Source organism: Nanorana parkeri, unplaced genomic scaffold (assembly GCF_000935625.1).
Source record: "Nanorana parkeri isolate BGI_ZX_2015 unplaced genomic scaffold, ASM93562v1 scaffold556, whole genome shotgun sequence".
Lineage (NCBI taxonomy): Eukaryota > Metazoa > Chordata > Amphibia > Anura > Dicroglossidae > Nanorana > Nanorana parkeri.
This window is the reverse complement of record NW_017306824.1, coordinates 905,592-1,047,872: the sequence shown is the minus strand read 5'-3', so window position 1 is coordinate 1,047,872 and position 142,281 is coordinate 905,592. Positions and strand designations below refer to the sequence as shown.

Sequence of the window (142,281 nt, the reverse complement as noted above, 5' to 3'; positions counted from 1 at the left end):
ATGTTAACTGTCACTAAGACCTCAGGCGTGAGTATGTTAACCGTCACTTCATTAGCACCTGAGGCTTGAGTATGTTAACTGTCACTTCACTAACACCTGAGGCGTGAGTATGTTAATTGTCACATCACTAAGACCTAAGGAGTGAGTATGTTAACTGTCACATCACTAAGACCTGAGGCCTGAGTATGTTAACTGTCACTTCACTAACACCTGAGGAGTGAGAATGTTAACTGTGACATCACTAAGACCTCAGGCGTGAGTATGTTAACTGTCACTTCACTGCGACCTGAGGAGTGAGAATGTTAACTGTCACATCACTAAGACCTGAGGCGTGAGAATGTTAACTGTCACTTCACTAAGACCTGAGGCGCTGACTTGCAGAACGGACGGGGGAGGGGAATCCGTGACAGGATCGAGAGGTGAGCGAAGGCCAGTATGTGTTCGCTCACCTCCCGATCTACTGAGCCGACCTGTGACACTTTCATTGTCACAGGTCGGCTAGAACTATGAGGTGAGTGAAAAGCACTCACCTCATAGTTCTCCTTTAAGCAGTCATGTTTAGGGCCCATTCAGACCATCACAGTGTGTTACTGAATGTGCATTACATGTTCCATGAGTATTTCCCATGGTAACCCATGTTCACATGTGTTATGTTATTGTAGCCCATTTATTTTGAACAGGCTGCCAACATACGGCAATGCATATTTGAAGGTCACGCACTATTATCTACAAAGCAGCACAAAACAAAGTACAAATGGTTTGCATGTTGTTGTACATTAAAAACACATGCATTGAGATGCACTGGGTAGGTGCCAAAATGAAAAGCCCTGCCTATCTGAAGAGCTAAGCCCCTTCTACCCATTAGTTCCTACAATGCCTTACCAGCTGAGTGGGGCTTATCACAGTGGGGGAGCCAGATTTAATAGACATGTTAGGCAGCTCAGATTGAGGGCAAGGTTATCATCAAAGGCAACTTTTTCAGGTGTTATAAATGTGTTCCAAATAAAGGTTTAAATGCAGATAACCGCTGTAAACCTACTAACAAGCAGAACCTATATTTAGGTATAGAAAGTATATAATTAGTAAAAAAGCCATTTTTACAATGTTTTATATAAAAATTGGAAATGGTCATGGAAATAGTAAACAGACTTTACAGCTTTTATTGGGCTCCAATTCAGTGGAATACAGAGTCCACCTACACCCCTTGGAAAAGAGTCCAATAAAAAGAAAACTAGAAATGGAGGGGGCCGTTACAGGTAACACCTCATCACAGAGGCGTAACTAGAACCTTCAGGGCCCCGGTGCAAGAAACCTTAAAGGGCCCCCCCAAGGCACCGCATGGTTAACAGGAAGGCTGCCGAGGTCCCCAGCAAGCGCGGGACCTCAGTCAGCTGCTTGTTTAAGATTTTATTGCCTGTGCTCTGTCAAGAACGCCGACACAGTATGTGCGCTTACGTACAGACGGGATTACCAAGGAAACCGGCATTTATTTACAAAGTATTCGTTTTTAATGGTTCATTATGACTGTTAATAATATGCCGTCCATGGCGGGAAATTACGGATGGAATATTATTAACGGTCACAATTAACAATTTAAACGAAATACTTTGTAATAAATCCCGGTTTCCTCCATAATACTGGTCTGTGCGCAAGCGCAGATGATGAGGTCGGCAAATTCGACTACGTCGGCGTTCTCGACAGAACAGCAGTATCTGCGTTTAGTATCGGGGCATTCTCACGAGTATGAGTACTTGTGAAAATGCCCAGTATTAACACTGGTGTATCCCTACTTAAAAATATAATGCATTGCTGGCACTTGTAGTCCTACATAGTTGGAGCTATTCTGCATTGCTGTATAATCATATAGCAATGCAGAATACCACCAGCTATGTGTGACTACAAGTCCCAGCAATGCATTATAATAAAAGTCAGTACTACACACACACACTCCCCCTTCCCACTCCAGACTTACCTTACCTGTCCTGCAGGACCCTCTTCCTCGTCTCGGCGGCAAGGGGGCGGGGCTAAGAGGAGTGGGCCCTCACACAGCAGAATGTGCTGCCCGGCGGTGCCTGCGGGACCAGTGACAGCCTCTCCATCCCTGCCACACAGCCGCCCGTACATGCTTTGGGTGGCTGTGCGGCAGGGAAGCTGCACTATTTTGGGGGGGCCCTCTTCTTCCTCGCTGGGCCCCCCCCCAAGTGGCGGAACACCAGGGCCCGGTCGCAATTGCGACCCTGGTAGTTCCGCCAGTGCCTCATCAGAAACCTACTCCCCCAATGGTCAACTACTCCAAGCTATATCCAACTTACTTCTCAATGTATTGACTTAAAGCAAAACTTCTCAAAGTATCTGCACAAAGCGTCTGCATTATGTCAAAACTAATGCAACTCTACATCATAATATGTGTAACTCTAAAGCCTGCCATATGTCTTTTTTTAATAAATAAATAATGTATTATAAATAAGAGGAAGTATTAAATCATGTGATAGATACTACACTTTTCACATTCCATTATGTTTCATTGTTTACACAATGTTAAAGGAGAACTATGAGGTGTGTGATTTTCACTCATCCTCATAGTTCGAGCCGACCTGTGACAATGAAACTGTCACACGTCGGCTCAATAGATCGGGAAGTGAGCGAACACATACTGTCGCTCGCTCACTTCTCGATCCTGTCCCTGCAGAGAGCCGTGACTGTCACTCACGGCTCCCTGCAGGGATTCCCCCCCTCCCCGCTCCTCCAGCGCTGACTGGCGGAACGGACGGGGTAGTGGGCGGGTACAGCTGGCTCTGCCTCTAGATAGGCAGAGCCAGCTGTCAATCACGCAGCTGGGTGGATCTCGACCGTAATGTCGGGATCTGTCCCGGCTGCGGCGGTCTCAGTATACCACAAGTATTTGTTGGTAAAATATGAAAGATAGGATCATGCCGGGTAAATAGATACCAAGCATGTCAAGCCTTAAAATTGTGTGTGTCCGTGAAACCGCAAAAAACTACAATAACCAAAATTTCCCATAGGCGACGCTTTAAACGCTTTTACAGCTCATCAGTTTAGTGCTAACAGTCATTGATGGGCCTAGAATTATTGCTCTCACTCCAACACTCGCGACGATATGTAACATGTGCGGCACAATTTTTGTTTTTGCACGTAGGCGCATCCGACACGTGTTTGCATTGTATGTGTGTGCACACGGGAGACTTGAAAATATTTTTTTTGCTTTTTTTATGTTACTTTGATTTTTATTAAAAAAATTTATACTCAGCTTTATTGCTATCGCATAGGGGTCTAACAAGCCCTCTATGTAATAGCAAATATAATGTGACAGGTCCTCTTTTTGGAGACATCAGGGGTCTTTAAGACCCCTAATGTCACCTAGGGACCCCAAAGAAGCTGATGAAGCAGAGATCTGCTTCACCGGCTTCTTCTTCTGGCTCTAGAAGCCGTAGAATGTGCCCAGTGACACCGGAAGGCATGTAATGTAATCACTTCCGGGTCCAGTGATCATGGGAGCTCAGCGGCTAGATGGTATAACCACTTCCAGCGGAAGCGTATAACCACTTCCAGTGGAGGACGTACATTTACGTGAACCCGCAGAGCTACAGAAAGATGTCAGTTTTTAGAGAAGACACTGAAATGTTTTACGCCTGGGAAAGACTGAATTAGGCAGTTAGGGTTAATTTCAGTGCTGGCCAGGATAGCCAGATGCTCTGAGGGCAATACATCTACACTACTAAGACAGCTAAACAAATTCTCCTTACTGCACAGACTGCAAAGAAGATGTGTGACTAGCCATGATGTCCGCAATCTCTGCAATCCTTAAAGTCACATTAAACTCAGAAGTTAAATCTTAAAAATCCATTCAAGTACCTTAAAAGAAAACAATGGGGTAATCTTTTTATCCCATAGTTCTCTTTAGGGTCACTCTTCTCCTCCCATGACCCAAAGCTCAGTATATATAGCGGGCTATAGCTCGCTATATATTGAGAACGCCACAGCTGGGACGGATCCCGACAATACTGTCAAGATCCACCCAGTTCTCCTCAGGGTCACAGGAGCACAGTCAGCGCTGGAGGATCGGAGAGGGGAGGGGGGAATCCCTGTGGGGAGTAGTGACTGACAGTCACCGCTCTCTGCAGAGAGATTATCGGGAAGTGACAGTTTCAATGTCACATGTTGGCTCTAACTATGAGCATAAGTGTAAATCATTCACCTCATAGTTCTCCTTTAACTATTACCAAAAATGTGTCTTATTTGTGTATCACTCGGCTGTAGATCGTCAAATCATCTCTGAATTGGTGCTGACACTGTCCTTCCTTCTGGAAGGTGGCTACTTTTGTTCCCCATGGTCCCTGTGTGTGTTGTAAAGTAGTCACCTCTCCAAGCTCACTCCTGTGATGGACTACAATCTACTAAATCGTATTGAAATTACGATCCATCATGGGAGCGAGCTTGGCTAAAGAGCTGTGGCATAAGAAAAAGAGTACTAAAAAGCTTGCAACAACCTCTATGCACAAATCCTGTTAGATGAGGTGGTAAGAGGAATGGCATGAGTTACTTTAAGACCCCATTCCTGCGGCAAGAACCTACAGGTTGTTGCGGCAGGAATCCCAGGTGTGTCAGTACAGATGCGGCCGTTGTGTTGAAGTGAAGGCTGACAGCGGCTAAATCTGTCAGTGGTAGTCCGCATGTAATTGTACATGGAATAATTATCTGTGGATGTGGGAGAAATGCTTGTCCCAAGTTTCAGGCATATTGGATCTAGGGACAATCATCTATCCTGAACTGCAGATAATCATTCCATGTAACATTATATGCAGACTGCTGCTGAGAGATGCGGCCGCTGTCAGCCTGTCATTCACTTCAATGGGTACAGCAGCCGCATCTGTATGGACACACCTGGGATTCATGCCACAACAATTGGTCCTTGCTGCTGGAATCCCGAGCTGCTCAATCACTATAACCTATTTTATGCAAGATGTGGCTGCTTTTACAAACATTCTAATGAATGTTGTTAGTATTTCTCTCATAATATGAGACTCGTATCTTTTTTATTTGAGGTATGATAGGCCTTCACCCTTTCACTGCTGCGGGTGTAAGTACTACATCTGTTCAACCAGGGCTCTGTATACTGACTCTGGGCTTTCTATTAAAAAGTGATTTGGGCAGCTGTAAAGCCGCCTGATCACTTCTACAAGTCTCAGAGCATGATGACCATAGTATGACCATACAGTACATGTGCTGTGTGATATTGATATTCTGCACCAGAACAATTTTCCCATATCCAGGGGTGTAATTACAGATCATGGGGCTCCATAGCAACATTTTAATAAGCCCTCCCTCATCAACTAACTCCCTCACACCCCGCTGGCGTCCCTGCTGTCATTGACTGTAACATAAAGTATATCTAAATCAAGGACAGATAGCTGGAGAGCTGTCAGCATAGTCAGTACGCTATTAGGGACCAGTGCTATGAATAGTGTAGTGCAGCTCTTTAGCAATCCTGGATGACAGTTGTGAAGACTTGCAGGGTTATTCACAAAAGGATGAAGAGTTTGGAGATGGCAGGAGAGGTGAACAATCTAGGACAACATAGCTGAACTGGAAAAAGTCTCCAATTCACCTCACTTTCCAGGTCAGCTATGTTGTCCTAGAATCTAGATTGTTCACTTATCCTTAATTCTCCAAACACTTCACCCTTTAGTGAATAACCATGTTAGTGTGAAAATCCCTTCCATTGGCTGTAAGTATTTATTTTCTGATGCTTAGTTCAGGGTTACGAGATGGTGTTTAGTGGCAGTATAAAGGTGAACTAGCCATTTAATTGCAAACTCTAATCTTGCGCTGTTTTAAACAGCAAAGGTTTTTTCCTGGCACATCTACCAGGTTAATCTATGCAGGATAAATAGTTGTAAACTCTTCTGATTGTAGGTGCATGCAGTTTTGCTGCTCCTGCAATTACATTTTGGGGTTTTTGGAGACTTTTTGTAAAATAAAATGGTCAGCTCTTTGGCAGAATTTGCAGAGTTGGCCAGTTCTGGGAAAATTATTCATTATGCGGTGGATTTCAAATAATTTGGCAACCTTTTTAAATCCCTTGTCAGACTCCTAGGCTTCCATAACTTTTATTTTTCTGAGGGCCTTAGGGAGCTTTTTTTCTTTTTAGCTTGGCATAATGACACCACACACTTCATTAGCAAAGAGAACACCAGACCCCAGATATCTGAGGTTTAAATAATCCCCAGGGAGGTTTTAATTACTGGCACCTAATTTAGAATACTTGATTCTAAAATCATGGATTTATTCATAGGGATATACTTACTTTTTCACATGACTTCAGACTTCATCCTTTGCTATTTATGCTCCAAGATGGAGGCTCTCATAGATTAAAGTTAGGACCGCACTACACAGAGGGGCCTTGACAAATCAGTGTGGCTTCCACATATTTAGCAAAAGTTGTGCAATTAAAACCTCTGTTTTTAACCCTAATAGGTAGACAGTATAAATCTTTTTTTTTGCAGGCTGGCTTGTAAGTGTACTGGGAAATTTTTGGTTTTGAAATGTGAAAATTCCTTCCATGTGCACCTTACTTCAAGCTAGTTATAAATTGATGAGTGTGTTTGCCATTTGTCTCTCTTCAGAATCCAACACACTTCTCGGTGTGTCAGTTTCCTGATTTCCCCACTGGGCGTGTTGTTTCACCTGCTGGCGACAACATAACTGCTGGGTTTCTGCAGAGCTGTAGTGACCTAGCAGCTGGCGGGGGAAACCACAATGCGCAGTGGGGGGATACAGGCATCCAGGACAGTGTGTTGGCTGCTAAGATCAGTGCAGCTCTGCAAGAGAGTGGAGAGCTATGGGCAGCAAGACAGGCAAGTATTAACTCTCTGCTTCTACAGAGAGCTTTTCCAGTGCTTTTTTTCTGGCAGTACGCACCGGTACACAGTACAGGCTCCTACCGCCAGCCCTTTAATGTATTAATTTTTTGCAATATAGAATCGTGAAAAAAAAATATTTAAAAAAAGGCGCCCTCGCGCAGTGATGACACCTGTCTGTCGCCATGTCCGTACACTTGCCATAAGTGTCCATTTGGCATGTGTGTGGACACGACCCCAGAAGACAAGCGTCATCACTCCACATAAGGTGATGACGCTTGTCTTCTGATGCCGTTTACCACCAAAGTGATGGCCACCGACAAAACAAATGTATTGTCGACGGCCATCTTGCGCATGCTCAGTGCGTCCCCTCTACCACAACCAAAATGGCCACCGGCACTGAGGATTAATGTCGGCGCCCATCTTGGTTGTAGCACTGATCTTTTCTATTCTATTTTTTGGCAATAGAGTCACTGTAAAGATGGACCCCGGTGGGCTCAGTCAGCCCCCGGTTTCCTATATACCTTGGAAGCTCCAACAACAAGGTATCCCTGCCATAATTCACCAAACTTTTTTCCTATCCACTTGGGAGCTTTGGGTGTTCCAACCCACCTTTGTGTGCTCCAGCTGCTCCTGTTACATTCTTCATAATATAATAAGTTGGTTAACAGGGAGGGAACTCACACAGAGGTCTCTGGCATATAACATACTGTTAGATTATTTTAACGCTTCAGCATCTTTGAAAATACTGAATTATCGGTTTTTCTGACCCTTTAAGGCTTGAGTTTAACCATTTTCTTGTAGTTGCCATAAGGGTTACCAGGGAACAGAACTGCTCGTAGCAGGCCGGCTTCATAACTCTTATGGTGACAGCATTTCCTTAGACAGCTATAAACTCATTTTCCAACAGCAACCCTGAGCATATAGCAGAGCGCTACTCCAGACTCTACCAATTTATGAATGGTTGTGATCAGTGTCAGTCACTGCTATTCATAAAAATATGAGTGCCACCTCCGCCATTGCTGCCTGCCCTCCGCTTCAATCTGTGCTCCCCGTCTCCAATTCTGAACTCAGTGCTCAGTGCTAAGCATTTCTGGGTTCAGTTTAGTGCAAAGTGGCAAAGGCGGAAGAGATTGTGTCCTCAATCTCTTTCTCCAGATCAAAGGGGAGTCATCAGGGGTCTGTTTGGATGCCCGGGGGTTCACATTTAAGAGCTAGGGGGTACTTTAGTGTTAAGGATAGTGTGCAACAATTGAACACTGCCAAAAACTACCAGGGCCGAAAAGTAAAATAGCAAGTGTGGAAAGATTCAGACCCCTATCTGGTTGTTACTGCTGTCTGTGGACCTGTTTGAGACTTTGCCTTACTTTTTCCTGACAGATGAATTAATCCTTACCCCACTCAATCTGAAACAAATGTTTTGCCTAGAGATAATCTATAAAGTTATCTTCAGAGAAGGATCATTGTAGATTTTCTCTGACAAACATCTTCCTATGTAAGGATCTCTCTTGGCCAGTTAGCTCCTCAAACAACATCCGGATGGAACGGGCAATGAGATTGTTTAGAGGCTTCTATGTGTATATGGCTTTTCACAATTGTTTCTATTGTTACCTGGACTATTTGGGAGGTCAACATCTGTCTAAACCGCCTAAACAGTCTGGTTGGCTATGATCATGGATGGAAAATCAGATGCCCAGTACAAAGAGGCTGCTTGATTTACATGTGTATGAATAGTGGTAATTCATATACATTCTGTGACACTTAGGGCCATTGTGTGTAACCTAGGAGGATTAGCACACAAGATATAGCGCTGACATTCTGCTGAGACCTGCAGTCACACTTCCTTAGCTTATACACCGCTGTACACTTCTAAAGAAAATGGGAATCATCTAATGTGACACCTGGCCAATCATGTCACTTGAAATTGTTGTGGACTGTCTTCACAGTCAAGTAAGGCAGTGCTTTTAACAATTTCAGTGAAGAAGCCTTGATTTGGATGGTGTTTAGAAGAAAGAAAAACATAAAAGAAGACATATTTTACTGTATTTAAAAAAAACAAACATTATCTGTAGTCTGCTCTCTGAATGGAGAAACCCTGAGCTGAGCAATCAGCGTTTTGTGATTGCTCAGTTCTCAGTCTACACCTGCAATGTCACACACCAGCTCAAAGTATTGGGAAGAGTACATTTTACTCTCCCAATACGTCTCCTTTATTCATTCATACAACACAATACAAGTGTCCAGTTTATGGGTCTGTTGGGTGAAAAAAGAAAGCGTATCTAAAATTAAAGGCAAAAATGCAATACATTGCACCAGTCCTTAGATGTGATGGCTGCATTGGTTATATGTTTTGGGCTTTCCCCCCTTTTTTGACCTGGTAATCCTGCAAATAACACAATTCCTGTGACTACACTATTCTCCATAGGTATCTGTGAAGGTAGGCATGGTTCTCACACAAGCAGGACTTCAAATATGTCTGCCTTTGTCAGCTCCTTTTAATGGTGGATTGCTGGGATTAGTAGTTTATAAAAGAAACATAACGCCAATTTTGTTGTCTTTTTAGCTTACAGGGAGTGACAGGACTCTGCATTCCTGGCAAAATGAATTGGTATTTTCTTTAGGGCCGGCGCACACCTTGGCGACACCCCACCGCATGGCAATTGTACTTTTTTTCTGCGATACACGACGTACGGTTGTTTTAGCCACGATTGTGATCAGAAGCACGGGCGAAATCGCAGTGGGAAACCGCGCGACTGGGGTGCCATTGGAAAACAGTGGCACCCACAGCGCGATCGGTGCACACCTGGGCGACTCCTGATTGCCACGTGGTGGGGTGTCGTCTAGGTGTGTACCGGCCCTTAGGTGAGTAATAAGGGCATTTTTTTCTTTTGAAGTGAGGTTGGAGGTGGGAGTGGCAGGGCACAACGGGAGTCTGGAAATTAACATTTAGTGCAGTAACATACAGTAACCAATCAAGATTCACCCTGCTACAGTCACACTAGTACAAGATGGATACCACCTGGTTGCCAAGGGTCATTGCACTGAAAATGAGTCCTCTTTTCTAAAAAAAATTGAATTATCACCCTTTATTGAATAAAACTGGCGCTATGCCCTGCAGAAACCTCTATCCATCATATTGATGAATGGAAGTTTGCTGACAGTCAATGGTGGCTCTGTAAAGCGTTGCATGACTGTGAGGGTTTAGTACAGTAGGGTACCAAATGTGGAATGTATAGACTACAGTGAATTTGGATGTTTTGCTAAAACACATTCAGCCTCTAGCATAAACCAGATTTTCCAGGAATATATTGGGATAGTACATGGGGGAGTCAGCAGTTGATAGACATACACATTCTGAGCCCCCCTTAGAATTCATAGCTTGGTCCCTTTGATCAGGACCCATAACTATTTACCCTGCTGTCATCTTCCTGCTGCTCTGCAATGCCACTGTAACAGAGGTCTGTGAACATGTAGCCCACATGACATAATGTGGCAAGAGGTAAACTGGGGAGATGCAATTGGACTGGAATACAATCCCTATATTTTAAAGAGATTCCTAAAACACTATTTCCTCAATGGTTTTACGCTTTTATCATAATACTCAAGTGTGCAATGACAAGGGTTAGGGAAAAACCTCCAAGACACTCAGCAGACACCTTGGAAGGAGAATTTCAAAGTTACAGTATATGTTACAGTCCTTGGGATTCTATAGACTGCCTAATTATGTCCAGCAGACAGACAAAGTTGTACAGGGGCCCCAACAACAAACAGGGTTGCCAAAAAAAAGCATGCACAAACTTTGTATACATACAGTATTATGACAGTCATAGTACCCACAGAGAAAGCATGGTCTCATTTTTGTTGTACACAGTCTTTTATAAGTGACACTTTAGCAGTGCTAGGGTATATTAACATGAAAGTATTGTATTTCCTGTCCCAGAGACACAACAGGATGTTAGAGGAAATCTCCCAAAGTGAAGGGAATTTTCCCTCTCAGACAGCTGTCCCCAGAACAGCTGCCCCCATTGGAAGATTTCCCCAACTCCAAAATTCTGAATTTCTCCTCACTATCTGTTTCAGTGACAACAGTGATCAGGACAAACAGAGTGGTGAATCTCTCTAATGGGTAGACAGCAATTAAAACTTGACAGAGGGTCCAACCCTTCCCCACATCATCCAAAACTGGAAAAAATGCCAAGAGATACAATATGAGGTTCATTTATAAAAGTTTGCATGGTACTAGTGTCCCTAGATGGCACTGACGCATATAGCCAGGAGGATGCCATTTGCACAGCACCAGCACCCCTAGATGGCGCTGATGCGTAAATCCAGGAGGATTCCATTTGCACAGCACTAGCACCCCTAGATGGCGCTGACGAGTATAGCTGGGAGGATGCCATTTGCACAGCACTGGCACCCCTAGATGGCGCTGACGAGCATAGCCGGGAGGATGCCATTTTGCACAGCACTAGCACCCCTAGATGGCACTGACGCGTATAGCCAGGAGGATGCCATTTGCACAGCACTAGCACCCCTAGATGGCGCTGACTCGTAAATCCAGGAGGATTCCATTTGCACAGCACAAGCACCCCTAGATGGCGGTGACGAGTATACCCGGGAGGATGCCATTTGCACAGCACTAGCACCCCTAGATGGCGCTGACGAGTATAGCCGGGAGGATGCCATTTGCACAGCACTAGCACCCCTAGATGGCGCTTGGAATCTCCATACCCGTTAGCGCCATCTAGAGCTGCTAGTGCCATGCAAACATACAAGAACCCCTTTAAGTACTCGACTTTGGAAGGAGCTGGTTAACTGAGGGATGAAACCCAGAGGGCCTTCACACAAGTAATAATGTTGGTATCAGTGAGCTTAATGGAGTGTTGTGTATTAGAAGTTGGTCAACCAAGACAGATGCTAAAGAGGTACCCATACCATTTATCTGCAGACAGATTGTACACGCATCATTTAGGTCCATGACAATCATGATACTGGATAAACGAAAATGTGATGTCTGTGGCTTTCACCAATCAATGATGAAAGGATCACAAAGTAAAAGATTCGATATAAGAAGAATACAGGAAATCGGTGCTGGCACCTTGAGTAAAGGTGTTGTTTCTCCCATCAGCACTGTATATTTTTCATGTTTTATTTACTATCATAGAAGTATGCAGGAAGATAAAGGTACAGCCATTTTCACAAGCACGTTCTATATTTCATGCTCTGTTCCTTTCTGAGATACAGAGACTTTGCCTGTAGTTTGTATATCCCTGACAGTTTTTTTTCTTTAACATTTCTTAAGCTTCCAGGGACACTTTACCACAAAATAACTGCCCTGAACAATCCCACTCGTAGTCCCAAGTACTATTTGTTATTTTTAATCTGATTGTGCCTCCCACCTCCCCATTGATGAAAATGGATCCTGTTTCTTTAAATAATTCATGTTAATCTAGCTGCTGGATGGAAATGATGGGCAGTGAATACAGTGACATCAGCAGCAAAGCAATATCAGCCACCTGCTTCCAGCCAGAGACACACACATAGAGAGAGAGGGTGGAGGGAGAACCCGAGATACACCCCCTCTTTAACTCCTCATTGCACTTCAGCTTCAGAACAGGATATCCAGGTGAGTGACCTGCCCCCAGACAGCACCCTGCCCCAATAACTGCCCCCCGTCCTGATTGTTCTCATACAATACTTTGCAGTCAACCCCAGCTTCCGTTCCTGCAGCTGCCGGCAGCAGCTGGTGCCTGCTGGGTCTCACAGGCCTTCTCTCACAATCTACAACCACTTTCTAAAATCTCCTTTCCGATGCCTCCGCTCCTCCATGCCTGTCCTGCATACAGATGGACACATGTGCAGCCTGGAGAGGTTAGCAAGCCTGGCTGACACACAACACTGGTAGCACTTAGGTTACCGTCAGTATCAGCCTTGACCAATCCCGATCCTCCCATTCCTAACGCTGGATCTGGGGTTAACCTCTTATGTACCAGGTAAGTATGATGGGGGATTGATTGATGATGGATATAAAATGGTTTACAAAAAGTATGACTATTATTAGAAGGTATTCCAACTTCTCTGTATCTATAACTAGATACATACTATTATTATTATACAGGATTTATATAGCGACAACAGTTTACAAAATAAAGGGAGACGGTTTAGTTACAATACAACTGAAAACAGGAGGGTGAGGAGGGACCTGCTCTTATGAGCTTACAATCTAAAGATAGATAGATAATCTAACTATCTATCGATCTATCTCTCAATACCTATATAACTTATATTATCTCTATCTATCTATCTATCTATCTATCTATCTATCTATCTATCTATCTATCTATCTATCTATCTATCTATCTATCTATCTATCACTTAGATAGATAGATAGATAGATAGATAGATAGACAGATAGATCTGAGTTGTATAGAATGTGAATTCACAAACAATATTGGTGCCTGTGATGTATTTCAGTGTGTTTACTATCTGAATGTCCCGTCTTCCAATATGCTCATATAAGACAGGAAGTTACAGGATATTAGTGACTCTCCTACAAAACGTCTTCAGTGTTTGGACAATATAGTGCAGATCCTAGGTATGAGATTGGAAGAAGAGTTGTGGCCAACTGAAGGGTGTCTCGCCCCTTCTGTTCCCAGCTGCTAAATGAGTGCGCACATGCTCCCCCTCCCCTCATTACAGAATATACAGTGCAGTCATATTGTGCTGTAGAATAAATAAAGATGTCAGATCTTCAGCTTCCTGCATTAATCAGGGCTTGTATCGGTGCTGGAGCCCCAGGGTTGTAGGATGGGCCAAGCCCACTATCCAGAGCTTTGACTTTATGAGGTTTATGATGTTGGTTTAAAAAGAAAATAACAAAACACTGGCAGCTTGTGAATGAAAACAGGTTTAGCCAATTTTAGTTTTTGCCTGAGCTTGTGAGATTCACAAAAGGGAGGGAGAGAGGGGACTGGAAGGAAGGAGCACAGACTGATTCGTGACCAGAGATGAGGGGCGGATGGGAGCCGTGTGTCTGCTTGTTCTTAGATGGATGGCATGATGTGGTTGTATGTAGGTGAGTCTTCTCCACAGAGGCGCAGAGCAGGCGTCCCATCTGTCGTGTGCTGCACCTGATAAGCTCAGTGGGTGACTGCGGCTCCTGGCAGAAGGTGAGCACTGACAGAGCATCATGTGGAAACAAGACAGAGTTCATCCAAGCGGAGAGAGAAAGGAGAAACATTATACCTTTACAAGAGCTAAAGGAAATTCCTGCTATCTACTAAACATCTCTAGAAGCATTCTTCGTCTATTGTGAAGGTGGGAGATTCCTGCTTCTAGAAGGTCAATTCATCTGGAATTGATATTTCCATTTTGGTAAATCAAGTATGGAACCACTGAAATCCATACTTCACGGAGTCCGTCTGAAAATGATGCCTGGCTTTAAGGTTGAATCTAAGGCTTTAGTACTTTCACTGACCTGAAACATACAGATTAGGAATCCTGACTTTACTGTGATGTTCCTAATCTGCATGATTGTTCCAGGTCATTGACTCAAAAATTCTTGATGTCAGAATTAGCCAGAGAGCTAGCATTTCCGGAAGGAGTTCAGCAGTGACAGCCCCAATATTCCTATCCGTGCAGGTTTCCTTTATTGACTCCAGTTGTGAACATTTCCAGGTCTACGCACCTGCTTCAGCAGTTCAACAAGCATTCTACTCTCTCACCTGGAATTGTAACTTTATTTTATATTATGGGGAATGCAACAGGAGTCAAAACCGCCAGGAAAAGAGGACAAGTTGGGTGGGAACAGGAATGAGAAGCTACAACACAGAGATGTGGCAGCAGGGCTCCTCAAGACACATGAAGCCAGTTGGACTGATCCATTAACATTATGTTTATGTAATACAGTTTAGTGCTTCCCAAATCTTGGTTGGTCATTTACCACTATCACAATCTTCCATTGTCCCAGGTGTATTGTCCAACGTTTTTACGGGTCAACAAACTCACTCTTTTCCATCTTTTGCTGGGTTATTGTTGTACATTCCCTCCCCATTCCCATCACTCCCCAGCCAGGGTACTTTAGATGTACAGTCTAGTCAAAACTGCCTAAAGGGGGTCAGAATCTTCCAACAGAGGCTTTTAGTTTTTCATCCAAACATTAGCTGTATGCCAACAGTACACCCCACTCCCTGCCAGTAAACCTGTAATCTGGGAACTCCTCTTTCTGACCTGTTTGTAATTCAGGAAAGGAGGGCTCCTTGTTGTCTCTCACATACAGATGAATACAGTCATTGCAGACTCAGTTCAGAGTCAAAGCTGCTTTTGAATTTGAATCTAATTGGTGATAAATCAAGCAAAGAAAGAGGAAGTTAAACAGTGCAGATTCAGGAAGCAGACCCTAACACCCTACATGTGAAGGGTTCATGGAAGTTGGTTGCAAGTTCAGGTTTTCCACTGGTTGCTGGATAGCATTGCAGGGCAAAGCAACAGGTTCTCTCTAGCTCTGTTCCCTGCAACACATGTTCATCATTATTTAACTTTCCTGCCAGTTGCATTAGGATTCTGGTGCTTGCTGATCGTGAGTGAGTCACACATGGTTTAATGCATATGTAGGTGATTTTCTGCCCCACATGCTTCTCCCTTGTTAGTTATTAGTGATAAGCCTGGCCTCGGTGTGTGAGGCCAGTTGGTCTCAGTTTGTCCAACTGTGACTGTCACCCCCTCCTTCTGACCCAATCAGGTAATGCATTCCCCATCCCGCAACTATACATCACATAGGCGTGGGGAATGTCCCTGTCGCAACTTCTGCCACTGATTGGGTCAAGAGGGGGTAGTGGCGGTCATAATTTTGAGCAGGCATGGGTGAACTAGGTTCACACCAAGCCCATGCTCATCTATACTAGTTGCAGTATATACTTACGAGCCAATTGTCATATCTTTTTTTCCCATCATTCACGTCCATCACTAACATGATAAACACTGTATCCTCTAAGCACCAACACCCATTAGGGAAAGCGGGCCAGATATTTGGCACATGAAACACCCATTTTATGATTTCGACAAAAAATATTGTTGAAGGGTTTAAACAGTAAGATGCCACCAGTGCGCCAAATGTAAAGAAATTCCAAGTGTGACATATCACACAAAAGTTGCATGATCTAATAATGAAATGAATAATTCTTTAGAAAATGAGTTCCTTAGTATTTGGCACAGTGGAGGTGTGCAATATTGCACCAAGAGGCAGAGGCGTCACAAGGGGGTTTGGCCCGTACCAGGTGACACCATCAGAGGGGGTGACACCAAAATGACTGGCAGTCATTTTGGTGTCACCCCCTCTGAAAAGTCATGTACTTGGTCATGGGCCGAGGGCCGACAGCTGCACAAGAGAGGAGGGGACCTGGCGGCATACGTTATCCTGCCAGATAAATGTCCCCTCCTATCTTTGCTGGCGTCCATCACCAAGATGGCCACCGGCAGTGAAGTGCTTGTGATGTCATTACGCACATGTGTAATGACGTAACGTAATGACGTGCGCACCGGGTGACACTTGGCCTGATGACACCGCTGCCAAGAGGATGATGGCACGAGACAGTCAAAATCATGGTTTCTGTACCTAATAAACTATACATGCTGCAACATAATAATTGGTATGAATTGCAATGCGCCATAATCAGATGTACTGCGTGACAATCTCCATTCTTCTATGGCCGCCAATCATAGTTTTCCAGGCCCAGTGTGTTCTCCAAAATGACCCCCGGAGCCTATATAAGCAGCTGTACATTGTTTTCTGGCTTCTGAAAATTGGAAGTTTTCAGCACAATTGACTTTTACTGAATGAATCATTCATCGCATGCAAAAAATGAATATACCACACACAATCACTACAACTTATACCTGTACAGTAATACTAGCAGATACAATATCTATAAAATTCATCTAATGAAATCTTTAGCAGTGCCAAAATCCCTTCCTCAAAAATCTGTACTAAAAATCGAATGATCTGCATGAGCAGAAACGTCCTGTCTAAAGATGAAATCCACATATTTCTTCTACCTGTCGCTGACAGCTATTCTGGCAGATTGCAATCCTGCCCATATTTTCTGAGCTCCAGTGAGTAGTATTGAATATCAGCAGTCTTACACATTCCACCCTTTGGGAAATACTGACATAGCAGCAAGAACAATGATGCTCTGTAACTGATGAGAACCAATCAGGATGCAGATTTTACAGCAGTTAGGACCTAAGCACCAAAGTTTTCCTTTTTTGCCCCTTAGTACCCCACATTAATTGCATATTCCTATGTTTCAGACTATGTCTGTTCTCTTGCAATGTACAGGAAGGTGCAGACTCACTTTTATTATATAGTAATGTGCGTGTCAAAATATGCATTGCCTCAATACTAGATTTATCCAACACTAAAAGCTTGTGTATGTTAATGCACCAAATGCAAACTGACACATTTATCTAAATCACACAAAATTCAGCAATTTGCATTGATAATACATTTGTGATTATTCTGTTTTAAAGAATATAGATAATCATTTCAACAAACAACAATTTTCCGATAACAAAAAGTATGCCGGATCGACAAAGCTGAGGTCAGTAAAAGGAGGAGGGGTACCAAACCTGCAAAAGGGAGTGACAGGTAGCACACACACATGGGCAATAAGGACGATTAGAGGGGAACTGACCATAACAGCCTCGCCTTTTTCTGTTTTAATCCATTCTAAGCCTGTCCATGTTAACAGAGAAATGGGTATCTGCCTATGCAGAAGATCTTGGGGGACTTATGTCAAGCAGAGCACAGTCTGGGGTACTGGGTTCCTATAGTATATACATAAATATATAAGATTACAGGTTGTTAAACTTTGTTATCAAGGCTAAATAACAAAACAGTTCTAGATTTATTCTTCACTACAGGTCCTCTAATGGTAAGGGCCCATTCACACACAAATCGGCCTGCACGTACAGCTCCGTGCGGGGCCGTACCAAGTAGCTGCCGGGAAGGACAGGTGCTGCGTGTGATTAGTACGCAGCCCCCATCCTTCTCTATGGGGCTACACGGCCGTACGCCCCCCTATATATACTTGTATACAAATATACACATTAACAAATGTTTACTGATAAAAAAGGCATTTTAGGTTCATAAATTATTTTAGACAACATTTATTTCCATCCAGAGTTGCATTCATTTTTCACTAAGCACTAAGATCTTGTAGTGATGATGGGAGAGTTGGCCCACTGCGTAAAGTCTTCTCCAGCACATCCCAAAGATTCTCAATGTGGTTAAGGTCTGGACTCTATGTGTATGTCAATCTATGTGTTAAAATGATGTCTCAATCCTGGCATTGTCATTTTGGAATTAGCCTGTGTCATCAAGGAAGGAAAAATCCATTGAATAAAAAAAAACAGGTCATTCAGTATATTCAGGATGGCAGCTGACCTAATTGTTTGGGGGCATAATGTTGCTGAACCTAGACCTGACCAACTGAAGCAAGCCAGATCATAACACTGCCCCCACAGGCTTGCACAGTAGGCACGAGACATGATGGGTGCATCACTTCATCCACCTCTCTTCTTACCCTGATGTGCCCATCTTTCTGGAAGAGCGTAAATCTGGACTCATCAGACCACATGACCTTTTTCTATTGCTTCAGAGTCCCTAGCAAATTTAAACCTTTTTGCCGATTAGCCTCACTGATGAGTGGTTTTCCTAAGGCTACACAGGTGTTTAGTCCCAATCCGGTGACCGGTGAGTTCTCTCTGGATTGTGCATATGGAAATGCTTTTAGTTTAAGGCCTCATTCACACTGATAAGAGCTATACCGTACAGATCGTGCGGTGTGCACGGCCGTATCAGGCCGCTCCCTGGAAGGGCATGTGTTGCATGTGATTGCACGCAGCAGCCTGTTCTTCTGTATGGGAGTATGTGCGGGTGTCTGCGCTTGGACGCAAACAGGATCCATCCTGTCTCCGTACGAGTATGGACACCCGCACGGATGTTCAGTTCGGGTGAGCGTACGGTGGCATACTCCCATTGAGAAGAATAGGCTGCTGCGTGCAATCACACGCAGCACCTGTCCTTCCTGGGAGCGACCCGATACGGCCGTGCACGCCCACAGATCTGTGCAGGTTGGCTCTTATCAGTGTGAATGAGGCCTTACTATTAAACATAGCCGTCACTTCTACTGTTGATTTTTTACATTTTGATTTCACCAAACGTTTAAGTGATATTCAATCACAATAATTCGAAAAAAATTTCGGACCAGATTGCTTCCGCGGAGATGATAGTTCACTACTATCCTTCCAGGTTTTAATAATGTGCTGGACAGTTCTTAACCCAATTTTAGCAGTTTCAGCAATGTCCTTAGTTGTTTTCTGTGACTGATGCATATATGCACACTAATCAGTCATAACATTATGACCACCCACATAATATTGAGTAAATCCCCCGTTTGCCACGAAAACAGCCCTGACCCATTAAGGCATGCTTGATTGGATTAAAATCTGGAGGCCAACTTGTTGTTGTGTTCCTGAAACCGTTCTTGAACCATTTTTGCAGGGCGCATTATCCTGCTGAAAGAAGCCACTGCCATCAGGAAATATAATTCCATGATATTTACTTGCTCAGAAACAATGTTTAGGTAGGTGGTATGTGTCAAAGTAACATCCACATGAAAGGCAGGACCAAAGGTTTCTCAGCAGAACATTGCCAAAAGCATCACACTGCTTCTGCCGGCTTGCCTTCTTCCCATAGTGCATCCTGGTGTCATCTCTTTCCCAGGTAAGCAACGCACACACACCCAACCATCCATATGATGTAAAAGAAAACAAGATTGATCAGACCAGGCCACCTTCTTCTATTGCTCTGTGGTCCAGTTCTGATGCTCACTTGCCCATTGTAGGTGCTTTTGGCAGTGGACGTGGGTCAGCATGGGCACTCTGACCGGTCTGCGGCCGCGTAGCCCCATACACAACAAACTGTGATGCACTGTGTGATCAGACACCTTTCTATTGGAACCAGCATTAACTTTTTCAGCAATTTGAGCTACAGTAACTTCTCTATTGGATCACACTACAAGGGCCAGCCTTCACTCCCCACTTGCATCAATGAGCCATTGCTGCCCAGAACCCTGTCCCCAGTTCACCAGTTTTCCTTCCTTGGACCACTTTTGATCTGTCCTCAGGCCCGGCGCTACAGCCTGAGTGGGCGCAAAAATGCAACTTTGCCTGTCTAGGCAAAAATCCTAGCACCGGCCCTGTCTGTCCTGACCACTGCAGACTGGGATTCCACAAGAGCTGCAGTTTTGGAGTTGCCCTGACCCAATTGTCTAGCCATTACAATTTGGCCTAGCGATGTCCAGATATCAGTTCAGATACCAGTGCTGATACTTGGCATTTTCATGAGAACTACCAGGGTTGCAGCGGTTGCAGCTGGGACATGGCTCTGGCGCTCCACCACTGTCCTGAAATCATTAGTCTTTATTGTTTTAGAAAAACTGTCACATGACAATAAACAAAAATGTATCAGTATATCTGTGAGTACTTGGGCAAGTATCAGTACTTGTACATGGAAAAATGGTATCGGTGCATCCCTTTATTTATATTTATATAAAACGAATCATACATTAAAACAGAGATGTACAAATCCCAGGAGCTCCGTATTCTCCTCCTAACGTTTGAATTTTTGTCTAGTCTCAAGTCCTGGAGCTGGAAAAGTATCTGTACTTGTACTTGTCCCGAGTACGGTACTTGGTATCTGAACATCCCTTATTTGGCCCATTTCAAAGTCGCTCAAATCCTTACGCTTGCCCATTTTTTCTGCTTCCAACACATCAAGTTCAGGGACAAAATGTTCACTTGCTGCCTAATATATCCCACCCACTCCAGGTGCCATTGTAATGATAATCAATGTTATTCACCTGAACTCTCAGTGGTCATAATGTTATGGCAGGGTGGTGTACTGTATGTGTATATATTAAAAAAAATTATAATAAAAAAAATATATATATATGTAACAGTCTTTTGTTACATGCTAGCCGTCTATGTCAGTCTCTTGTTATATATCAACAGTAATAGTGGATTCCAGGAAGGGCTGGATATCATGCTGTTGAAAAAAATTAAATTTGGATTGCACATATTTTCCTCACATCAGCACAGAAGGACAACAGGTACAGCGTGAGGCCAAAGCTACCTCCAGCTTCTGCTTGGCATCAGCCATGCCTCCAATTACTACCCCGTGCATCCCACTAAAGCACGTCTGGGTCCTCCAGAGCACACTATATATCAATGTTCTGTGACAGCTGTCTCCGCCTCCACATTGCCGCTCTCCCGATCTGTCACAGGAGATTGAGCGGTGCGGGGAGGAGAGACGCCGGTCGCTCACAGCGCTCACCTTCTCCAGCACCGCTCGGCCTCCTGTGACAGTTTCTCTTCTCCCCGGTGGGACACAGGAGCGCCCAGCGAGGAGGAGAGAAAGAACGGATGCACCACTATTTCTGCCAAAAAGTTGCACTTTAGACATTTTGACAAAAGTGCCATTTTCGGCCGATACACTTCAGCAGCCGAAATATCGGTGCATTCCTAATAAACAGGACAGGTAATTAAACATAACTGAAAAATTAAAAGCATACAACTAAAAAAGGTGAACTTGTGCTTTAAGGTAGGTCCAATTCATTCTTTAGTTTAGCATTAAGTAATACTGTACTTCTAAAATTAATGGGAGGAGTCCGGTGAGGTCGATGTCTGTGACGTCACCGGATCGCCGACGGGACTCCCGGAAGCCGGCGGAGAGGTGAGTGTTTTCATTAGCGATCAAAATAATTTTAAGCGATCAAAAAGTTTAACGATTAGTCGAGAAATATATATATATATATCCATGCTCTGTCACTGTAAATGTACTTCCACCTCCAGCACTCTTTCAGTTCACGGTAACTTTTTTTTGTTTTTGTAAGAGAGGATTTCCCCTGATGAAGTTTATGGGAAATTGCTACATACTCTGTAAGAGAAGAAAGGGCTGGTAGGAGACAGGACGTGAGGGTGTTATGATGGTGGCACATGAAGACAGGTGCATAGATCACTTTTGTAATTTCACAGAGAAGGGTTAATAGACAATGACAGCAAACTCTTGTTTTGTGAAAAAAAGCCTTGGGGGTCTAGTTATAAATGTTTTCTCACAAGATTCACACAACGTTCACCCAAAAGTCACACATTTTCTAATTGCATTCAGTTGGAAAATATGTGACTCCTGGGTGAACGTTGTGTGAATACTTTTATAAATAGACCTTGGTGTTATTCATAGGGATTTGCTCCAAAAATGTATTTTTGGTCAATTTGGCAATATATGGAGGCGCTGTTCGGCCGACAATTTTCCACCCAGCTCCTTTGATTTTTCAGTCTAAGGATGTCAGGCAGAAGGAGGCAGATAGGGCCACCCACTAAGCATATTTCATATGGTTTATCTAGAACCAGCCGAAATTTGCTCAGTGTATAGCCAGCATTAGGTTTGGTTGTAGAGACAGTTGACATAGTCTAGACTCACCGGGAAGAGCATTTATGAAACAAACATCGTCTGCTTGGACAGGAGGTAGATTTTTTTTTGCTCTGGTAATTAGTATGACAAATGATCTTTTCACTGGAACTACAAATACTGAAGTAGTTAAATCAAACACCACAGCAGATCCGCTTTAGGACTTGGGTACCTTTATGTGAATTTAGCATGGCTCACTCATGGAGAGGGTCAAGTTGTCTCCTGTGTAGTGTTATGACTCATCCTCCGAATCACCGCTGTCACTTTCTCACAATAGGTTTGAAGAATAATTACATTAGCAGGTGCTTGTGTACCATATGTGTGGTATTTTTCAGATAATATTTTGGATGATTCTAGTTCTGTTGGCTATGATTATATAGTCCAGGCCTGTGTACACTGTTTCCAATTGGTTACAGATGTGAACTCAGCTTTTATAAAATGGTTGCATATTTTAAAATACTGCAAGACAGAATCTTAACCACCTGAAAACCAGAGTGTTAAACCCCCTTCTGGACAGACCATTTTTCAGTATTCCGCACTGCGGTACTTTGACTGACAGTTATTCGGTCATACAACACGGTACTGAAATTAATTCTTTATCATTTTTCCCTAACTTATGTTATGAAACATTTATTATTACCCAGTTTTTTGCTAAAATTTAAAAGATGGGGTCATGTCAGTCAATAGATAGCAAAAATGTGAAGGCTTAGAAATCGCGTGCGCCTGTGAAATCTTAACAAACTACCATACCTAAAATTGCCCATAGGGGATGATATAAAAGCTTTTAACGCTCATCAATTTAGAGCTACCAGTGATTCATGTCCCTAGAATTATTGCTCGCACTCCAAAGGTAGTAGTGATATGTAACATGTGTGGTGCAATCGTCGTTTTCACATGTAGGTGCAGCCAACTTGTGTTTGCGTTTGTATGTGCATGTACAGTAGGTCTGTGCCTGTAGGTGGCAGAGGCAAAGGTGGCAGCTTTTCTCTTTATAATGAAGTACTACTCCAATACCCTGAACCCCCCGGACGCAAGGCTTTTGATAGGGGCAAGGTTAACCTAGGTCTACCCGAAGGCCGGCGGACCCCGCTCCTCAGAGACCTGCCGAAACAGGTCCTCAGAGTACTAGGTAGAGGCTCACCCGAAGAGAGACCCCTAAACATGGAGGGAGGCAGAGAAACCCATAGAGGCCACAGAGCCTCCCTCCGAACTTCAGGGCAGGCCTTGAAGGTACCTGCACTCTCCGTCTCTGTGGGGTCAAAAGGTGCTCAAACGTGCATAAAAAGAGTGCATAAAATATATAAGGTGTCAGTGCACAACCCTGGCCTTTCGGCCAGAGTACAAAATTGCCCCAGGCTATAGTATGTTTTACGTTGCATTCTTGAAGAAGACAGTACAGGATTTTTATATCCTGCACTCTGCAGTAAAATAAATGAAAAGGATAGGTGTAGAATTAGAGAGAGCCTAGTTATTGTAAAAAATTTGAACTTGCATACTTTATGTTTCTCAAGTACATGTAGGAATGCCAAGTCAGCCATTTAAAACCAAACTGTATATTAAATATGAATGCTGCATTGCAGTGAGTGAGTGACAAAGGATGATGCAAGCATGCACAATAGCAATTAAGAGAAGACAGCATGCATCTTGGGTAGTTTCAAGGCTATATTTGCATTTTATATCAGACCTGTTTAAAATAGCTGATTTAGCAAATCTCAGTACAGCGGCTCAGGAAAGGGTACTGTATAGGTTATTATTGGAGCATTATGAGACCTAACACTTAGAATCCCAATCCCAGCTTATATAAAATCACCTATTGCAAGAATCCATATGAATTATTATTTCATTTTCATTCAGCAGACTGATATTTCTTGTCTAGCACATATAAACTGTATGTATCATCTAGAGTGGATACAGCCATCTTATTGACTAATTGTGTATTCAATCAAACGTATTTCTTATAGAATGGGGTACACGGTGCCTCATGCTGTAGCAATATAATTTCCTAGTAAATATAATTTGTTAATAATATACGGTCACCTTAAAAAAAAAAAAATCGCTTTGTGTGATAACGATTACACCCTGAAGTAGCCTAAATGGCCTAATTCTCTTCCATGTTCCTCATTTCCCAGGGAATTAGGGCTGGAATTAGGTTTTATGGCCACCATACACTTTAAAACTGCAAATTGTATCGCAGACAACATCCGTTTTAACTACATTGATAAAAGGCATTATGGGTCTTAGTGTGACCTCACTGTTCTCAGGAAGGATAAAGCCGGGTATTGTGATATTTGGGGAAGTTAGCACAAATGGTGAGCGCTCAAAGACTAATCTTGCAGCATTTTGATCGGACCGGACCGCAGGTATTATGTGCCTTGCAATCCCTTGCAGCCGATCGCATTGCGACTGGAGGGCGTGGCTACGGTGCCATTCACTTCAATAAACCTTAACGCCGCCTCCTGCCCCACAAAAAGTGACCCGGCCGCAATGCGAGGCAGTGCGTTCTGGCCAGAATTGGGCTGGAATGCACTGCATCTAGTGTGAACGAGACCTCAGTCTTTGCAATGGCCCCTCTTTAATCTGCTGCATAGATCTGTATGAATGTAGTGAGAGCTTCTGTAGTGTGGCAAGATGTAGGAAACAAAGGCGGGAAGAGTTTGCTGGAATTCTTCAACTGGGTCTACTATTAGTCCTAAAAGACTAGGAGGTGTGACTGGTGTTTGCGGAAGTCCTACAACTGGGTCTACTATTAGTCCTGAAAGACTGGGAGGTGTGACTGGTGTTTGTGGAAGTCCTACTACAACTGGCTCTACTATTAGTCCTGAAAGACTGGGAGGTGTGACTGGCGTTTGTGGACGTCCTACAACTGGGTCTACTATTAGTCCTGAAAGACTATGGAGTGAGCCCACTATCTATTCCTCTATTACTTCTTTCTGTATTATTATTTTTTTTATCTAAGAAGAATTTATCTCCATTTGATTTAAGTAATTTTATTTTTAAGCCCAGGAGGTATGACTGGTGTTTGCTGAAGTCCTACAAATGGGGCTACTATTAGTCCTGAAAGACTAGGAGGTAGGACTGGTGTTTGCTGAAGTCCTACAAATGGGGCTACTATTAGTCCTGAAAGACTAGGAGGTAGGACTGGTGTTTGCTGAAGTCCTACAAATGGGGCTACTATTAGTCCTGAAAGACTAGGAGGTAGGACTGGTGTTTGCTGAAGTCCTACAAATGGGGCTACTATTAGTCCTGAAAGACTAGGAGGTAGGACTGGTGTTTGCTGAAGTCCTACAAATGGGGCTACTATTAGTCCTGAAAGACTAGGAGGTAGGACTGGTGTTTGCTGAAGTCCTACAAATGGGGCTACTATCAGGGCCGGTTCACACCACAAAGAGTGCCTTCCAGAGCGTTCAGGCCTCTGGAACGCAACCCGGCCAGCTCCCTGCGTTCAGGGGCGGGAGGGGGCGTGGCAGTGCATTTAAGTCAATGGCACCGCAGCCACACACCCTGCCAGCACCCGAACGTGTGGCACATTAGTGCCAGCGTTCCGGTCCAGTGCGATCTGCAAAAATGCTGCATGCACTATTTTTTGCAGATCGCACTGGCCTCAAACGCTGGCACTAATGTGCCACACGTTCGGGTGCGGACAATCGCACTGCAGACGGGGAGTGTGGCTGCGGTGCCATTGACTTCAATGCACCGCCACGCCCCTGAACGCAGGGAGCCGGCCCGGTTGCATTATAGTGCATTCCAGAGGCCTAACGCTCTGGAACACACTCTTTGTGGTGTGAACCGGCCCTTAGTCCTGAAAGACTGGGAGGTGTGACTTGTGTTTGCTGAACCTGGGCTACTATTAGTCCTGAAAGACTAGGAAGCAGGACTGGTGTTGCCGAAGCCTTGATACTGGGGTTACTATTTGGTCCTGAAAGTGTAGGAGGGATGAATGGTGTTCGCTGAAGTCCTACAACTAGGGCTACTATTAGTCCTGAAAGACTAGGAAGCAGGACTGGTGTTTGCTGAAGTCCTACAACTAAGTCTACTAGTAGTCCTGAAAGACTAGGAAGCAGGACTGGTGTTTGCTGAAGTCCTACAACTAGGGCTACTATTAGTCTTGAAAGGCTAGGAAGCAGGACTGGTGTTTGCTGAAGTCCTACAACTAAGTCTACTAGTAGTCCTGAAAGACTAGGAAGCAGGATTGGTGTTTGCTGAAGTCCTACAACTAGGGCTACTATTAGTCCTGAAAGACTAGGAAGCAGGACTGGTGTTTGCTGAAGTCCTACAACTAAGTCTACTAGTAGTCCTGAAAGACTAGGAAGCAGGACTGGTGTTTGCTGAAGTCCTACAACTAGGGCTACTATTAGTCCTTAAAAGACTAGGAAGCAGGACCGGTGTTTGCTGAAGTCCTACAACTAAGGCTACTATTAGTCCTGAAAGACTAGGAAGCAGGACTGGTGTTTGCTTAAGTCCTACAACTAGGGCTACTATTAGTCCTGAAAGACTAGGAGGTGTGGCTGGTTTTGGTGCCTTGAAGAAGAGCTATAAAGGGTGCAGAATTTAAGCGGACCTTTACCCTTATCTTTAAAATAACAACAAACACACCTTTAGAAATGTTTAGTAATGACAATCTACAAACACATACTTCTAGATAATTGCCGGATTTGTATTCTTTGCATACCTTGTTTCCCTTTTATTTCCTAGTCTTCTTTTTTTTTTTATTCAAAGCGTCTTTATTGAAACGTAGAGTACTAAAATACAGAAGGTACAATAACTCAGTGCAGTTACGTCTCAAACAATTGTTACAGGAATGAACATAGCGAGTTACCGTGCATCTACCATAAAGATGAATACAGTAATATTTCCCATCCAGGCAACCACACAGTGGCGGTCTGCCACTATACTGGCGTTAAGCATTATATTCATTGCATGGGTGCAAGAACATGTGCATCCCCTTCCATGCCGGCTGAGTGTGCCGTGCTATTCAGCAAAAAGGGCGCAGGCCGGCGTATCGAGGGCAGGCACACGTCAGCACCTTCCGAAAGAGTGAGTTGTCAAAGTTTTATGGGGTGGAGCATAAAGACACGGGGATCGAAGTGAGAAGGAGAGTGGGAAGTGGTAGGAGAGAGCATGGGAAAAGGGGGGAACAGCATGGAGTAGGATAAGAGTGGCAAAGAGGTGTTAGGGTGGAGATCATGAGATAGAGAGGCCAAATGAAGGACACAGTGCAAAGGACTGCAGCACAAAGGTTATCTAGTGGAGGCTGGGTGTCCTCTCCGAACCAGTACCTAGTAATACCTGCCCGGGGGATGCTGCCGGAGAAGCGCAACTCGACTCGGCTCCGAGGGGTGAAGACATTACGCGGGAGTAGGCCTCCGAGTGTTGAAAGGCGAGCCATGGGCCCCAGGTGGATCTGGATTTCCCGTCCGTGTTTTTAAGGGTGGAGGAAAGATCCTCCATATGATAAATGTCATCAACTTTGGCAATCCACATGCAGAGGGAGGGGGGCGCGGAGCGTTTCCATAGTAAGGGGATACACGCACGGGCAGCATTCAGTAAATGTATCGCCAAGGAGGACTTGTATCGACTGATAAAACACTCCAAAAGGTGTAGCAAGCAAGCCGGTGGATTGTTTTTCACATTAAAGGGGTTCTAAAGCCTCCGGTCTTTTTGCCTATATCTACTGCTAGCAAGCAAAAAGTAAAAAAAAAAAAAACAGCTTTAACAGCGGTTTAACCCCTTCATGACTGAGGCCTTTTTTTCATTTTTTGCACCCATGTTATATTCCACATTTTAGGCCTGAAAATTACTTAAACCCCCCACACATTATATATTTTCTGAATGCCAAGACCCTATACAATATAATGGTGGTAGTTGCAAATTTTTATGTTGCGCAATATTAGCGCAACTCCTTAAAAAACCCCAAAATTAAGTGATAAATGTAATTAAATGCCCCAAAACACAACAAAATACCCATTTTTTAAATGAAATATAAAAGATGAGGTTACAACGAGTAAAACGATACCCAACATGCCCAGTTTACAAATTGCGTGCATCCGTGAAACGGCGAAAAACCCCAGTACCCCAAAAAGTCCATAGAAGACGCTTTAAAAGCCCCCACAGGTCATCAATTTAGAGATACCCCAAAATACTGGCCCTAGAATTATTGCTCTCACTCCGGCGTGCGCGGCGATACCCAACATGTGTAGCGCGTTCGTCGTTTTCATACGTAGGCGCACCCGATGTGTGTTTACGTGGCGACGCGCGTGCTCGAGGGGGTGGGGGACTTTTACATTTTTTTTATTATTGTTATTAGATTTATTTATTTTGATTTTAATTTAAAAAACTGTTTTCTTTTGTTTTTTTACTTGACTTTGAGAGCCGCCGCACCGCTGGAGGGACAGATGAAAACATGGGGAAAGAAGAAGATCGGATTAAGAAACATAATTTAAAGGAGAACTATGGAGTTAGGGCTTTTCCCCATAGTTCTCCTTAGGGTAACGGGAGGACACAAACTAGCGTCCTCCCGTCACCCTAAGCTCAGTATACCGTTAGCTACTGCTCGCGGTATACTGAGACACCGCAGCTGAAGCGAATCCCGACAATTATGTCTGGATCCGCCCAGCTGCGTGAGTGACAGCTGGTTCTGCCTATCTAGAGGCAGAGCCAGCTGTACCCGCCCCCTCCCCGTCCGTTCCGCCAGTCAGTGCTGTAAGGTTGGCATCGGGGAGGGGGGAATCCAGCCCCTCCCCTGTCACGGCACAGAGCCATGACAGGATCGAGAAGTGAGCGAACGATTGTATGTGTTCACTCACTTCCCCGATCTACTGAGCCGACCTGTGACAGTCTCATTGTCACAGGTCGGCTAGAACTATGAGGTGAGTGAAAAGCACTCACCTCATAGTTCTCCTTTAAGGTAATTGCTAACACATTAACATGGGGGGGTGGGGGGAGGGAGGGAAATGTTTTTTTACATTAATGTCACTTTAAGCATTTAGAGGTTGCTCGACCACCACCAGGACCTGAACCCATAAGGGCCACACCTTCAAACATGTCCAGAAAATATGAAGCAGTGTACCCGGGGCATCATGACAGCGCCAACAAAGGGGTGAGACCCGGGGGAACATAGAGTGTTCTATTTCCTAGTCTTCTGGCAGTGGCCATGTTTACTAAGGGTAGATTACTAGCTCTACATTTACTTCTTGAAACACTGACACATTTGAATAGACATGTAACCACGTACATCATCTCAGGGGAGAAAAATGCCTTTCCAGTTAAGATTTCCCAGCAACGCTTTGTAACCTTCCCAGGATGCATTGCTTTGGCACATACATCATTTGTTCCAGAACTGAACTCTATTTGTAAGTAAATAAAAAACAAGTTTGTTTAACTAATGAATGTAAGTTGATTTTAAATATGCATGCAGATCTGCATACTGCTGTGATTTTTAGTAAAAAGGTGTAAGTGAGCAGCTGGGGCATGCAGATGAAGTGGAAAAGGGAGGTGCTGCAACAATTCTTTGGGTGCTGGAGCTGGGGCAAATTGTGGGTGGTTCCTCAAGGAGGCCTAGGGACCACAGTGTTGTTGTCATGTCAGTGGAACTATAAGCTCTGTAAGTGTGATGAAGCTCTGTTGTTGTAAAAAGGATTTGTTGACCATCGCTGCCTTGTTTAGTTTCTTCATGTTCTGCTCCTTATCTGGACCTGTGTTATGCAAGCAAGGGACTCTACCACGCACAAGACTTGTTTGTAGCCTCTGATTAAGTATTTTGTCTGTGTGGTTTTGTGTAGGGAATCCATTTCACTAGGTGTATGCTCATTGCAGTATGTGGATCCCATCATTAGTTCAGACTTACACAGACCTACGTATCAGACAGGTGACTGGTTTGCATTGGGGGGAAGCGGGACCTGCACTCATGTGGATGGTCAACATTCTATTCAGCTTCCTGGCAGTGCTAGCAGGGTCGGTCTGTGCAGTAGGTCTGCAAGGGGAACTTTGTAATGAATGATTATTGATATGCCTGGGCGCTGTAATGCATGGGAGTAGTAATCTTTCACTATACCACCAGCAATGAGATAAGTGGTACCCAACTACAGTCCTTGAGGATTCTGATCCACAAACATTTTTAGTATTCTAACAGACAACAGGGAGTAGGAGTGATGAGGTGACCCCCTACATCCGCCAGACACATATGAAGAGGTATAGATAGGAGTGATGAGGTGACCCCCTACATTCCCCAGACACATATGAAGAGTCATAGATAGAAGGGATGAGGTGACTCCCTACATCCCCCCGACACATATGAAGAGTCAAAGATGGGAGGGATGAGGTGACCCCCTACACATATGAAGAGTCATAGATAGGAGTGATGAGGTGACCCCCTACATCCGCCAGACACATATGAAGAGGTATAGATAGGAGTGATGTGTTGACCCCCTACATTCCCCAGACACATATGAAGAGGTATAGATAGGAGTGATGAGGTGACCCCCTACATCCGCCAGACACATATGAAGATTCATAGACAGGAGTGATCGGGTGACCCCCTACATTCCCCAGACACATATGAAGAGGTATAGATAGGAGTGATGAGGTGACCCCCTACATCCCCCCGACACATATGAAGAGTCATAGATAGAAGGGATGAGGTGACCCCATACACATATGAAGAGTCATAGATAGGAGTGATGAAGTGACCCCCTACATCTCCCAGACACATATGAAAAGTTATAGATGTGAGTGATGAGGTGACCCCCTACATCCCCCAGACACATATGAAGAGTCATAGATAGGACTGATGAGGTGACCCCCTACATCCCCCAGACACATCTGAAGATTCATAGACAGGAGTGATCGGGTGACCCCCTTCATCCCCCAGACACATATGAAAAGTCATAGATAGGAGTGATGAGGTGACCCCCTTCATCCCCCAGACACATATGAAAAGATATAGATATGTGTGATGAGGTGACCCCCCTGCATCCCCCAGACACATATGAAGAGTCATAGATAGGAGTGATGAGGTGACCCCCCATATATATATGAAGAGTTATAGATAGGAGTGATAAGATAACCCCCCCAGACACAGATGAAGAGTTATAGATAGGAGTGATGAGGTGACCCCCCCATACATATATGAAGAGTTATAGATAGGAGTGATGAGGTGATCCCCTCAGACACATATGAAGAGTTCTAGAAGTTATAGATAGGAGTGATGAGGTATTCTCCTATACACTAGTTTTGGCAGGAATCCTCATGGTAGTCCTAGGCCCCCTTTGTACAGGATGGTCCTTTCTAGCCCATTGTCCTGAGCAGCACACCATGAAAATGTCTCCCAATTTCCCAGCAATATCGGCAACTACTACAGTGGCGTTACTGCATTAAACCCAGAGAAAAAATGGGCACAAAATTCGAGTTGCTGCGACCAATCGGGTGCCACATTGAAGTGTAAGGATCAACGGATGCTGAATTCTGATTGGTCTCCATGGGCAACCAGTGCAGCTCCTTTTGTGGTGTGCAGGGTGAAGGCAGCAGCGCCGTGTGCGGGACACCAGTGGAGAAGTTAGTGCGGTGCTGCCTCTAGGACCCGGCGGCCTCCTCCGTACTTCCTGCCTGACTCGCACACGCTCAGCCTGCCAGCCCCGGAGCCGCGGCCTCGTCCTGCTACCTCCTCCTCAGGCCAGGCCGGGGACACCATGTGAGAACAGGCCGCTCCGTACTTCTGCCTTCCTTCAGACCTGTCTCAGGTGAGTACAGGACAGTCCGGGCCTGGCGGAGTCCGGGGGGTATATCCCGGATCCTTCCAGCCTGCACTCTCCATCAACTTCTGCTGATCGGGATAATGTATGGAACTATGGCACATCGGCTGTGTATAGGTCAGTGTGGTGGGAGAGGGGGGGTGCTGACCGGAGTCGAGCGCCGGCCACACTTCTCATCATAACAAATCATTATGGAGTGTGATGTGACGAGAGAGGCCCAGGCTGAGATGAAATGGCCTCCTTGTTATTAATCCGAATCATTAATTTGTGTACAGCCCTGCCGCTTCCTGCTTCCCCCTCAATCACATCCGTCTTATTGTCCCAATCGTCCTTTTATTATTATAATAACATGGAGAGTGAAAAGTTGTGCCGGTCCAGGATGCTTTCTGTGCATTGTGTGTCCTGTGGACACGGAGCTTCCTCTGGAGACATTGGACTCCTGCACACCCCCCTCTTCCCCTCCTCCTGTGCAATCTTTAGAGTTCACCATTTTATGATTGAATAGTTTCTCCTTTCTGTAATGTGGATGAATCACACAAGACTTGCAGCAAATGGAGCAGAGCTGTGTGTTTCCAGCACCTACAATCTGGCCTATTGTTACACCAAGCTGGACTTTTCTTCCCATACACAAGGCTGCTGGCCAGTGGCAGTGTGCCTTTGTTTATCACACACAAGTAAACTTTCCATTCTTTCAGGTAACACTGGGAATTGGGTGAGTTACCAGTTCCAGTTCCAGGATTTGGGGATTTTTTTTTTTCTCCTTGTTTGTGTTTCGGTGGTATTAGCTTAAAACCAATCGCATGGGAAAAAAAACCCTAAAACCTGCCATTGCAGCAGGGCTACCCTCACACCGGACGGGTTAGCTATGTGTTTAGGTCTAGGGTACCAGTGTCATGGACTTTTATTCAGCAGATCCTTGCTTCCACTGGCACCTGCAGACTCAACCATCTCTACACTCCAGTGGTCGGACACTCGCTGACATCATCGTGTCTATTGGAGGGCCCGTAGCCCAGGTGCCGAGGGGCATTCCAGAAGCTGGAGAGTAGGGGAGAGAGAGATGGGACCAGAGGAGCGGGGATCAGGTAAGTACATGCTTTTTACTAGATCTAAACAAGCATTTAGCCCTCACAGTTCAGGGGTAGCCCCACTGCAGGGTGAGTCCGCATCCCGAAATGGGCTTTAATTGGGAAGTTCACCTTAGATCAGGGGTGGGCAACTATCTGTTTTAACCACAAATCCCAACATGCCTCTGGGAGTCCTGCCTTTAACTGTCAGTCTTACAATGCCTCATGGGACTTGTAGTTCAACAACAGATGGAGGCCCAGAGATGCCCACCTTTGTCCTAGATGTATACATATTATATAGCATACCTTTGCAATGGAAATTAAAAAAACAGACTAGAGGTAGGTGCTGTCTACAAGTTCACCCTAGAAACCGCCATGTAGCTTGATAAATGCTATAACTCTTCATCTTTGTCTGGGGGGGTCACCTTATCACTCCTATCTATAACTCTTCATATCTGTATGGGGGGGTTGGGGTCACCTCATCACTCCTATCTAGAACTCTTAATATCTGTATGGGGGGGTCACCTCATCACTCTTATCTAAATGTGTTTGTCCAGCAACCAGCATTGGAAGCTGCCAGTCATTTGTCTGAGATAAAACTTTCCTCAAATGGAGTGCAGTCGATCAGCTTTTACTTTTTCATTCTCTAAGCCAGTGGTGGGCATCTCCGGCCCTCCAGCAGTGCTTTAACTGCATTCCCAATATGCTTCTGCTACAAGTAGTCATGCCTCATGGGACTTGTAGTTCCACAACATCTGGAGGGCCGGAGTTGCCTACCCCTGGTCTAAGCTGTGTGGGGAAAATATTAAAGGTAGATTCTTATTGGATGGTATGGGCAACCGCACCAGTTAAAATAGAATTTGTCTCGGACACTTTATTTTAATCCCTGCCCCCATGGTGCCACTTGGCCACCCCCATGCTACCTACATCTTGTGATTGCGAAGCCTCACTGGGATACTCATACTCTGTGCCCTGAATGCATAAGGGGGGGCAGGGTGACACTCTGGGGTTGATTTACTAAATGTAAATAGGCTTTTCTCTTTGCAAGAGAGCTTAGTAAATGACTCTATGAGCAGCCAGATCTAAGCGGATATGTGTTCATTTACATCCAATTACCCCCAACTCCGTAAAGATGATTTTCATTCATCCTCATAGTTGGAGCTGACATGTGAGAATGAAACTGTCACAGGTCGACTTTATTGATCGGGAAGTGAGCGAACACATACCGTTGCTAGCTCATTTCCCGATCATCTTCCTGCAGATAGTGGTGACTGTCAGTCATGGCTCCCCGCAAGGATCTCCCCCTTTCCGATCCTCTAGCGCTGAGTGGAGGAACGGATGGTGGGGAGGTGTAGGCACAGCTGGCTCTGCCTCTAGATAGGCAGAGTCCGCTGTCAATCAGCCAGCTGGGTGGATCTCAACAGTATTGTCGGGATCCGTCCCGGCTGCGGCGCTCTCAGTATTGACTCTTAAGAGAACTATGGGATAAAAAAGTTACTCATAGTTTTATTTTAAGTCCTTCTTGTGTTTTGTATAGAAGGTTACCTTGGATGGCTTTAGTTGTAGGACCCCATAGCAAGGGTTTGGCACCTGGTTTTGTCTGTTTGTTTACAGACCTGGAACATGCGTGCTGTACATGCCAGAATTCCTGTGCCCGGTCACGGCTTAGGAAACATTGAAGCCAATGTATCACCTTGGCAGCCAGGCAACTAACATTCTTAGGTAGAGATTGGCAATGGCAACCTACATAATTCTGTCATGACAGGTATAGTGAACTATCAAAATACTACTGTTAGCCCAGGGGTAGGCAACCTTGGCACTCAAGTTGTTGTGGAACTACAAGTCTCTTGAGGCATTGCAAGACTCTGACAGCCACCGGCATGGCTCCCAGACATAGGACATGTACTGATGAAATTATGGAAAGTGCCATTGAGAACTTCGACTTCTCAAAATGCTACCTGCACAGCTGTCGTGATCCACACGCTTTACTATTTTCTAAACCGCGTGCGAATTGTGGCCAGCTTAAGTCATTAATCAATGTGTCAACAAGCCAGAGAGCCAGGTAACATCATTCTTCAGAAGCATTGGTAGTCTACACAATGGTCTTTCTCCTTCAAAAATGGTTGAACCTAGATGCTGATAGAATTCCCCATTTGAGGGCATATAACATAATCTATAATGTCTATAAAGTTATTAGGTTACTTTTTTGTTTCTCGGTTTCAAAAGATTACTGTGGAGCAGCAGAGTTGAATGTTGGTAACTGATTTAATGTGGTTCCAGCATATCACTTCTCTTGCTTTTTCAATTGGCCTGTTGCATTTCTAGTAGTCACCAGTGGCCTCTCCCCCCAGTTCTCTTTTAGCCATTGCTAGTTTTAGGCCTCATTCACACGAGAAAAGGTCAGGACGTACAGCTCCATGCTGCGTGCACGGCCGTATCGGGCAGCTCCTGGGAAGCACAGGTGCTGCGTGTGATTAGTACGCAGCCCCTGTCCTTCTCTATGGGAGTACGCGGCCATATGCCACCCTACCCTCACCCCAAGCGCAGGTCTGTGCGGGTGTCCCGGCTCGGACGCAGACAGGATCCATCCTGTCAGCATATGAGTACGGACTCCCCGCACCCGGACGGTCGTGCAGGAGCGGGTGAGCGTAGGGCGGCTTATGGCCGCGTACTCCCATAGAGAAGGACAGTGGCTGCGTATTAATCACACGCAGCACCTGTCCTTCCCGGGAGCTGCCCGATACGGTCGTGCACGCAACATGGAGCTGTACGCGCCGGCCTTTTCTCGTGTGAGGCCTTAAACTTTAAACCAAGTGATGAAACACGGGTCTTCAAGTGACTGCTTAATTTGTTCTAGGACTGGCAGTGGCTACAGCGATGGAACACTCCTCCAGGTTAAGAGTTCTGCTGTGGCATTGTAGCCTTTCATTTTGTTTTCTGATTGTAACACTTTGCTCTTTTCTGTTGCAGACATGGAGACAAACAATCATTTTGCCAATACTGGCCAGCCTCCATTATCTAGCGCCTCAGGACTGAAACCGCTGCCTCAGTTGGTGGAACCAGTTTACACAAATAATTCCCTTGTAATATTTCCTCAACAAGTAAAAGGTGAGCAGTGACTATTTGTGTAAAATAAACTATCTTTCTATCTCTATCAATCATTTAAAAGAGTAATGGTTTGGGTTTAAGGCCCGTTCAAGCCAGGGTGGTTCGGTTGCGCGGATTTGTCCGACATGAACAATCCCATACATTCCTTTGGGGACTATTCATCTAAACAATTTTGGGCATTTTCAATTGCTTTTCAGTGCTGAAACATGATTAAAAATGCCCCAAAATCGCCCTGGTGTGAATGGGGCCTTAGGGATTTAAGTTGGGGGTGTTTGTCAGTCTGGCATGGTAATGTGTGTGTCATGTCCTATGCTTCAATGGTTCAGGTCCCCGTTTTACCTTTAGTTTGTGTCAGATTTTTCACCTGACTATGGTTTTGACTCTTAAATCAGCTAATAGTTGGAAAAAAACAACACACTGCATAATAAAAATGTGATTCACGTATACACCTACTGCAAAGACCCCAGTGTGTAAAAACCCACTAGGCACAATGGCAAGCAACATTCAATGCATCTAATTCAGCCAAAACTCGTTTGTTTGCTTTGAGTGCAATGGCAAAGGGTAGGACGTCTGTCAAGTATCTGTTTTCTTCTTTCTGGGGAGATTTTTCCCTTTGGTACCCTAGCACACAATTCTTTTGATGGTTGCATCACTTCTAATGACTTGACTTCTAATGGCTAATCGTGTTGTCATTCTTTTTCCTGTAAGTCTGCATCTGTCTTGCTTCGTTATGATTTATTTTCTGTATTATGTACTATGTGTAAATATTTTAATATGCTTCATTTTTTAGGTCTGAATAGTGATATGCCTGTGAATGGCCTGATTTCACCTTCCATACCCAGTAATCCTCATGGAACATTTGCATCGGGTGCCAGTAGTACAAGTCATCCTGCAGCTAGTAACTTTGACTACCTCTGGAAATTTCCCAAGTCTCCTGTTCTGAAAGACTGTCATGGACCTAGTCTGCCTAAGGTGAACGGATCAACATCACCTGTATCAAATGGTCCCTTCTGTAAAGGAAGCTCGCAGGAGAACTGGGACAGCTCTGCTTCCAGCTACCAGGCATCTCTTAGCTTCAATGGTCAAGACTTGTGCAATTTTAGTAGTATTAACGTAAAAGTGGCAGCTGCAGCAAATGGAACACATTGCTTTCCCACAGCATCCCAACCAGTCTCTTTGCCAATATTTGGTAAGCAATCTCCTTCTCATTCTCAGTGCCAAGATGAACAGCAAGAAATGGAAACAGAAACTTTGGGAAATGAAGAACTGGCAGATATGTTGGCACCCTCTGAGTCGCCCACTCAGTCAGGTGTGTATAGGTGTAAATCGGACCCCACATCTGGCAAGTAGAGCCAGCTCAAAGGCCAGAGTATAATGATTTTAGTAGGAGGGCAAACTCAGGTCAGAGCACCTAATGAAGGAGCTCGGAAGGATCCTAAAAGTGCCACAAATTGATCTCAAATGAAGACTGTTTGTACTGAATCATACAGGCATGCAGGAAAGAAGGATATGGATGTGAGGAGTTGTAAAAAATTGCCTAATTGGTAAAAAAAAAAAAATGTCCAGCGGGACCCTGGGCTATAGTGCGCCAATGTTCGGTGGCACCCTGGGCTATAGTGCGCCAATGTTCGGTGGCACCCTGGGCTATAGTGCGCCAATGTTCGGTGGCACCCTGGGCTATAGTGCGCCAATGTTCGGTGGCACCCTGGGCTATAGTGCGCCAATGTTCGGTGGCACCCTGGGCTATAGTGCGCCAATGTCCAGCGGGACCCTGGGTGATATAGTGCTCCAATGTCCAGCGGGACCCTGGGTGATATAGTGCTCCAGTGTCCGGCGGGACCCTGGGCTATAGTGCTCCAATGTCCAGCGGGACCCTGGGCTATAGTGCTCCAATGTCCAGCGGGACCCTGGGCTATAGTGCTCCAATGTCCAGCGGGACCCTGGGCTACCAGTGTGAGTGTGTTCAGAGAATGAAGACTCTTCTAACCATAATGCAAATCTTTTTCTGTTTTCCTGGGCCAGTTTTAAGTTGCATGACATGCTTTTTCAGGGAAGGTTTTACTTCCCCTACTATCACTCCATTTATGCCAACCTGTATGATTAAATGTCCACAGTTTAGGTTTATTTTAACCATATATTAAAGCAGGGCTGGACAAATGCCAGGAACCAGGTAGTCAATGTTCCTATCATTTACAGCTGGCGCCTAACTTTTGAGGTTTTCTCTAGTTGTTGTCAGAACAAGCTTGTTGTTTCCTGGATTGGACAAAATGACTCCTGAATTCCATATTCATTTGTCCACCCTTATATTAAAGCTTACATTGTTGTGATTCTGCTAAAGGAATGCTGATGTCAGTGTACCATATCAGAATAATAACAATTTAACACATGTTTTACATAGCCAGTAAGCAAAGATTACAAAAGTGTAGACAAAGTTGAGAGGCAAACTGCCTGAGCAATAGTTTGATCTTGCATGTATATTCAGTTCTATATAGTTCGGAGATTATTAGAAATAGTGGTGACAGCTGCTATGCCATATTTTTTATCCAGTTATCCGTTGTTCACTAAATGACATTGCTCTTTTAGCGGTAGGTCTTCTAAGCTTTTACATCCTTTTAAGGTTTTTCTTACATGTTAAACCAAACTGTATTTTAGATGTTACAAACATTTTGTTAGTCGGTTTATTCACAACTGATTTAACTGATCTAAACTTTCTAAGGTAGGTATATTAATGTGATCTCAATCTTAAAGCATATGTCAAGGCAAAAATATGTTGTACAACTCTGCGAAATATGCGTATTGTCCCCATGTTATATCCCTTTTAACCCTTTCACTGCCACTGAGGCATGTCATACGTAGCTGGCAGCGGGCTCATTTAAACAGGCTCTGTTTACATGTGTAAAGCCAACTGTCAGCTTTACACTTGTAAGCCCCCTTATGTGATGGCAATTAAGTAAAAAAACATAGTTTAAAAAAAATTTAATTAAATAAAATAAATGTAAAAATAATTATTTTTAAAGTGCCCCGCAATCGCGTGTGTATTAATGTAAACACACGTCGGGTGCATCTACGTATGAAAACGGCAATCACGCTACCCATGTTTGGTATTTTTCACAAAATGTTTGGGTTTGATAAAGACTAATATCTTGCGACGTAAAAATTTGTAACTGCCAACATTTTATTCTATAGGGTCACTGCGTTCAGAAATTATATAATGTTTGGGGGTTTTAAGTAATTTTTCAGGCACAAAATGTTGATTATGATGTGTGCAAAAAAGGCCTTGGCAGCGAAAGGGTTAGACACTGCAAGTACAAAAAAATAACTGATATGCCAGACATCTACTGTGCTCCTACATTCCTCTTTGACATGACAACAAAGTGTATCTTTGACTCTGAATTCCAAAGCGCATGTTGTCAGCTCTACCTGTTTAATTTCTGATGCATTACAAAGAATACCAAACTCTTCAAATCTGCATATCGCCTCCAACTGCAGACAGAGCACAGGAAGTTATCCACTCACAAGATTTCTGGCAAAATGACCTAGTATTTTTTATACGTATTAAACAGATATAAAATGCATCAGTATCAGTATTTAGTAGATCAAAAGGGAGCAAATAAGAGATGTTCATTGTTGGGGGTTTACATTCACTCCCGGTCCTGTAAATTCTTTGGTTGTCTAACATAAACTATATGTTGAGATCTCCAAAAGGTGGCTCAATAATGTTGAGGTCAAGAGATTGTAATGGCTACTCCTAAACCTGCACTCGAGGAATGGTTGACTTGGATTTAGATTTCAGATAATTGCCATGTTGGAAAAGTCTTTTAGACTAACAAATATACATTTTCCTCCAATATTTTCTGATGCCTCATTCATCTTGCCATCAATTTTGACTATTTTCCCATGCCAATGTAGCTTCGGGCAAGCAGGGCTAAATGTATAGCAGAAAAGCCGACGCTCGTTTTGTAGGGTGGCCGCCCAGATCACCTGTAGCAGCCTGCTTGTTACCCCACCTCCCTGCTATGGTTTTCTGGGTCCTCTGCTCTTCTGGGTGACCCTGGACCAAAGCAAATGACTTCAGGATGAAGAGTGGGAAACAGACTGGAGAACTTCCTGTCTCAGCTGTCACAAGCCGGGCTACACAGGAGATCGAACACACTGCTGTGCTAGATCGTCTGTAATGGAAGGCAGGCTCCATAAAGAGAACCTGTCACCTCCAGACACTATCACATAGGGGCTTGTTATCCCCCATGTGATGGCAATAAAGTTAATGAAAAAAGTATTAAAAATAAAAGTAAAAAATAATCTAACACGCACAATGTGCATTGAAGGATGAGTTCAATTTCCCAAGTAATTTGGAGAAAATTGAATTACCCACTTGGATCTGGCCGCCTCTGCTATACTTACTTAAACAGTGAACGGTCCTTCCACTGGTACGTGTGTAATATCCGTACCACATACTGGCGTCCAGCGCAGCCCCGCACTGTGGATTTTGAATTTCGCTTGCAAATTGCGAGCACTCGTTGGTTAGTGCAGTCACCTGACCTTGCTGACCAATGAGAATGTTTAATTTTTATTTTGTGTCCCAACAAGTAGATTGTCATGAGGGACAAGTAGATTTAGTCCTTGGACAAGTAGTGTTGTGTTTTTTGTTTCGTTTTTAAATTTCCACACCCTTGAAATTTTTTAATCATTTGCTGATCACATGTTTCTCCCAGCACAGGTTTCTTTCAGTTGATGTGCCTGTCCTTCTTCCCAATACTAAGCACTTGTTTTTATTTTTAAGATGAAGCATCCTCTGAGTACAGTGTGCCTGGCATGGCTGTGGAACCAGAACCTGATCGCTCGAGTGTGCCTCCACTTTCTCCTTCTGATGTCAGCAGTTTAAATGACCCCTCTCAACTTCCATCCAAGCTTGTTGATCCCCGGGACCTCAATCCAGATTCTCCGGAGACCTTTGAAAATGAACTCTGCGAAGGTACTTAAGTAAAATAAGCCCATATGAAAGAGGCTTGGCAGTTTATTGTGATCTTTATAGTCTGTTTTGGTTTCTTTCCCTTTTGGCTTCTTAGCTGTGTTTTTATCAAGCGAGACATATTTTGTCTCAGTCCAATTCACATAGTAGAGCAACGTTTCTCAACCAGGGTTTAATGGAACCTTGGAACAAAATGTATCCCATCGCACTCCTGACTGGGGAAAAAAGACCAAAAAGCAGGGTGGGTGCGGCAGTGACAGCAGATTATATGCAAATTGAGCTAGAAAGTCACTTGCACTCCAGAGCGATGCCAAGTCAATCTCTTTGTTGATTATGGCAGTGTAACATCTCACAGCAGCTATGAGATGTTACACTACCATAGTCAATAAAGAGATTGACCTAGCATCGCTCTGGGGTGCAAATTACTTTCTACCTGAATTTGCACATAATCATGGGACCCCTTCAAAGGTTCTGTGGGTAATGGGCATTTTCTTCCTCCTTAGATGAGTAACCACTGACACCAGTTATCATTTTCGTGATTTGTAAGCATTCTTCTTTCTGACCTCCAATATAAGGGGCATTCTTCCCTTTGACCAACAGTGAAATGGGACCCTTCTCCCACTGACTACCAGTTTTAGAGGCCATTATCTCATTTGACTACCAGTGTAAAGGGGGCACTTCACTGATCTCCAATGTGAGAGGGCACGTTCCACTGACTACCAGTATGAGGGAATACTAGAGTTGTCACTGCCTGTGTTTTCTTTCCTTGGTGTTAATATTAATAATACATTTTTTTTTTTCATTATTACAGAAAATAATTTTGTCATATCAGCCTTGAGTTCCAAAAACACGTGCTTATTCTATTATGTATTCTGATATATACAGCTTACTGTGTCAATATAATTTATTAGCAAGGCTTCTCTGAGAACTGAAAGTTATTTTAAGGGTTGCTCTGTGGTAAAGTGGTTGAGAGGCTGTGGTAGAGAGTGTGACCCTAAGATACTATTAGCCTTGGTTCTCAACTGGTGGGTCATGACCCAAAAGTGGGTTGGCGACCCCGTGTTCAGTGGGTCGCCGTGTGCCTTCCACTTTTCTAGGTGAGAGGCTACTCGGGCTCCCCCTAGCACAGCACTGTCAGTTATTGCGCCGAGCAGCCATTCAAAATATGCTGCCCAGTGACGAGTGTCAGCTTGAGGTGGGGTGGGCTGGGTGTATGGCCACCAGAGAGCTCCATCCATACGTGCATGTCCTACAGAGTTGCTTGGACCGCAATGATCTCACATTCTGGCTCCTGACCCCTCTACGGGGAGCACAAGGGAGCTGTACAAGTCGATGCACATATGAATGGAGCTCCATCACAGCACAGCAGCCCACACTGGTCCTCAGGCTGAGTATTCACTCCAGTTCTCGTAAGGTAGGGTGACTATGTGGATTTAAAAATAAATGAAAACATTTTGAGGGCCCATTCACACTAGTACAGTGTGTCAATCGTGCAGTCCCGTGCTTTGGATTGCCACTCTTTTGAATGGCACCCCAAATGCATCTCCCACCCACAGTTCTATTGAACACATCGGAACACGTGGTACCGCAAGACCATGCGTTCCATTGCAGTGCGACTTGGGTCGTGACTTAATGACCAAACACAAATGTGGGTCCTGAGGTTACACAGGTTGGGAACCACTGCTACATAGAATGCGTTGGTATTTAGGCAAACCCTAGCACATGTTGTTGTCAATAATCCTGGCATGATCAAAGCTTGAGGCGTTCACATTTGATTAAGACTTTAATTTTCTTTGTGGCAGCAGAACTACCCGTGGAACTGCCTTGTAGTCCGATGTGTGAGTTCATGGAACAAGAAGAGAAAACCAAACAAATTAAGCAGAGCCAAAAATCAGAAACATTGGAATTGGAATGTCCATCATATTCATATACTGCCAATAATCCACAAATGACTGATGAAGACCAGAGCCCTGACTCAATCAATGCAGCATCACCTCCATCTGAACTGGGAGAATGCTTAATGGAAGGTATTCATAAGCAGTTATTTGGTCTGCTCTTGGGTCCTTGCAGTGACCTTCTTAAGATTTTATTTTTGACCGTTTCATATCTGTTTTAACCACTTGCTGACCAGGTGTTTCACCCCCTTCCTGGCCAGGCCATTTTTCAGTATTCAGCGCTGGGGTACTTTGACTGACGTTTATTCCGTCAAGTGAAGCTTTACTGAAACAAATTTCATGCCATTTTTTTGGGGGACCGATAGAGCTCTCTTGGTGGTATTAAATTACCATTGAGTGAAAAGTGTATTGAGAGCGCTACTACTGTACTAAGCGTATAGGGAAACTCACGTTTAAGAAGTCATCTGTGGGAGGAAATCCAGTGAGGATCCTGGGTAATTGGTATTGGTACTTGAGGAGCCCAACTATTTAGCGGGCTTTCAGAAAGGCAGCCGGTGTTCTGGCAAACTCCAACTCCTCAAGATCTCCAACGACCTGGCTTACTTAGAACTAAGAGGATTGGCCGAGAAGGCTCTACTGCACATGGGCCACCCGCGTCTTCCTGTCACGGCTCTCTGCCGTGACAGGGGAGGGGCTGGATTCCCCCCTCCGATCCTCCAGGACGTGGGTTGATTGTGTTCGGGCCGGCCCGGCCCACCGGGCAAGTGCCCGGTTTGCCCTATGGCCAATCCGGCCCTGGTACCAATACACTCCTCTCCCCACAATTCTACCTATCAGGAAGGCACCATAGGTGGTAACCCCGCCCAGCTGTCACTTTTAAGCCCAAGCGTTTTCCCGCAATTCTATTCACCCCGGTTGATCATAGCTTGACAAAGAGGCCCCGCCTCGAAACGCGTAGCTACCGACCCAGCACACAATGCCCTTCAGTGGTCTTTGACCTTCCTGCCATTCCCGCCGGCGTCCGTTCCTGCCCGAACCACCGCTCTGCCTCCCGAGCCAACTGACATAGAGCCGACGGCAGCACCTTGGACACACAGTGCCCTCGGCTGCAACGACTCAGCCTGGCCAGCTGAGTCCTTGCAAGAGACAGCTGTTCTTCCTTCACAGCCCACGTCTTCGCAGGCAGTTAACCCACCAGACCACTGGACTCTTCAGGTCTGCACTTACCCAGGGTCCTCACTGGATTTCCTCCCACATATGACTTCTTAAACGTGAGTTTCCCTATACGCTTAGTACAGTAGTAGCGCTCTCAATACACTTTTCACTCATTTGTTCATCACAGGGCTCCTCTCTCTGTTTTTCATAGAGCTTGCACACTGTAATCCTTGTCCTTATACCACATCTCCCACAAGTTTGTACCCCCTGGTAGTGCGCTTATCCTTTTTGTTTTTGTCTTGTTTTAAATTACCACTGGGGTTTTTATTTTTTTACTATATAACAAAAAAGTTACATGTGCGGCATAATGGGCGCAATCGTCGTTTTTGTGCATAGGCGCACCCGACGCATGCTTGCGTGTGTATGTGGGGGGGCGGGGGACTTTAAAAATTCGGGGGGAGAGAGGCTGTTTACATGCTCACAGTTTTCCCTCTCGTGTGCGGGGCGCGGGGAGGGGGAGGGGCAGGCCCTTTGGGACTGCACAACAGAATCTGTCATATTCCACAATACATTAACAAGTGGGGATACCCACTTGTGTGTGTGCTTTGTTACGGTGTTGACTTGTCCAAAATTCTTCAACCTACCCAAACCATACACTCTAATGTAACACAATTGTATTCAAATTGTTATGCTAACCAAAGTCCATATTTTTACAGATCTGTTTGAGAAGGCGGGGAGTCCAAAAACTATAAAAGATGAAAAACCTGAGTTGGCGCCGGAAAGTGATTCATCCGTTGAAATGTGTACAGAAAATGCAACCCCAGAGCCCAGTGTAATAGCTGAACCTGCAGAAGAAGACCTGGAGCTTGGAGACGTTAAAGGTAACATCTAAAAAACTGAAAAAAGACACCACCAGCCCACGTAGCCGTCAGGCCCTCCAGTTTGGAGATTCTACTTCTCCAAAAATACATAAGGGGGAATTTATCAAAACTTTGTACAGAATCTGGAGCAGTTGCCCGTTGTAACCAATCATCTTCTCTTCACTTTTAGTTAAGGTTTGAAAATGAAAGAATCTGATTGGTTATTCTGGGTAACTGTTCCAGATTGTTTCTGCTCCAGTTTTGATAAATTCCCCCACATGAATCTCTGATGACCTCTTCATTACGACTGCATCTGCACGTCTGTAAATTATAATGGGGTGTCTGGTCTAATTTGTGCCCTAGTTAATTCTAATATTTTAGTACTAAACAATGTGAAATTAACAATTCTGGTACATTCATAAAGTCTAATGTTAGAATTGGTAATAAGGGAGCTGTCATTGCTGACTTGCAAGTTGCAAATGTCATTGTTAAAGTCCTCATCCACAAACGTTTGCGTTACGCACCTGAAATGGGTATCTGCATATCCGGTATTGGCATGTCTAATATGCACATGTTTGTTTTAGGACATAGACTTACTTAGCAGTAGACAGTGTGGGGTGGGGGGTGACGGCTCTGGAATCTGCAGAATCATAATCAAGTTGGCAATAGCAGCTTGTAGATTCCATTCCTGACAGATTTCCTTTGTGTGTCACAAGATAGGCAAAAAGACCAGTGTTTCCTCTTTTGTTTGTGCGTACAATAAACACTTTACAAACACAAAACGTTCCCAACACACCAGCCAACCTGCAAAAAAATAAATGACTATTAGCATTAAAAAACAGAGGTTTTAGTTGCACAACTTTTGAACAATATGCGGAAGCCACACTTACTCGTCAAGGCACCTCTGTGTAGTGTGGTCCTAACTCTAATCTATGAGAGCTCTATATTGGAGCATATGTAGCAAAAGATAAATTAAAAGCAGGTACGCCTGGAGGAAGCCCATTCTTTTATAAATCCACAGGGACACACCAGAAGCCCAGCACACGACAACGGCAGCTGAAGCCCCCATTGTGTCTCCACACCGAACCCAACATGCAAAGTGCAACCGCACAAAACTGCCATTTGCTTTGCTTGTTCAATATACACTTTAGACACTGACAATGTGATACTTTTATTGGCAAGTCAGTGAACCGATTTGGAATTTTCTTCTCATTTACTATTTTATATTGCCCTCTAGCAATGCACAAATGAGCTTTGTAATGGGGTAATTCCAAAACAGTATCTACATTTCTTTATTCTCCAGGAACACCTGGACGCAGGAGGATTGCCACACCAGAAGAAGTGCGCCATCCTTTGCTACATGGGTAAGTTATTTCACATTCATGCGGGGTCACCATGGAGTGCATAGCCTATCTACACTCTGATGAATTCTGAGCCTATTCTTTTGAACTGGAAGGATTTCTAAAGATTGGGAAATTGTGGATCTCCATAGTGCACATTAGGGCTGCAGCTTTCTAAATAATTTTTCAGTTTTATACATTGTTTGTAGCTGTTGGAAACATTCCAGCGGAGCTTGCCATTCGAAATAAATGTCAGATCCAGAGGTATAAAGTTCTAGACTTTTCCTGTAATATGGTAGCTTAGCGCAATCCCTTCCTGCCTCATGCTCCTCTCTTCTTGTCCATAATGTGATGGGTGACACCACTGACCAGTAGAAAAGGTCTGGTAGATGGGGATCAGTACGGACTTTATACAGAAAAAGTGGAGATTTGTATGCAGCTTCAGGTGCCTGGATCTGTTCATCTATAATTTTGAGGGTTTTTTCCTTTAAGTCAACCTCTGCTTTTGCATTCTTTTTCAACACATGCTCATTTTGAATTGACCGGGTTTGTGCCACCTGGTTACTTTTACATTTTAAAAGCACCATCTTAAGATGTCCTTACATTGTTTACACTATCTTTCCATTTACTCTTTTAAATTAGCAAACATCGGTAATTTTTTTGGATAATGTGATGAGGGTTTAAACTCTTAAGTATTTGTTGTCTATGTCCCTGCTTCACCATATCTATGTGTCCTGTGACCATTGCCAAAGGGTTAAAAGCGATGGAAAAAAAAAATAAAAATGGGTTGTAACATGAATAGAGGGAGAATATTCCAATGGGAACGGTTTCAGTGATGACTGTTTAAGAGGAGTTCCTTCATTTTAAAGAAATTGTCCCACTTCCTTGTGTCTAAAGGACAGGCATTAAGGGATTATCTTATCGACGGAACACAGATGACGGAAAAAACTTGACAAGTTTTAACCTTTCCTACTTCAAAACAATACATTTTGGCTTTAAATAAACTTTAAGTATTGTAAGGATTTGTATAGAAACCTGAATAGAATGTTTAGTCTCTTGCACCACATGGGTATTGATTTTTGCCAATCTGACAGGTCACATCTAGAGTTAGCTGAAAGTGTTAGTTCAGTTATACAATGTAGTTATAGTGTTACTTCAGTTGTGTAAAATAAAAATGAACTCAAGGAGTGTTTGACAGAAGTGACTTTGCAGGTTTCTACTGCTAAAGAAAAATGAAACTTATTTCAGTGCTTGTGTGGTGATCTTGCCCCCAGCATATATAGATGAAGAGATAAATGGAGGCTTGTTTTAAAGTGCCTTCGCTGCTTGTTTACAATATGTAAATATTAGGGATGCACCGATACCGGTATTTTGGTACTGAGTACCGATAATTTTTTTTCGGTACTCGCCAATACCAATTACCGAGTAACGGATGTACCATTCAGGAAGCCAGGTGGCGTGTAATGATTCGCCACCTGGCTTCCTGATTAGCCAGGAAGCTGGGCAGCGTGTAAAGACTTGCCACCCGGCTTCCCGTTTAACAAGAAAGGAAGATACAGGAAGTACTGGTGCTAGGCATCGGCGCATTTGGACGAGTACGGGTACTCGCCCAAATACTCGGTATTGGCACCGATATCGATACTAATATTGGTGCATCCCTAGTAAATACATTAGTGTGCATAATCTGGGCACATATTCAGTTTATTGGCTTTAGAGCAGTGGTTCTCAACCCGTGTAACCTCAGGACCCACATTTGTCCTGGGTCATGAAGTCGCGACCCAAGTCGCACTGCAATGGAACGCACGGCATTAGGTTACTGCGCACTCCGGTGCAGGCGTACGAACTGCGGGTGGGAGGTGCGTTTGAAGTACCATTCAACGTAACGCACCTCCCTCACCAGAATGCACAGTAGGTGCGATTGCATGGTACAGGGCGTTAATCACACATTACTATGCGATTTAATGCACTGTAATAGTGTGAGCAGGCCCTCAAAAAACACTGACACAATTTGACACATTTACAGACATTCTGATACACATACACACTCCAAAAATGTTTTAATTTAATTTTTTTAAGGTCCACCCAGTCTCCCCACCTTATGAAAACTGGAGTTGATCCTCAGCCTGAGGTCCAGTGTGGGCTGCTGTGCTGTGACGGAGCTCCATCCACATGTGCATTGCTTGTACAGCTCCCTTGCGCGCCCTGTAGAGGTACCTGGAGCCAGAATCTGATGTCACCATGGCACCTCTATAGGACATGTGAGGGAGCTGTAAGCAATGCTCGTATGGATGGAGTTCCCTCACGGCCATAGCTCCATCCCATCCCACCTCAAGCTATTTTGAATGGCTGCTTGGTGCGAGAACTGAGAGGAGCCTCTCGCCTAGAAAAGTGTAAGGCATGCGGCGACCCACTGAAAACAGGGTCGCGACCCACTTTTGGGTCACTACCCACCAGTTGAGAACCAAGGCTTTAGAGGAATGACTGACTGAAACCTGGAATATTTCTGGGAGAAGATGGTAGTGAATGGAGCGACAAGGGAGAGCTCTGACTTGTCATTGCTGGAGGAGGGCAAACAAAGGTGAGTCTGTCATTGTGTGCAAGGATGTTGAGTATACTCGCACGTTATGGCAAGAGCAGCAGAACTACACTTCCAGTTTAGGCTGTACTAATAAATAGTGCATGAACCTTCCTAACCAAACAGATGGGGCCATATACCTCATACGATATAATTGTTGGTACATTTTGTAGATCTAAGTAAAATCTAACCATGTGTTGTTTTGTTAGGGTAATTCTAACTGGTGTGTGGCTAGCTTTAGACCTGGTTGCCGGCCTATTTCTTTCTGCCCACCAGAGGGGAATGTTGCAACAGAAACTGTTAGCTTTATGTAATAGTGTCTCCATGCACCTGGACTAATCGACTTTTCAGATGCCAATGTGCAACTCCCCTTTTTTTTTCTGCTCAGTGTTCTCTCGGCACCTAAGAAATAAATAATATTTCACTTGCTTGTCTCTAACGGGGAGTTGGGACATCCTTTAACATCAGCAGCAATATAAACTAGTGAAAAGAAATGTAGTTATGACCATCCATACTATATTTAAGCTGTGTTGAATGTTTTTGTGTGGTTTGTGCTCTCCTAAAAATGGATGCATCTGCTGCTTTCTGTCTACAGATGGAGGCGTGAAGTTCGGATAAGGAAGGGTAGCCATCGCTGGCAGGGAGAGACCTGGTACTACGCTCCTTGTGGGAAAAGAATGAAACAGTTTCCTGAAGTCATTAAGGTGATCTTTTGTGTTACATGATCTTCACCGTTTGCTGTTTTAACATGGGAATGTATAATGACTGGGCTGTGGTTATGTGCCTTAAATAAAGGCAAGAAATATGTCTGATCTCTGAAGAATCCAGGCAGAATTTTATTTATTTCCTTCTCTTCTCTCTCTTTTTTTTTTTTACCATTCTGCATGCACATTTTTAGGAGAAATAGCATATCCCAAACTTGTCCTTATTTGCTCAGTGCTCAGTGAGCACCTCATGTTGGGTTTGTATATGTACAGACTTAACAATACAATGTAATAGAGATGTATTGGGGCTTGGTGCAAACCCAGTCGCTGGAGTTATCCCAATCCCATGCAAAACTGTCACTGACGCCCTCCTCGCAGCCCAATCGGTTGTGGTTTTGGCATCCCCACACCACAGCTATACGTCACTAAGGGGCAGAGAAAGCCCCTGCCACAACTAATGGGGCCAGGATGTGGGTGTGTCAGTTTGTTTTGCATGGACTTGGAAGAACTCTGGTGAACTAGGTTTGCACCAAGTCCTCCACACATTCTTACTGTGTAAAAAAAAAAGAGGCGGGTTCTGCTTGTCTGTTCAGAGCACAAATTCCCCAAAGATTCAGTAATGTTGGGCAATATATAGTCATGATCTGTTTATGCAGCTACATTATGTGTTGACACATTTACCTATTTTTTTTTTTTCTCTCTTCATTTCTCCAATCTGCTTTTGTAGTATCTCTCTAAGAATGCTGGCCCCCATGTCCGGAGAGAACACTTTAGTTTCAGTCCCCGGATGCCTGTTGGAGACTTCTATGAAGAGCGACACACTCCAGAAGTGAGTTTTGTTCTATCCTAAGACTGTTTTAATGAAGATGTTAATTTTGGAGTAACTGTGCACTTGAAGAATTTGTGTGCCTGAGCATACACTGAGTGGCCAGATTATTATGACCCCATCAGTGCTTCGTTGGGCCACGAGATGACTTCGTTGGGTCGCCTCGTGACTCCACGAGATGTTGAAAGGTGATGCGAGGAATCTGACACCGCACTGTTGCCCTTCTGTTGTCTTGCTACTCTCCGTTCTGCCCTAACATTGACTAGTCGCTGATGGCCACAATTCGCACGTCTGTCTGGCTTGTGTGTATGTATATATTATAATGTATTTCATCTGTGCATTTAGTTGTTTGCCTGGGCTTCAGCTTTAAACTAAACACTCCCGGGCTCATCTGTAATGCATTCGCACAGTGTATAGCTGTGCAAATGACCTTCATAGCAAATTACTACCACTGGAGCCGAGGAGCATAGAATTTCTTGTTTTCCTCGTCTCCATCTAGTGGCAGTAACCCTCTGCGAATGTCATTTGCGCAGTTATATGCTGTGCAGACGTGTTTTAAATCTGTCCCTAAATTCGAATGTAGAATGTGCAGTCACTGAAAATACATTTCATTTTTTCTTTAAAGAAATTGGAGCTTTGATGCTAAATATTATATAAATATTATATAAATATTATGGTGCATTTTAAGGTGGTATTTCCACCAATGTAAACCTTTTCTAGCTTGTCTAGCTTGCTCTTCTCTATTCACCATTAGTTCTGTTACTGTTTAATTTCTGAGTAGTGTGAAAACCTTTGTTACTAGACCATCTGAGACAGTTTTACTGTGCTCTTTGTAGTTTAGAGTAACTGAGGGCTGTTGTTATCTCTTCTGTTCCAGGGCCTACAGTGGGTATTACTGAAGTCTGAGGAAATCCCCTCCCGTATTTTGGCCATCACAGGGAAAAGGGGGCGTCCTCGTAATTTAGAAAAAGCTAAAGCCAAGGAGAATAAGGTCAAGAGAGGGAGAGGACGGCCTCCAAAAGTAAAGATGATAGATTTGCTTAACAAAGCTGATGCCAAACTTTTAAGGAAGCTGGAAAATCAAGGTATAAATACTTTTATATTTTTGTCTGTTTTATGTGTAATGCTCTATAGACTTGTGTTTATAATTTACTGTTCTAGTGCCAATTTTCTTAGAATTTATTTAAAGCAGAACTCTAAACAAAATCTTTATTTCACCCATGCGGTACTCCCGTACTCATTTTTGTCTAGATTCAAAAATCGTTATACTTGCCAGACAAATCCTCCCAGCTGGCTTGCTCTTTGGCCAGTCTTTTTCACCTTGCTCCCCTTCCGCAGCGACAGTCTAAGGTCCCTGAGTCATCACATTCTGTACACTGTGTATAGGAAGTGAGGACGCTGAGGGACATACAATCGCTGCAGAGGAGGAGGGGACCGGCAGGAGGGAGCACTGTCACAGCCGGCCGGCTCAGAGGATCGGGTGCATATAACTTTTTTGTTCGTTTAACCTAGGCAAAAACAAGCACTTAACCATTGCAGTGTGGTGGTAGCCCCACTACAAGGGTTAATAAAAAATGTACCCAGAAAAATATAAAAAACGTTGTTTTTTTTTTTTGCACACTGTTCATTAATGAATGAGATGTTTGCTTTCTGTAGATATTCTTAGTGATGTAGAAAAAGTTCAGCTAAGCAAACTAAGGAAGAAGATGAGAAGAAAGGTATGTCTTAGATCTTTTATTTAAAATTGTCTGACTGATAAAGGTCTGTCTGTCTGTCTCTATCTATCTGTGTGTTGCAGCCGTCATATTAGTTTTCTCTGTTTGAAAACCTAAGAATAGATCTGTTCATAGCCAAGGAGCATGGTATAAGTGCTCACTTCTTTTATTGCAGAACATATGGTAATGTAACTTGCAATCCAAATTCTTAGGGCCAGTTCACACCAGTGCGTTCCGGCATCAATGCCTGCGGTCCGGTGCCGTCAGAACAAAAGCTGCAACAACTAATCGATTAAATCGATGGAGAGATTTATATGCAATTAATCGAGCAAAGAATAGTTAGCTGCAGCCCTAGTGCATGCAGCATTTTTTGACCGCAACGCAGGCATTGATGTGCCACGCGTTTGGGTGCGGGCGATTGCCCTGCGGCCGGGGGGCGTGGCTGCGGTGCCATTGACTTAAATGCACCACCACAGCCCCTCCCGCACCTGAACACGGAGCCGGCCGGGATGCGATCCAGTGCGTTTCTGGCACCAAATCGTGCCGGAACGCACTGTTTGTGGTGTGAGGGGGACGGTTTACACAACAAAGTCCATGTTCCAGTGCGTTCGGCCTCTGGAATGCAAGCCGGCTGGCTTCCTAAGTTCATGGGCTCGAGGGGGCGTGTCGGGGCATTGAGGTCAATGGCTGCGTTCCGGTCCAGTGCGATCTGCCAAAATAGTTCTTGCAGAATTTTTGCAGATCGCACTGTACCGGAACGCAGGCACTAATTTGCCTGCATTCTGCAATTGACTTCAATGCATCGCCCCTGAACGTAGGGAGCCGGCCGACTTGCGTTCCAGTGGCCGAACACACTGGAACGCTGACTTTGTGGTGTGAACCGGCCCTTAAAGATACATTTGTTAAACCCCAGTGTTATATCTAGTGTATAGCCTTGATCCAGCATTCTTCAGTTTGCAGCCCAATTCAGAGCTGCACCGCAGGCTTTTCTCAAAAAATTGCCTGTTTGTACTGCGTGCATGCTGTAAGCCCACCTATTCCAATGAGAGAGCCATTCTCAAGGCAGCCTTAAGCAGTCTTTGGAGTGCAGCTTTCCCATAGGAATCCTAGGGGCTGTGGGGCATATGCACAGTAATGAGCCATTTTCAGGAAAAAGGGTGTGCAGGTCTGATCAGGGCTCAACGCTGGCATTTCATCCAGCAGTACTCGGGAATGTGGGGTGAAATTATGATGGGAAAACTGTACCTCCTCATAGTGTTATCTGTAATCTGTCATGAGAGAAATACACGCCTGCCATTATTGACCTCTAACTGAAAATGCAAGCTGACTGACTGATGCTGATCCACTAGCTTCAATAATGTGAGTCCTTGATGGAGATCAGGAAAGGTTAACAAAAGTCAGAACTTGCCTAGAACAAGTATGCAGATAAATGATTGAAGCATGTGAATCAGTATTACAGCCAGGCATTTGAGAGGGTAGCTGTGGCATCCTCAAGACTGTTTGTTTTTTGTTTGAGCTAGCCCCCAAAAAATGTATTTCTGTTAGATGGAATAAGGCAAAATTCAATCCACTATGGTCCTATGTTCATAACTGTACTTGGAACTTTTTTGGCAGGCTTATCAAGGCTTTTTAACTAAATTTTAGGCCAAGGATAGCGATGGATGGACTGATGTCTTGTAACCCCCAAATTGTGCACAGTTGAGGAGTATGCTAACCATCAGCCAGACATGTTCAGGTAGACCTGGTTGCCAGGTGATATTATCCATTGGCCATAGTGACCAGGAATTATACAACCTCGTTATAATGGCCACTTTCCCTACAGACTTCCTTTTTAAAGATGGTATGTAAAGCGAAAACCTTTTGTGTTTAGGTTAGGCAAGGCTGTTCTGGTGACATATGTTTAAGGGTGAATATCCTCTTGCTTTGAAGATATCTTCTCTTCTTTATTGCTTTGTCTCTGGGACAGGAAGCAAAAAGCAAATCTCTTCTTCAAAGGATGGAAAACGGCAAGAAAAAAAAAAAAGTCCTTACACTGGTGTTTAACATTCCGCTCTCTATCTAAAACAATGAAAATGTGTTTTGACTTTTTTTATATGCACATTAAGCATGATGATTACATTTTTACAGGTGTGTGTGACTAGTTTTGTTTTTTAATGCTATATTCATCTGTTTTTAAGGCCAGAAGTCAGGAAGCTAAACAAGAGGCAGCAAAGAAACTAAGAGTGAGTAACTGGAAACAGTCTAAGATTTTATTTTTTCGCTTTAAAGAAAACGTGGCACATTTTTTGAAAACTATCACTTCACTGCTCACTGTCCTCTTACAGTATTCACACACACTTCAGGTATGTAAATATCTGGTGCCGTCCCCAACCCCCCCCCACAACTTGCTGTGATTTCTCACGCTGGCACGCATGTCGCCACAGGGCGTACAAGTCAGTGGGGGGAATCACATTGAACAATGAGGGGAGCAGGTATTAAACCCACCCCAACTGGTCAAATAGAGGACGATGAACAGTGAAGCTGCGGCTTTTCAAGGAACTGGCTGCCGGAAAGTTAAGCGTATGCAGTCGTCTTTTAGTAGGCGTGAGACACTCTGCTGGCAGGGTCACTTTAGGCTAACATAGCTACTAAAAATCGTGGCTATAAATGGTTTGATTTAACTACAAATCCCCTTATGTGCTCTCCTGGGAGTCACCAATTTTAGGAGGCACATTACGAATGAGGCCTTGTCTTTACTGCTTTTACATCCCTCATGTTCTGCCATCTAGTTGTACAGTAATTGTGATTGTGCACTTCCCATCAACTGGTCGATTGTTGTACCAAACTGCGATGGCTGACGATTATCGAACGATAATTGTAAGATTCTTTCTTTTCTTCTCCTATACTACAGATGTCCTCTTAATAAGACTTCTTCTGTTTGGTGTCTGGGCACGGCAACGTAAATGCTGAGCTTGCTGCAGTACAACAAGCTAAAGCTACGCTAGGCTTAATTTAGTACTACAAGTAGTATTTGTACGTTCCTAACATACTGGGTATTAGGAGGCTGTATATGTGCCCTTTTGTTGCATACGGTTTGTTTTATATAATCCCTTTGGTAAACACAATCTGTATATTTGGTTTCATTTTGTTAGTTAAGGGAAAAGAAGGAGAAGGAAAAGGAAGAGAGAGAAAAAGAACGGAAGATAAAGGAGGCTGAGCAGATAGCAGTTCAGAAGGCAAAGGAGGCAGAGCAGATTGCTGAGAAGAAGAGAGCACGGAGAAGACCAAGGAAAAAAGCAGCTCCCGTGGTTCATAAGCCTGACAGGAAGCTGCTTGCACAACAACGACGCCTAGAAGAACGCAAGCGCCAGCAGTTTATGTTAGAGGAGTTGAAGAAACCAATTGAAGATATGTGCTTACCTGATCATCAGGTATTTACATATTTGACACCTAACTCTACAGCATAATCTACATAGATTGGTGGTGTGTACAAGTGTACCTAATAATACCTTGTCATTTTTTTTTCCCCTTTAAGCCATTGCCAGATTTTCCTTGTGTCCCGGGACTGGTTTTGCCCAGCTGTGCCTTCTCAGATTGCCTAATGATAGTAGAATTTCTATTTGCATATGGAAAAGTATTTGGATTAAATGACGCAAAGGATATACCGAGCTTGTATACCCTGCAGGAGGGGCTCTTTAATGTGGGCGACAGCCAACGAGAGGTGCAGGATCTTCTATTGAAGTTATTGCGGGCAGCATTGTTCGATCCTGGGCTTCCATCATACTGTCAGGTATATGTACATAGCAGCTGATGCATTTTGTTTGAGTTACGTATGCGAATAAGGGATGATCACTGACTGCCTCCCCTTTTTTTTTTTTCCACCTACAGTCCTTGAAAATTTTAGGTGAAAAAGTCTATGAAATTAGTCTGACAAGGCAAAATGTTTCTGAAGTTCTGCGTATCTTCCTTGAGGCATATGGTGGTGACATTGACCTGTGTGAAAGTCTCCGCACACATCCATTTCAGGCCCATCCTCCGCACATCAAAGCTGCAGTGCTTGCTTTTATTATTAATGAGCTCAATGGGAGCACCCGCATCATCAGGTAAACTACGTTGACTTCAGTACTCCTACCTATTAACCACTTTCAGCTCCTGAGTTTCTGATGCTTCTACAGCTTGCTTCATAAGAGCATGCTGTAGACGCCAATTTAAACAGAATATTTCTACATTCTGTTTACGGTGCAAGTGTGCTGCCGCCACCACCACACTTCTGAGTGCAAAGGCCAAGTTCAAGCTCTATATACTGTAGCACCTTCCTGAGCAATGGAACAAGAGGTCTATTGCTGGCTGATTGCAACCGGCAATAAATTCAGTGTTAAAAAAAACTTTCGGACAGCATTTGTCTGTCCTGATACAAAATGATGTACAATACTCTTAGGTAGACCACAAAACCTAAAATATTTAATGTACGGAACGGAGACATTTTTAATGGAAAAAATGTTCTAGGACTCGGGGATTTAGAGAGAAGATGGCCCAGGGACTTAAGTGGCAAAGTGAACGTAATTCTATGTTAACAGTTTTGTAGGGGTGCTTAAGACAAAAAGAAGCCTGAAATACCTTTGCTGGAGGAGGGGGAAGGGTGGGTTAGTTTGGTGCTTTTTAAATAAAACATTCGACAAAGGCTGTTTGAAACTTTCCTTAGCCTTTAAAATCAATCATTCTGTGTTTTCCCGATATTGAATGATGGTTCTTTTTTTAACAATAAGGCTAGGTTCACACCTGGGCGTACAGGTTCACACCTGGGCGATTTGCGGTAAAAACGTGTGACAAACGCGTTTCCGAGGGCTATCCGGCTGTATCCTAATGGATACGCGCGGCAAATATGCCCCAAAGAAGCTCCTGTACTTTGGGCGTTTTTCAGCGCTTTCCTACGCGCTGTAAAACGCCCAGGTGGGAACCATGCCCATAGGCAATTATTGGTTTTCACATGTTGAGCGTTTTACAGCACATAGGAACGCACTGTAAAACGCCCAGCTGTGAACCAGGCCTAAGTGTCCACGTCATTAAACTCTGATTTGCTTTAAAACTTACTTGCTTGGATCTCAGGCTAATAAAGTAGCTCCGATAAACTGGACGTTTCTTGAAACACCTGCAGAGCACATACTGCTTACCATTTTGGGAAGCCCCCTCCTTGGGTTTCACTTGGCCAACTGTGCAGATCAAGCTAACCTAAAGTTTCCTTCACTTACATAACGTATTTTGCACATAACATGTTCAATTAAGGAAAACTATTAATAATGCACTGTCAACACACGTCCATGTAAACAAAACAAAAAAGAAAAAAAACAGTCCTGCATCATTTTGAATGCAGCACAACAAGCAGCACATGCGTTGTAGTGCAGCTTTGTTGGCACCCTCTGTTTTTGTGCATTGGGGTGCCATTCTCAATAAATGCCACTGCCAGAGTGCTTGCTGTATGTGTTAGCGCAGATTGAGGTAATGTGCGGTAAAATGCACAGTACTGCAATGCATGGGTCTAAAGGCTAACTATAATTTCACATAACTTTAATTCTATTGACTGAGTAATCTGACCAGGTACACTTTACAAGGTACATTTTATGCCATCAGTGTAGTACTGCAGCTGGCCTTTTTTATGTTGGTGAAATACATATTTAATTGTGTGGGGTTTGTTTTTGTTTTTTTATTTACAGTGAAATTGATAAAACTCTGGACAGCATGTCAAACTACCGAAAAAATAAGTGGATCATAGAGGGTAAACTGCGCAGGTAACCTTGCATCATCATTTGTAAACTTTTATTCATTTGATTTTATTTCCAGTTTTCAACTGGTTAATTAAAGTGACACTACACTCAGGAGTTAAATCTTAAAAATGCATTCAAGTACCTTAACTATTGACAATACTGTATCTTATTTGTGTATCACTCGACTGTAGATCCTCAATACAAGTTGGTAAACTAAACATGAGATTGTAGTCCATCACGGGAGGGAGCTTGGAGTGGTGGCTACTTTACAATACACACAGGAACCATGGGGAACAAAAGTAGCCACCCTCCAGAAGGAAGGACATTGTCAGCATGAATTCAGACATGATTTGAGGATCTATAGCTGAGTGATACACAAATAAGATACAGTATTGTTAATAGTTAAGGTACTTGAATGTATTTTTTAGATATAAAACTCCTATTTTTGTTGCCTCTTTAAGGTCCACCCAAAACTTTATTTATTGTCGTGTTCTTATTGAGGAGTTTCTTTTACGTACTGTTTGGTGAGGAGGTCACCCGCATGGTCTTGTCTGCATAGACTGTACAGTCCAGTGGTATGAAATATATATAACACACACAGTACTGTGTAAAAGTTTTAGGCAGGTGAGAAAAAAATCCTGTAAAGTAAGAATGCTTTCAGAAACAAAAGTGTTAATAGTTTATTTTTGTCAATGAACAAAATGGGAAGTAAATGAACAGAAGATAAATCCAAATCTAATCAATATTTGGTGTGACCACCCTTTGCCTTCAAAACAGCATCAATTCTTCTAGGTACACTTGCACACACATGTTTAGGACAACCTACCTGACCAGTTCCTTCAAAAACTTAGAGAACTAACCACAGATCTTCTGAGAATTTAGGCTGCCTCCAAATCCTTCTGTCTCTTCATTTAATCCCAGGCAGACTCCTTGATGTGGAGGGCAGGGGTCTGTGGGGGCCAAACCATCACTTCCAGAATTCCTTGTTCTTGCTTTACGCTGAAGATGGTTCGTAATGACATTGGCTGTATGTTTGGGGTCGTTGTCCTGGGGCAGAATAAATATGGGGCCCAATCACACGCCTCCCTGATGGTATGGCATGATAGGATAAGTATCTGCTTATATTTCTCAGCATTGAGGACACCAATGATCCTGACCAAATCTCCAACTCCATTTGCAGAAATGCAGCCCCAGACTTGCAAGGAACCTCCACCATGCTTTGCTGTTGCCTGCAGACACTCATTATTGCACCGCTCTCCAGCCGTCGGCAAACAAACTGCCTCCTGCTACAGCCAAATATTTCAAATCTTGACTCAGTCCATAGCACCTGCTTTAATTTTTCTGTATATATGTACATCTGTGTGTGATAGATATACACTGAGTTGCCAGATTATTATGACCACCTGACGTTTGTAGGCAAATTAGCTATAATTAGCTATAATTTGGCACTGAAGTTGCTAGAGGGCCAGACCATTATAAATAGGGAAGCAGGTTGTTTACCACGACAGTCGAAGTGATTTTTTTTCTGAAGATATGGGTAAACAACGCGATTTAACAGCCTTTGAACGTGGGATGATTGTTGGCGCTCGGAGCCATGGAGCGAGTATCAGCAAAACAGCAGAATTCGTTAAATGTTCAAGAGCAGCTGTTGTTAAAGTGTTTAAAGACTGGACTGTCAGCCGAAAATCTGGGTCTGAACGTGCGAATTGTGGCCGTCAGCGACTAGTCAATGTTAGGGCAGAACGGAGAGTGGCAAGACTGGTACAAGACAAAAGAAGGGCAACAGAGCAGTGTCAGATTCCTCTCATCACCTTTCAACATCTCGTGGAGTCACGAGGCGGCCCAACTAAGTACTGATGGGGTGGTCATAATAATCTGGCCACTCGGTGTATATATTATCACACACACATAAATATATAGATACACATAGATATATCTATATCTATGTGTATGTATGTTCTGATCTTTCCCCTATTGTAACCAAAATGTAATTGTGGCTAGAAACCACAATGTGTTAATCCATCTCTACCTATGACAAGCAAAATTCCAAAAACTTGTGTTAGTAAGGTTATTTAAAACGGAACTTGTATATAAGGGAGCCATTTTGCCGGCCAAAAGATTAGTATTTCTGTCCAGCCCTGAAGCATGCACGACCACATCACGCAGAGCACAAACACACAGGGTGTGCCATCCCTTACAGTTAAAAAAATGCAGTGGTATCCTCACTTCACCCCAGGCTTTCTGACTGGGCAATGAAGGAGAAGCAGTGCACGTGTATTTGCCTCTGCACTCCCTGCTCCATGTGGGTTACAGCCAGCTCCACGCAATGTATAGCACGACCTTTCTTTCTAGTCACAGTCTGACATTATTCCCCTTGCGAGGGTTGGGTCCTGCAGGGAACCTTTTCTGCTATGTATCCTGCTTGCGTGCTATATGGGCAGCCTATGGGACCTCTGTCTTGGGTGGCCATTAACCCCTTATGCTCGGTAGTGAGTCAGTGAGGACAACCTTTTGTTAATGTCTCACATGCTATTGGTACAAGCAGCTCTGAGGTGTCTGTGTGTACCCCCTGTTGGCAGTGTCTCGTTTGTGTTCTGTTTTGTAGAGCTGCCTGTGGTGTTCTTGTCAAGCGTGGCTCACTTCTGCAAAGTGAGTTTCTGAGTGGGCAGCCTCCACCTTCACCTCTTCTTGTTCTTCTTCTTCTTCTTCTTGTTCTTCTTGTTCTTCTTCTTCTTGTTCTTCTTCTTGTTCTTCTTCTTTTTCTTCTTCTTGTTCTTCTTCTTGTTCTTGTTTTTCAATTCTTCTTCTTCTTCTTGGTTTTCAATTCTTCTTCTGCTTCTTGTTTTTCAATTCTTCTTGTTTTTCAATTCTTTTTCAATTCTTCTTCTTCTTCTTCTTCTTCTTCTTCTTCTTCTTGTTTTTCAATTCTTCTTCTTCTTGTTTTTCAATTCTTCTTCTTCTTGTTTTTCAATCCTCCTCCTCCTCCTCCTCCTCCTCCTCATCCATCCATCCATCCATCCATCCCCCTCTATTGTCTGGATGTGGTACGTGCTATTCGGATTTCTTACAGCTACTGCTCCTTCTAGTGCAGTGGTTCTCAACCTGTGTAACCTCAGGACCCACATTTGTTCTTCATCATTATGCCGTGACGATTGGATCGTGGGTGGGAGGCGCATTTGTGATGCCATTCAAATGAATGGCAATGTAACGCACCTCCCACACCAGACCGTGTGCTGGGTGCGATTGCATGGTACAGTGCTTAATCACATGGACTGTGCGATTATTGCACTGTACCAGTGTGAAAAGGCCCTCAAAAATACTGAACGACTCACACAACCACAGAGACATTCTCAGACGCACACACAAAAAAAAGACATTTTTGTAAGATCCACCCAGTCTCCCTACCTTACGAGAACTGGTGTGGATCCTCAGCCTGGGGTCCAGTGTGGGCTGCTGTGCTGTGACGGAGCTCCATCCATATGTGCATTGTTTGCACAGCTCCCTTGTGTGCCCTGTAGAGGTGCCGGAAGCCAGAATGGGACGTCGCTCTGGTCAAAGCACCACTACAGGACACACGAGGGAGCTGTACGTATGGATGGAGCACCCTCGTAACCATAGCTGCAGCCCACTCCGCCTCAAGCTTACACTCTGTTCTGGGCAGCATATTTTGGTGTGAGAGCTGCCAGTGGTGTGAAAGGTGGTGGCTGAGGAGCCTCTCGCCTACAAAAGTGGAAGGCACGCTGTGACCCACTAAACATGGGGCTGCGACCCACTTTTGAGTCATGACCCACCATTTGAGAACCAAGGTTCTAGGGAGTCCACCTCTCTGTTGTCCCTGATAGTTCACAAAGGGAATATTCTCACACCAACTTCATTAGGTGCATTCCTGAGCTCATATTCCACGCTTATGACCTTTTAAGGCAAGGTTCCTCCTTTTCTTCTGGTCTTATGTTCACACATTTTTAGTTTTACCAGTTGGATATTTAGGCCTCCTGATGCCATTTTCAGTCATCGGTCACTTACTTTAACCTTGGGCCTGTTAGACATTTTTTTGCTGTGTTGCCCACCAAAAGTTGTATTGCTTTTGGATGTTCCAGTAGTCTAAGACTGTGTCCTGTACTGCACACTTGACTTGCCTGTAGAATTATTTTCTTGTAGTGCAGTACAGGACACAGGTCCTTCCCCTCCCTCCCCTTTTTTTTTTCTTTTCCTTTTCTTTTCCTTTTCTTTTCCTTTTCCTTTCCTTTTTCCTTATGATCTGCTCCTGTTATTGCTTGTTGACAAAACTATGGGTGTGGCTTTACTGGACTATCTAGTTAGTCTCCTGAAGGTGGCAGCATAACCCAGTAGTCTGACTAAGCCTGTGTACTGTATTGTACTGTACTCCAAGAAAACTAATTTAAAGGTAAGTCGAAATCTTATTAAAAACCTTTGTTATTTATGCATTTATCTTTCTGGCCCTCAGGTTAAAGTTTGCATTGGGGAAAAAGACTGGCTCACAGGAAAGCCAAGTTAGTAGCCCAGAGGAGAGTCGAAGGAGGCGTTGTGCTCGCACTGCTGAGGAGACTGAAGATTTAACAGAAGACAAGTCTGGGTTATTGAATACCTCTGCAGATGAAGGGGTAAGTCAGGAAGGTCAATATCGTTAGCCCTTAGTCTCCAGGTTTAGTGGATAATTTAACCCAGTAATTTCAAAAAGAGTATGCACATCTGGAAAGTCATATAAAAGTCAGTTGGTGATTGGAACAAGATCAGAATGACAACCAGTCATTTTCTATAGAACTCTGCAATTGCCACCTTCATGTTTTCTTTCACTACAGATCTATTTTCCGCATCATAATTTTGGTGTCTATTCACAGTAACCTAACCCTTTGCACTTTGAAAAAGTCACACTACTAGTAACATAGGGAGGTTTCAATCAGTTAAGCACGATTCAATCAGTTAATCCGTATCTGATCATGTCTTTAAATTGCAGGAGGAGTTTTCCGCAAATGCAAGCAGTCTGGATCTTGAAAGGCAAATAGAGAAACTTACTAAGGTAATGTTCATGCAGATTAGAAAGTGAAGGTAATTATCTGCTAGTTATTCTTTTTTAATTTTTTGAAAATCTTTATAATTTGTTTACAGCGCCAGTTGTTTTTGCGAAAGAAAATAATTGGTTGCGCTCAAAGGCTTCGATGCACAACGCTGGGGCAGGATCGATACCGCAGGTTCTATTGGATGCTGCCACACATAGGGGGCATCTTTGTAGAAGGTTACTCCGAAAGCCCTGGTATGTTCTGACGTATTGTGCATTGTTATTGTAGTAACTTAATTTAATTCCATTCTTCTTAATTTTAAATGAACGTACTATTAAAGTTCACATGCATCAAAATGGCACATTTCACCTTTGCCAAATCACATTATTTTTGAGGTTAAAAAAGTACCTGTTTCCTGCTATAAAAATAAAAAAAACTTTCCAGCTTAGATGGTGTAGATCACATGCTACCAGCTTTTAGAGACTTTAAAGATTTCTTTCTTTTTTTTTTTTTTCACTTTACATGCATTTTTTTTGAGTCGATTTTCTTAAGCTTCCATGCATTTGCATGGTCAAGTGTAATGTTTCGACCTGACTGATGGAACAATGATCATTTTTAGGTCAAACACTGGATCCTCCACAGACTGAGTTACCAGAATTTGCTTTTTTGAAGACTGAGGTGGTAGAAGGAACAGACGATAAAAGCTACTTTACTGTTACTCGCTCCCGTGGTCGTCCAAGGAACCCAAGAGCTGATTCAGAACATTGTAAATTCTGTCAGTGCACTGGATCTCAGGAAGTCCCCATAAATGGCCTTTTACCAGCAAGCACCCTTATTTCTGAACGACCGCAGGACACAGGCCAGGCAACTGTACTTTCATGGCTTAGCCAGTGTCAAAATGCTATCATGAACAGTACTGTGCTGACACCTGAGAACAGTCCTCCTCGTAGTGATACAGCATCTGCTTTTGAAATTGGACCATGCCCTGGAGCCACAGACACAGATGAGAAAGAGAACAAGTTGTATAATTTGCTTCCTAGGACTCATTGCACTGATTCTGCTCAGAAGAAGAATTGTCAAACAAACCGCCTCCTTCCCCCACCCTCCCCTGCCGCAGCTACGCCACCAGTACAGGTGAGTTGTCTCGGTGTGTTTGTGTGTGTTGTATGCTCACTTGTACAGCAGGTGTAGCACTTAACCTGGAACAGGCCATAAAAACCTGTGCTCTTTTGTCCACTGAGTAAGTGTACAATTCTGTGCTATGAGCAGTACATGCGAAGACTTTTAGTTAATTGGCAACTGGTAGACTGTTGTTGTAGGGATTATTAGCATAGTTGCGCAACCTTTTTGCATTTTTCTCCCATTTGCTTTTAGTAGTCTTCAGCTATTGTTTTCTTCAGCATCCACATCATTAACCTAGCACAAGGTCTGCTTAGCCAACATACCCCAAAGCCTAGGGTGGCGGGGCTTTCAGGGTGGCACACTGCCACCTACACATTATGCTGCTAACTGTCTGTAACAGATTTCTATATATTAGGGATGAAATGCAATTTCGGCCGATAATGGTACTATGGGCAAAATGCTGATAGTACCAAAACGGCCAAAATGCAGCTGAAAATTCAGTGCATCCCTAGCTTCTCTCCTACCCATTGGACGTCGGTCCGTGTCCCCTCTGATCCCAGCAGCTCTGCCCCACCTGTGTTTGCAGAGGCAGCAGAGATCGGAGGGGACACAGACCAGTACCCAGCGGGGAGGAGAGAAGCTGTTGGCTGTCACAGGAGGCCGAGCTCTCCTTGCGCCCTGCTCGGACTCCTGTGACAGGCAGAGGAGTCAGGATGCAGAGTAGAGTACAAGCACTTAGCGATCAGAACTGATCACTGAGTGTTTATAAATAACTGAGGACATAGTATGCTTACTGTTTCCCCAGTTATTAATGAACATGAAGTGCTTTACATCACTTCCTGTTAATTCACGATTGTGGACATAGTAATTGATACAAACTCCACAATTTATGAATGGACAGGAGCACTCAGGAAAGAGGCTTCCTGTTCATTCATAACAGGGGCTGCAGAAAAAAAGGTCTAGGACTTTGTGTCCTCAATCTTTTTATATTTTAAAAGGGAAATATCAGTGGTCTGTTTAGAAGCCTCCAGCGGTAAAGTAAAAAAGTAATAAAAACAAATTTCATTTTGGTGCATCCCTAGTAATATATAGTATACCGTATAGCATTATGTTATTTGCACCATGTTTGTTAACTGGCCTTGCACACTTCTATATTCTGTTGTTGGTAATATAGCATACTGTGAATGTACAGTTTGCTCTGGGTGTACTGAGACTTGAGTGGACAAAGTCTTTTTCAGCCTCTCCGCTCCACCCACGTGGCATTTTGTATGGTTTCCACATCTGATCTTGTTAGTGTGATACTAAAGCTAGCTAGTCAACTTTGGCAGGAGGGGGCTGCACAAGGGGCTGTGCCGAGGGGGGCAAGTAAGTATAAATGAATATACTTTAGACTTTCTCTGTCAGTTAAAGAGTGGTTCATAGGCCAGCCACTAGATGCCATTGTTAAATTGTGAACGCTGATAAACAGAAAAGGTTTGAAGCCAGCTCTTGCATAACCCCCAGTTTTTTCTGTTTGTTTTTTTGCTAGCCTTCTATAATTGTGGTATTTTGGTGACTTTAGTCAAGATTCTTCTTATACCACTTTATTTTATTTCTGTGACTTTAATCAAGATTTTCACATTGCTGCTTGAGCTGTTCTCTATATAGCAGCTGTTCAGCTCAGCATATCTTTAACAACTGCTTTGGAGGTTACACCTAGACACCGCTGGAATAGACAATTGTGGGGCTGTGGAATGTGACCTTCAGGCACGGGGCTGTGCATTACCGGTTTGCGCACAGTTACTGGAGCAGTTTGCTCGCAAGTGGTAGAGTCTATCCTTTTTATTTATTTTTTCCCCCCCAAGTTTCACATATAAAAAATACAAAGGTAAATAGAATTATAGAACACAAAGCATAAGGTCATGTTTGACTGGCTAAATTTAACATTTCATGAAAACCCACAAATGATCCTGACACAATTATGTCTACTTGAACTCCCAATCCCACATCACTTGGTATAAATGCAAGCAAAAGAGTACATGAGTGTAAAAGGGTCCATTCCATATCCCAAAAGTTTATGTTGGGTCTCATGAACAATTGCTACACCAAATGAAAAGACAAAGTAAAGAGAAGCATGAAGCAGAAAAAGACAAAAAAAGTAAGAGTAAGGGGAAAAGTAAAAAGAAGAAAAACAGGGGAGGGGGGTTAGGGGTTAGGCTTTTCCATATTCGTACTTTCGTTCACTTTGGAAAGGCATACGCTTATGTAATGAGAGGTCTGCTGAAAGTAGAGAGGAATGCAGGCTTTAGCTGCATTAAGCAAGTATAGCAGGAGAGGGATTTTTGTTTTTTTTCTAATGTTTAGTGGAGAGATGGAGTACAGCCGCCAGGTTATTCCCCAGATTCACTCCAGTCATTAGGAGAATAAGAGCTATGTCTACCCTTTACAGGTGCATGGAGATTTTTAAAGCCAGACCCTTTAAATATTACTCAAAATTGAGGTTTTGTGAGTCATTAGCATTATCCCCTCTTTTTGAGGCACTGAAAAAGACTTCCCTGGGTCTCTGTCCTAGTTTGCAATATAGAGGGGGGAAAGTGATCTGGAGAGTTGGAAAGCAGGCTATATAAATAAGCCAAGCCATGTCTGATGTGAGAGAGATCAGCACAGGCTTTCTTAAAGTCAGAGGAACCTCTGAGGAAGGCCTACCCAAGAAGTGGGAGAAGAAATGTTGCAGATGTAACACCTTCCACAAGGGTGAGGGGGGAGCAAACACGACCTGGATTTCCGATAAAGATTTAAAGTCCTCTTCGTAATAGAAGCTTCGAAGAGGGAGCTTTCCAGTTTGTGGTAAATATTCCAGTGCTTTGTCACTGGATCCCCTAGTTAAAGTGGGGATCACAACATTAGGAGTCATGAGGGAAGGTAATTGGGATGACAAAACAAATTGCCTTGCTGACTGGACTACAGCCAGAGTGGACCCCACAAGAGGGGGATTATGAATGTGTTCAGCAGATCTTCCCCAGTACAAGGGAGGATTCATAAAAGAATAATAGTGATTTGATTGTACCATCTGGATCCAACGTTTTTTTAAGAACCATGTTTACACTAGTTCTGGCGATATGTACTGCTTTGTGGTATTTTTAGAGGGTTGGAGCATCAACATATGATTGAGTCTATGACACTTGTGGGCCCACAGGAATCGACAAAACTCTCTTCACGCCTGCCTCAAGAAAGACTCAGGGATGCAAACTGGTAAAGTTTGGAGAATATATAACAATATTGGTAGTAGATTAATTTAGTACTGTTTCAGCCAAACCAAGTGAAAGAATAGATGACCAACATTGCAGATCCTGTCAGAGTTTTGTGAGAAAAGGCAGGAAATTAGCTGCGTAAACCCTCCTAAGAGCAAAGGTAGATCCCTAGATGTTTAATCTGATCCTTTGCCCACTGGAATGTAAAATGTGGGAAAACAGCTTCTAAAACCGACACAGGGACATTGCCGGTTTAAGGTTTCAGACTTCTATAGATTGATCCTGAAATTGGACAAGCCACTAGAACAATTAATTTTGGACAGAAGGTTTGGAAGAGAGGAGATTGGGTGCATCACAAAAAACAGCATGTCGTCTGCAAAGCCCGCCACCTTATGCTCATCCCGACGTAGCCTCCATCTTCTAATGTTTGTATTTGCTCTGATATGACAAAGCAAAGGTTCCAATGTGATAATGAAAAGAAGAGGAGACCGCAGACAACCCTGTCGGGTATCATTCAGTAGGGGAAAATGTCCTGATAGAGCGTCATTCACTCTCACCGGCACGAAGCAGCGTGAATTTCAATTTACAACCTTAGAGAAGATCTAAAAGAAGCCATTAGCAATCCTCCTTAAATTCCTTAAAAATTAGGTACTTAGTTTAAGGTTAGACCCAAAAGTTTTCATACATATAAGAAAAGAATATACATTGGCATGTACCACCTAATTCTTTGCACTTAAAATATAAAAACCCCATTATTAGTAATACACACCAATATATTTCAATGGGTACACTCAAACAATATATAATGAATATAGTTTGGATATATAAAAGTACATGTATAACATTTTACTTAAAAATCAATTAAGTAGGTATATAGATGCCACATATAATATAATAATATAATAACATTGTTGTTAATATTTATTACTGCAATGAATAGTAAGGTTTCATAAGGAACTTTTAAATAAGCCCCTTTCTTCAATACATTGAACAAAGAGAAACTCCAATTTCTTGTAGGGAGGCAAGAAGGTAATCAATCAAGCCCTACCCAGGCTAGCACTATCTTTAACTGATATGTGTCTGAGACCCCCACCATTTACGATCCGAAGAATGTTTATATTAACATTCCTAATTTCTCTGTGAAGGTCTCTGTACAAGAAAAGAATGAACTTATTTTCACCTTATAGCACATAGACAAAATGGCTGCTAGTATGCCCATAGACACATCTGTAAAATGACATGTTTAGGCCTATGAAATCGATTCCTTTTGGCCCAATAGTTCTGACAATCTGTTGAAAATGGTAACAGTGAGGTGTCTGTATAGTGAGCCATATGAATGGCTTCCAGGGTCCTTGTATTTTTCACTTGCCTGTTAGGGACAAACCCTACTTGATATGGATAAGACATGCAATCAATTTTGCTAAACAAAATTTAAAAGGTTTTAGATCAACATAAAGTAGCAAAATTGGGTGGTAGCTGGAGCACTGGGTCAGATCTTTTCCATCCTTTGGGATAACCATGATGGCATGAGCGTGCCTGGAAACGCATGCCCCCCAAGGACAGAGTTGAAGGCATGAAGGAAGGGCTTTGTCTGGGAAAGATAAATTGTAATAGAGGATTTTCGTATAGGATGGCCTCTACGAAAACCAAATCTCATAAGGCTCTGGGCCCACATGTAAGAGTAAAAGAAAAACCATGTGGGCCCGGAGTCTTATGAGGCTTGGTTTTCGTATTATATAGACTGTTCACTAAGCCATAACTATCGCTCTCTGCCATGGTTATAATGGCTTGGGCCATGATCCAGTGAAAGATGAAAATACCAATCAGGGTAAATAACTAATTCTAGCATGATGAGCAGAGTCTTTACATTGCCTTAGTCTGTGTTGTCTTTCTGAGAACTGCAGCCCATTACGTATTAAAGTAGTTGCAGCAACCGTATCCATTAAACACATAAACACCACACATTGTTTATATTCTGCAGGCAAGTGGATTGACTGAAGAGCAGCCTGCTGGTGTTGGCACTCCACTGCCATCTGTTTCTGCACTTTGTCATATATGTAACAAGCCTTTAAGAAATAGTGCCGCAAGTTTACAAAGCTCCGCACAAGAGAGACGTAGAGGAAGGCCGTCCAGACAGCTCTTCTCAGAGATAGAGCAGAAGTACTACAATCAGCTCATACAAAGGCCCATTCCAGAGGGTGAGTTTACCTTGCATCAGCTTCTAATTCTCCCTCTTCTCAGGATATGTATGTGACATTCCTCCAAGTATGGTTGGTTTATTTTGAAGTAGGCTCTTAGTTCTATGGAGATTTAAAGGGAGTAGACTTCAGGTGAACTAGTGTTAACCTTTACCTGCCTGTCAGAATTTATGGCCCCATTATTTGTAGGGAGCAGCTATTTGCCAACTGAAGCAGCTGGAAAATCCCTAAACTAAACACGCATCTATGGGTTAAGCCAGTAGGGTTTCAAAAGAAATCATAATTGTACTCCTGCTTGAATTGGCACCTATATCTTTTACCCAAAAAGGTTTCATTTATCTAGTTTGCTGTGTTTTTGTGTGTGTTATATATAGCTAATTATTCATTTCTGTTATTATTCTGTACATCAAAACGAATGCTTTGCAACTTTTTTCCCCACATATAGACAAGAAACAAGCATGGTGGTGGATAAAAGATCCAGCTATGCTAGAGGCCTTAATAAAAGCCCTCCACCCACGTGGAATGCGGGAAAAGTCTTTGCACAAACACCTCACAAAGCATCTCGGGCACCTCAAGGAAATGTGTGCTCGGGCATCTTCCGGTAAGAGGTTTCATGTAAAATATTGATAAACCAATGCACAAGGCTACATAGGTCAAGAAATACTTTATACACTGTAATTTTATGTAATCTATTAGTAAACAATGTTTTTGTCTGCCTTTTAAGATGCAATCTTTGAGTTCAAACCTTCAGAAGGTCACCTTGTGAGTCAAGAAACACTGGAAAAATGGTCAGTAGAACAGTGGTCATTTCAAGCGGATCTGTCTGTCCTTAAGTGGGTAGAAGACCTGGAGCAAAGGATCATGTCGTCAGATCTTCAGATAAGGGTCAGTTGCAACGATCATTACTTTTTTACACTGTAACAGGCTGCAAAACAATATTATTTCTGTTTATGATATAATACGAGCAATGGTAACTAGTATTTCCCCAGCGTCCATTGAGGGGCGCAGCTCTGAAGAATTCTTAGACGTAGACTTATGCTGCTGCCTTCAGGTGAAATGCACACTAGGCAAAAATTTAAAAGCCTGCCTTTAAGATCATAACCCCTCCCACCTCACCTTCCAGTTTCAATTGGTGTCTCCTTCTCCTTTTTTATATTGGTTTGTTTTTTCTTTCTTTGGTGAGATTCTACTATCAAGAGCTGCTTGTTGATTCATGCAGGATAGTAAATCCTGGAGGTTTCCCTAGCTAGCTGGCAAAAATGAGAGTTTTATGCCGGATAAGTTAAAGTATTCTCTAGTTGTCAGGAAGCAGGTCATTTCTAGTCTCTGTACTGATAATTAGTCCTGCGGTTTCCCCATGGTCATCTATTCATTTAAAGAGCACAGGTTTTTCCAATCACCACACTGTAGATCCTTCCTGCAATGGTCCTGTGTGCCTATCTGGTGAGGTATGTATTTCAGCCACCATTTCTGAGATCAGGCCAGTTTTGTCTGGGGATTCCTTTTTATGTTGAAACCAGGGCCATGGAGGTTGTGAGTACTTTAACCTCTTCTTTTTTTTTTTTTTTTTTACCATGGTGATTTTTTTACCTTTTATTTAAATGAAGGCATTGTTTTAGCTTTGCTTTGTCCGACTGAAAGGTTGTTCAGCTTCTAGATCCACTATTTTCTAAGTGGATTCATCTGATTGTAATTCGAGCTTGTGCGTTGCAGGATAAGGTACCTCCCGTTCCCATTTCTACTCATTCATCTATAGACCCATTAGTGATTCTTGGGCCTTTGATAATCTGGCTTCAGTTGCTCAAATTTGTAAAGCTGCAACATGGTTTTCTGTTCATGCATTTGCAAAGATTTTTAAAGTTGATGTTTTCTGCCTTCTATGAAACAAGTTTTGGCAGAAACGTTCTTCAGGTGGTTGTTTAAGGTAAATTTGTTTGACAGTTCTTTTGTAGTTGAGCTGTTTCTTCTAGTTGTTACGGGGCCAGCACCTCTGTTTGGACTGCTTTTGGAAGTCCCTACATCTCAATTCTTCAGAGCTTTGCCCCTCAATGGATGAAGGAGAAATTAGGATTTTATTCTTGCCATAAATCCTTGTTTGGTTAGTTTAGCATGTTCCTGAATTGCACACCCTTTGAATTTCACCAATGAAATAAGAAAAATGTGTTTTCACACACTTTTTTTTTTACTTTAAGTTAATTAAGGCTCACAGGTACCATCTTAGTTTGTTATTACTATATTGTTTGCACTTTATGTAATATTTGTTGTTCTTAATCTCTTTTCACAATTACACCGACTGATAAATAAAGTGACTAGTGCTATATAGCCCACAGTGGAGAAGCACTTCCAACTACCCATGGGCAGCAAGTTTGCCCCTGAGGTTATGCTTTGCCTCAATCTCAAGGCTTTCATAGGCAAGGCATATACTCCAGGGGTAATGCTGTGTCCCTCAGTAAACTTAACGAGAAAGGGACTTTACACTTATATTTGACTTTGTAAATATTGTGTTTTTAGGGCTGGTGTCCTCCGAGCTTAGACTTAATCCGAAGTGATCTGAAGTATTTTGAGCACAAGGTGGATGCATCAGATGATATCCTGGCCAAAGTGAAGAGAGAAGAGGTGCGATTACACAGGGAGCCAGACAATCCATTGGACATAGCTGTGCTACGGCTTCTAGATCTGGAACAGAATGTTGAGAGAAGATACCTGAAGGAACCGCTGTGGATACTGAGTGAGGTGCAGCATGAGAAGATTGTAACTACTGACCCAGAGACGATGATTACCACTGAGAAGTAAGGACATGATTCCTTATTTAAGTCCTTTTTATGTTTAAACCTACTTTTCGAGTTTTTCTGTGACGTATATGAGCAGAAACTAACCCATCATATGTCCCTTTTTTTGTTGTTAAACTAGTCAGTACAGCATTACTTCTCGCATGCGTTTGTGGCGACAGACAGTGGACCGGTGCAGAAGTTCTGCTCAGCTATGTCTGTGCCTGCAGCAGCTGGAGAAGTCCCTGGCATGGGAACGATCAGTTAGTATAGTGGTAAGTACTTTCTTTGTTGGTCCTCATTCTATTTGTTAAACGCAGTTTTTTTTGTTCAGTGGAACTGGAAATATATATTTCAAGCTAAACTCCAGACAGATTAAAAAAAAAAAAGGCACAACAAAATAACAGTTCTGTATTTTAATAGACCATTACAATTAATTTCTAGCTCGTCCATTGAGGGACACAGGAAGTCCTTCATCTTTGTGTTATGGAGAGAAAAAAAAATAGGATGCCAGCCCAGAATAACCCTTTTTACTACTGGCATTTCTTAAGCTTTTCTCTTCTGTTCATTGAAGGACAGTGGAGATCTTGAATCTTTGACTGTTGGATTATGGCACCACCTTCAGGAGTAGGACACAAAAACAAAGTACAGCCTAGGAGTGGTCAAACCTCATCTACTAGAGGCAGCTCGGTTTTTTGCTTAGTGTCTAAGCTCCCTCTTGGGAATCTTTTGGTCTTTCTTTTTGCATAGAATTATTTTCTTTATCTTAAGGTAGTATTAAAGCCTCATGGTCTTTATCCTAATTACATTTGTATTGGCCAGTTGAGCATAGGACATAAAATGTGTGTTATCCAGAAACACTTACAATTGGTTTGTTTAGCGCTGCCGGCCTCCAGCTTGCTCTGTGCCGCTTTCCTGATTGTCCAGTCAGACTGCGTACCTTGTACACTTCACATCATCACCATTCAGTACTGTCTCAGCATCTACTCTAACCAAAGCCTTTTGTGGCGGAGGAAGGACATGGCTTTGACTGCTGGACTTATGAGCTGCTAGCCTATCGGGATGTAGTGTTCCCAGGAGCGCACACAGAAGGGTGGCTCCAGGAGACCCTACAAAGAAACGTAACCACCGATTGACAGCAATGGAGTGGAGAGATATTATAAAGGCTGGCAGGCTGCAAATGAAAAGCACATAGCAAGCAATGGAGGAACTGAGGTATGCTGCTATAAGTGGGGTGTTTTTTGGTTTTTATAAATATGGAGGGTTTAGTAACACTTTTAAACTCGAACGCTCCGGTCCAGGAGCCCCATTTGACTCCACCTTCTCCAAGTTCCACCATCTCTAGGCTCAGACATACTATTATTCAAGCTTATGGTCTCCAGGTTTGGGTTCTACCTTTTCCTTCCAAGGCTCACTGTACTAGATCTGAGAGTGCTTTTCGGCATTGAGCAAATGGTTCTCAGATTTGCAAGGCTGCCACTTGATATTCTGTTCACAACCTTTCTACCATGTAGCCTTATCTGATGCCAGCTTCATGCATAAGGTCAGCTAATAGTTCTCCGTTTTCTTAGTTGCCTGCTAGGGTTAGTTTGTTGTGCTGCCTCCCCCCTCAGGTGGACTGCTTGTGGATTTTCTGAAGGTTGAAGACTGCTTTTGTTCCTTAATGCATGAGAAAGGAATTGAGATTTTTGTATTTGCCTAAAAATCCTTCTCTTGGAGTCCATTGAGGAACACAGGCCCAATCCCTCTGTTTTTATAATCAATGCTACAAAGCTTGGCTACAAAGAGCCCTGGGAAGACCTACAGTTATTTTGTTTGCCAGTGGCCAGTCTTCATGTAGGTGGCAATTTAATTAAAAGGTGAAAAACGTCCCTCAGTGCACTCCAAAGAACAGGATTTTATGGCGAGTAAAAAATCCTATGAATTCCTATCTAAAATAAAAAGCAGAGTAATTACCTGATTGTGACTGGGTACCAGCCTCTTGCTATCCCCTGTACATCACAGCTCAGACTGGGAAAGGCAGAAGCAGTGCAACGGGTCAATAAGTTGTGCTGCAGTGCTTATGTGCTGAAAAGGAAAATACAGATGGGAGAAGAGCATGATAACAGAGTGATGAACTTCTCAATCTTGTGCTTCTCCTTTCACTGTCCAGTCACAGGTTAGGGGGAGGACAAGACCTGTAAGTACTAGTTTGCAGCAGATTAAAAAAAAAAAATCAGGTCTTCCAGCCCTGCAATACAATGATGTCATGTGTCACCGAGCTGTGTGAATCTCAGGACCAGGTTGACAGAAGTACAAACCCTTACAACATTAACCGTGTGTTCCTACGGTTACAGACTTGCATATATTGTCGGAAGGGAGACAACGATGAGAGTTTGCTGCTTTGTGACAGCTGTGACCGTGGCTGTCACACTTATTGCCACCGGCCTCAAATGGCAGAGATTCCAGAAGGGGATTGGTTTTGTCCTAACTGTGTGGCTCAGGTAAGTGTGCTTTAGCAGACTGCATATAACAGTATATGAATATGGTGATGCTTTTCATTTTGTGGTCCTCAGATCGCTTTAGCTTAGCTGCACTCATTTAGTTCATTGTGATATCAAACATTTATATTTCTCTTATTGCTCACATCATGTGCTTGGTGCTGGACTGCAGCTGTCACTGACTGTCAGGGGTTCCAGCACGTACCTCTGTCAGAAACTGCAAAGCCACTAAGGGGCAATCATGTCATTCCGGCACCTTTTAATAACTTGTTTCCAGTCTTTTTTCTCCCCAACTCATCTTGTGTCCCAGAGACTTTTTATTTTAATTTCGTCAATGTCTTGGTTCTGCAATGTATCTTTTGCTGTCTACCCTAATGTATTGTATATTGCTTTTTTGTGGGGGGGGCATACGGGGATTTAATTTAGTAGCAACTTTGGATGCACATGTTTATTTCCTTGTTTTTCATTGGGAATAAATAGTAAAGAGAAGAAAAAAAAAGCATTTTCCTAACTGTGAAGCTCTGTCTGAGCTTCTGTACTGACAGGAAGTGCGCTTCTGTACTGGCAGGAAGTGCGCTTCTGTACTGACAGGAAGTGCAATGACATCGCTACACTTACGATGTAAACAGTATGGAAGCATAATGTTTACTTTCACTTCTACAGCACACTTCTATGGAGCAATAAGCATTGGAAGCCCATGAGCTGATCATTTTAACTCCTATGCGTTCTCCTGAATGCCGCCTGTCACTTAATCTGAACCCCTGCTGGGACCCACAAGAGCTGCTGATTCCCGGTGAAATTTTAAAACTGTACTGGAATGAATAGCATTGTTTCACAAGCAGTCCATTACTTCTGCCTAAAGAGTTGTTTGTAGTTCCTTTTGAACAATGATTCCCAGATGGTTAATATGCTCTGCACTTCTTTCTTTAGCAAAGTGAAAGCGAGTATTTAAAACCCAGTGGTTCTTCACGGCGGATAAAGAAGAGTGTTCAGCGCTATCAAGATAACAGTCCTATAAAGCAGTCACGACGAAGAGAACAGCCTGCCACACCGCAGTCTCCAGCAGAAAGCTCACTTGTGAAGAAACGGAGAATCGGCACAAGAAGTCAGAGTCCTGATTTAACCTTCTGCGAGTAAGTGACCCATTTTATATGTTCTCTAAGTTTTAACTTTGAGGGTTTTCGCCCCTCATGTATTCCATAGACTGGTAATGCCTTACGAAATCAAATGTGCATTTAGAAGTTTACGGTATATGCTTTGATAAATGCTGACCATACACTTCTAGATTTTCTGCAGTTGATGCAGCTGCTGCTAAGACTGGCAAAAAAGCCAGGGGCACCTCTGTGTGGGGTCCTGCATGCTGTGAGTAAAGGTGATTGTAGATCCTGCCTTAAGCTGGCCATACACCTATAGATTATATGCAGATTTTCTATGGTCAGATGGAAAAAGTGCAACAGATTCCTCCATCTACGTTAAACTGTGTGGGTGGAGAAAACTCCCGCTGGACCAAGCTTCGGTATCTTGCTAGTCGTCCCTGCTGGCTCTTAAAATACCTGAACAATCTGATTGGATACAGGCATTGTTCAGGGATTTTGAGAGCCGGCGTTCCAGAGCAGAAAAAATAGTGCTTGCTGCAGTTTTCCACATGCTCTGGAACTGAACGCTCCGGGGTGAACTAGAGCCCAAAATACAATTGGAATACATTGGACACAGTTTTGATCTGTTCTGTAACTGCTCTGCGCTTGGTGTGAACTAGCCCTTATTATGACTTGGAGACCGGGCATTACACTCTGTGTACTAGTTTGCTACAAGTGTAAAACCCTTAAGTTAAATAGAGCGTGGACATATAGCTATGGCTGAATGTTTTTGTGTTTCAGAATTATATTAATGGAGATGGAGTCGCATGATGATGCATGGCCCTTTCTGGAACCTGTGAACCCACGGCTTGTTCCTGGCTACAGAAAGATCATCCAAAACCCGATGGACTTTTCTACCATGCGAAACAAGTTGCTGAATGGAAGGTAAGTGTTTTTGGATTGGCTGTAAATTTCCCTGTAGTGGATGAATTAAGAGTCTCGTGTAGAGAGGAGATAATCAATTTGCAAATGGGAAGAAGTACAATTTTTATTTATGCAGATTTGTCCCGTCTCAAGGGAATCGTACAATCCTCACATAAAAGTGCTTGGATTATAGGAATCTCCGTGGATCAGATGGGTTTTCTCCTGATTCTTTTCAGAATCTGATCTACAGAGAATTCTGACATTCAGCAACCCAGACAGTTCTAATTTATGATGTGTATTGTGTATGATTCTCTGCAGTTTAGAAAAGTCTGTATGAATCAATCAAAGTAAAATCTGCATTTTATTGATTCATCTGATTTGTGAATTGATCTGCTTATCTCTAGTAAAAGACAAAATGTGTTGGCACACAAACAAAGGAGTGCTGAGGCATATGTGCAGGCTGTCAATTCTGACCTCTGCATCTAAAAATGCTAGCACTTGTGCCATTCGAATTATATCATTGACCTGGAGAAAGTCTCCAGATTGTAGTTCTGAGTTTCCTCATTGCATAAGTGTTCTGTGATTGTCAGAGATAGGTAGCAACTAGCTTTTTCAGAAATCCGGTCCTTGAGAGTGGTGACGGAATTACTTTTCTTTAATTTAGTAAGTACAAAACAATAATCCTGTTAATCCTGCCAGATATCCAGTGCAAGGGAGTATTGTCCCCCTAAAGGCCAGTGTTTTATTGGCAGGATTACACAAGGTAAAAAGGATAAAAGCCAAAAGGTAACAAATGCAACCACCACATGTAAGGAGTGGTAAGCTGTAATATTCTACATTTTAGCTACTTAGATACACATTTAGGGGTCTATAAATCTTCCACCCAGTCATATTTTGGATAAATGCAGTTCACACGACCTTCCCAGATACTATTGAGAAAAGCTTTTATTAGAGAGACATTTAACAGTCCTCAAGTCAAACGGGCAGAGCATGGTTGCCAATCATCAATAGAGAATGTTGCCCCTAGTTCAGCTTCCCATGCAGCCATGCAGGCCAATTCAGTAAAGGATCCTAGCTGCGAGGCATATATGAGGGAAATGCCTCCGCCTTGACCAGCCTGTCCTGAACACCACCGTTCATAATGAGTCAACAAGGGAAGCCCAACATCTGCAGGGAGTGTAAAAAGTGCTGTAATTGTCTAAATCTAAACATTTCCGATGATGGCATCTATAAAGTATTTTGACAGTATGATAGGGACAGTGGCTTGCGGAATTTAATAAAATCTCCGATCTGATACAATCCTTTTATCAAGCCCCCACTGGAAGGCCTTGGTCTGCATTCCCGGCTGCAAGTTTACATTACCAAACATGGGCGCAAGAGGGGTAGGAGAGGAGACCAAGCTATCAATTCCCCGCAGCCGGTCCCACAAGGCCATTGAGTGCGACAAGGTAGGAGCCATGATCACCGGTCTCGCTGCATCCATTGAAATAAATCAATCGAAGAGATTGTAGACTAGCAAGTTTCTATGATGGCTTCGTCGGGAGGGGCTGTAGGACGCTAGATGGAGGAGAGTTGTGACAACTGTGCAGCCCGATAGTATAGGAGTAGATTAGAGACCACCATGCCGTTTAAATTTGAAAAGGGGTCACCTTTGAGATTTTAGAGCGCTTGTCACCCCAGATAAATTAAATGATCGATGTTTGAAATTTCAGAAGGTCAACTCGTTGGATGGGTATCGGTAATGTCCTAAAATAGTATAGAATCTTAGGGAATAAGGTAATTTTGACGGCTTGTAAGCGATCCAACCAAGATAAGTTATATTCATATCTTCTCTAAGCGTTGTATAAAGTGGGGGGTAGTTAGCAGAATGCAATTGAGCAAAGTAGGGTGTAAGTTTAATACCTAGGTACTGAAGAAAGTCAGAACACCATTCAAAAGGGAAGGAGTATCTGAGCCGCGACCACGGGTCAGGCGAGAGATTGATATTGAGTGCCACTGACTTCAGAAGCATTGACTTGGAGCCCGGATACCTGTGCGAATCCCAAAAGTGAGGCTTCTAATGGTTATGGTAGGTAGGTGGCAGAGTGCCTGAGAGTTATAAGGATTAGGGAGCTAATTCAGCACATTAACATCCTCCCAAATCTTGTGGAAGTGGGTATCTGTAGATTTATCTGCCTGTGCTTACATATTAGGTGTGATTGAATTAGCACTTAGAGTTTACCTTTCTCTGTCCGACAGGTATTCCAGTTGTGAGGAATTTGCAGAAGATGCTAAACTTGTCTTTAGCAACTGCCAGCTGTTTAATGAAGATGACTCTGAAGTCGGGAAGGCTGGCTTGGTCCTGAAGAAGTTCTATGAAAGCCGCTGGGAGGAGTTTAGTCAAGAACGTGAAACCAATTCCCTTTGAGACGAAGTCCCCATGTTCTTAAATTGACGTTATTTGTGCATCCCTGCAACACTGAAAACGGGTTCAGCTCTTTTGTCGTCTATTACCTTTCAAGGTCCTGCACTCCACTTTGGAAGGAAATATTGGCAGCACAGGGGTTACTTCTCATTATACAGCATCCCCTTCCGTCTAAGCCAGTTCATCCAGCGGGTCTGAATCCCTTCTGTTCCTTAACAAATATGTCTTTGATCTTTTCAATGTCAATCTAGCCTCCCCCTGTTCTCAGAATGGCTGACCTACCAGATGGTCAGCGTGTTCAGCTCCACTCCGCTGTGTGCACAGTCATTTCTCTGCATCAGACCAAACATATCCCACTTCTGATGATGTGCCTAGGGTGTGTCCATTGGCGTGTATAAGGACATGTTTCATGCCTAATGAACTTGCATAATACAACTGCAACGTGCATGTTTTCCATTCCTTCTACGCTACGGACATAATGTGCGTGATGCATATATTTATACCTAATTTAAACATACAAATGGGCACATTTTTCCTAAAGAAATACATTCTAGTTACTTGTACATATTTGTCACATGAACATTTAACACTTTACACACAACTTGGCTCACACTCTTCCCGTGATCATTGTTCAAATTCGACAGGACGTATTTAATAGCAATAGTGAATTTGTGCATTATTTTTTAGGACCGTAGATGAGGTATCTGCTCCATAGCTTCTCTACAGATGCGTATTGTTATGTGGCCAGTAATCTGGGGGGGGGGAGCCCTGACAAACAATATCCCTTTATGTCCTGGGCTGAACTCCTCAGCTGTCACGTCTTGTTCAGTGTGCTGCTTCCACTGGTTATCACTGTTTGTTGTACAAACCATTATTTTGTCCTCTTTCTTCTTTGGCACTACCTCCTCCATGCCATTGGCTTCCTTATCCTTCGTATTTCCCCCTCCTTATTTTTAGGCCAAGAGGTACCATCTAACCTGCAATGTACCTCTGACCGTCATAGGCCTTAAGCACTACAGGGTTCCCAGAGGACATTCACTACCATTTTCCCAGCTTTATGTTGATGAACTGGTGGAGAATGATGCGTCATCCTTTGTTTTTATGTATATTGTAAATGTATTTATCACAGTGCTTGCTGTACAGGTCATTTGCTTTTGGTATTTAATATCTTGCCCTCACTGTGTTTTTAAGAAGTATATATTTAGAAATGTTTTCAGAACCAAGTAGAATGCTACTTATTCCTCAGTTTAGCTGGCAGCTTCCAGCATTCAAAGGTTTCCATTAAGCCAGAGATTCCATTTCTCCTGACTGTTGGTCATAACCTCAACCATGCCCACTGTTCCACTGTTGTTGGCTTTCCAAGATCTGTAACAATTAGTTCAGCGTTCTTTTGTGCAGTAGAGGGATTTGTCTTCCCTTATCTTCCAGTAGGATCCTTTTTTATGGAATTGTCTGTATTTTCCATGCGCCGTGTACACCTTTTTAGGTCTCATTGTATGCACTGTATGCTCTACTGCTGTAGGGACCTGTTGGCCTTTGCACTGATTTGGTTCCCTACACTGCATATGTTTATGATCCAGCAAGCTTGTACAAAGAATACATAAAGTGACAGATGTGAAAGTACAGACAGGCATGAAAGAGGAGACCGTGTGCTTTATATGAGTCAGTCCCTAAAATATGTTTTATTTTGGAAGCCTCTTATCTCTCCATTGTCATTTACAATTAGGTGTGTTCTAGAGTATCATTTATCAATCTATCATGGAACCATTGGTGCCAGCACATTCCATGACTCTGCTGTGCTCCTAGTTCTGCCGAAAACAAAGCTCTGTCTATAGTTCTTTCACTAGATGCTTCTGTAGTTTTACTGCCCACACTAGTCCGGTGTACCTGTTCTTGCACTTTAGAGGTCAGCCTGTCTTTGGAGACAGAACTGTACCCAAAATCAGTTTATTCAAATCCACTGAAAAGCCTTTGGTCAGAACTTCCCTTGCTGGTAGATATAGTTGAGATAAGTCCGTTGTCCCCCGTACTGTGCAAACTTGCTGTGTAGACTAGAGCTACAACACGCCTTCCTAACCCGCTTCCCTTGTTCTACTGGGGCAGAGCAGTTACTTAGAGCAATATTAGATGTGCAGCAAGCCTGTTGCATTGTAAAGCAATAAGCAATGTGTTCTAGCACACAGCACAGTTAAACGACCCCCCCTTCCCGTGTTTGTAAATACATGATTACGTACGAAGATCTTACACTGGATTTTTCTCATATTAAGAGACACGATGGACTCGGAAGCTCATAGGAATATTGGTCACCATGGAATACACGAATATCGGCTTCAGTCTAAGGCAGAACTAGGTATGAACTCAAATAAGATGGCACCACAGCAAATAAAAACAAAATATTTTTGTATTTGGGAAGCTGAAGATTTTTTTTTTATTTTACTATTGAACAGTAGATGATCAGACTCTTTAATTGACTTTATAAGATGCAGAAATATTTATTTTATCTAAGTGACAGTGCTGTATTGTTTTTGTTACCTATTGTTGGAACCTTTTGTTACACAATATTGTTTATATTTTTGTTGCAATATTTGAGGTCACCTTCTGTCTGGTTTCTTTGGGTATTTTCTTAATGTTTGGAGTTAGCAGATGAAATTAAAACCCCCACCCATTGTTTTAGAGCAGATAAACTTTGTATGACTCAAGTCGTATGAAGTACCGTGTTTTTATGCATAATTCGGGTTAAGAGGGTGGGGGGGGGGCAGGGGGGGTGTGTAACGATCATTGGTCTCTATACAGAATGTTCTAGCCTCTTGGTAACTTCTATTGTAAACCTGGTTTTATCAAGATTTGGGATTTTGATGTTGTAGATCAAGTATCCTCTATAGTATATGTCTGTAAGATCCCTTCTAAGTATGTATATTCTTTGGTGAGAGGCTACGACTTTGGCTTGCCTGCCTCCTGCTATACCTAAAGACTAAACATTGGAATAGAAGCTGGTCCAGGTGCAAGGGGTATGGTCAAAGTTTCAAGCTGAGGATTGGATGACAATATTTTCTTGGCATAAAGGTATTTGTAACTTAAGGTTCATGTTTTCCAACTGATTGCCAATTGTTGATACTGTCAGTCTATTCCAAGTTGAAGGGACCTGTCTAGGCAAGCGTTTAAAATCAAACTACAGCCCCAGTGCCTAAGGATGATGCAGTCCACTTGTCTTTAGGTAGGACACAGTGCTAAAGACCGGTTTGTATTAACCCCCTCACGACCTTTGACAGGATAATCCCGTCATAAAGTCGGAAGGGTTTACACAAAGTCCAGGCGGAGTCTGTTCCGTTTTGTCGAGCTGGCGACCGGCTTAACAGTAGAAGCGATTCTGGCGGCTCAGCTGCCGCAAATCGCTTCTACGATCCGGTAACCAGGAAGCCCCCACGCCGACACCCCCTACCTTGTTTCCTGGACTCTGTTGCTCCTCCTACGGGCCTGGGACCGGCTTGCCGGGTGTCGGTGGGAAGCTCGGGAGGAAAGTGGTGAACGTCCGTGCGCCGTTTCCCTCCCCGTCCTATGGGACCGGGAGCGACGCGTATTGCATCACTTCCGGTCCCATTCCTGTCAGCTCTGGGCTCCTGAAGCTCAGCAATATGCTATTGAAGTGCAATCTACACTTCAATATCTTATTTAGAGTCTAAAGGTGACACTGGGGGTCTTTTGGACCCGCTGGAATCACCTTAGAGTGTACCTGTCACTGCCATTATGCTATCACATGGGGGCTTGTAAGCCCCCCTATATGATAGCAATTAAAGTAAAGTTAAAAGAAAAATTGTTTTAAAAATAAGATTAAATAAGTTAAATGTAAAAAAAAAATGTTAAGTCCCCCGGCCCTGCGAGCACGTGCGTCGTCACATAAACACGCATCGGGTGCGTCTACGTACGAAAATCAGGATTGCGCTAAACATGTTGGGTATCGCCGCAAACGCCGGAGTGAGAGCAATAATTCTAGGGCCAATATTTACACGCATCTCTAAACGGATGACCTGTAGCGGTTTTTAAAGCGTCGTATATGTACTTTTTGGGGTACTGAATTCTGTCGCAGTTTTCACAGACGCACACAATTTTTAACCTGGGCATGTGGGGTATCTATTTACTCGTTGTAACCTCACCTTTGCTATTTTACAAAAACATTGGTTTTATCTTGTGCTTCAGGGCACTAAATTTAACTTAAGTGCATTTTTCACTAGATTTTTGGGTTTGATAAGTTGAGCTATGTCGTGCAACATAAAAATTTGCAACTGCCACCCTTATATTCTACAGGTTCTTGGCTTTCAGAAAATATGTTTTGGGGTTTTAAGTAATTTTCAGGCCGAAAATGTGGAGTATATCAGGTAAACAAAAAATGAAAAACAAGCTTTTGTCCTTTTAAGGAGTTAAACCACTCAGAATATTGGAGTTCTTAGTGCATCAGGGACATTCAATGAACGGCCCCTTTTTGATGCTAGTGTTATGCTTTTATCTCGATATAGCATCATTTTTCCCTCAGTGATCATACTCCGTGTTCCTTGGCTGGCTTTTGTTTTACCAGTGTATAAGCCATCCCCAGATGCTTAAAGTAAACCTGTCATATATATGGGCAATTCAAACCGAGTATCTAATGGTAAAATGCATAAGCAGAGGCTACCTTCAGTGAGAAATCAAATGTCAGAACTATCACTATATCAAGGGTCAGACTAATGCGTATGTAAATCTTCACCTGCACCATAATAGACAAGCATTGCTTCTCTGATCCTTTAAAATGATGGCAAAATTAAAGTGACGCTAAACTCAGGAGGTAAATCTTGAAAATGCATTCAAGTACCTTTTTACTATTAACAGAAATGTCTCTTATTTGTGTATCACTCGGCTGTAGATCCTCAAATCATCTCTGAATTGGTGCTGACACTGTCCTTCTGGAGGGTGGCTACTTTTGTTCCCCATGGTCCCTGTGTGTGTTGTAAAGTAGCCACCGCCCAAGCTCACTCCTGTGATGGACTACAATCTCACGTTTAGTTTACTAATTTGTATTGAGCTTGTAGTCCAGCACAGGAGCGAGCTTGGAGCGGTGGCTACTTTACAACACACACAGGGACCATGGGAACTAAAGTAGTCACCCTCCAGAAGGAAGGACAGTGTCCGCACCAATTCAGAGATGATTTTAGGATTTACAGCCGAGTGATACACAAATAAGAGACATTTTTGTTAATAGTTCAGATACTTGAATGTATTTATAAGATTGAACTCCTGAGTTTAGTGTCACTTTAACTGACCAACGGGGAGATGGAAGGAGGCGGGTCAAAGCTCGACGTTTACAAAGATATTAAGAGTTGTGTAGAATTTTAACGGCCTACATCTCCTAATCTCTTGGACGTTTTGTGTGAACTGGGGGGAACTTGTGCTTATGCATTTTATTCAGGATCTTGCTTTTGAATTGTTGTTTTTGAATTGCTTATTTTAAACGGCAAGTTCACTTTGTAACTAAAACCTTTAAGCCACACTAGCCACCTAATCTAACCTAGATACTCCCATTCAGTTGCTCACTTACCTCCACCTGGCATTATCTGCCCCCTCCAGTGTATATTCTTCTCCAGCGCTGACCTTGCCTCCTCGGTGAGTCCCATAGACTTGAATAATGTCTGTCTTCTCGCATCTTTAGTTTCGAAGTAAATCTCCATTCAAGTCTCTCGGATTAGCTGGATAAATGCAGCCATTGTGAACATTTCAGGCCACATGATGTAAAAACTGGAGTAGGCTGCTACTGTTATGGAGATGTAAGTAGGCATTTGGGTGGGGCGGGAGTTCTAGGTTAGATTATGTGGATGTGCTAGGGAAGGTCGGCCAGTGGATTTTATCTAGGTGTAGGGGAAGGTTGGCTAGTGGACTTTATTTAGGTGGAGGGGAAGGTTGGCCAGTGGATTTTATCTAGGTGGAGGGGAAGGTCGGCTAGTGGACTTTATTTAGGTGGAGGGGAAGGTCGGCTAGTGGACTTTATTTAGGTGGAGGGGAAGGTCGGCTAGTGGATTTTATCTAGGTGGAGGGGAAGGTCGGCTAGTGGATTTTAGTTAGAAAGTGAACTTGCCTTTTTAAGGTATTCTAATTGCTGTGTGTATCTTGAAATTTTTGACGTGTGACTTTTCATTTTTTTTACCATGACGCGCCGGGTTCTATTTATTTTTGTTCTTCCTTATTAGCAAATGGACTGTGAAGACATCCCATTTGTAGACAGAGGCCTCAGTGTTTCAGTGCGGTGAGTTAGAAGTCTTGTACCCCAATGAGCATTTTTTTAGAATATGCCGTTTCTTTCCAATTCCAGACATAAGTTACTTCCATGAAAGATATCCACCTTAAACCAGTAGATGTATTGCAGAATGATCCTAAACCGCATACAACATGACGGGAAAAAACACAGGTTTAGTCTTTGCTACACTGAATGAGAGTAGCCGGGGGGTGTTCTGTGATAGCACTAAGGATCTCTGACCTGTATCATGGCTCCTTGTCTCCAACGTCAGTACTGCAGCTCATAGATGCTTCAGTCTGCACTAGAATTACCCACAATGCCTCTCACCGTCTCCTATGTTATTTTTATATATATATATGTAACCAAACTGTGTTATAGTGACTTTTGATATATGTACAGTTTTTTCTGTGAATTTAAATTTATTTCTTTCTATATTTTTAGGACCAATCTCGTTTTTAAGAAATGAAAACAAAAAAAAAAATATTTAGAGATACACGTTGTTGCACATGTGATGTAGTGTGCCCTTTAGCAGCTGAAATATAATAAAACCGAAAATAAAAATGAGTGATGCGTGAGATGAGTTTTTGCTTGATTGTTTCACATCGTCTAATATTCATCGGGAACAAAACACCTGAAGGACTGTTTAAGAATCCCATTTTATTTACAGGATAATGTTCTTCCTGCGAATGTGAGCCCAATTCATTTATAAAGCTCATAGGATTCCAGGGTCCTCCACTCCTACACACAGACGGGCTCTGGCTCTCCCCTCCTCTTCACAACATAGGCGTTTGACTACGGCCGCGCCCCAGGAAGGTGCCGCCCTAGCCTACTTTGCCTCGCGGTAAATACGCCCCTGCCCCCAGGTATTTACCATGTCTTGTTTCCCATCGAAAGGGGAACCGAGGTTTCAGAAGTTCAAATTCCCTCTGGGACACAGTCACTTTGAGGGCGGCTGATTTTTGAAGATTCTCTTTAAAATTGGACAGACGGTCATAGGTAGAGAGGGATGTTAATAAGTGTGGACGGGAGCTAGCTGGGTCTGTGAGGAAGCAGAGGAGATCATCCGCTTATGCTGCTACCTTGTGAGCCCCCGAAGAGGTCTGCAAACCCGGAATGACTGCGGAATTCTGCACAGTGTGGCGTGCAAACATTAAGGGGACAGAGGGTACCCATGACGTGTGTCCCATTAGTTAGGGGGAGAGAGTTCAATCCCATTTCATTAACATGAACTGCGGCCAACGGGGAGGAGTAGAACGCCATGATCCAGCTGAACATGTTCTTCCCCAGGCCAATGTGTCGTAGAACCCCAGACATAAACTCCCAACTCACCCTATCGAAAGCCTTGTTGGCATCCGTGGAAAGCAATACCGGGGATCCGGGTTTCTTGGCCTGGTGAACAACTTGAGGGCTCTAGTATTGTTGTCTCTAGCTTCACGAGTGGGTATGAATCTGACTTGGTCCGGATGGATGAGCTTGGGGGGGAAACGGCAACAACCGGTTGGCGATCATTTTAGCAAAAAATTTTAGATCGACGTTCAGAAGCGCTATGGGATGGTAATTGCTACAGGAGGGCGTGATCCTTATCAGGTTTCAGGATCCAAGCGCTGAGAGCATCTTTCTGGGAAAGGGGTGCCCCCAAGTATGGACTTGTAAGCCGCTAAGAAGGGACCAGAAAGCATGTTCGTAAAAAGTTTGTAGTAAGGAAGCGTGAAGGCGTCCAGGCCTGGAGCCTTCCCTGGGTGGGCAGATTTTAGAGCCCACATCAATTCCGCAGGCTGGATTGGTGATTCCATGCTATGCCTGTCCTCCGCCGCAAGTGAGGGCATCCCAGATCCATGGATAAATTGCAGCATTGAATGTGCTGACGACTGCTGAGTAGGGGAGGAGGGTCCTGAACCCAGATTATATAGAGTTTCGTAGAATGTTTTAAACTCAGCCACTATATCTGAGGATATCATAGCTTTACGGCCTGAGCAGGTGACAGCATGAGCGATATATGATTTATACCAGGCACCCTTCAGAAAGTACTTCAACTATTAACAAAAATGTATCTTATTTGTGTATCACTCGGCTGTAGATCCTCAAGTCATCTCTGAATTCATGCTGACACTGTCCTTCTGGAGGGTGGCTACTTTTGTTCCCCATGGTACCATGGTGTGTGTTGTAAAGTAGCTACTGCTCCAAACTCACTCCTGTGATGAGCTACAATCTCACGTTTAGTTTACTAAGATTGTAGTCCATCACAGAGAAATGAAAATCTCTTTACTCCGTTTGGGTTTCGTTGGACCTCATAATCACAACCACCACTGATTTGCCAATACTATTTAGCCGTTAGCATTATACTGTCATTATTTTTGAGATTTAAGCTCTATAAGCTTTGTAAATTTCACACAAAGGTGTTAATTGGCACACCTCTTTTATTGATGCTAAAATCTGCTGCCTCACAGCCACATCAGGCTAATATGACTCACCCTTGCAGCCGCTTTAACCGATTCGAATCCGGAACAATCGTTTAATTTTTTTTTTTAATAGAAAACTGCTTAAAACCCCCCAAACAATTATATATATTCTGACAACACCCTGCAGCATAAACATTCAAGTTACAATTTGAGCAAATGTTTATCAAATCAATATTTTTAGGAAAAATACACTAAAATTAATTTTAGTGCACACAAACAGAATATAAAACCCATTTTTTTTGTATAATGTAATTGTGCTGGGTAAATAGATGCCAAACATGTCAAACTTTAAAATTGCGTACACCCATAAAAAGACAGTACCCAAAATTGGGTGACGCTTTAAAAGCCTTTACCACTCATCAATTTAGAGTTAACACTGACTGGCAGTGCTTAAATATTTGCTCTCACTCTGAAGTTAGCAGTGATATATATCGTGGTGCAATCACCCTTTTCACAAATATTCGCACCCAGCTTGTGTTTGCGTTTGTGCGTGAATGTAAGAGCTTTAAAAAAATGTTTTTTTCAACATTGTATTTATTAATCTTTTACACTTTATTGCTATCACATAGGCGGCTAACAACCCCCCTATGTGATGGCACAGAGCAAGTGACAGGTACTCTTTATGGAGACATGGACCCCTAATGTCACCTACTACTGCTCTGGAGTGGTTTCCTGATGGTAAGAATGGTGGATCATGGCTATGCAATGTATGTTGGTATGGCCACTGGTAGTCTTCATCAAGAGCACAATAGTAAGAGAGTTGTCACCCTATAGCAGGAAGTGCCTGAATAAGGATCTTTATACCAGAATCACCGGGTGTTATTTCATTGAAAGCTGCAGAGTTAAAAGGATTGAAAGCAAGTATTAAAATTACATACAATTTAAAGTTTATGTGGGAGGATTAGGGTTGTACCTACAGCCAAAGACAAACTCCAGCATCACTAGTTTTTCTCCCATCTCCTTCGACTTGGTGTGTTGCACTTTATTTTCTCCCCTCTCCTGTATCGCTGCATGACGGAATAAATGTCAGTTAAAGTACCGCAGCGCTGAATACTGAAAAATGGCCTGGATGGGAAGGGGGTTTAACACCGCGGATGTCAACTGGTTAAGAAAATATACATACACATACAGGGGCGTATTTACCATGAGGCAAATGAGGCGTTTGCCTTGGGCGGCACTTTGCAGGGGGGTGGAGAAAAATGCCGTCCCCAATCAGAAAGGCAAGCCGGGGCGTACAAAATCAGCAGCCTCGGGTGCCAAATCAGGTGGCTGCTGGTGGGGCCTAGCAGTGAGCTGCAGGTGAAAGATGAGGTGGGCCGAGGGAGGAAGAAGCCTCAGGCGGCTCCAGGTTGGAGGAAGAAGCTTCGGGCAGCTCCAGACTGGAGGAAGAAACTGCATGTCCTGGAGGCAGGCGGGGGAGCTGCAGGAAAGAGGAGCAGCATGTGTGCAGGGAAAGGGACCCTGCACAGCCCACCTGAGAGTCTCTGTTCAAGGTCTATGGTGGGGTGTGAAGGGACTCAGGTGGGCTGCGCAAGGTCAATGGTGGGTTGTGCAGGGTCTATGGTGGTCTCAGCCTGAGACCCTGCAGAGCCCACCATTCTTTTACAGCCCACCTGAGACCTTGGCTTTGCTGCTATGCTAATAGTGCAACCTGTCAGAAGCTGTATCCAGCTATTGACAGGTTATGCAAAATGTCTTAGGCTGGGCACACACACACCTTACAACCATCGCAAGACTTTTGTCTTGCAATGGTTGTAAGGTACTTTAAAAAACATACAATCTGACTATCTTGCATAGGCAGATCGTACTTGCGATGATCGCAAGCCACGCCCCCTAAGGGGCGGGCTTCCTGGGACCGCAATGTCGAACGGGCAGTGGGCACTTGCGCACACCGGCCCGTCTGGCTTTTATCTTACGGACATGCTACACACCCGCCATACATCGTACGATGCTCGGCGGGTTTTCAAACATGTTGGTATGGTTAAAGTAGTGCGACCTTACAGTAGTAGAGGTCGCACGGCTTCCACACACCTTACGATAATTGTACGATCGCGGGATTTCCCGCGATTATCGTAAGGTGTGTGGGGACCTTTAAACAGGAAAGGGTGGGACAAATTTAGATGGGGGTGCCGAGTTTCAACTTGCCTAGGGCAGCAGTAAACCTAATATATATAGATCTCTATATATAGAGATCTATATATATCAGGGCACAAATATGGAAGCTGCCATTGTAAAATTGTTTGGGTTTGGACCCATAATCCACTTCCTTGCTTTAGTGATCACTGACCCATGGCATGCAGTCAGCTGATGAACTCTTGCTATGAACATGTTTAAAGTCAGTGAGTCATCAGGCAGTAAAATAAGGATGACAGTCTAAGGACCTGCATCTTTGAAAGGGATGTGTCAGGACAAAGATACAAGAGTTGGCATGTCTGACTTTTTTTTTAGGCCTCATTCACACTAGAAATGACGGCACGTACAGCTCCGTGCTGCGTGCACGGCCGTATCGGGCAGCTCCCGGGAAGGAAAGGTGCTGCGTGTGATTAGTATGCAGCCCCCGTCCTTCTCTATGGGAGTATGCGGCCATACGCCCCGCCCCCCCTTACACTCACCTCAAGTGCAAGTCCGTGCGGGTGCATGTTTCCTGGCTCGGACGCAGACAGGATCCATCCAGTCAGCATACGCCCACGGACGTGCAGGGCGAGTGAGAGCAGGGTGTCGTACGGCCGCATAGTCCCATAGAGGACGGGGGCTGTGTACTAATCACACGCAGCACCTGTCCTTCCCGGCAGCTGCCCGATATGGCCGTGCACGGAGCTGTACGTGCCGGCCGTTTCTAGTGTGAATAAGGGCTTAGACTTTTTTCATGTGCAGAAGTTCAGATATATATTCCAACCAAGTGATTTAGTGTTGTGTTATCACTTGCTGTTTCCACTATGCTGGAGGGGTTGGAGAGTTCATATAGACGTGATCATTGACCATTTGGACACAGTTCATCGTATGTAGGCACCTATGGCAGAAGTGAACGTTGTAATAACTGCAGCTGACCACTAGATGTCACCATGCTTACAGAATCCGTGTATAGTCTATTTTTTTAATGCTTGGAATAGACTACACAGATTTTTTGGGTCACAAAAAAGAGCTTCATCTAAACAATGAATATGTATAGCATTTAGTAATAAGACTAAAAACATAGCCAGAGCTAGATTTATATCCATGTGACTATATGTGCATTTTGTTCCCTTCATGTTGTACAATCACACAAATGACACAAAGCAAAACTTGTTCCCACAATTGCTTTGGTTGCACTTACTGTGAAGACATCATAACACAACAGAATATTCTGGGGCCATTATCCTTGCTTTACTTCTGTGTGAGTCTGGGTGAGCACTTACTGTGAAGACATCATAATACAACAGAATATTCTGGGGCCATTATCCTTGCTTTACTTCTGGGTGAGTCACAGACCTGGAATACATTTCCATATTACCTATTTGTTCAAGGTCAATGACTTACAAAGTTGTGATGTAAGGATTTGACTGAATGTCTCTGAGCTTGCACCTTTCAAAACAAGTTAGATTACCATATAAGCACAATCAATGCTAACAGGTTCCCTTTAATTACCATCAGAGTCCGCATGGTGCTCAGTGTCGATTGGGTAGGTTTGATTAAAAAAAACTAAAAACTTTACTAGTAAAGTTTAAATGTAAAGTAGTGGCTGTAAAATTTGAAGGCGACACTAAAGTATACCCACCAATCTACAACCACTGGACTCATTTATAAATGCTAGAAAATATATCTAAATATATTAAAATACTTTAATCCCCAGCACTGCTCCCTATAGTTTACGGACTATGCTGACAGCTCTCCCCCTGCCTGACCTTGATACATACTTCATGTTAAGATGACACATATTGTCACAGTTGACACTGGCAGTTGCTACAGGTTTGCTATGGGGCCCCTTCATTTCTTGTTATCCTCCTGAACTAACTGGTGTAGCTTCCAGAGATGTGGTTTGTAAAATATTTATCCTGCTGAAAAGGATTTGGTACTATAGATCCTTGCCTAGGCAGCAATCCATTAATATAATGTCAAGAGCATAAAGGCTCACACAATTCCATAGGGATAAAAAATAAAAATAAATAAAAACCATCATGGCACAATACTTATCTTGAGTGCCACATAAGGAGCTGGTTCCCAGTGGCTCTGTATCCATATATGCCAGAATGGTAGAAGGGGTTCAATACAACTATGGTGGCCCCTGCATGAGAACAGGTGGTACATAGAGAAGGGTCCACTACCTCCCAGCATCCCTGACCCATTTTGCTATAATAGCATCATCAGAGGGGCAACCTGTACCGTACGTTATCATTGGCTAAAAACCCACAAGGGACAGAGTCCATGTATTGCATGACAGGTGCATCCAAATGAATCGCAGTGATGGTTACGTAACTCGAATGGGGCAGTGCATGCGTGGACCGCAAATGCCACTCTAAGAGGCTGTTTTTTGAGTGGAAATCCTCTATTCTATTAGTAAGCCATCCCCATCAAGTCTGTTTTACTTAAAGTGACATTAAAGGCAACTTTTTTTTTTCCCCTCACCCCAACGTTAATTAAAGCACTTACCTTAAATGATGTTTCTTAATCCGATCTTCTTCTTTCCTGATCATCTAGGCCGCATCTAACTCACTCCCTTCATGCTTGTTGTATCTGTGTTGCTAGGCAACCTTTGTCGCTTTATCAAGGCTGAAAGAACGATACTTTCTTTCCACGTTTTGCATTTTGAATTCCTATGATTATTTCCTGATGTTTTCAGCCTTCCCTCCAGCGCTGCGGCGGGTGTCCGATCCAGCGCTGACTCCTCTGGGCTTGCTGGCACTTCCTGTCCCACGGCGTCTGCATGCGGGTGCACGCGTCCATAGACTTACCTTGCATCCCTCCTGAAAATGTGAACTGCGCATGCGCCCGCCCCAAGATCCTTTGTGGCTGCCCGAGAATTTTCACATTTTCGGACGGGAGCGTGCAGGGAAGACACAGGTAAGTTTAAACCACTGCTTGCTTAGTAGTAGATATATGCAAAAAAGCTGAGGGTTTAGAAACCCTTTAAGGTAAATAGGCTGTACACTTTGCAGGGGAATTGTCCTTCTTTTAATTGAATGAGGTGACGCTCTGCTGACTCACCCAATCATGTGCAAGCAAAAATAGTTTTGGGGTTTTTCTTTTGTATTTTAGTAAAAATTACTGCAAAGTGAATAACAATTAGTAAATCAGACTTTGTGGGGTTGGTTTACTAAAGGAGAAGAGTAATTAAACTTCCAACATGTTAGTGGGAAGAGGTAGCCCATTCAAATGATACACCAAAAAAAGGTACATGCATTGTGGTCAGTGCACAGCAACGTATTTAAGTTTACAACGCACTGCGCTGAAACACAATTGCGTTGAGACGGTGCTTGGAGTGCCATTGAGGCTACTACAGCACAATAGTATGCACGGGCCTCAAGAGTACACCTTCCCCATCATTGGCACATAATTTAATTAATATTTCTGCGACCCAGTCTACATGTGTATGTTGGGAACTTCAAGAATCTGGAATTTATGGCGGGGTTGCCTTTCCAAAAATGTTTGTAACTTATGTCAATACCTGAACAATCTGATTAAATGTAGGCATTGTTCAGGTATTTTGAGCCATCAGGGCCGACTAGCAAGATACTGAAGCTTGGCCCAGTGGGGGATTCCTCCATCCACACAGTTTAGCGTAGATGGAGGAATCTATTGCACTTTTTCTATCTGACCATAGAAAATCTGCAGAGAATCTATAGGTGTATGACCAGCTTTAAGCCAATAAATAGTTTCAATCCATAATATCTGTTCCACATTATTAAATATGGTGAGGTGTCTGTAATAGTATGGGCAATATCAGCATCTGATGACCTTATTGTACAATCCCAATTCCCAAAAAGTTGGGACTATGTGTAAAATCTACATAAAAACTGAATGCAATGATCTGCAAATCTCATAAATCCAAATTTTATTCACAACAGAAAATAGAAAACATATAAATTGTTGAAATTGAGAAATGTAACTTTTTAAGAAAAAAAATAAGGCCATTTTGAAATTGATGGCAGCAACTCATCTCAATAAAGTTGGAACAGGGCCATGTTTACCACGGTGTAGCATCCCCTCGTCTTTCAACAACACTCTGTAAATGTCTGGGAACTGTGGAGACCAGTTGCTGGAGTTTTGGGAGAGAAATGTTGTCCCATTCTTGCCTGATATAGGATTCTACCTGCTCAACAGTCCTGGATCTCCTTTATTGTATTTTTAGTGCACTAAATATTTTCAATTGGAGAAAGGTCTGGACTGCAGCAGACCAGTTAAACACCCAGACTACTACGAAGCCATGCTGTTGTCATAGATGCAATATGTGCTGTCGCATTGTCCTGCTGAAGTATAAAAGGCCTTTCCTGAAAAAGACATTGTCTGGATCGGAGCATATGCTGCTCTAAAACATAGATATATATTTCAGCATTGATGATGCCTTTCCCCATGTACAAGCTGCCCATTCCATACGCACTAATGCACCCCCATACCATCAGAGATGCAGGTTTTTGAAGTGAGCACTGATAACAAGCCGGAAGGTCCCTTTGCTCTTTAGTCCAGTGCCTGAGGCAACCATGGTTGCTAAAAAGAATGTCAAATTTTGATTTGTCTGACCACAGAACAGTTTTCCACTTTGCGACAGTCCATTTTAAATGAGCTTTGGCCCAGAGAAGACAGCAGCGTTTCTGGATCATGTTTAGATATGGCTTCTTCTTTGCATGATAGAGCTTTAGCTGGCATTTTTCAATGGCACACAGACAGTGATTTGTGAAGTATTCCTGAGCTCATGCAGTGATATCCATCACAGAATCATGCCTGTTATCAGTGCAGTGCTGTCTAAGGGCCCGAAGATCACGGACATCCAATATTGTGTTTCGGCCTTGTACCTTGCCCACAGAGATTTCTCCAGATTATCAGAATCTTTGATATTATGTAGTGTGGATGATGATATTTTTAAAGTCTTTGCAACTTTGAGGAACATTATTCTGAAATTGTTCAACTATTTTTAGACGCAGCTTTTCATAGATTGCTGAATCTCTGACCATCCTTTCCCATCTGACCATAGAAGATCTGCAGAAAATCTATAGGTGTATGACCAGCTTAAGATGCTCTTTTTATAACCAATCATGTTACTGACCTGTTGCCAATTAAACTAATTAGTTGCATGATGTTCTCCCAGCTCTTCCTTGTTAGTACCACTTACTTTTCAGCTTTTTGTTGCCCTGACCCACTTTTTTAAGAAGTGTTGCTGCCATCAATTTCAAAATTACTTTTTTTTTTTTAAATGGTCCATTTTCTCAGTTTAAACATTTGATATGTTTTCTATTTTCTATTGTGAATAACATATGGGTTTATGAGATTTACAAATCATTGCATTCTGTTTTTATGTACATTTTACAAAGTGTCCCAACTTTTTTGGAATTGGGGTTGTAGTCTGGGACACCTTTTCAGGCAAACTATATCAGTTGCCAAGGTTTAGTAAACTTATCAAGATCCATATTTTTATCTGGTCTAAGGAAACCTTTGGTTGCCTTCCATGTCCTTTCTTAAACCCTAAATGGAAGGGTTTGATTGAAGTGAACTGAGTAATCCCAGGGTTAGAGAAATTGAAGTGGATGTCTCCACCTCCCTTTAGGTGTGAATTAGTGAGGAACTTGGGCTTGGTGTGAACCTAGGTAGCCTGAGTTTGCTTGCCTGCTCAAAACTGTGACCGACACTCCCTTCCCAGCCCAATCAGTGGGGGCAAGGGTATTCCCAACCCCTTTGTGACATTACACTGCAGGGCGGGAAATGCACCTGCCGCAACTGATTGGCCCACAGCAGGGGGGGGTTAAGTAGGTTTTCAACGGGTTTGGAAAAACTAGGTTTGCAATGAGCTCATTACTAGTGTGGATGGGCCCTTTGAAAGTACCTGGCCAGAACAAACCTTTTAATCAAATGGATTTTTTAAATTGAGTGAATCAATCAACCAAGTAGAAAACTTTTTTTTGCAGGCTGCCAAACTGCAAGGAAGCAACACTTTTGGTAGTATACGAACAGACCGCACTATCCACAGAATTCCAATACTTCAGACTTTATTGAAATCTCCTCTATGAATAAATCTATGGGGGAAACATGTGAGAGGTTGTAGCTGGTTGGGGGGTGTGCAGTGCTGGCATTTGTTGCTTTATACACTTTTATTCACTGTTATACTGGATTTGCTGTGGATTTCAATAATGTCTGAAGTATTGGAATTCTCTGGATAGTGCGGTCTGTTTGTAAACTACTACATTCTAAAAGGTGGAGATGCACCTATTAGACCAGCACCTGGGGAGTCCTGATGGTGGCTAAGGAATTGGAGCGGTGAGATTTCATTTGGCTCTACTGAATTTTTGGTAATTTGTTTTATATATCAACCTACCAAATGGGTTGTGCAGCAAAGTTGTATATTATTCTGAACTGCAAATTTAAAGCAGAACTCCTTTTCTAAAGAAAAAACTATATTAACCAGTGTGAATGGTATTTATTAATAATGTTGTCAGAGGGCTATTAAATACAAGAGATCTGTGTGTTTCTTTGGAACATAAATGGCCCCCTCATCATCCTTTGCAGACTAGTGATGAAAGTTGTAAAGATTAGACTTACCTCCTTCATAAATGCTGTGTGGTCTGCCCACTTTCAGACAGGGCTTCCCCATACCTGGAGCTAACATTTCTGCAGTACTGTGTGTGATCCAGAGATTTACCCAATTAGCTTCAGGAACAAAGCAAACTGGACCATGCTTACTTAAGGTGTTTTTTCTTTGCCTTACTGTGTCAGCTAGGAGTTAGGGGTTCTAAGAATGCAGCGTTTTTGGTTGAGTTTGAGGCACATGTCTTTTTCTATCCATGTAACAACAGGCACTATACGTTGCCACATCATATCTTAGGGCCTGTTCACACCAGGCCCTGTGCTAATTCCTATCACAACGCGGTGGTGTGAATGGGCACCATCTGTGACATGGCAAATTGACTTGTCTTGGTTGGGGCTGCGCTAGAAACAAAGGCCAGAGCAGCTACAATGCAGATGGTGTGAATGGACCTTTAATGTTACACTTCTAGTCCTCAGCATGCCGTTGCAATCCCTATGCAAGTTTAGATACAAATGCTTAAAGAAAGTGGTATTTGCATAGTCGTGCTCTCTGCCTCCCTAGCAATATGTCACTAAGGTACTGGATACTACAGGAGAAAGGGGGTGTACCTCTTCTCCTCCTCATAGTAGGAAGTGTTTCTTGGGGGCTCTAGTGGTGATCTCTTTGACTGGAAGTTGAACTCTAAAGGTATATTCTGGCACATCATATTGGGCTTGCTTCTCTGCAGTAACTTTAAAGACTAACCGCTTTTGTGGAGAAAAAAAAATTCAATCCTGTCTTGGTGATCTGTGTAGATGACAAGAATTTTAACAAACTATGTTGCAGATTCTTACCCATTTATGTTGTGAAGAAAAAGCTGTTTGGAAAGGACATGAAACAACTTGAAGGTGAAACAAACAGATTCCTGAATGGGCAGGATCTAGGCAGCTAGCATTTTCAGGAGGCAGTCAGCAATGGCAGCCCCCCATATAGCCCTCATGTCTGGTTTCCTTTAAGCACAGGGGTCCCTTAAATATATTGAGACTATAATAAATGCATTTACAGCTAAGCTACAAACCAACAATGAAAAACAACAAGAACGTTTTATCATTTGTTTATTGAAAAACATTTTTTTTTCCAAATTCGAGCTTCACAAAAATCATTGCAAAAGGAAAACAAAAATTGGAACAAAGATTTTAGCACAGAAGCAGTGTGTGAGAATTGTGATGCATTTGAAAATAAAAGTAAAATAAAGACAATAAAAATAAACCTGTACAAACCAATCAATGAACAATCTCATTTTGCATTTTCCCATTAGAGTTGATAAACAAATGCGAGACATATGACAAGTTGCTTTTAGTCTGTGCAAAAGTGGCTCATTTAGTGCGGACACAAAATCCCCCATGAGTGAAAAGATATATGCTAGATTCAGACATGGGACAATAAATGGGCCAGTTTTGCGTTTGATAACCTGACACTTAGTTTGCCATGCAGAACTTTGAGGCTTTTTGACATGTCAGGTCCAAGGCACCTAACCCTTTTCAGCACATAAAATGGCCCTTTTATAGCCTAGCTTTGGGCCAGTGCTCTACAGCTCCCTCTAGAGGCAGAATGTTGGGTACTACAAGCAATGCTGCTTATCTGTAAGGTATACAACGCTTCTTACCTCTTGAGTTTAAAGTAAATGTATTCTAACTAGTGGAAGACTTTGTCACAGCAGTAGAAGGTTTTATTTTATCCCTGGAACAGATAAAAGCCATTGCAATCATTAGTTCTTGTTCTTAATTAAGTTTCAACTTCAATCCCTGTCAATTTACTCATATTTTTACTATCCATAGAAATCATGGAACAGTCTTCTGCTGCTAATAGTTGCTTACTGTATGATATTTTCTGGAATGGTCTCTGAACATCCAGCAAGCTAGAAATGTTGTATAAAACGACTGAATTTCTTATTAACCTATATTACAAAACAACTAATTAGAACTGTTCTTATTTACTGGGAAACCGCTGCCTAGTTCTTCTATTTAATTAGATTTAGTGTTTACAAATCCATCCCGCTTATATCAAAGTCCCCACTGTTCAGGGGCGTTTCTATATTACACACATTATACAAACTGCATTTCCCGTTTGTCCATAAGATGCCTTTTAAAACCAAAGGTTCGCTCACAAACTCATGCTTATCCTCATGTTACATTTTGTCAGAAACATTTGGCAGCAAAAAGGTTTGGAAGCTACCATTACAAAAAAAAAGAAAAAAAAGAATAATAAAGCTTTAAGTCCTTGGCTGCTGGCCTTGAAGCAAACACCTTTCATGAGCATAGGGCAACCCTGGAGAGTAAAAGAGTATTGCTTGTAAAGGGTAAAAGATTTGGCAGTTACATATAAAAGCACCTGTTCAAACTGCACACAACATAAAAAAGGATACAATTTATATGAAGCATCCTAACCCATGTAAGTAACCCTGGCTGTTTTTGTAACCTGTTTTAGATGTATCCTATGATAAAGACTCAATTTTTTCCCGTTGCACGCTCGCTATGGGAAGGTGACAGTTTAAGAAAAAGACAATATTTTTATATATTTAGTAACACGGGGCAATGATAATGCGCAGAGTGCACCTTTTACTGGAGTCAGATCGGTGGTAAACTCTTTCGATTCCACGTGTTACTCTATTTTACACATTGCTCTTTGACTTAATAAAAATCAGAAGACGATAAAGTGGGCCATAGCCTAAAATGTTTCTAAAAAGAAAATGCGTCAGCCTGGCCTGCAGGAGAGAAAAGCAGCTGATATGAGAATGGAGAAAAGGCAGCCTCTATAAAAATGTCAAAATAACCCTGCAGCAATAAAAATGACACCGTGCAAACAACCCTATGGCCTTCTGCAAAATAGAACTTTGTGGAATCCCTAGAAGACTGTCAGCAATGTCACTGTTCTTTTATGCCATCAAAAATATTCAGCAACAAGGTACAATGACGTGCATGGTACCTTACCTAATCAGCCAATCAGATTGCAGCTTACTAGAGTCATATCAGTGAATGGTGCATTTTCCTCTGTGACTTACTAAGGGAAACTGGTCAGAATAGGAAGATGGGACCTGGGAGGCTGCAAGCTCCAGGACTGTTATTTTTATCCATGCTTTACTACCGACAAGCTTGCAGGTTGGAAGCTCTGACGTCACTGCCTGATACCTGTTTCAAATAAGTAAGGATAACAGCTAGGGGATTGCACCGTCAAATACAAGTGCCATTTTAACAGCCCCGCCTTTACATGAACCCAAATGATAGGTATGTTGCACTGTGTAACAGGTGGTCAAATGGGCAGTCAGCTGAAATACACACCAAACTCAAGGAGTTAAATCCTAAAATTGCATTCAAATACCCAAACTATTAACAAAATGTATCTTATTTGTGTGTCACTCGGCTATAGATCCTCAAATCATCTATGAATTGGTGCTGACACTGTCCTTCCTTCTGGAGGGTGGCTACTTTTATTCCCCATGGTCCCTGTGTGTGTTGTAAAGTAGCCACCACTCCAAGCTCACTCCTATGATGGACTACAATCTCACATTTAGCTTGCTAATATTTATTGAGATTGTTTTGGGGAACAAAAGTAGCCCCCCTCCAGAAGGAAGGACAGTGTCAGCACCAATTCACCGATGATTTTAGGATCTACAGCCGAGTGATACACAAATAAGATACAGTATTGTTAATAGTTAATGTACTTGAATGCATTTTTAAGATTTAACACCTAAGTTTAGTGTCACTTGAACTAAACATTCAAGAAGAATTTTTCTGAACAATCTTCAGCTCAGATGAATTGAGAATGGTGTTATTTTCAATGCATCAATGCTCATACTGCCAATCTTTCCAAAAAGGACCCTACCCTAGGAGTCATACCAGAAAATGTGCTTAGAACATAGCCCTACAAAGAAAAATAACAATGAGGTCCTCATCCTACCTACATTTCTACTTTGTCAATCTGCCACTAAATCTTTCAGCGGAGCTCTAGCGGTGGGCAATCATTGCACGGGTAATATACGGCACGGTAGGGTGCATTCTATTTGCAGGCTTTGCGGCCTCACATTACCATTAACTTTAATGTGCAGCTATTGAGATTACTGCCTTCTGGCAAAATGGACATCAACAGCTACATCTGCAGCTTTTTACCCACATTAGTTATTTTGAAAACAGGAGTGCTTGTCATTTTTAACAGGTAGAACAGGAAATAATCCCAGCTATGGAAGTATTTCTGTCAACCTCTGTAGGGATTATTTAACACGGCAAGGGAAATGAGCAGTAACTATGTGCGAGGAACATAATCTAGTCAGACCAGATAGAGCAGGCTTTGCCTAATGTATGACAACCTTTAATAGTGCAGCTACAAGGTTACGAAAAACATACAAACTGGAGAATGAAAAACAATGATGTGAAAATTCAGCCGTGTACCCCAGAAATGTTCAATCACTGTGGCTTTATGCCAAGCTAATAGAAGACAACCAATTAATCCCTTTACATAGAATGGCTCCATGTGCCTAAGAAGAGACTTTGACCTGACCAGCCCCCTGCAATCTAGCATGCAGTGTGCCAAACAGAAGACATTCGGGGCATAAGGGCTTCCAATTAACAAACAAGCCAAAACAAAAAACCCCATTGCAGATGATGAATCCTATTGCAGATAATAAAAAAAAAAGTAAAAGGTGAAATGTTTGGTTGCCGGACTTCTGATTAGTTGTGGTTAATGTACAATGATCATCATTGATATTTGCACTGCCTTATTGTATAAGGCGCTTTAAATCCCCTGACCTGTACCAAATATTTGCCTTTTAGTTGGGCTTAAGTCAGGTTTGTCACTCATTTCTGGTAGGCAAGTTAATGATTTACTAGGATGATGCCTCAACACATTAACAGTGGAAGGCAAATTGAGCTGACAATATTCGTAGCCCTACAGGAAAATCTGCCTTTGGGCATTACAAGTCATATCACAGCAACCAGCCATGACACCGTTTATATATCTATTTTCTAATGTAAGCTGCAAGAAAGGTTTTTGCAGCAAGGAGCCTTAACCTACACCAGTTCCTTCTAGGAGGTAAATAGGTGACTCTTTAAACCTTCATATGTGTCATTTTTGCAAAGTGGTTACATCTTACAAATCCCCAAATCATCTAAACCCAAACCAATAAGAGCTCAATACAAACATGTTAAAATAAACAATGAAAGCTGCAGACTCAGCTACATTGGTGGTTTTTATTGCAAAGTTACCATTCTTAGAACCTGATCAGTTTTTAGTTTCTATATGATCTAACACACATGGGATTCAGCAACAACTACTGTGTTTATGGCCCCTGGTGGGCACCTCTCTGAACTTGATTCAGTAATCTTTGTAATATTCTTGATTTAGTAATCGTTGCCTAATTCCTCTCATTTATTTTATGGAATCATCATTATTTGTTTAATATCTGTGAGACATTTCCTGCTCACAAGTATTCTGTGGGAGGCATTCCATGTATGGGGGAAGTTAAAGGGTTTCTAAACCCAAGAACAAAAATGTCATATATTGCAGCTTACTATTTCTTAGATGTGGTGGCTGCATTGGTTATCATTCTAGATTTTGGCAAGTACAGAGAAATACTTATTGATCTTGTCAAAAATGCAGTTTCCTCATCACTTCCTGTGAGCTTAAATGAAAACACAACGTTATCAGGAACCCCCTCCCGTGGAGAAACGAGTGTGGCCACCCAGGAACAGGAAGTGTGTTATTCACAGCATTACCAGGTGAAAGTAATTATTAATATTTAACATATTTCCATGAATAAAGTTTTTTTTCTAGACTTGCCTGCTATTCTATTTTAAAATTTGCAAATGTAGCTCAGCTTCACCAATGTTTTCAAACCCACAAACCTTAGAACAATGAGACAGAAACAGCAGCATTCAATCGCTTGCACCATTAACAGACAACCCTTCCTTATACACTGTTGTCCTAATGAGGTCACACCACTGGAAAAGAACAGACAAGCCAATCTCGTAGTTTCCTAATTCAGCTAAATACAGCAGTGCTGTACAGTAAAGTAATAAGGCACTCTGGAAGGAGGGTTTCTCATGTGACTGATGCACCCTTGTAACTTATAAACTATTCAGCTTATATGAAGATGTTCAGAAACAAGTAGCTGAGCACTACTGATCAACATCAAAACCTGGATATCCACACAAAGCAACACTCATTGCACGTGCAACTGACACAAACGGTTTCCTGATTATTGATATTATAACAGTCTAGTCATATTTCATCATCATTCACAGCCAATTCACTAATGCAATTCCCCTCCAACAATCTTACAACATATGATGGGCACAAAACTGTTAGATTTTACATGGACATTAGGCATTTGGATCAGGTGATTTGCCAATGTTGAACTGCCTGTCCAGTACTGTGCATGGACAAACACAAAGTCAATTCTACTTATTTTTCCATCTGGAAGGTATGTGTAACCGATCACAGCATTGTACACAGTTATACAGGCACTGACAGAGTTGATTAGGCTACACACAATACAATTGTTAATCCTTTCGTAGGACTGTATCTATCCAACACAAAAGCTGGCCACAGATGGGTAAAACATCTAGGCATTAACCAAAGCTAGTGAGATATGTGCCTGGCCTTAAAATGTCTTGCCACTGGGACCCATCACAATGTTTTCTCCAGATGATTAGAAGCACCTACTATCACTTTCCAAAGAACTCCTTCATAGCCTGATTGTCACAACAAATATGCAAATTTCTGCAGCCATTGTACAGCAATTATCCTAAGGAGCTTGCTCCTACTTTGACAGTACTGCACCTTACCATGATCTGCCACCAGCTCTGAAAATGCTGTGCAAATACCAACTTTCTGAATGTTGGCTTTGTCTAGGCACACTAGCCTAGCCCTCTTAAGGGACAGAGCATGGACTTGGCAATAGTTCCCTGCAAGCACTATACTGTGGAACCTAAAAGGTGGACATACATTCTTAGAATTTCGTTCGAAAGATCGTTCTTGTACGATTTCCGAACAAAAATCTAACAGTTGATGGTACAGCACCGATTTTCATTTTTGCCAATGTGAACAAATTGTTTGGTACGGTCAAGTTGGAGATTTTTCTCTGACCAAACAAAATTCAATGAATGAGTGGGCTTTTCGTTCATCCAAAATCTCCCCAAGAACACAGCACGTGCGCAAAAGGAAAACTGCCTAGGTCAAACAAATACTTTCTCTGCTTAGGTCCAACGAATATACTTCCATCGTTTCTCAAAAATTGGTTAGTACGGCTAACGAACGATTACCAAAATCGACATTTGACTATACCTGATGGGGAATTCTATGTATTATTGAACGAGGGTTTGTGGCAAAAATTAAAACTTGCGAATGAAAATCGAACAATGTATGGCCACCTTTAGTCTGAGGTTTGCATAAGGCTTTCAGTGAATGACTGGGGAGTTGGGCAGCACTGTTAAGGTAGATGAGGGTACTTGGTTGCATATAGAGATAGAACAGGTTTCCTTTTACATGAACACATCAGGACATGAACAGCTACCCCAAGTATGAGGTGTCAAATTGCACAACAATGTGGAAGAGATCCCAATAGCTGTATTTAACAGGCAAACCTATGTGCAGCTTAGTAACAGTATGTATGTCTGCCATAACAAAAAACGTATCTGTAGTATGTAATTCAAGGGAAAACAAATACCTGCATCTCTATGTACATATGCGCTATCTCCACTTCCGTGCAGCTAGATCTTGAATATTGTGTTGGCCAAATACATGGTTACCTCCATGGTAGATAAATTACCGTTACACTTCAAGATGGAAGCCCTCCTTCAAACATATAATTAAAATATCAAACGCCCCATTCCCAGACTACCTCAAACGTTACTTGGCTTATTTTGCACTGTGTGGGTGAATTAAGGAGGGACTATGCTTAGTAAATATTGGAAATGTATGGGTGTTACCCAATAAATGTATAGTGCTAGCTTTACATAATATAGTCACATAGATCAGCACCAGCAAAAGTATTCAACCATGTAAATTAAAACGTTTCAAAATGACTTCATATGCATAGTTAGAAACAATGGTAGTCGCTTAAAGTGACTGTAAAAAAATTAAGATGAGGTGATCATCCAGGAACAGACACAAAAGCACAGGAACACTACCAGAAATGAAACACAAAATGAGCACAGAGCCATTCACTTGTAACATATAACCATTTTTATGTACATACAGTAAATAAAAAAAAAGGTCTGTTTCCTACCCCACTAATCTATTTATAATTGCACCTTCACACACCAGCAAGAAAGGAAGAAAACAATGTATTGCACTGTCAAGATGTATGGAGGGACAAAAAAAAGTTATTTTCCCTTTTTATGGCTTTTCAAACTCTTTGGTAACATATTGCTATATACAGACACCAACTACAAAATCAAATCAACCTATTCTATGTAAGAAAAAGACACCTGATCCTATATCAACAACACCAACTTTACAGAGAATCTCCAACTCCTCCCCCAAGGAGCATCACATCTAACATCTAGTTATACACTGGTCACTTTTTACACACTCACTGTCTGAATATTATGCACATATATACATTATAGACTAGTGTTCCTCCAACTCTGCAGGGACCACTGACAGTGTATCATTTCTATATTTTCAGGTAGTACAACTTTAGAAAATGCAGACTAATTATGTTCGCCCGTGTTGTCGGTACATGAGCCACCTAGATTTCTCCGTGGTGTTCTGCAGCACAATCTAAAACAGACTTAGCTATCCATGGGAACAGCCAAATCTAACAGACATGGGTGATCTGGGTTATGCCAGCCTCCCATATTAAGGGGGGTCAATAGGACCAATCCATATAATTGTGCTACTCTGGACATTGAAACAATCACTTCTATTATGCCAGCAGTACCATATCCAAAGGACAAATATCAGTCAGGAGAACCAGTGAGAATCCAGTTAAATAATGTTTATCGGTAGAGTGGATTCAAATGTCCCATTTTGTGCATGTTATAAGGTTGGTGGTCCAGACGGACTGGTTTAGGAAACACTGGACTACCATCACTAGGTCTGTTCTACCACTAAAACCATTAAATTATATTGTAAAATAACCAGGCTAGAATACACCCTAAAGCTGGTCATACATGTGACAGTGGGGTCATTTGTTGAATAAAATTTGATCATTCAGACAGACCCTTAGTACAGTCAACATAAATACCCTCTATAGAGCATAATGTGAAAACAGGACATGAGCTGTGAATGCTGAACCAGTTTTTCCCCTGTCACAAGACTACAAACACAACTGGGAACTGGACAATATTCTTCATCTTTCAATATTGTCCATCTTTGTCATCCTTAGAGTTTATCTGCACCACTTTGCCTGGGACACATTCCTTACAACTGATACATCATATTGTATAGCTTCCCGATAATGGACGAAAAGGTCTCTGTATTGCTAACTACTTAAGCATAAAATCCTTATAGAAAAAAAAAGCTGCATACAAATCAACTGAACAATCACTTGTAATATAAAAAGACAAAGAACCACAAATTATATTAAATGTACATTTAACAAACAAAATTATTGGGAATGAATACTGTAGGGTTATGTTAGAGCCAACACTGCATTGTTTGTTTAGAAGGTGTCCACCTAGAACAAGATGCTGTGTATGCTCTGCCATTTCTAACAAAGAACCTTAACAATTCATTATAAATTATAACGGCAAAATATAAAGTTACAATGAACAAAACAATAATAAATGCATGAGTTTCCTATCAGGACCAACGCTTGTTGCACTGAAAACTGTACACATATCTAAATGGAGAGTTTAAGGAGAGTGGGAACAGTCAAACTGAGAAGAGACAGCTATAAGCCCACTGGAAGGTATTTAAACCTGAACTCTGGCAATCAGCTAAATGCACCGTAGAAATACATATGTGAATGGTTTTACCCTTCAAAAATTAGGTTACGCTGTTCTGCCGGTTTTAAGATCCAGACATCCCTGCTAGAGACCAGAGCAAGAACTTTGATCTCCACTTAAGCAAAAGCATAGTGTGGTTAACAACATTGGTCAAGACACACTCCAGCCTGCTGATTAGACAATGAAGGAGAAGCAGAACACTGATCAGTTATCACTCTGCTATTTCCTTCTATTAGTAACCTCCCTGGTAGCACTGCAGCAGAGCCTTACTGGCTCCTAGTACTGACCCTTCCCCTCCCAGTCTGAGCTGAGTTGTACAGAGGGTTAAGGAAGGCGGATATCCAAATAAATTCAGATATTACATTAGTTGCATGTAAAATGCATTTATTCATTTCGATTAACACATTGCTGCACACGGTTGGTGTTTTTATACCTGCCTCAAGTTCAGTTCTAACAGCATTCACAAAAAGCAATGAGGTTTTGTACAACACTATAAGGTGTACAGAAAAGGGAAGTCTAGTGTTTGTAGCATTTGGGATCTAGAGTCACTAGGATATTATTTCAATTAAATCTGTATGTGGTTTACTTCTAGAAAAACATTTGCCCGCAGCATGTGATCGTGTACCTGCAACAAGGCTAATCCTTGCAATGCTTCCTCTTGGTATCCATTCTGTCTGAACATTTCTCTCTGGCACCATCTGTTCAAGTGTCCAACATGAAGACAGCTCCATGGGGAGCGAAAGTGCTGAGATTTAGCAATGTAACTTGTTGAATATTCTCGGACGTTATATACTGTAAATGACCAATTACCTGGTTATTTGATAAGAGTTGTACAGGGTTGTTAAAAACACCTTCATATCCAGAGGTGTGTCACAGCCTAATTCTACGTCCTTACATGCTGTCTGTTAACAAGAACCACTTATAATATTGTCAAAAATGTGGCAAATGTTTCAGAAATTTGGAAGCATATCTTTTCGGATTATTTATGGAAAGAAAAATGTCAACAAAAATGGTAAACTGTTTTAGTCACTCCGTCCTGAAAGAGTTTCCCATTGCTAGAATCCCTAGCATTACATTATTCTGTGCAGGTGGCTGCAAATGACTGCTTAGTTAAGGGTTGTTCACGTCACAATGCATGTTACTGCAATGAATTATACAGGTGAAACTCGAATAATTAGAATATCGTGCAAAAGTAATTGCAGTAAGTGCTGCAAAAGGGGCCCAAACCATGTGCTGAGTACATATGCATGCTTGTACTTTTCAGAGGTCCGATATTGTTCTATGTACAATCCTTGTTTTATTGATTGCATGTAATAATCTACTTTTTTGAGGTTGTGGATTTGGGGTTCTTGGGGTTTTCATGAGCTGTAAGCCATAATCATCACAATTATGACAAATCACGGCTTGAATTATCTTGCTTTGCATGTAATGAGTCTATCTCATATATTAGTTTCACCTTTTAAGTTGCATTAGTGAAATAAATGAACTTTGCACGATATTCTAATTATTCGAGTTTCACCTGTATATGTGTGCTGTGGTGCATTGCCATTTATTGTTTATTGTACTCCAACTCACATATACAGTACATTATAGTCCACCTGAGCTTTAGCACACCTTAACAACCAGGTGCGAATGCAGGGGCTGCAGGACCTAGTTTTTTTTCATGCTTTGATAGACCTGCGAAAACATGTGTTGTCACAAATGCATTATGGTATCAACTGCCCCTTGCCCTATCCGATTCAGCGAGAAACACATGAACTGTAAGTATGACAGCATAATGAACACATCATGGCCTATTTTATCCCTGAAGGTATTCAGATTTTTTTGGATGTGTTCAGTTCACTCAAAACTTTTGGGAAAAGGTTCAAAAAAGTTCCACTTCCAGTGAGTGTGATTTGACTAGATGATAAACACACTGCACAGAAGAATGTAACGCCTACATGCCTTCATTTGCTTAGATTGTCACAAGCTTATATAGAATTGCTAAAACTACTGCTCACAGGCCTGTAACAATGGATCTGTCAATTTATTGTAAAAACTTGGTGTTCTTTTAAGTGCAGCTGTGCTCAGACTGTGGACATTAAACAATTACATAATTCTTAACAAGTAGTAAAAGAGCTGTAAATCCATACCTGACCTCTCTAGCTGCTTGACTTGTGAAACGATTTATTCTCAAAGATCTTTAAAGATTACAAGGAAGACTGTATAGTTTATATGTACATGAGAAGGCTGCCATTATAATAGAAAGTAATTAGAAAAGAGCTAAGCTTTTAGTGCTTATGTTGCAGAATAATTTCTCCACAATGCCTATAGTTAGAGAGCTGAACAAGAGCTTGCTTTAAAGTGCTTTTGCTGCTTGTTAAGAATGTGTAGATACTTTAGGATGCATGGTCTGGGCACAGGTTCACTTTAAACATGATAAAACTTTAACAAGATTACATCTTACAGCCAATTGTAACAGGACAGGACTACACTTCCCTAAAAAGTCAAAATTATATGTTATACGTTATTCTGTTAGATTAATAAACTGGTAAAAAGTCTTCCACATATTACATTGTAAGTATGAATGTTATAGTCCAGATTTTCAGAAACCGTAAACTATGATCAATAAATCAATATTTTATAGGAACACAGTACTGAAATTTGTACTTCATGCGTCAATCACCTCTGCAAAATGCAGGGCCAACCACTGCTGACCTTTTCAATATGCTGGCTGCCTGGGTTTTCTATTGAGTCATCGGCCCAGTGTGCAGGTCAGGAAAGTTACACAAAGTCCTTAGCTGTAGATTTGTTCTGGGTCAGTGACTTAAAGTATTGAGATCATGTCAGCCAGACAACTAGCATTTACATAGAAAGAGGTCAGCAATGATGGGCTTCATGTTTCTCCCATGACAGGTTTATTTTAAGGGATGAATCTCAATGCCAGTCACAGCACAACAAATGGAAACCTCTACCCACAAAATAAATGAACATTATTGTATCTTGATGTGTACTGCGGACTAAACTTTAGGGATAGAAAAAGGGCATTGAACTTAATTGATGCATTGCACAGTACTCCTAAAACAGGGATAACAGTCTGAACATGGCCCGCAAAACTCATCCTCCTCACCAGAGTAATACATTTACCATTAGGAGGTAAAACACTCTCATGCATCTTGGGGAAAAAAGCTGTAACATCTTCAAATATTCTACCTGGGGCATTCTACTAAAACAATGGAGGTATTTCCCATAGTAACCAGTCAGATTCTAACTTTTCTAGAAAAGGATGAAGAGGCTGAGTAAAATCTGACTGGTTGCTATACTTTATTTCAATACAAATAAGGAGAGGAAGACTTTGTCCTCAATGCACTCAACATTTATTTACACTAGAAGTAAATAAATGTAGAAATAATGGAAGCCCTCTTTTAATGACAAAGTATACAAACAATAAGATAAACAGTTTCAAAAGTCCAGGTCAGGAAGGAAGGAGCTAGCCTTCTACAAATATTACAATTTAAACATGTCACTAAAATAGTGCATGCCGCGGGGCTGACAGTCTAAAAACAAATCTGAACATTAAAAAGAAAACAAAAATGTGTCAATGAGAATGCCACCAAAAATGCTAAATTCGTTTTAAATGGAGGAGGACTATGGTAAGTGGTGTGTACAGTCATACCTATGGAAGGACCCCACTGTAGCACAGTTCCCAAGCAGCCTCCTGCTCTCACCCGCCCACAGTGATCTGTCAATGCCGGAGCATTAACTGCTGAGGTTTTTGGAGTTTGAAGACTGGCAGGTAATGTAAAGCTGGCCATATATGGTTATATTTTCTTTGTTCAACCTGAACAAAGAAAATATAACAGATTCCTCCATCAGCACTCACGAGCATGGATGGAGGAATTCCCCGGTTGTTTTCATTGTATCCTGGCAGCGGCCGCCGGCCAGAATACCCGAGCAAAGCTTCCATCCAATTGGCTGCAAGCTCTGTTGGGACAAAGATTTTCCAACCAGCTCCTTTGATCAGCTGATCGAGGGATGCTGGCCGGAAGGGTGCCGACAGGGACACCCACTGTGTGAGTTTCAACGGGTTCATAAAGAACCGGTCAATATTCGCATAGCGCATGGCCAGCTTTAGCAGTGATGAGATTGAGTAAAAGCACAATGGCTGACCTTCAATGGAGCCAATAGATAACTAGAACCTAAACTAGCAGACACCCTTGTCATCTTCCAACCAAAACTAAACAAATGGATTTTGGTGTACCACTACTCTTACCCTTTACCAGTTTTGTTTGCATTAACATTATTTTGACGTTTAATCCTATCCACAATACTACACTAATTCTGTTATCTATCTGACCTCATGTTTGCCATTCAGCCACTGATACATAGGAAAACCTTCAAGAAGCCTGTAAAGCCCCAGGCTATGGTTACTTTAAAATATGTACATTGAAAAGAGCACCACACAGCAATAAAATCCGCAAGAAGACTCACTAAAGCTAGAGAACTCTGCCAGAATCCTCATCTAACTGCAGTATTCCAGAACCACTATACAGCCAAAGACCTACACTGAGCTGACCTACAGCCATGTATGAAGCATGCTGCAGAGTATAGATCCTTAGAATGGCTAAGGAGCCAGATCAATGGTACTTTACACTTTTTCACTACTAAAAGATTCAAACTAGACCTGCCAGCTTTAAATATAGGATGCATTATCCATGCTTATCCAATATTAAATGACTACTTAGCATACAAACATCTTTCCTTACCGACTTGTTTCATTTAAGCAGACTTCAATCACATTTCACAAAAGAAGTTATGGAAATTTCTGGAGACTTTTCAGAAAAGAAGATGGTTAAAATGAAAGTTGCATTGTAGGGAGCCATCTTGGTGCCCCCTTGCACTGTGACTAAATTAGAGACTAAGACCAAATAGCAAATAACCTTAAATATTTCTGCCTTTCTCCGTTGTGATACACAGAGGGTTATTTATAAACAAAAAAACACTGCATTTTTTAAAAAATGGCACAGTTGTAGTTTAAAAAAAAAACGTTCCTCTATACATAGGTCCCTACTGTTGTGACTATTATAAGCGTCTGTTTCCTCAAACTGTGATCATCTTATTTTAGGTTTGGGAATCTCTACTGTGTGCAAATAATGCAGAAAATGGGAGCATTCAAATGCTCCCATTTTCTGCATTAAAAAGCAGCCAAGTCGAATGCTGGTCACATATGGACAGAGCTTCCATCATGTATGACAAAAGATCAAAACATCCTAACATACTTGAAAATGTAAAAATAATTATACACCAATTTAAATAAACTTGGCACCCTTAAAGCGACACTAAAGTCAGGAGTTAAATCTTAAAAATGCATTCAAGTTGCCCTATTTTGGCTTGATTAAACATTGTTTTGATGCCGAATCGATACCTGCTATTACCCATTTGCAGGTTTTACTTGTTTTTAATTGTTGTTTTAATTGTTTTGAAAATTTATGTTATATATCTTTGCACTTGAATGGTTCACAGGGTATGTTTCTCACGGTTTAATTTACCTGTCATCTTTTCAATAAAATCGTATTTGAAAATGCATTCAAGTACCTTAAAGCGACATTAAAGTAAAAAATATTTTTCCCTCCCCAATGTTAATGTCAGCACTTACCTTAAATGATGTCTCTTAATCTGATCTTCTTTCCTTTCCTTTTCATCTGTCTCTCCAGCGGGTTTCCGATCCAGCGATGACTCTGAGCTTGCTCGCACTTCCTGTCCCACGGTGTCTGCATGCGTCCATAGACTTACCTTGTGTCTCTCCTTGCCTCCCGGCAGAAAATGTGAACTGCGCATGCGCCCGCCCTAAGCTACTTTGCGGCCCGCCCTCCCGCCCGAGAATTTTCACATTTTCGGGCGGGAGCGCATGGGAAAGACACAGGTAAGTATTAACCCTTTTTAAAGCATTTTCTTTCTTTTTTGTTTTTTTTTACACTTTTTCCATATATCTACTGCTTGCTAGCAGTAGATATATGCAAAAAAACCCAGAGGGTTCAATAACCCTTTAACTAATAACAATGCTGGATCTGATTTGTGTATCACTCATATGTAGATCCTGAAATCATCTCTGAATTTGCACAAATAAGCTACTTTGTTTAATCGTTAAGGTACTTAAATGCATTTTTAAGATTTACCTTCTGAGTTTAGTGTCACTTTAAGACTTGTCAAAACAACAATCAGTCAAGATGGGTGTTTTTTTTGTCAATTGCCTGTATATTTCGGCAAGATAGGCAATTGGTTGCCTACAAGATATAGGATTATAGCATACAAGCATGCATGGTCATGTGCCATTAAGAACTTGGGACAGCAAAATACTTTTGGTCAGTCAGAAAAAGATCTGAGCGCTGTCTGATACATACAGTGATTCCAACACTTGTCACAAGTTATGCTGGAATATGTTGCATGGCATGTGAAAATCTTATTATATGGCCAGCATTAGAACGTCAGGTCTTCACCTGAAAATGCAAGGGTGTGTCTTCTTACAAGTAGCTAAAAAATTTCAAATGTTCCTTAAATGGGTTTATGTGGTTTTTTTTTTTATCACCATGTATCAAATGATCTGGTAAACCCAGGGGTAATTTTTAAGTCTGTCTGCTATGAACTAAATAAAATTAGTGAATTGACTTTAGGGAAATAAAGTTAGTTAGTTCTTACTATGAAGGCCAGCACAATTAGCACAGGCTACAGTCCCACTATGCCAAGTAGATTTCTGCAGATGAAGTTACTTTACAGGCCAATTCTGAAATACTCAGATGCAGGCATAAAAGAGGTACAGTCTCATACTTAAATTAAGAAGCCTGAATGGTCTAACGCGTGCAACAAACCACTTTACAAAACTTTCAGTTACATTCTTCCTATAACTCTACATGTACCATGCCCAGCACCCATTTCAGTTTAGCTGGACCTTTTTGCCAAGGCTTCCATTTTGGGAAGAAAAAAAAAAAATTATATTGGTGACAAACTTTAAGCACAAACATAAATTCAACAACATAATAAAATTGCCTTCCAAAAAAAAGAGTGAGAGAGAGAATGAAAAAGAGAGAGAGAAAACCATTTTTGCATATAATTTTTTTTTTAACTCCCTGTTCCCCAAACCTCCCCCACCCGCTGCCCCTCCTGAGAAAAAAAAGACAAAAGAAAATCCAACCCCACAGTCTTTAAAAAATGTGAAAAATAAAATGGCGTCAGGCAGCAAAATTGCAACTTCCCCTTTGCAGTCTCTCTTTCGCATACGTTCCGCCGGCTTATGTCCTGGTACTGCGCTTTCCTTGTACGGCACGCATTTAAATAAAAATAAAAAAAAATATTCTACGGTAAAAAAAATGACAAAAAAATCTTCTTATTAAAATAGAATTTGTTTTTTTACGTTTTCTTGGATTTTTTTCTAATTTTTAGCTTTTTTCATTTTTTTTTCTGTTTTTCTTCCTTTTAAGTCTCAGTTGAGATTTGAAAGTCTGTTCTGGTTTCACAACATTTCTTGAGTTCTCTTTTTTTCTAGCTGCTTTGGTTCCTTGGAAGTTTAAAGTTTATTGCAGTAAAAATGCTTCTTTGCAAAAGAAAGAAAGAAAAATATTTTTTTCTTCATTCATCCCCACCCCCAATGTGTGTGTGTGTTTTTTTTAATTTTCCTCTTCAATTTTCCCCGTTTTTCAGTAAAGCCTCATGTTCAGCCCTGCAGCTCTCCATCTGGTCACTTCCTACGCTGACTCATTCCCACATGTGAACCTGACAAAGAAATTATAACTTTTTAGTACAAATGCAAGCATATAAGGTACACATGGGCTTCAAAATTATAGCGTGTGTGGAAATGAGAGAAAAGAAGGAAGCTCCTGAGGTAATAATGTCATTTTACACTTCTCATTCACAAGAAATGTTAATAACACTCACATATGGACATGATTTTGGATGTCCTACTCAACATGCAGATTTCAAAATCGGGCCAAGCATGCACCATATAGTTGTAACCTCCCTCTTCGTACACGCATGAGACATAAGCTTTCCGATCCAGCCAATGGTGGGTGGATCAGGTCAAGGTTTCAAGCCAGGAAAAGTAGAAAACCCCTTAAATTGAGGCACACTGCCCAGTGGAGGAAGGTCTGCTATTTGGGACTCTTGGCATTCAGCTGTTCACAATATGCTGCGGGAACAAGCTGTTCAACCTTTCATCAGTTCAACAGCTAGTGGGAGATTCCTCCAGCCACACAGTTTAGCGTAGATGGAGGAATCTGTTGCACAATTTATTCCACCTGACCATAGAAAATCTGTAGATAATCTAGGAGGTGTATGGCCAGCTTTAGGCAGGATCTACATCACCTTGACTGACAGCTTGCCGGACCCCACACAGAGGCGTCCCTAGCTCCTAGCTTTTTGCCAGTCTTAGCAGCAGCTGCATCACCTCCCCACCCAGCTCTGGCCAGCATCCTGCTCAGCTTCTGGCAAGCAGTGACGTCACTGGTTTCCAGGAGCTGAGCGGGACGCCGGCCAGGGCATCTCAGGTTGCTAAGAGCTGGGTGGGGAGATGTGTATGGCCCTTACACATCTCACCACCTGGCTCTTAGCAATTTGGGATGCTCTGGCAGGAAAGGGGGCGGCAGGCAAGCTGCAAACATTGTGTAGGATAGCGGACATGCCGCTCTGCCTGCCGGCCCTGGCCCCAAAGCAGATTGCATGCAGCTGATCACTGGTGGCCCCAGGGAGGGGGATCCACAAAATAAAGGCAGTTTCTACGTTAAAGTTTCTAAAAACCTTATTTATTATAATGTCTAACCAGCCTTGCTGCCCAGCCTATAAAGTTATTTAAAGTGTATGTCAAGCCAAAACTTTTGTTTTAGTTTTGGATAGAGTGGGGAAGAGGTGGAACCCCTGTCAGGTTTTTACGGCTACCTGGGGATCCGTTAGGGTCTGTGTCAACAGGCTTTGGACTTGGGTCGACCTCCACCTCACCTGCATTTCAACTGCTTCAAGCAGGTTTTGCATTCACATAGGACTTGTATGAGAATGTAAAACTTGCTTGAAGCGAACAAAAGCCTGTCAACACAGGCCCTTAAAGATTTTTTTTTTCCATCACATCCTGCCCCGCTGATCATTTACCAGATAGGAAGTGAAGGTAACTCTCCACCAGCACCACAGACCATGCTTTTTTAGGGAAGTATAGAACTCCTGTCAGATATTTCTGTCTGCGATCCTGTTGCAGATTTTCCCTCACTTCCTGTCTGGTGAAACATCAGCAGGACAGGAGTGAAAAATATCTCATACGTAGCCCCGGATAGCAGTAAACACAGGGTTTCTACCGGTAGCTTAAAAAAAACAACATTTTGGCATGACATAACTTATCATGACATTAAATTGTATTTAAAGTGATAGGGTCAGAAAAAAAAGTAAAAGCCATTACCTGTAGCTGAAGGTATAAACTCACCTTTTCCGCTACCTGTGCCATGAAACATTGCACTGATCCTGAGAAACTGCCTCCTGATGTCTCGTGAGAAACCGACACTTCCAGGAGTGTCAATCTCTTGAATCACCTGCAGCTTTCACTGGTTCAATATACTGCAGTATATGATACAGTCAACAACTTCTTAAATTGTGTAAAGGGGTTAATGTAAGACTATATGCACTATACACATACAGATAGTTAAAAACGACCAGTGACCCTTTAAATATGAACAGCCTTGTTCTCTTACCTACACTTTCTTTCACTGGTACGAATAAGCGGCGTGGTCTGTGGTGGGTTCCACGGCAACTTGTTGAGGCTGCCCGCTGCTCTCCTGAGCAAAACAAATAATTAGGAGGAGTCTGTGAAATGTTAGAACCTGCCTCATTGCTCAGCATTTTGAGGCCCATCCAAAAATAATAATGGACCTATCAAAAATGCATTAGACACATAAAGAACCTACGAATGATGGATAAAATGAAATATATCTGATCTTTTTATTACTGTGAGCCGATCTGACCTGGGATGAGGCCACGGGTAGGTAGATGTGCAAGCTAATTATAGTAGCAAATGGAAGAACGAGGCACATATCAGCAATGACATTCCAATAAACATGGAGAACATATCACCAAACATGGGAATCTGTCATGCTAACTCTAAACAGCTCTTTACATAGCTAAACACAGAAATAAAAATCATAAACAGGAAAAAAATTAACTAAAAACTCAAAACAAATGTGCTCTAGAAAAGAGGATAACAAAGGCTAACTTTTTTTTTCTCCAGAATGTTGGCATTTTTTTATGTCTGCACTGTTCTATCTCAATTCTACCCCCCAATTCCTTCACATTCATCCAAAAGAGCTTCTCACCTCTAGGGAGACAGTAGAAGGCACGGACGAGTACTGGGGGATGTAGGCCCCCTGCATAGCAGCTGGCATATACTAGCGGCAAAAATGAAAAAAAAAGCAGCATTAAAATTATTACAGTGAAGCTTAAGCTAATCACTAAAACATTTACTTCTTTGGGCCCCTTTCGTAGGGGCAGTCTGAACAGATCCGCCTGCCAGTTTTTCTAGCGGATCTGATCGGACTCCCAATGTAAGTCTATGGGCAGTGGTGTATAAACGGACGGGCGTCCATTTAAAACCGGTTACCCCTGCCTCCAGCCAAACGTTTACATCCAATTCCCCATAGACAGACATGGGGTTCGGCAGTTTCATTTCTTTCTATTGGCTATGTGTTTAGATAAAGCACTGAGATGTTGAGGAATACTGAATTAATTTTACTTGCTTAAAAGAACGTTACATATGTGTATACAGCATTGTAAAGGAAACACACAGAGTGTAACATTGCAATACAGAGCCATCTACAGCTCAAAAGACATATCAGTACACATCAGAAAGTCAGTAATACAATCAGTAGATATCAGCATATGCTGCTGTATTTCCAACACTTTCCTCCATCCGTGTACAGATCCCCCTCCTGATTAGCTGGTACGAAAGGGGCCTTATTCAGTTTTTATTAAAATTTATGTAAAGTGATCCAGTCATCAGAACTTACTTAGACAAGAGGTCAATAGTAAAAGAAGTGTTTATATACTTATCTTTCTGGGGGCCTGTCTATTAAAAAGCCACCTTCTCAGCTCACCAGAGACTGCAGGTATACAACACTTCCCGGTGTGAGGAATATTTTGTGCCCCTGCAAGTATTCTATGCTTCCTATACTTGACCCCCCTCTGCCTGTTGTGGTTCCATACACCGGCTTGTATGTCACTGCAGGAAACAAGAGCTGGTGGGAAGAACGAACAGCAGCCGGAGGGGGAGCAAGTATTGGGAGGGCAGAAAACTTGCAGTGGCTGAGGAACAGCTTTTTAAAACATAGGACAATAAAAAAGGTAAGTATATATTTATATATTTATTTCTTTTAAAAGGTGACCTCTTGGCTAAAAGTGACCCTGACAGGGTCACATTAATGGAAAACACTGATGATTCCAATAGCAAGCAGGTGATAGACAGAAATGTAAAACATAGTAAGGGGAATTTATCAATACTGGAGCAGACAAAACATGGAGCAGTTGCCCGTCGTAACCAATCAGCTTCTACCTTTCATTTTCTAAGCTTAACTGAACAAGAAGCGGATTGGTTACTATGGACAACAGCTCCAGATTCCATCTGCTCCAGTATGTTCTCTATAGCCTATATATTTGGAGGATTAGTCCCCCCAATGTATGTTCACTATATGCCATTCAACTTTGTTGTTAAAAACATTCTTACATATATATTCTCAGCATCTTTGTTTTTGATTCATAATAATTTATAACATGATTTAAAAAAATATATAAATTTTTTTAAATGAAAAAAGAAATATCTTACCGCTCCCGTGCTCCCCAGTGACAGGTGTCCCAGCTGTTGAGTCAGATGTCCCATCATGGAAGCAGGCTGAATGGAAATAGCATGGTCCATAGTGGGAGTGAGGACAGTTCCCTAACAAAGAGTGAATGTTCAAGAGGCCACAGTGCACACAACCACAATGTCACCTTCCAGCTATGCCACATGATTGGAAAGGGTCTAGATAAGCGTTTCTCAGCTGTGGTCCTCAATAAAAAGCACATTTTTCTTGTTAACATACGTGCAAGTAGCGGTCCAGCAACACTTGTGCATTGTGAAGCAATGCTATAGGATAGAAAAATAATATTCTGGCTTTCCTTGACAACACACAGTTGAGACACATCAATTAATTTAAACTATTATAGTACAAATTTTCAGGTTTACTTTAATAAGCTATATTGTTTTTTCCCTTTGCTTTATTGCTTCATTGAGATATGGAAACAGATATGCAAAAGCATGTTTTATAAATGTATTTAGTTTCCGTGCTCACAGGAGACATCCTGCAAAGGGGGGTTCACTTGTAAGTTAAAGAGGTATGCAAACGAGACCTGTACATAACATTGAAGATGGGGGGTACATAACATTGTTAAACTGAGATTAGTTTAAAGAAGAACTCAGGGTAGTTAAAAAATGAACACCTACACTGCAAGGGTTAAATGCTCGTTTTGGTCTAGGGTCTAAAGTAAAAGAAATATACTTACCAGATCCATAGCCAGACTGGGAAGGGGAGAAAGCTAAGGAGTCACTGCCGCCAGACCAAGGATTTGTTTTTTTTTTTAGACCTTAGACAAAAACGAGCACTTAACCTTGGCAGTGCGGGGGTTGCTCCACTGCAAGGGTTAATTTTTTTATACTGCCTGGAGTTCTTCTATAAACTAATCTCCATTTAACAATGTTATGTGCCCCCCATCTTTCCAAGTCTCATTTTTACAGACCAAGATCTTCAATTCCATGACCACCTCTTAAACAGCAGCTGAAGAGGGGACCTGCTCTTACAGGCAAGAGGACCAAATCAAAGTAAAGACACATCTGCATTATAAAAGACAGCAGAAGTTTTCTTCCAGTTTAACGTGGAAACCCCCTTTAAGGCATCATGCTTTTTAAGTATGCAAGGCTATAAAGATTTTTAAGGGCATAAAAGGAAGCTGGCACCAGTGGCAGAGCAGTGGGTGCAAAAGAAAGACAAGAACAGAAACATTGGACAGTCAAGAAAGAGGGTTCTATATATGCAAATAATTAATACTCACTGCAGGCTGCATGAGGTAAGACTGATGATGCATCCAGGAGGGATTATGAACCTACAAACAAATAGAGCATATCATTTTTTTCCACGTTTCTATAACATCACTTAAGGTACTCCAGAAGCACACACATCAGTACATTAAGGCATATAGAAAACCAAATAAAGGCACATATCCTAAGAACAAGTGGTAAGAGAGCTACCAATCCATGTTCATAACACACTCCTCTTCTAGGGGGGAAGAGAGAATAATCGCTGACAGACAAGCTTTTCCAACACTGTCAAGGGTTCATTACTGCTGACAGTTAACTGCTACATAGGCCAGTGCTAAAACCAGTTGTATGCCTTATGTACTGAGCTCTTGCTGCTAGAAAATGACAGCCGTTATGGCAAATAACTGTTACAACTAAGCAAATTGAGCTAAACCTACACAGGTATATCATCCAATAAAACAGCCTGTCTAAACTGGAATTGCATTACAAGTCTTGCCAGAATAAAGATTAATATTAGTCTTACCTGATAAGAAGATACAGGTGATTGCAGGTATGGGGAGAGGGCTGCCTGAGCGATTACCCTGTTTGGGGCAATACTGTATGGGGTGGTATAAAACCTGAGAAACATCAAATAATAAAATATATGGTAAACGCACACAATACATACTGTCAATAGCAAACTACAAAATTCACAATGCGCACAAATCAAAATGCTAATTTAGGTCTTGTTCACACCATGTGTCCAATGCGCTGGGTTTTTCTGCACACTGTCGCACATGTATGGGGTGAACAGAGCACAAAAGAATGGTTTGCTATGTGCCCCGTTTAGACCATACTGCAGTGGTGTGCAGAAAAGCCTAGATCAATGGCCATGGTGTGAACAAGCCCTTAGACTAAAACTGTGCCAAGATGGCTGCCTTACAAATTGCCCACTCCTATTGAGTAAATTAAACAAGACAAGAACTAAAAGTTTAATTATGAAAATCCTACATAAATTCCATTGTAGTTTAATAAACCGTATTGATTGTTCTATTGATTCTGTACCCATCAAACATTTAGCATTTTGTGTATCAATTTTGTGTAGCATTTTGTGTAACATTAGCATTTTGTGTATCAATGGTAGTAAAAGATAATCCCACATGCAACTGGAGATCCAGTGTTGATTGGAATCAGTGATGTAACAAAGGGTAGCAGAATGCATATTTTGTAATCCAGCATTCAATAAAGGAGATCTGTACTGAGAGAAGTACATAGCTAGGCTATTGACCTCCTTCGGCACATGAAGTCAGACTACCTGATTTGTATACTTGTTCCAGGTCAGTCACTTAGAAATTAGGGATGTTCAGATACCAGTGCTGATACTTGGCATTTTCATGAGGACTATCAGGGTTGCAGCGGTTGCAGCTAGGACCTATCTCTGGCGCTCCGCCACTGTCCTGAAATCATTAGTCTGTATTGTTTTAGAAAAACTGTCACATGACACTAAACAAAAATGTATCAGTACTTGTATCTGTGAGTACTTGGACAAGTATCAGTACTCGAAAAAATGGTATCGGTGCATCCCTAATATATAGTTATATAAAACAAATCATACATTACAACAGGGATGCACAAATCCCAGGAGCTCCATATGCTCCTTAAAAATGACAGCCGCCTCCTAACTTTTAAATTTTTCTCTAGTCTAGTCTTGGAGCTGGAAAAGTATCTGTACATGTACTTGTACCAAGTACAGTACTTGGTATCTGAACATCCCCATTAGAAACTACTGAAGGCACTGGATCAGCATAACATTCAGTAAACTAGCCTTACCAGTAGTGGTCAGGTATTGTATCTAATTTATTTCAGCACAAGTTTCTCTTAAAGTGAACCTTCCACTTCCTGAAACAGGGACAACAAAAATATGTACTTTCCCTTCCTCAGCAGAACATACCCATCTTTCCTTTTCTCCCCCACTGCTCTCCTTGGACACCAGGAACAAAGTTAAATACCCAACACGTCTAGGTATGGGTGAAAAAGTAAATAATGCCCCTTGTCCCATCTGTTAGCGCTAGATGCCTCCTACTTGGCCACTTGGGAGACCATATCCCTGCATGAGCTCTGATAAGTCAGTTCGGAGGTTACACATGGCTAGGTGTACCTTTTACTTGGAAAAAAAGAACAGATTTTGTTAGGTTACTGCACTAGGGGCTGAGGGTGCAATGTTTTGTATCACATCACTGATCATGATGTTACAGTAAAGGCAATCTCTCCCATTCATTTTGAAACGTTTCAGCAAGCATACTGGTATAGTATATCTCATAATCAACAAAACAGAAACCAGTAAGGATATGAAATGAATTTAGCTAAATTTGCACTTTTTTCCGCAAACTGGAGAGGATTCCACCGCTCCTTCCTCAAAACTTCACTTTAAAATGAACAATAGAATAAAAACAGCCAATTCGCAACAGACCAAGAGCCCCAAGTGAATGAAAGGCCCATTTAACAACTGGAAAAAAGTGGTACATGCATGAATCTATAACCAGCCTTTATAGCAGGGCGCACATTGGGAAGGCTTACAACAATACAAAACACAAAAATTCCCCAGCCTCAACCTGCCAGCCAGCCTGCCACCAAACAAGTAGCCCTGTCAACAGTATGCGTTAAAATCAGAGGTTTTAGTTGCACAAACTTTTGGCCAAAAATATGTAGAAGCCACACTGCCGCGCCAAGGCACCTCTGCAAAGTGTGGTCCTAACTCAATGTATCCGAGTCTCCAAGTGTGAGCATATTAATGAAGTCGATAGATTGCATGCAGGTGTACCTGGAGGTAGCCTACTCCTCCTAATAAGGTGTCCCAGCGTGCATTTTTGGTTGCTGGGCCCCCAGTGCGTCCCTGCACCTTATTAGGAGGAGTAGGCTACCTCCAGGTAAAAGTTTGTGCAACTAAAACCTCTGATTTTACCGCATACTGTTGACAGGGCTACTTGTTTGGTTGCAGGCTGGCTGGCAGGTTGAGGCTGGGGAATTTTTGTGTTTTGTACCATTTAACAACTGGCTTTGATTCCACATTCGCCCTATCTACTTATCTGTTCTAGATCTAGGCTCTAGAACAGATAAGTACAGGCTCTCTAATATTATGCACGGGGCATGATTAGAATAAACCTTCATAGAGCAAAAAGAGCCCAAAAGTTATGATACAAGTAAGTGTGTTTAAGGGGTGGAGGGTTCAGAATTGTTATGAGAAAATTGATGGTGTGCCAACTAAAGGGAATCTACAGACTTTTAAACAAATTATGTATGGGCTGTATATATAAAAATATGATCAGCCTAATGTGCGTAATAATATTAGTGTCTTCCTAGGTCTTCAATACCTTTAATAATTTCTTTATATGTGTGCTTGTAACATTGGATTGTAGGTCTCCTCACTGGAAGGGACTGGTATGAATGGTATCATATTTTTTGCAAATTGCTGCACGAAAGCATCAGTACTATAAATAATTAGGAGGGGGCAACAATATTACTCATATCATATTCAGTGTTTGTGTGTTACCGTTTCCTTCTTGGTCACATCAAAAATAACCACCAGATAAATTTGGAGAAAACATATACGCACTAAGCATATATCATAATTTAGTCTAATAGAAGTGGTGGCAATGTGAGGCCTAAGAGCCTATTTATAAAAGGTAATAGCAAAGTAATGGCGTGTTTCCCCTACTCATTTTCAGTGTATTCGAGCTATGGGTAAAACATGTTAAAATATTATTCCTGAAGACTTTGTCAGTTGACTTACTGCCCATTTTTCACCCAAATTTTCATTGATAATGTACACAACTAAACATTATAATGTCTATTATTTTCAGTGGAAGGTACACGGAGAATTATTTTTTTTTAATCACATTTATACTGTACTATATTCTGCCAAACTGTGTTTGCTATTTTTTTTAATACTCTGCTTCAACATCACAATTTTTCATATAGAATGAGGCAAAATGCTACACTGTATTATTTAGTTGATATTTGCACATGACACTCAATTTATTTAGCTACACTATGTGTGTTTTTTGCTATTACAATAGCTATATTATGCCACGTGACTTATTTCCAGCTCTCATTGATGTTAACAATTTTTATGGCCCCCCAAAAAATAGTTATAGCCTTTATAGTTATTAAGCCCATAGGCTTTGCCATATAGGGCTGCCCATTGCTTCCTGCCAAAGACTCCTTGTGGTTAAATCTGCAGATTCTTTTTAACAAGCTATTTCCACAATACTTGGCATGCACTAAAATATGCAGCTCCCTTACTGACAAAACTGGCTCACATAACACACAAAATGAATGGCAATCAAAGAAGGTCCAAGAGTCTTACCCATTCTGCAGGGCAGTTGTAGGATCATATGTCAATGTCATTCCACCCTATGAAATAAATAGCAACTGTTGTAATAGGAATACAAACTGAACATGTACCGAAACAAACCGCAGGAAAGGAAATATTAAACGATGAAGAAAACAGAGAATGAGGGAATATTGTAAAAATTACCGTATCTCCCTCTCGTGGCCAGCCACGTCCGTTTTGAATGTATTTCCCCTGGGTTTGTCTTTTTTTTTGTCCTCCATCCGCAAACTTACAAAGGAGGGGTTCTTGTGGTGCTAAAGAAAGAGTATCATGGCAAGTAAGTTTATGGTTAAGATTATGGTGTAAGTTTAAACTTGCACAACTATAAGGAGCCCTGAGGCCCCAGCACTAGAAGCTCCCCAGGGGCTATGGTGGAGTGTAGGAATGCTCTAGAATCATGGTAATCAGATTAGTTCTTTACCCACAGCACTAGAATGCAGATTATAAAGTCATACAAGACTGTTAAATCGCAACACCAGCTATACACCCCATTACTGATCAATAGAACAATATCTCTCAAGAATGATACAAGTTCCTATGGGACAGTCTAATGCAAGTCTCTCTGTACGCTATATATATGTATAATGATCATCATATTCTCTTTTAACAGCAATGTGGTAGGTATAAAAAATATATTGATGTGCTTATTGTAAACTAAACCAAAAATCTCAGTTGTGCAAAGCTGCATTACTTAAGACTGAGCCATAGTGTATTATCAGGTTATCATATCCCCATGTCTGACAGGTGAAGATGGGCATCCATACAAAATTAAAAAAAAATCTCTTCTACATTACTGCCTGTCTCCACTGAGGAGATTCAGGCCTCTAGTTGATAACCACCGTCATCGAGAAAGAAAGTGAGGGGAAAATCCCAAATTGTAACATCTTCTTCACAAACTATAATTCCCCCTAAAACTCTTCAATTTTTTAGTTATCATATAACAAGGTGCCGACACTGTTTAGCTGCATGTAAAACAGCATTTACAAATGAGAATTGCTGGAATTCAGATGTTCTGCTCACCTGGGACACCAGGGGGCGTTTTCATGTATTTGCCATTGAAATGAGAAATCACAGCTTCACATTTCTCCGTAGATTCCATTCTGTGGAAGAAGGAAGCAGAATTTCAACTCTTTTGTCCCTTTCTCAGCTAAAAAGTGATACTGATAATTAAACGTTTACATAGGTTACAACTGATATACAATTACTCCTGTTTGGGATAAAGCACAGTGCCCCTGCTGCTCTGAAATCCCAACCAACATTGTCAGCACTGCCTTATGGACTGGAGAACTCCATATATCCCTCATCGTTCAGTTTTATTTCATGTGCATACACTGATTTCTTTCCCAGCAAACCAATTGACTCCTGATGGACTGTCCACACACTGTGTGGAAGGAAATGGCTCCTGGGTGATGCAGTTCTTGTGAGAGGGTGTGGCTACATTAACGGAGTTTCCAGCAGCTGCTACTGCAAGAATATTGAAAGCCTAGTGATGTCACAGGGAGTAACAAAATCCTATGCAAAATCCTTTTAATCCCAAGTAAATTCCATGCTGGTGTGTGCACTCCTGCCATAATGTGTATGTATGCCATCTCTTTGGATACTACTTCCATGTTCCCAGAAATCCTCTTCGTCACTGCGTGGCCACTGATGATCTAACTGCACATGCGCCATACAGTATGAACAGAAAAATAAACAACTGTTAGATGGGAAAAGAGGCAGTTTTTTTGGCAGAAGTGAATGTGCCTGTCTCGTCTGCCAAAACCTCTCCAGCAGTTTTTTATTTAAGTTTAGTTCCACGTTAAGGGCTTCATTTATAAACCGTAGCACAGCATTTGTGCCCCTAGATGGCGCTGACGAATATAGGAATTTCCTAACCAGGAGTCCCAGTGCCGTGCTACGTTTTATAAATGAAGGCCTAAAAGTTGAAATGTCGATTGTAGGGTCAATGAAAACTGGGAAATGATTGAAACCAGTGGAGGCAGACAACTGTGGCGGTAAACAATACATGCATGAAGAACACTGCATTTAAAAAGAAATCACACACAATTTATTGACAGGGCTACATATTCTAAATAGGTGGAACTGAAAATCAAGGTAAATGGAATTGTATTGTAATTGTAATGTCTTCCCTATATTGTAAAGCGCTGCACAAACTGTTGGCGCTATATAAATCCTGTATAATAATAAAGATTCCTTATGCCATTACTGGAAACCTAGGCTATCATCTCACAGTCATATATGAAGCTATGTGCAGGACAGCGTGGCCTCCCAAACTGTGTAGTGAAGATCTATATTAAACCTATAGAGCAATTATTTAAGAACTTGGAAAAAAAGGAGGTGTGACATCCTCTATCTATAACAGAAACAAATACAAATTTGCTTACTTATTTACATAGTGCCAACATATGTAGCACTTTACAGAGAACCAATAAAATCAGTAGATGTCCTCCAGAAGGAGTACCTACCAGAATCATACATACACTAGGGCCAATTTGGAAGAAAGACAAAATTATCTAAACCCAAAACAAATATATTGCAGCTTTTCAGTCCCTAAATGTAATGTTGGGATACGAAGGTCTCTTCATACAAGTTCAGAACAGCACGAAGATTATTCAAAATCATAGTGCTCCTCTTAAAGATATGTAAATTCTCAAATGAAGTGGTGTCTATGCATGGAGAAAATTTTTCTGCCACTATCATACCATGAGATAACTCACCTTGCAAAACCAACACCTCGACTGGTCCCGCTAGCATCGCGCAGGATACGAGTGGATATGACCTGTCCAAAAGGTTTCAGCAGCGACTCCAGTTCCTGCTCATCCATGCTGACTGGCAAGTTAGAGATGTACAGGTTGGTGGGGTCTTGTTCCTGTTGCTGTAAATCCAACACAAGACAGTTCATAACTATTAAACACTTAAACAGAATGTGTGACCTTTATCAGCAGTACGCAGCTATGAAGCAGCCAAAAAATGTTACTGCTTTAGATGAGAAGTTGGACACCAACATGGACTCAGCCTACGTTCTATATTGATACATTGTATGTTTACTGCATAACTACTATTTTTACAGCTTTTGCATAGAAGCATCAATTTTTTGCAACAAACTAACTGGCTACATATCAAATGTTTTCTACACTATTCATCAAACTCCTTATTAAATTAGGGGGAAGTGCTCGATAGCACAGCCAGTCTCCTTGGGAACAGTGCCCACGGGAAGACTGCACATACTTGGGGTTATAAAAATACAGTACATACAAACAATGCTGCTCTTTAATCATCAAATGTCGACTTCCAGTTATCATTGCACAAAACTTTATCTATTCTGCCATGTGCATTTCAAATGTATTTTATATTCCTAATCTGAATTTCCTAAATGGGAGAGAATGAAACGCCGAAAGTGGTATCGGTAGTGGTAGGCAGTTATTAATTTAGTAAAAAAAAAACAAAATTCTCCCAGATAACATTTTGGCATGTATATACATAATTCTGCATTATACAACATTTATTGTTGACGCACACACCATCTAAATCTAGAGTGCACAGTTTGATGCGAATATTAAACTCAAAAACAAAATACTGTTTTAGGACTACAAAAGACTTAAGCACAAAGGTACTCCCCAAAAAGATGCAACTACATCCAACAATTATACAGAAATATATTTGAGTTGTTATATTTTCTTATAATTAATGGATGTAGTTGCATCTTTTTGGGAGCACCTTTGTGCTCAAGTTCACTGTAGTCCCAAAACAGTATTTGATGATTGAGTTTGATATTAACATTGCATTATCCAAATCTCACAGCTATTGGTATCTTCTATTATTAACTCTTCTTTTACCTCTTTCAAATAGACCAACAGTTTAGAAAAAAGAAGACTAAATTATAACCTCTAGGTTCAGTAAGTGGCTTGTTTCTTCAAGTTCACAAATTTCACTTTGGTCACCAATTTTTATTTTTTTAAAATTAAAAATAGGATAATGAAACCCTAGAGCGTTATTTTATAAGCTTTCCTCACGTGATGGAGCATCTCCAATATGAGAGCTCTCAGGGGTAGTCCAATGACAATGATATGTCAGGAATCTTGATGACTGCTGGTGGGCCCCATCCATATTTAATGTTAATGTCAATAGCTAACAATTCTATACATGAGGCCCCTTAATATCGGCATCATTCTTGTTGCAGCTAACACCACCAACTCAAGTGACACCTTTAAACAATGCATTGTAAAAGATTCAGGCAAGTCATGTGGAAGATGCTAGTGCTACATACATAATAAAATGTTGAATAAACCTTGCTATAATAGTCAATAGTTCATAAAGTCCATTAAGTAAATCTGTTCTTCTATACGAATCACACTAAAGGGAAGTTTATCCTGTATTTTGATTGCTGTCCTCCTTGGCTTTGTACCATGCTGAGAACTCAATTGGTAGACTTGACGTGCGTCTTGCTCTTACGTAAAACTCTGAAAACTACTTTTCGACATACCTTTGCCATTTGGGCTTGCACCCCACTGGCTTTCAAAGCACCTACTGCTTTCTGAGCAGCTCCGGGGCTATCGAAATCCACAAAGCCATATCCTGCAGAGAAAGAAAGTGAATCAATACAGCATATATTAAAATAAACATATCTTTATATTTGAGCTGTAACACGCATCTGATCTTGCAAAGCTGGGCAGTAAAATTATTTAAAAACGGATTTGTTATACAGTGACAGAAACAGGGGTGACATCAGCCACAGTCATGACAAGGTCCCTGTTCCAGAGGGGTCTAGCCCAACAATCTATTTTTTGAGTGTATGTGAACCCTATAAATGAAATTCTCTTATTTGCTCAATTTGGTCTGCTAAACACACCATTGAATGCGTTCTTAATACATGTTTTCAATAAGTGCAAAAAATGGCTGTTAATGGTTTTGCCAGAAATCTTGTGAGCGGATAACATTCCGTGTTCTCCGTCTGTGCACGAGTGATTCTGGAGATCAGGAGGGAGGGAGGACATAAGGAGAGGTCTGTGTCCTTTGTAATGCATCGGAAATGAAGTAGGCAGGGCTGATACCATGTGCATAGGAATTTAGAGCAATTCATAGAGCGGGGGGAATGCATAAAAACTGGAGCAGACAGAATTTGGAGCAGTTGCCCATAGTAACCAATCAGCATTCTAAATAATTTTCAAAGCTTAACTGAATAATCTGAAGATAGAAGCTGATTGGTTGCTACGGGCAACTGCCCCAGATGCTACCTGCTCCAGTTTTGATGAATTCCCCTCACTGTATTGTCTTGTCATAAGGGAGTAGCACACTAGATATCTAGCACATCAACAGTTATTTTTTATGTACTTGCAGTGTGGTTAAAGGGATAAAATATTAGCAAACCCGCGTGTATTAAAGAGCAATGCATGTAATGCATTTTTTAAAAAAACTTTGACATGCTATTTAATGGTTCTGTGTGCAGACGCTCATCCATTGCAGAGCCATACAACAAAGCTGTTGGTGTAGGTGAGACGTAGAAAGACTCAGTCTTGCACTGCCTAATGGGATTTGTAGTTACTCTACAGCTGGGGGGCCGTTGTTTGCCTACTCCTGGTGTAGGGCATAGTGAAGCTTTGTTTGGTCAATGGATCTGTGAGGTCACATAACCAAACGCAGAGGCAAAGGGAGAAGCATCCAAAAGGTCCTGCTTTGGAAGATGTACCTGCCACCTCTTGGATCAGCATGCTCTGTATTAAAAACTGATTTTTTTGATGCATTGGGCAGCAAAGGGGGAAGGACCACAGCTCAAAACTTGCACGCTCATGCATCTCTTGCTACATCACTGTTTGTACAAGCTTATGACTTATTCTACATGCTGATGTTCTGCTCATTGCTATCAGGCTCTGTCTATAACTGTCTGCGGTTGTTGAGGTGTATTCTAACAGCCTGCTCAGTATGTCAGTGCCAGAAGCACTGATGTGCAAAGTGCAGTGATCCACAGCAACCAGATTTCAGTTTCGTACAGTACTAAGCCAATCATCCTTGCTCTCTCCACTCACTTACGCTGAACTTTCCATCCAATACCGACAGTTTCTACATATCAAAAACTGCAGTTTTAGTTTGCAAGGCTTCATGTACCTGGATGCCAAGCTCACCAGAGTGATGTTAGATCCAACCATCCTCCGTGGGCAGTGCAGGGGGACCTCTGTTCACCTCAATGGGAAATGAAAATTGCTATGTACTTGCGCACAGTTTTCTCTAGAGAATAATTATTTGAGAACTAACTGCACACAGCTGCTTTCCTGTCCCTGACAAAGGGAGTCCCAGTGCAGACATGGCTGTGTGTTCACCTCGGTTCAATAGAGAAAAGAGTGAGGCTCCACCATTGACAGATGAGAAAACAGGGTCTTTTATATGATGCTTTACACTCTGAAATTTGCCAAGGCAGTGAAAAGAGCGGTAGAATTACAGGTTAGGCTGGAAATAGGGATCATGCAGTAAAGTCTAAAAAAAAAACTGAATGTCCATCCTGCATACCTGTTCCTGATCAGTGACTCACCAAGTAGTGAGGTCAGGACTATAATGATTGTCCTGCACCCTTTTTTTCTCACCTTACAGGTTCATTTTAACCCTTTATACGTTTTATTCCACCCTCTAATTAGAGTACAGCTACCAGGTATGACGAAATCTTCTAGAAATCACAGAGACATATGTTTATAAGAAACATACACCTTCCTCCCTTCAAATCCTATGTACATCTACTAGTCTTTTCAAGAGGATGATAAGTGCTTCTGATGCCTGCATGCACTTATCATTCATATAATTTACCCATACATTACTTGATTATCAAAAATTACATGATCCCACACATAGGCTTTCAGTGAAAGCTGAACTTCGGGCAAAGCAATTAAAGGAGTATTGTATAGGACATGTGTTGCCCTACCTAAATGTATCCAGGAATCTTCCATGAAAATGGAGCTACGTTTTGCCTCTGGGCAGGAATTCCCTGTAATGCCAACCAGACACTGTTGCTTTGTCTACAAGCCCAGAATTACTGGTCACCCAACTAACCCCTGGTAGTCCTGGAAAAGCAGTGCTGGGGTAATCACATCAGTAATGCCTGGAGTGGGTGAAGCTGGTTTATGGATCCCCCGCCTTTCCCCATGCAGACATGCCTCCTCAATTTGAGTCGTCTTGCAGGGTGACTCCCAGTGCAACACTCACATCTATTCCTAAACAGGATCCAGAAATTGCCCATAGAGTAGGGAATCAGAGGATTTGAAATGTTTTTCTAGTATTTGAAAGTTAACAAGAGGATCCCACCCACAACCTGCTGCTATGCAGAGGCTAGCTGTAAGCTTCTGCGTGTGTTGGATGTCGGGCCCCCTTCTTGAAGTGGTTTCCCCTACTGGCCATCGGTCACACAGTAGGGCACAGTAGTGAAGCAGGAGCTGGTGGATGGACATTGTGCAGGCATCTGACACTCCCTGTAAAGTGTGCAATGCAGATTTGTCCGCCACGTGGAGCTACCCCACAGTGCAAGGGTAAAGTGCTAATTTTTTCTAGTAGACTCAAATAAAGTGGTTTTATTTACCTGATCCCGATTCACATGGCGGTCAGCATTTACCTCTCTCCCCCTCTGCTCTGGAAGTTTAGGGTTAATGCAGATCAGATGTGATGATCTCAGTGGGCCTTAGACCACAGGAGAGGAGGGATGAAGAGGCTGTGGGGACTGGACTAGCAGCCTGGACAGAGATAGTGGCAGCAGGAATCATGTAAGTAAAAAAGCTTTAGTAGTGTCCCCTAGACATAAATGAACACTTACCCCTTGCAGTGCCTGGGTAGCCTCACTGCACAGCTACGTTTTTGCCCGGAGATGGGCTTTAAAGCTTTTTATGTAGTGACATGACCGTTTTAACAGGAAAAAATCTTGCTTAGCACAAACAGTTTGAGGTAAATTGATTTATTTTACCTGACTAAAACAAAACATTTTTTTTTTTTTTAATTGTGCTTTTTATTCCCAAAAATAATAAAGAAAATATGTACAAAACCACTACACCCACTACTGATGTATCGGCTTATTCAGCCTTTGTTGTGGGGTACCTTCAAACGTCTGGCCCGTTCACCAGTGTATCACATCCATTGCACTCCACTCCTTATTACTCCTCTCACTCTAGAAATTCCTGGAATGTGAGAAATCCTGCTGTTACATGTGCCTGCCCCATGACCTGATAACAACAGCCCTTCTTGGAATTAATGAAGCAAATCTCCCGATAACCTGACCTTCCCAGTGTGAATCCTCACTTTATCCATTTTGGATATTAGTTGCCTCAGCTGCATTACATTTAGTCCTTCCATGCCCAAGACCTAACCTCTTCATACTGTTTGTTAACGATGACATTCAAAATCAATTTATAGACATGACAATAGTAAATATGTAGTACACCCTTATGAAAGCCATCCACAAATCTGTCTTTTTTTCGTTTTAACAAGTGTTGATCAATCCTCAATCAAAAAATAGATGGCAAGTAACCAATTAAACCACATGCCATTGACTGGTAAAAAAAAAAATGAAACAAAGCAAGGGAAAACCATCCGATTGTCCACAGCATTTGATGAAGGTTTTTTTTCCCCATCTGGTTGCTGTTAAATCCATCCATAAAGAAAGCAGCCTGTCTTTCTACAACTAAAAACTGGACCTGAAATACTGAATGAACAATTGGATTTCCGCATGTATGGCCAGCTTTACTTACAGATTACCATTTATTTAATATTAGGTATTTACATTTACGCAATTTATGCAGTGCTTTACATACTGCACATTCACATCAGTCCCTGCCTTCAAGAAGCTTACAATCTAAGGTTGATCTCACATGGATACACATGGGCCAATTTAGACAGGAGCCAATTAACCACCCAGCATGTCTTTGGAGTGTGAGAGGAAACTGGAGTACCCGGAGGAAACTCAAGCACAAGCACGTACAGGAAGAACATGCACATTCCTTGCAGATGACCAGGATTTGAACCGGAACCCTCTGTGCTGCAAAGTAGAAGTGCTAACCACTATTCCTCTGTGCTACCCATGTACTGATATTTCAGCCTACCCAATCTGACAAAGGTAACAAACCTTGGTCTATCATGCTTAGATTTTAAAATGTGCTCTAAATTGGTCAAAGCAATCCATTTGGCATGATAAGTTATAGTTACGGATTCCATTTCCATGACTTCACCCACTGTCCTGAAATGAGGAATAATCCTCCTATTTTTAATTTCAATAGATTTTTATTGAGGCAATTTTCAATTATATAAGACAGGATAAAGGAGAAAAAAAAAAAGGAAAAGAAAGTAAACAACACAGAGGGTCCTAACAGGACCAAATCACCAACCCAATGAACGGGTAATGGTGCATGCACTGTAACATGAGAGTATGTGATATGTTCTATTGTGAGGTCCTGAGAGGTGCTACCCAGCTATTATCTGAAAATTCCATGTATCGCTCTCTTTAGGATTCATGGTGTAGGTGTGTTTAATCCTCCTATTTTTGAGATATGTGATGGCATGAGACATTTGAATACCTTCTGTTTTATAAAGGCTTTACTGCACTACATACTGATTCGATCAGAGGGCTTTTTAGTCTACTGATGTGCATGTGCTTGGTACAAACCCAGTTTGCTGGAGTTTGCCCAAGATAGACGGACAGGTTGGGGTAGAGAGTTCCATAGGATGGGAGAGAGTCTAGTGAAGTCCCGAAGGCGGCATGGGAGGAGTTGATATAGGAGCTGGAAAGCAGGAGGTCTTTGGAAGAGCGGAGGGGACGGTTAGGGTGATACTTTGAGACGAGGTTGGAGATATAGCTGGGGGCAGAGTTGTGGATGGCTTTGTAAGTGGTTCTTAATATTTTGAATTGTATCCTTTGGGCGAGTGGAAGCCAGTGGAGGGATTGGCAGAGGGGGGTTGCAGACACTGAGCAGTTGGTTAGATGAATGAGTGTATAGACTGTAGGGGGGATAGCCTGTGTAGAGGTAGGCCAGTGAGGAAGGAGTTGCAATAGTCAAGACGAGATATAACAAGTTAGTGGATGAGTAATTTTGCGGTTTCATTGGCGAGGAAGGGGCGTATTTTGGAGATGTTACGAAGGTGAAGGCGGCAGGATTTGGATAGTGATTGGATGTGGGGAAGAAAGGTGAGGTCCTAGTCCAGGATAACGCCTAGGACCTTGGCATGGGGGGAGGGCTGGATAGTTGTGTTAACAAATCTCAAGGGAAAAATTTGGGGAAGGTGCACGGGCAGGAGGAAATATCAGGAGCTCAGTTTTTGAAAGATTGAGTTTTAAGAAGTGTTGCGACATCCAGACTGATATGTCAGTTAGTAAGTTAGTGACACGCAAGGACACTGAGGGGGTGAGTTGTGGAGTAGAAAGATAGATTTAAGTGTCATCAGCATAAAGATGGTATTGGAAACCATGTGAGGTTAACTGACCAAGGGAGGAGGTGTAGATAGAGACGAGAAGGGGTCCAAGGACAGAGCCTAGGGGGACCCCTACAGAAAGAGGAGGGGAGGAGTTAGATTTGTAGGTGACACTAAAGGAGCGCTTAGATAGGTAGGAGGAGAACCATGAGAGAGCAGAGTCTTGTAGGCCAAGTGAGTGGAGTTTTTTGAGGAGGAGCAGTTGGTCCACAGTGTCAAAAGCAGCAGAAAGGTCTAATAGCAAGAGTAAGGAGTAGTGGCCATTGTTTTTAGCTGTTAATAAGTCATAAGTGAGTTTTAGGAGGGCGGTTTCAGTGGAGTGTAGGGGGCGAAAGCCGGACTGTAAGGGATCGAGAAGGTTGTTATCAGCGAGGTGACGGCTCAGGCGGCTGTAGATAAGGCATTCTAAGAGTTTGGAGGTGAATGGGAGTAAGGAGACTGGTCTGAGATTGTTGAGGTTGGTAGGGTCCATTGATGTTTTTTTTGGTTATTGGGGTGACCAGGGCATGCTTTAGAGGGGAGTGAAAGATGCCAGTAGAGAGGGAGAGATTGAAAATGTGAGTAAGAGAGTGTAGGATAGAGTAAGAGCGTGACTGATTTAGCGGTGAGGGAACAGGGTCCAGGGGGCAAGTGGTGAGGTGGGTGTCAGAGAGAAGCTTGGTAACCTCCTCTGTGGTGACGGGGTCAAAAGAGGAGAGTAACAAGTGTGTTGGTGGGTCAGGTACATGAATAGGGAAAGCTGACTGCACAGTGGCGATCTGATGCCAAATTGTATCTATTTTGTTTTTGAAATGAATGGTAATGTCCTGGGCAGTGAGTGAGTTAGTGGGTGGTGGCGGTGGGGGACATAGTAGAGAGTTAAAAGTAGAAAAGAGTTGACGAGGTTTGGATGAGAGTGTGTTAATGAGAGTGACCAAATAAGCCTGTTTGGCAGCACGGAGGAAGGAATTATATTTTAGGAGGGCAGAGTTCCATCCCCTGTTGAATACATTCCGTTTTATTTTTTTCTCTTTTTGGCCAATCTGTATTTTAATTAACATGTCCTGAGTGGACAAATATCTATGGGGTTTTTTCTACTTCCGTTATGTTGTGTTGCATTGGAAGTACATCTGTTTTTGTTCCATTACGTTGCGCTGAAGAAAAAAATAAATAAATGCAGCATGCTCTACTTTTTTCCCCCATTGCACTGCAAAGGAACAGAAATGAATCGCAGTGGTGTTTACTGCTCCCATTCACACCCATTCATTTCTCAGTGCCGTTGTGTTAGTATCCAATTAAAAACGGATCGCAACGCAATGGATCTGGTGTGAATGGAGCCTTGCTGACGAACCACAATAACCATAACTGAATGTCATGCAAGTAACTGACCAGTGAAATCTTAAACCATAGTCAAAAGTTATGTCCAAGCAATAGCAAAGCTAGAAATAACAAGGAAGGGATGAGGACAAGGCACATACCTTTACACTTATTGGTTGTTTTATCCAATATGGCCTTTGTAGATACAATTTTTCCATATCTAGAAAGAAAAGAAAAAATTAGCATGGGTTAAAAACCATCAAACTGGAATATACAGGTGAAACTCGAATAATTAGAATATCGTGCAAAAGTAATTGCAGTAAGTGCTGCAAAAGGGGCCCAAACCAAGTACTGAGTACATATGCATGCTTGTACTTTTCAGAGGTCCGATATTGTTCTATGTACAATCCTTGTTTTATTGATTGCATGTAATAATCTACTTTTTTGAGGTTGTGGATTTGGGGTTCTTGGGGTTTTCATGAGCTGTAAGCCATAATCATCACAATTATGACAAATCACGGCTTGAATTATCTTGCTTTGCATGTAATGAGTCTATCTCATATATTAGTTTCACCTTTTAAGCTGCATTAGTGAAATAAATGAACTTTGCACGATATTCTAATTATTCGAGTTTCACCTGTACAACGATGTAAAATACAGCCTGTAAGTAAAAGTTGGAATGCCATGTATATTACAGTTTACCTTTTTTTTTTATAAGAAATTGGTGTCATAATGAAATTATTATGCAAAAAAGCTGCTGGAATGTAGAAAGCAGAGTGTGTAAACTGCTGAGAGTCTACACTGCAAGTATCCAACCAGAGATGATCAAGAGTCTATAATATGTGTTGGAAACATTGGGCTGTACCAGAAAGTTTCTTGGCATGCTCTGCAAGTGTGTAGCTGGGCTTTTTTCAATACAGTCCATGCCTTTATATCACAGGGATAGAATGGTTTCTAGGGCCCATGGCAAGGATAAGAATCAAAAGCCGGGGAAAACAGGTGTTTTACCTATACATTTGAAACCAACTCTTGTATAAAAAAGGAGTTTGCAAATCTTATATGTGCTGGTAGATAAGGAACCTACACACAGGCCAATTATCACCCCAAAGGGGTCTTTGTAGAAACGAAACCTATACACAGGCCAATTATCACCCCAAAGGGGTCTTTGTAGAAACGAAACCTATACACAGGCCAATTATCACCCCAAAGGGGTCTTTGTAGAAACGAAACCTATACACAGGCCAATTATCACCCCAAAGGGGTCTTTGTAGAAAATAAACCTATACACAGGCCAATGATCACTCCAAAGAGGTCCTTGTAGATAAGGAACCTATACAAAGGACAATTAGCACCCCAAAATGGTCTTTGTAGATAAGGAACCTACACACAGGCCAATTAGCACCCCAAAAGGGGTCTTTGTAGATAAGAAACCTATACACAGTCAAATTATCACCCCAAAATGAGGGACAGTACTTGTACTTGGTCTTGAAAAAGTGGTATCGGGACATCCCTAGAACCTACACACAGGCCAATTATCACCCCAAAAGTGTCTTTGTAGATAATTGGCCTGTGTGTAGGTTCCTTATCACCCCAAAAGGGTCTTTGTAGATAAGGAACCTCTACGCAGCCACTTATCAGCAGCAAAGGTTAAGCATTCATTTTGGTCTAGGGTCTGACATTTAAAAATAAAAAACATTTATACTTACCTAATCCTTGATCCTGCCTGGCTGCTAGACTGATGCCCGCAGCCTCTTCTCCCACGGGCTCTGGTGGTCTAAGCCCCACGCTAATGTCATCACGTCTGATGCAGTCCATTGACTTGAAGGGGGACACAGGTGAGCAGTCACTGCTGCAGAGCCAGGGATCGGGTGAGTATATCTTTTTTATTTTAGACCCTAGACCAAAACAAACATTTAACCCTTGCAGTGCAGGGTTAGCCCCACTGCAAGGGCTAAAAAAATGTGTATCCGGAGTTCTTCTTTAAAGCTGGTCATACACTGTACAAATTTTGTTGGGTTCTTGCTGAACTAGCCGAAAGTCGTTCACTGGGTGCCCCTGTCGACATGCTTCATTCGAAAATCGAAGATGCCGGATGGAAAATATTAAGGTGAACAGTGACAGCAGCCAATCAGCTGCCATCACTGTTTGGGTATTGGGACAGTGGCACACCCGTCACTGTCACAATACAACAGCTCAGTGGGAGATTCATCCATCCACAGTGTTGAGAACGGTTGGAGGAACCGGTTATTTTTTGTTTTCGTACAGCATGCAGTTCTCGAATTTGAGCATCGTGTGGCCCCGTCACTACCCCACCCTTCGTCAGAAGTTACATTTTCAATGCACTTTTGTTGAAGGAGATGGTCTGAAACAGTAACTGCAGCCACAGTAACTGCAGCCAATCAGCTGCAGTCTCTGTTTTGGGTATTCTGACAGCGACACACCGGCTGCTGTCAGAATACAATAGCAGAGCAGGGAGATTCCCCCCACCCATGCTGTTTAGCCCAACAAGAAACCAATAGTGTATGGCCAGCCCTACTGTCAGAATTGGCAGCCTACACGCAACACTCATCCCCATTTTTAATTTTTGAAGTCTCTATAGGAAGTATCTATTGATTATCAGTGATATAAAGTAAAACGTATGTGGTATGCCAGTTTCTGTAGTGCACCATGTCCTCTAAGGCAATGTCTAGCATTCACTTAAGAGAAAAGATTCGCTGGAAATGATTTCATAATGCCGGCAGCTATGAGATCACCCCATCAGATTCCAGCAGACAAATCGCACAGCCTTTCACTAAAATATTCATATTAGATGTACATGTTCCAAAAAATTATAAATGTATGACTTCAGGGACTGGATGACAGTGCCTTAGAGCTTCAGCAACAAGATTAGGCAGCAGACGACCCGCTCTCATCAGAACAGGGACACCTCATACCGCTGATTATTAGTCACCAAATGTATATTACATTAAGACAAATATATCCAAATGACGGGGTTTGCTTTCTCTCCAAAGAGATTCTGTACTGACAGTGGGAGCTGCCAATACTCATCTCCTTCTGAAAATACTAGTTGTCGGTCTGTCTCTGCCTTTCTCTATCTCAGTCACTGACTTGGAATGAGCAACCAGATCAAGAAAGTCGGAACTAGGCATCTACAGTGGCTTGCAAAAGTATTCACCCCCCTTCTCAATACTTTGTAGAGCCAGCTTTTGAAGCAGTTACAGCTGCAAGTCTCTTGGGGTATGTCTCTATAAGCTTGGCACCCCTAGCCACTGGGATTCCTTCAAGTTGTATGGGTTTCACTGGTGTACAGCAATCTTTAAGTCATGCCACAGATTCTCAATTGGATTGAGGTCTAGGCTTTGACTAGGCCATTCCAAGACATTTAAATGTTTTCCCTTAAACCACTCGAGTGTTGCTTTAGCAGTAAGCTTAGGGTCATTGTGCTGCTGTAAGGTGAACCTCCGTCCCAGCCTCAAATCTCTGGCAGACAAACAGGTTTCCCTCAAGAATTTCCCTGTATTTAGCATCATCCATCATTCCTTCAATTCTGGCCAGTTTGCCAGTCCCTGCTGATAAAAAACATCCCCACAGCATGATACTGACACCACCATGCTTCACTGTGGGGATGGTGTTCTCGGAGTGATGAGAGGTCTTGGCTTTGCTCCAGACATAGCATTTTTCTTGAAGGCCAAAAAGCTCAATTTTAGTCTCATCTGACCAGAGTACCTTCTTCCATATGTTTGAGAAAACTCCCACATGCCTTTTGGCAAACAGCAAACATGTTTGCTTATTTTTTTGTGTAATGGCTTTTTTCTAGCCACTCTTTCATGAAGGCCAGCTCTGTGGAGTGTACAGCTTAAACTGCTCCTATAGACAGATGCTCCAATCTCCACTGTGGAGCTTTGCAGCTTCCTCAGGGTTATCTTTGGTCTTTGTTGCGTCCCTGATGAATGCCCTCCTTGTCTGGTCGTGGAGTTATGGTGGGCAGCCCTCTCTTGGCAGGCTTGTTGTGGTGCCATAATCTTTCCATTTTTTAATAATGGATTTAATGGTGCAACTTTTTTTTTTTTTTTTTTTTTTTTTTTATAACCCAACCCTAATCTGTACTTCTCCACAACTTTGTCCCTGACCTGTTTTGGAGAGCTCCTTGGTCTTCATGGTGCCACTTGCTTTGTGGTGCCCCTTGCTCAGTGGTGTTGCAGACTCTGGGGCCTTTCAGAACAGGTGTATATATATACAGAGATCATGTGACCCTTAGATTGCACACAGGTGGTCTTTAGCTAATAATTATGTGACTTCTGAAGGTAATTGGTTGCACCAGATCTTATGTAGGGGCTTCATAGCAAAGGGGGTGAATACATATGCATGCACTACTTTTCCATTTTTTATAATTTTTTTAAACAAGTTATTTTCTTGATTTCACTTCACCATTTTGGACTATTCTGTGTATGCCCATTACACGTAATCCAAATAAAAATCCATTTAAATTCCAGGTGGTAATGCGACAAAATAAGAAAAATGCCAAGGGGGTGAATACTTTTTCAAGCCACTGTACATGCTTAGTCCAAGTCAGTGATCCTGAAAGTAGTGCAGCCGCTCAATCAGCATGACAATAAGGCAACTCATTATTTCAGAAGGAGAGGCAATGGCAAACTCCATACTTCCTCACCACAGGTTTCCTTGAAAGCCGAGATTGTGACCTTTACTGAAGGTCAGCCAAGTAGCCTGACTTAAAGTGTATTTCCACTTTTGCAGCCAAATTGAGATAACACCTACTTTATATTTGTTATATCCATGTTTCCATTTACATTGCATAACTTAAAAAAGAAAATGCTGTTTGCATTTTAAGTGCTTTACAGTTGCTTAAAAATCCTACCTAGCTTCCCCCTATGTAATGTCCAGACTTTTATACCTTATTTTTACATGGTGATCCTGCCCGTAACACACTTCCTGTCCTATGATGACAATGTTCACTCATTATATTGCATCTATGAAGGAGCAATGTGGTCACCCTAGCATAGAAGTACAGAACACCTCACCCTTTTTGTGTTTTGTAGTCCACAGATAGCTGGGAACAATGTAGTGGATAACAGAACAGGCAGAGAGCACAGAAGGTTATTCACTCCTCAGATCTCTGGAATGATCAACAGGAATGTATTTGCCCCTATTGAACCAATATAACAAAACGCTTTCAATGTTTTTTTGCAGTTTTCCATCCCTGAGGGCTTGTTCACACCATTGACAGTGCGTTCCAGAGCAGTTAGCTGCTAGAACGCACTGTATCGCATACTAAACTCCCCCATGTGTTTTGGGGTGGGAGGTGCAATGCAATGAAGTTAGTGGCACCACATCAATGCCTGTGTTCCGGTCCAGTGCGATTGAAAAAATGCTGCATGCGCTAAGTTTTCTGATTGCACTGGACCGGAACGCAGGCATTGATGTGCCTTGCGTTCTGGTGCGGGCAATCGCACTGAGGGCGGGGGGGGGGGCGTGGCTGCGGTGCTATTCACTTCAATGTACCACCACGCCCCCAAACGTAGGGGGGAGTTTGGTACGCGACACAGTGCGTTCCAGCACCTAACCACTCTGGAACACACTGTCAGTGGTGTGAAAAAGCCCTTAGATGTGCATTAGTTTTATTTTTATCCCTTATATTTACCTGGTGATCCTGCCAGTAACACACTTCCTGTCCTAGGGTGACATCTATGGAGGAGCAGTATTGTTACCCAAGGCAGCTAGCTCTTAAATTTATACTACAGAACATTTCCCTCCATGGAGATGATGTTCTGTAATACACAAAGCAAAACTGGGCAGGGCCGATAATACTACTAACTGATAAGAGCAAGGAACAGGCAGAGTTCAGGAAGTTATCAGTTCATTGGATTTCTGGTAGGATAAACGTGCATAGATTGTGCTTATCAAATAGATAATTGTACATACAATAGACCAAAAGGGAATGATTCTGCCAGTAACGCACTTCCTGCCCTAGGGTGACATCTATGGAGGAGCAGTATTGTTAGGGTTTCCATATGCTTTAATCCTGTGGACAAGCTTGTTCTCTTTTTCCCATTTCAGCTTATATGCAAAAGCAAACAAGAAGATCATATGCTACTATTTTTACGAAGAAGTTCAGCCTTTTTAGTGCATAAGGCTCCATGGTTATGCTGGTTATGCATCACGCTTGTACTTACATTACCTGTTTTGCCTTCAGTGACATATTAGAAGGCAGCCCATCACAAATTTCAATTTTCAGCACTTTGTAATATTCAAGCTACAAGAGATGATTGACTGTGATGTTACATTGTGCATAGACAAGGAATGGTGGTGAAATGTGGCTGCCAAGCCGTCATTTGGAAGAAAGATCAGTGTATAAACCAAGAATGTCTATAAATCAGCCAAACATGACCGTTTTTTTGCTCTGAGCAAGCATCCCA

General features: G+C 42.3%; 2 protein-coding genes across 4 annotated transcripts in view; one reads left to right on the top strand and one right to left on the bottom strand.

Annotated features, from left to right (window-relative positions):
- Positions 1–31,956: 31,956 nt before the first annotated feature.
- On the top strand, positions 31,957–79,538 carry BAZ2A (bromodomain adjacent to zinc finger domain 2A). The gene is made up of 29 exons (XM_018562023.1): positions 31,957–32,141; positions 36,188–36,325; positions 37,116–37,634; positions 41,106–41,297; positions 43,097–43,321; positions 45,061–45,225; positions 46,508–46,568; positions 49,715–49,823; positions 50,551–50,652; positions 51,527–51,734; positions 52,306–52,367; positions 54,542–54,586; positions 55,514–55,774; positions 55,879–56,133; positions 56,232–56,446; positions 58,055–58,129; positions 62,571–62,727; positions 63,081–63,143; positions 63,233–63,377; positions 63,743–64,257; positions 69,457–69,673; positions 70,119–70,274; positions 70,398–70,558; positions 72,185–72,462; positions 72,584–72,716; positions 74,778–74,924; positions 75,852–76,054; positions 76,799–76,942; positions 79,160–79,538. The coding sequence occupies exons 2-29, from the start codon at positions 36,190–36,192 to the stop codon at positions 79,326–79,328; spliced, it is 5,118 nt and encodes a 1,705-aa protein (XP_018417525.1). The 5' UTR covers positions 31,957–32,141; positions 36,188–36,189; the 3' UTR covers positions 79,329–79,538.
- Positions 79,539–114,116: 34,578 nt separating this feature from the next.
- The window catches only part of RBMS2 (RNA binding motif single stranded interacting protein 2), a 107,128-nt gene continuing 78,963 nt past the window's right edge, over positions 114,117–142,281 (bottom strand). Inside the window, exons 3-14 of one of the 3 annotated variants that reach the window (XM_018562027.1) lie at positions 136,009–136,067; positions 128,604–128,695; positions 126,838–126,995; positions 125,141–125,220; positions 124,265–124,374; positions 124,094–124,140; positions 120,272–120,365; positions 119,763–119,813; positions 118,501–118,611; positions 116,999–117,070; positions 116,381–116,464; positions 114,117–114,425 (exon numbers count right to left, since the gene is read on the bottom strand). In XM_018562027.1, the coding sequence (XP_018417529.1) occupies positions 116,393–116,464; positions 116,999–117,070; positions 118,501–118,611; positions 119,763–119,813; positions 120,272–120,365; positions 124,094–124,140; positions 124,265–124,374; positions 125,141–125,220; positions 126,838–126,995; positions 128,604–128,695; positions 136,009–136,067 (946 nt within the window). In that variant the 3' untranslated portion in view covers positions 114,117–114,425; positions 116,381–116,392. The remainder of the gene's footprint in view (positions 114,426–116,380; positions 116,465–116,998; positions 117,071–118,500; positions 118,612–119,762; positions 119,814–120,271; positions 120,366–124,093; positions 124,141–124,264; positions 124,375–125,140; positions 125,221–126,837; positions 126,996–128,603; positions 128,696–136,008; positions 136,068–142,281) is intronic. The other 2 variants (XM_018562026.1, XM_018562028.1) reach the window with 2 other exon arrangements.

Excerpts from the sequence above, each read along its gene's own strand:
- BAZ2A (XM_018562023.1), top strand. The coding sequence starts at position 36,190 with ATGGAGACAAACAATCATTTTGCCAATACTGGCCAGCCTCCATTATCT. Across the intron at positions 54,587-55,513 it reads AGGCAGCAAAGAAACTAAGA|AAGGAAAAGGAAGAGAGAGA; the intron begins GTGAGTAACTGG and ends GAAAAGAAGGAG. Across the intron at positions 63,144-63,232 it reads AAATAGAGAAACTTACTAAG|CGCCAGTTGTTTTTGCGAAA; the intron begins GTAATGTTCATG and ends ATTTGTTTACAG.